We start from the raw sequence: 144,179 nt of genomic DNA on the forward strand, positions 1-144,179 counted from the left end.
TGCTCATTGTTATCCCTTTGAGATTATCTTCCTTTCATAGAACTCATTGATACTAACGGCTTGTTTATTCGTCTAGACCATGAGTTTCTTGAGGTAAAGGGCCTTGACTTTCATTTTTGAGTTCCCAGCACCTGGCACAGTGCCTAGCACGTAGTAAAGTGAAGTTGCTCAGTTGAGTGTGACTTTGTAATCCCATGGGCAGTATAGCCTAGCAGGCTCCTCCGAAGGATTAAAAAAATACAGACTAAATAAAATAGTGACAGTTTCACATTTAATTCAGTCTTTATTGACCCTTCTTCTGAGTCAAAGCCCACAGATGCTGCTGGGTTAACTGATTATCTACCATGCTCCCAGAGCAACGTAAATGTAATATCCATTAAAAAAGTTCCATCATTGTGTTAATTGTATTGTATTGAAATTGTCTATTATATTTCTGTCTTACCTAGTAGACTAAAATCTTTTGAGATCAGTGATCTTGTAGCTTTGTATCATAAACCCAACAGTAGCTGGCAGGCATTTTCTGATCTAAGTTGAACAACTAAGAAAGACTACGTTTTGGTCTGCAAAAGCTTTATTTCTGCATGTATGTGTGATTTAACAAATACTTTTAACAAGCAAAATTAACAATATTACTTAAGTACAATCAACAATACAAGATAAAGTGCCAAATTATCTGAAATCAGAGCATTCTGGATAAAACACTGGGAAAAACAATGGCTTCCCCTTGTTTATAGGCATTAATAGCACCTCTTTTCTATTTGCTTCAAGTCTTCAAAATGGTAAGTGTGCTTTCCATGACCCTGGAGGCAGAGTTTCCAGAGACACACCTTTAAAAGCTCAGAAATTGGGTTTAGGTGACATTTTGTGAGAAGAGTTCAGGAGACCACGCACTTTTACTTTCAGGTGCTGACGGTGACCAGTTTTCTGAAAATGGAAGGCAACATTTGACTTCTGCACAAGAACCACGTCCCAAAACTGACTCTTTAGAAATCCAGCCTGACCTTATATTGTTATAGTCAGGAGTTTTCTGTTTTATAACTGCTGCTGTAAGCATAGTCTTTAAATTTAACTCCTTCTTAATTAAGCATTTACCAGTTCTTTGCTTGCCATATTTCAGTTTTTTTCTTGGTAACTCATTTTGATCAGGAGAATTATAAGCAGCGTGGCATTTCCTTAGACCCGTGGCCCAGAATCCAAGCATATCTGAAGGAAACACTTTTTGTGTGGTAGGAGGGACCCACTCATCAGCGTCAGTTTCAAGGCACTCAGTGACAGGATGGTTGTTGGAGACCTCTGGTGGTGTACCAGATACAGTAGGGCTTCTGGATTTCTGGCCAGGTGTCTTTATATTTTTTGGACAGACAGGGGTGGCCTGCAGTGCGTCATTTGCAGAAGAAATCCTTGTTTTTTTATAGTTAGCATCAAGGTCCAAATAAAAGGCAGGTAATTTTTGGAAAGCTCCTTTCATTCCATGAATCCTACTTTGGTGGAATCCAGTAACTGGAGTTGACTGTGAACACGGAACAAAGTCTTGGCTATATTCAATATCATATTCTGAATCTGATTGAAAATGAGGTGGAGAGGGACAGGTTCTTGGATAGAGAGAGGCAGATGTGTTTTGCAAGGATAATTTTTGTGATGACTGGCTGGAGTTTTCAGAAAGTGATCTCAGTGAAAAATCAGATTCTGTATGATGACTTTCTGCCAAAGACTTTCCCCACTGTAAGAAAATATTCTGTGACCTTTTGGTCATTTCTGTTACAATGTCCATCTCTTTAGGACTATCATCAAAGAGATCCACAGAAGCATTGTAACTGCCTTCATGACCAGTAGAACAGTTCTGTGTTGGGTTATTACCAGTGTGTTCATAAAGCATTTCTCTCAATATATTCATACTTCTATTTGGAGTACTGTGAAGAGCTTCTAAAGGATATGTGAGTTTCCTGCAAATTGTCAAACTGTTGCCCTGATTCTTTGGCCGCCTACAGTATTGTTTATTTTCTAAGCTGGGAAACTTGGAAACAACATTATACCTCCTAGAATGCAAAGTTGTCAACTTTTCACTCATTTCTGAAAGTGATTTTTCTCCACATCCATTATTATATTTGCTGCTGAGACAAGAATGGTCAGCCTCTGAAGTATTGTGCTTACATGAAATTTCAGTCTCACATGGTAGAATTCTCGTAGACTTAAGAGCAACTGTTGTGCCTGAGCCTTTTGAAGATGGAAACAGAGCTGACAGATGAACATTTGGTAGAGAATGTTCAGAAATATCTCTTTTATTACCACTAAAAGAGAGAGCCTCTGCTCTGTTCTCTGGCTGTGATTCCTTATGAATGCTAGGACTTGGATTTGCTTCATGGTTGGAAAGGAAGTTCTCTCTGCTGGAGTTTGCTTTGACTGTTGCTGGTGGTGACCTTAAGGCTATACGTGGTGTATGCAAGGCTCCAGGGGTTCTTTGTGGAGTCAGTGATAACCTGCTGTGGTCCACATGCAGTTTACTGATGTCATTATCTAGACGACATTTCCTGCTGCTGGCATCTGTCTGGTTTACAGCGATTTCACTTTCGATAGCTGCCAGAAATTTGTTTAGGCTTTCAGAGAGTGGCAGGTCATCCCAGATCTCAAGGTCACAGTCCTGGGAACCACTGACTATTTCCTCAAGTCTGAGTGATGAAGATGGATAACACATACATCTCTGCTGAAAGCTAGGGAGGGTATCTACCTCCTGATTCTGGTGACATGTTATCTCATGCTGAGAATATGTAACTTCCACTGCACTGTGGAAGGATTTTGTATTCCTTGGTTCAAATCGCTCCTGTACTTTTATAGGGAATAAATTAGAGTCAGGAACTCCAATTTCATGATGATTGCTATGAACTGCACTTGGCTGATTAGCCTGTAGGCCAGGTTCTTCATCTAACTTTAGTGCTGAACTCTTTTTGTCCATATGTGAAACCAGGCTCCATGAACCCTGAATGGTATCAAGGCAGCTATTGGAACCAGTGGCCTCTGCAGAGGAGATGCACTTTCTGTTCTGGTGAAGAGTACCAATGGCCTTGCTTTGTTCCAAAGCTGAAAAACCATCATCTGTTAGTTGTGAAACAACAGAAGTGAGATCTAGTGATAGCTGCCAGAATCCTGGAAAATAATCTTTGTCATGGGGCTCAAAACAAGAACTGCTGTCAGGGCCACATAAGCTGCTGAGATCGCTATTCGAACTTTCTAAAGCAAGTAAGTGGCTATTAGGTGTCTGGGAGCCACAGCGAAGTTTCCTGACAGCAGAAAGCTTCAAAAGCCGACGGAAATAGTCAATGACAGTGAAGCCTACAACATTTGGGTCTGGTGGAATGATCTGGCAAGCTACGAGTGCTTTAACTACTCTCTTGCGGTCTGAGCACTGCTCTGAGAAGTTACTGGAACCTGAACCTTTTCCATGCTGGTTTTCAAAATTCTGTGGAAGAAGTAAATGAATTTAAATGAGAATAAATTTTTCTTCCTTTGACTTAAACATGAAACAGGGATTTAAAAGGTTAAAACAGATGTAGCTATAACTCCCACCCCCATAATTCAATTCCTCTAGCATGATAGGGTTATATGGAATTATAATTATGGGGAAATAAACCTTGGAGTAAAGAGACTTGTCTTCAAATTCTGTTCCAAACATTTCCTAATGTGGGGACTTTGGATAAGTTATTAGGAGCCTCAGTTTTTTCATTTATAAAGTAAGGATACATAGTCAGGATTATTATATTAGCAATAACACACAAAAAATTGTGGTGCTTAGCAAATAGTTGTTGTTCAATAAATGGTAGTTACTATTACATTTCTCACTAGCTTCCATAAACTTTGAATGTTTAAAGGAATGTTCTTATATCGCTAAAAACAAAAAAGGAAAAAAAGAGGCATCTAAGATTTTAACACAGAAAACCTCTGTAGCTCCTAGTTTCAACTTCCCTTTGGGTTTTCTCACTGTTCAGTTGTGAAGTGCTGTGTTCCCTTTTTAAAGCCCTGATCGCAATACAGGCAAAATATTCATTTGTTCCCGTTAGCATACAAGAGACAGAAAAAGATTATTCCTTAAGAGTCAGCACGTTCTTTAGACTTTTTCTACAGTCACTTTTATATAAGACCATCCTTCCTAACCTATTCTAAGAGTTATCAGTACTCAGTTACTTTGCTTTCAATGTTACTTCCCTCCTTTTTGTAGATAAGAGTTGATCAAAGTTTTACTATAGAATCTAAACCGAATTTAGAGAGCACAGTAAATACCAAATATCAAAACAAAATACCTAACGCTTATGAATTTATAATAAATTTAGATTTCTAAAACTCTGAAAGCCTTTCAACAGGGCTCTTCTAGCTTTTGAAAGAGGAACTTGTCATATACATGATGTTTTAAAGGATCATCTATAGCCTATTTTTATGTAGTTTAAAGGGTTTCTACAGGCCCTCACATTTATGACTCCTAAAAACTACTTAGAAAATTAAAAGTTTCACTACAATGGAAATATTAGCATAATACTAAGAACAAACTAGTCTCAATTACCGTCACTCCAAAAACAAAGTTTTGTCCGACAAAGCAAGTTTCCACTGCTTTAGTTAATAGGTTTTGGGTTGTATCACTGCCCAGAGTTTCTGGTATTTCACTGGGATCCTGAATGTACCTTAATTGAAAAGAAAATAAAAAATGGGAGAGCATGAAACTTTTAAGTTACATATAGGAAAAAGAAATGTGACTTTAACAGCTAGGTGTTTTGTTCCCTCTGAATTCCTATAGCCTAGAAAGACAAAAGCAGTTGATCAAGTGTGAATAAAGTAGATGCCTGTCTAGTAACCAGGCCTAGCAATTATTCTAAAAGTGGCAGTGGGAGAAGTGGTAGGATCTTTAGCCCTTCTCCTCAGTGTAGAGGGAAGTCTTTCCCCATCGCTGGCAATCCTGGCTGTGGTCCTTGGCTTTTCCTTTCTTCAAATCAGTTTGCTCACAGCTACAAGGAGATGGACAGAGATTTTCTCTCTCTCTATATATATACTTACATTGTCAGGACAACATCTTAACAGGTCCAACTATGCAGATGAAGTTGCAATGCAAATGAAATAAATGACAAAATTTCAACTTCTGATATGCAAATATTCCTTCAAATAGCTTCTTCTACCTCAAGAGACCTTAGCCACTTGATTTGAATAATCCTTCAGTTTGAAATGATTTTACTTTCTTCATCTATATTTCTCTAACTTGGATTAAAGTTTTGTAATTTAATACTCTAATTACAGTTTAGTTGGTCTGAATAAAAGGAGCATGGTTTAACATTATCACAATATGTATTCACAAAATAAACATCTTTCTCTTTCTTTCTTATCTTTTTAAATGAACTGATGATTTGAGGTCAAGGGATCATCTTTTTACTAAATGCATATTATTTTAAAAACATATATCTTCAAACTTGATGTACATGGCTAGGAAAAGAATGCTTTAAATATTCTTACCTGTGCAAACCAGTGGCTGTGAGACCAAAAAATGCATCTAAGCAGCTTCCAAATACAGTAACGCCAAATAATTTGTTTGATTCTGCAACTTTTAAGGAAAGCTTGTATCTGTAAATGGCATTTTCAGCTTCACCAGTAGAGCCACATTTTGGACAATTAGATCTGGAAAAGTGCAGGGAAAAAAGAGATGTTCACTAACTTTTTTTGTGATGTAAAATAAATCTGGCAAAGTGAAGATTAAAAATATTTTCTGTACAAAATGTACAACTTACATTGTAAAATGATTTCAGATCAACCTCTTTTAAATTTTCTCTATTTGTAAGTTACTTTTACTTGTGGGGGCAAACTAAATATAGCGAAGTAAATGCCACACCAAGGGAAGACCTAAAATTTAATGTCTACCTTCTGTTCAAAGAACAATGAGTAATCTTTAAATATTTATGAAGTTCCTAGTCATACTTTTCTCACTATGATAAGGATAACTTAACTTTTTAAAAATTCATTGAAATATGTTGAGAATTTATTAGATTACAGAAACTAGGTACAAAACATCTTGTTTAACTTGTGTTGCAATTATGGTCAAAGTCTTTCTTATAAAAAAATACTGTGTGTCAAGTATAACACTACTGTAATGCACTAGCTCTCTGGTCTCGGAATATATATTAAGATCTTTAAACTTAAACTTACTCATCTGTGAAATCCAGGATTGAAGAAGGATAAAATGAGGCAAAGTATAAGAAATAAAGTTAAAGAGTCTAGTATAGATCTTGTCAAATTAATGTGTTTAGTCTGCTGCTCTCTTATGATTAAATATTGGTTTACTGCCACTTCCGCTTATGTTTCCCTCTTTTCTAGTTGTTTGTACTATTTTGGAATTCTGCTACCCATCTTTAACATTCTTAGTTTAGCAAACTGACCCCTTAAAACATCTTTGGTAATGGTTAATCCTAGAATGTTTTTTCTTCATGTTGCTAATGATTTGGCTTAAAAAAAGTGGAAAAGTGCAAACAGAAAATAATGTTAAAACATAGTGGTATAAATTTGATTGCTTCCAGATAGCCACTGCTGCTGCTGCTGCTGCTGAGTCACTTCAGTCGAGTCCGACTTTGTGCAACCCCATAGACGGCAGCCCACCAGACTTCCCCGCCCTTGGGATTCACCAGGCAAGAACACTGCAGTGGGTTGCCATTTCCTTCTCCAATGCATGAAAGTGAAAAGTGAAAGTGAAGTCGCTCAGTCGTGCCCGACTCTTAGGGACCCCATGGACTGCAGCCTACCAGGCTCCTCTGTCCGTGGATTTTCCAGGCAAGAGTACTGGAGTGGGGTGCCATTGCCTTCTCCGAGATAGCCACTAGGGGGAGCCTTAATTCCATGACTCACAAGGTGACTATTTTGAACAAAGGTTAATCCTTCATGTAAATTACTGATTCGCCCGCATTACATTTGTGCTAATTATTTTTTTATCCACAATGATAATGGAACTGTGACAATCCATTCATATAATCTTAACCAAATTGGCTGGAGTTTGTGTTGTATTCTGGGCATAGAATAAGTGAAGGTAATCCACTTACCAGGGTGATAAAACCTCACTAGTACCAAGCTCTAGTGAAATGAATTAGTGTTTTAAATGTTTTAAACATATATTAGAACTTGTTCAAAAATTATGTATTAATAATGCATTCAAGTCTAATGCAAAATTCTTAGCAAACCTTAGAATTAATATGCATCAGTGTTTTACAATTTATAAACGTTTTCACAACCAAGGTAAGAGAAACCCAAGTAAGACGGTAGGCGCTGAAAGAGGGCATCAGAGGGCAGACAGACTGAAACCACAATCACAGACAACTAGCCAGTCTGATCACACGGACCACAGTCTTGTCTAACTCAGTGAAACTAAGCCATGCTGGGTGGGGCCACCCAAGATGGATGGGTCATGGTAGAGAGGTCCACTGGAGAAGAGAATGGCAAACCACTTCAGTATTCTTGCCTTGGGAACCCCATGAACAGTATGAAAAGGCAAAAAGATAGGATACTGAAAGATGAACTCCCCAGATCAGTAGGTGCCCAGTATGCTACTGGAGATCAGTGGAGAAATAACTCCAGAAAGAATGAAGGGATGGAGCCAAAGCAAAAACAACACCCAGTTGTGGATGGGACTGGTGATAGAACCAAGGTCTGATGCTGTAAAGAGCAAGATTGCATAGGAACCTGGAATGTTAGGTCCATGAATCAAGGCAAATTGGAAGTGGTCAGACAGGAGATGGCAAGAGTGAACATTGACATTCTAGGAATCAGTGAAGTAAGGTGGACTGGAATAGGTGAATTTAACTTAGATGACCATTATATCTACTACTGTGGGCAGGAATCCCTTAGAAGAAATGGAGTAGCCATTATAGTTAACAGGAGTCCAAAATACAGTACTTGGATGCAGTCTCAAAAATGACAGGATGATCTCTGTTCATTTCCAAGGCAAACCATTCAACATCACGGTAATCCAAGTCTATGCCCCAACCAGTAATGCTGAAGAAGCTGAAGTTGAACGGTTCTATGAAGACCTACAAGACCTTTTAGAACTAACACCCAAAAAAGATGTCCTTTTCGTCATAGGGGACTGGAATGCAAAAGTAGGAAGTCAAGAAACACCTGGAGTAACAGGCAAATTTGGCCTTGGAATACAGAATGAAGCAGGGCAAAGGCTAATAGAGTTCTGCTAAGAGAACTCACTGGTCATAGCAAACACCCTTTTCAGACAACACAAGAGAAGACTCTACACATAGACATCACCAGATGGCCAACAATGAAATCAGACTGATTATATTCTTTGCAGGCAAAGATGGAAAAGCTCTATACAGTCAGCAAAAACAAGACTGGGAGCTGACTGTGGCTCAGATCATGACTCCTTATTGCCAAATTCAGATTTAAATTGAAGGGAGTGGAGAAAACCACTAGACCATTCAGGTATGACCTAAATCAAGTCCCTTATGATTATACAGTGGAAGTGAGAAATAGATTTAAGGGATTAGATCTGATAGACAGAGTGCCTGATGAACTATGGATGGAGGTTCATGACACTGTACAGGAGACAGAGATCAAGACCATCCCCACGGAAAAGAAATGCAAAAAAGCAAAATGGCTGTCTGGGGAGGCCTTACAAATAGCTATGAAAAGAAGAGAAGCAAAAAGGAAAGATATAAGCATCTGAATGCAGAGTTCCAAAGAATAGCAAGGAGAGATAAGAAAGCCTTCCTCAGCGATCAATGCAAACAAATAGAAGAAAGCAATAGAATGGAAAAAACTAGAGATCTCTTCAAGAAAATTACAGATACCAAGGGAACATTTCACACAAAGATGGGTTCAATAAAGGAAAGAAATGGTACGGACTTAACAGAAGCAGAAGATATTAAGAAGAGATGGCAAGAATACACAGAAGACCTGTACAAAAAAGATCTTCATGACCCAGATAATCACGATGGTGTGATCACTGACCTAGAGCCAGACATCCTGGAACGTGAAGTCAAGTGGGCCTTAGAAAGCATCACTATGAACAAAGCTAGTGGAGGTGATGGAATTCCAGTTAGGCTATTTCAAATCCTGAAAGATGATGCTGTGAAAGTGCTGCACTCAATATGCCAGCGAATTTGGAAAACTCAGCAGTGGCCACAGGACTGGAAAAAGTCAGTTTTCATTCCAATCCCAAAGAAAGGCAATAACAAAGAATGCTCAAACTACCGCACAATTGCACTCATCTCACACGCTAGTAAAGTAATGCTCAAAATTCTCCAAGCCAGGCTTCAGTAATACATGAACCATGAACTTCCAGATGTTCAAGCTGGTTTTAGAAAAGGCAGAGGAACCAGAGATCAAATTGCCAACATCCGCTGGATCATGGAAAAAGCAAGAGAGTTCCAGAAAAACATCTATTTCTGCTTTATCGACTATGCCAAAGCCTTTGACGGTGTGGATCACAATAAACTGTGGACAATTCTTCAAGAGATGGGCATACCAGACCACCTGACCTGCCTCTTGAGAAACCTGTATGCAGGTCAGGAAGCAACAGTTAGAACTGGACATGGAACAGACTGGTTCAAAATAGGAAAAGGAGGATGTCAAGGCTGTATGTTGTTACCCTGCTTATTTAACTTATATGCAGAGTACATCGTGAGAAACACTGGGCTGGAGGAAGCACAAGCTGGAATCAAGATTGCCGGAAGAAGTATCAATAACCTCAGATATGTAGATGATACCACCCTTATGGCAGAAAGAGAAGAATTAAAGGGCTTCTTGATGAGGGTGAAAGAGGAGAGTGAAAAAATTGACTTAAAGCTCAACATATAGAAAACTAAGGTCATAGCATCTGGTCCCATCACTTCAAGGGAAATAGATGGGGAAACAGTGGCTGACTTTATTTTTGGGGGCTCCAAAATCACTGCAGATGGTGATTGCAGCCATGAAATTAAAAGACGCTTATTCCTTCGAAGGAAAGTTATGACCAACGTAGATAGCATATTGAAAAGCAGAGACATTACTTTGTCAACAAAGGTCTGTCTAGTCAAGGTTATGGTTTTTCCAGTGGTCATGTATGGATGTGAGAGTTGGACTGTGAAGAAAGCTGAGTGCCGAAGAACTGATGCTTTTGAACTGTGGTGTTGGAGAAGACTCTTGAGCGTCCTTTGGACTGCAAGGAGATCCAACCAGTCCATCCCAAAGATCAGTCCTGGGTGTTTATTGGAAGGACTGATGCTAAAGCTCAAACTCCAAAACTTTGGCTACCTGATGTGAAGAGTTGACTCATTTGAAAAGACCCTGCTGCTGAGAAAGATTGAGGGCAGGAGAAGCGGACAACAGAGGATGAGATGGTTGGATGGCCTCACCGACTCAATGGACATGGGTTTGGGTAAACTCCGGGAGTTGGTGATGCACAGGGAGGCCTGGAGTGCTGCAGTTCATGGGGTCGCAGAGTTGGACACGACTGAGTGACTGAACTGAACTCATATTTTATTTGTTTTGATAGGTAAACAAGGCATTTACCCCATTCACAAAACTGGGAAATTGGGGTGAATTGTTGCCCAAGGTGACAAAGTTAGTGATTTTTATGACCAAATCCAAGGCTTTGGATTCTTTGCCGGGAGTTCCATCTTGGATGATAACTATAGGAATGGTATGGTTAAGAATGAACTATCTTATAAATAGAGAATATCAATGATAGCCTAAGACTAGGATTAGCACATTACTAAGTTATGACCAACCTAGATAGCATATTCAAAAGCAGAGACATTACTTTGCCAACAAAAGTCCATCTAGTCAAGGCTATGGTTTTTCCAGTGGTCATGTATGGATGTGAGAGTTGGACTGTGAAGAAAGCTGAATGCCGAAGAATTGATGCTTTTGAACTGTGGTGTTGGAGAAGACTCTTGAGAGTCCCTTGGACTGCAAGGAGATCCAACCAGTCCATTCTAAAGGAGATCAGCCCTGGGATTTCTTTGGAAGGAATGATGCTAAAGCTGAAACTCCAGTACTTTGGCCACCTCATGTGAAGAGTTGACTCACTGGAAAAGACTGATGCTGGGAGGGATTGGGGGCAGGAGGAAAAGGGGACAACAGAGGATGAGATGGCTGGATGGCGTCACTGACTCGATGGATATGAGTTTGAGTGAACTCTGGGAGTTGGTGATGGACAGGGAGGCCTGGCGTGCTGCGATTCATGGGGTCGCAGAGTCGGACACGACTGAGCGACTGAACTGAACTGAAGTGAGAGTTAATGCATTATTAGCAATTATGAATATATACACTAAATGATATATTTTTATATTATATGTAAAATGAAGGTATTTATTTATTTATGCAGTTTCCTTTAATCCTTTTGGGAATAAGCTAAGCCTTAACTGAAATAAATGTTAGTGTGGAGTAGATCAGAGCTTTACAAACTTCAATATGCAAATCAATCACCTAGGGATCTTGTTAAAAACGAAGATCCTGATTCACTATGTCTGGGACAAGGCCCAAGTTTCTGCATTTCTAACAAGCTCTCAGGTGATGCCGATGCAGCAGTTCCTCAGACCACATTTTGAGAAGCAAGGGTAGAGACAACACATTCAAATCACAGTCCCTAATTTAATTTCTAAAGGCACTCCTATATCCCAAATGTCACTTTTTATGGAATAGCAGTGCACTGAATATGCCAGGAAATTTGGAAAACTCAGCAATGGCCACCAGACTGGAAAAGGTCAGTTTTCATTCCAATCCCAAAGAAGAGCAATGCCAAAGAATGCTCAAATTACTGTACAATTGCACTTATTTCACATTACCAAGATTATGCTCAAAATCCTTCAAGTTAGGCTTCACCGGTACATGAACTGAGAACCTCTAGATGTGCAAGCTGGATTTAGAAAAGGTAGAGAAACCAGAGATGAAACTGCCTACATCTGTTGGATCATAGAAAAGGCAAGACAATTCCAAAAGCACATCTACTTTAGTTTCAATGATAATGCTAAAGCCTTTGACTATGTGGATCACTACAAACTAGAAAATTCTCAAAGAGATGGGAATACCAGATCACCTTACCCGTCTCCTAAGAAACCTGTATGCAGGTCAAGCAGCAACAGTTAGAACTGGACTTTGAACAACTGACTGGTTCAAAGTTGGGAAAAGAGTACATCAATGCTATGTATTGTCACCCTGCTTATTTAACTTATATGCAGAGTATATCATGCGAAATGCCAGGCTGGATGACTCACAAGCTGGAATCAAGACTGCCAGGAAAAATATCAACCTCAGATATGCAGATGATGGTACTTTAATGACAGAAATCGAAGAGGAACTAAAGGGCTTCTTGATGAGGGTGAAAGAGGAGAGTGAAAAGGCTGGTTTAAAACTCAACATTCAAAAAACTAAGATCATGGAACCCGGTCCCATCACTTCATGGCAAATAGATGGGGAAACAATGGAAACAGTTGCAGATTTTATTTTCTTGGGCTCCAAAATCGTGGACGGTGACTGCAGCCATCAAATTAAAAGACACTTGCTCCTTGGAAGGAAAGCTATGATAAACATAGACAGCATATGAAAAAGCAAAGACCTCACTTTGCGACAAAGGTCTATATAGTAAAAGCTATGGTCTTTTCAGTAGTCATGTACAGATGTTGAGAGTTGGACCATAATGAAGGCTGAGAGCTAAAGAACTGATGCTTTCAAACTGTGGTGCTGGAGAAGATTCTTTAGAGTCCCTAGGACTGAAGAAGATCAAATCAGTCAATCCTAAGGGAAATCAATCCTGAATATTCATTGGAAGGACTGATGCTGAAGCTGAAGCTCCAAAACTTTGGCCCCCTAATGCAAAGAGATGACTTGTTGGAAAAGATTTTGATGATGAGGAAGATTGAAGGCAAAAGGAGAAAAAGGCGGCAGAGGGTGAGGTAATTAGATAGAGCGTCACCAACTCAGTGGACATGAATTTGAGTAAACTTCAGGAGATAATGAAGGACAGGGAAGCCTGGTGTGATGTAATCCAGGGTTGCCAAGAATCAGACATGACTTGGCAAGTAAACAACAATTACTAGTTTGAGCTGGGTGGATGGTTTGTATGGACAAATGAGTTGCCGTCTTGGCTCGTAATTTATGTATATGTAAGTTTGTTCCTTCATATGAAATTATCATATTCACATACACGCCCACACATATATGCATATGATAATCTTCTCAAATGAAGACCAAACTTGAAAAAAATTCTGCGGGTTCGTTTAAGTATTGATTGATTTGGCTGTGTTAGTTCTTAGCTGCAGCAAGCAGGCTTCTTTGTAGTAGTGGTGTGCGGCCTCTAGGGCATGCAGGCTCAGTAGTCATAGTGTACAGGCTTAGTTGCCCCACTGCATGTGGGATCTTACTTCCCTGACCAGGGATCAAACCCGCATCCCCTGCACTGGAGGGCAGATTCTAAACCACTGGACCATCAGGGAAGTTCCCCCCAAACTAACTTCATACAGCTGACCCTTGAACAACACAGGTTTGAACTGCAGAGGTATACTTATCCATGGATCCCCCCTCCCACCCCGCAACAGTGAATACTATGTGGTACTGTATATTCTGTGTTTGGTCGAATTCTTATATTTTCCTTCTCACACTTTCAGGGTTTATTTTTACCTTTTGGAGACCAGGATTATCCGAGAGAAGCACTTTTGACATGAAGGATATATAAAACTAGAATTCTGGAGAGCAAGAACTGAGGCAAGAAGAAATTTTCTTCTTCTATTCATGTGTTCCCACTGTGGCCTGCAAAACAAAGTAGCCGTGGGATGAATGGCAAATCTTTAACAGCATGTGAATAACTCATTTCTTAGGAAAATCACCTAACCTTCACTACAAAGTCAATAGATGGTTTTGTAGTAAGTGTCAGGATATTGGAAAACTAGTTTTCTTTTTCTACATAGTTAAGAAAGTAAGACTTAAAACAGAGTAGCTCAAGCAAATATTGGGTTTTTGAGTAAATGTTCTACCCTGGTAATTCAAGAAAGGTATCATTTAACTTCTTTCAACATCTTTAAAGAAGAGCTATACAGAACTTGTTTCTACCATTATCAGGAAAGAACGTAAATGAACTTACATGAATGTTTAAACCTGACCTGGTGGGAAACAGTTCTTTTTAGCGGGAAAATATCACTTCAGTAGATTTCGGTATTTGGGCTGGGTACATTTTTATACAACCTGAAGAGGGGAAAAAAAGACATTTTAGAGTGTACAAATAGAAAAATAAAAATCAAAGGAGAGTTCAAAGTGCTTTATGAGCCTTGTATAAAACACATCAGAGAAATAAAACAATAAAATAGCAATTCACCTCTTTTATATTTTCTTTTTAAAAATTCAAATGTTGGTTTATCAAAAATTTTTCAAGTGATTAGTTTGTATATAGCATAATGTAAATGCTCTGAAATAAACATCTCCATGGATGTTCAAGGTAAAGCTATGTCAATAAATTTTCAGTTGTAAACACATGGCAAAAGCTTTCAATTTCTGAAAATTGGTGAAGTGTTCTGAGACTGGCATCAGTAAATTTTGATAAAGTGAAAGTCATTAGTTTAAAAATCATAAAAATATCTTTTACATATAGCTCATCCTGAGGATGATCACAAATTTATAAGTGTGATTTTAGAATGGATATCTTAAAAGTGACACTAATCCTGTCTATCAACCAGAATATTTCTGTGAAAATAAAATCTTGCCACTGAAGGCAGTAAGATGGAAACTTACAAAGATTATAGATAAATGGATTTACATAAATCACTGATTTACGTTATTAAACGGGGCATAGGAAACAAAAAAAGAGAAAAAGCAAAGACATTTCACCCTGCTTAATTCTTGTTGAAGTCCTTGCTTTTGTACCCTTAGGTATACATGACTAATAAGGTTCTACCAAAAGCAGATATATATTCCTAGATTCGGCTGTCACCTTAGGCCACATGGCAATCTCTAAGGATAAGGTAGAGGAGGTGACATAGTAGAAAGGCAGGCCAGAGAACACTGCTGTTATTAGTGCTACTGACTTCAAGTTCCTTCTTGCCAAGTGGCAAATGATGGAATGTATGTCAGTAAAGGTATCTTTTCCGAATATCTCTAAAATCCAGTTTGGGTACAGTGTTAATATGGTGGTACAGCTACCTATGTGCTTAAAAGTGAAGTGTTAATTGTTCAGTCATATCTGACTCTTTGCAAACCCATGGACTGTAGACCGCCAGGCTCCTCTGTCCATGGGATTCTTCAGTCAGGAACACTGGAGTGGGATGCCATTTTCTCCTCCAGGGAATCTTCCTGACCCAGGGATTGAACCCGTGTCTCCTGCACTGCAAGCAGATTCTTTACCATGAGCCACAACAGAAGCCCATATATGAGCTAGGGGAGATAAAACAGGGCAAAACTCCCTCCTGAAAATGTGGTCTTTTATCTGCTTAAAATCTTGTAGTTTGAAATGAAGCTTCAATTCCCCACAATGCCTGTAAGGCCTTAGCTCATCTAGTACCACCTCTTTGACTTCACTTTGTCCCACTTGCTGTCTTTAATCACAACATTTCAAGCCATGCCAGCCTTCTTTCTGCTCCTTAAATGCACAAAATAACTTCTCTTTTCAGGCTTCTGTTCTTACTTTTCTCTTTGTCTATAAAGCTTTTCCCTTAGTTCTTCAAATAGTTGGCTCTCATTCTCGTCATTAAATCTTTAATATTACCCTGTAGAGAGCCCCTTTCCATCTCAATAAATACTCTCTTCTGCTTGGTTTCCATGATATCATCCATTTTATTCCTTTATTGTACTAATCACACTTTTGATATATGCCATCATGAAAATGTATATATCAGACGATACACGCTCCCTTGTTTCTGTTAGTTCTACCCTCATTAGTCTGAAAGTTTCATGAAGATAGAGGCCTGGTCTATCAAGTCACCAGTAAATGAAAAACATATATAAGCAGAAATATTTGGAAATTAATTTCTAAATTAGTTGTGCAAGCACTAATTGCTATATTTTTAAAGGCAAGAAATTGGTTAAATTGTTATTATTTAAGGGTTTATTGCCCTCTAGTGGAGAAATTAGTATGTTTAGAAAACTATAATAATGGTAAATTTGAAAACTGAAATGAAAAAGGTCATTAAGGTATTTTTATTATTTGCGTTTCACTTGGTAAACTCAGCAAATGGCAAAAAGACTTTCCATCCATTGGCAGTGGACAAATATGAAATCAGATCCTTTAAGGCAGTCACTATTAGTCATTCCAAGTACTGCATTTTGGACTCTTTTGTTGACCATCATGGCTACTCCATTTCTTCTAAGGGATTCCTGCCCACAGTAGGAGATATAATGGTCATCGGGGTTAAATTCACCATTCCAGTCCATTTTAGTTCGCTGATTCCTAGAAGGTCAACGTTCACTCTTGCCATCTCCTGTTTGACCACTTTCAATTTGCCTTGATTCATGGACCTAACATTCCAGGTTCCTATGCAATATTGCTCTTTACAGCATGGGACCTTGCTTCCATCACCAGTCCCATCCACAACTGGGTATTGTTTTTGCTTTGGCTCCATCCCTTCATTCTTTCTGGAGTTATTTCTCTACTGATCTCCAGTAGCACATTTGGCACCTACTGACCTGGGGAGTTCCTCTTTCAGTATCCTATCTTTTTGCCTTTTCATACTGTTCATGGGGTTCTCAAGGCAAGAATACTGAAGTGGTTTGCCATTCCCTTCTCCAGTGGACCACATTCTGTGGCCCAACCACTAACGCTGAAGAAGCTGAAGCTGAATGGTTCTATGAAGACATACAAGACCTATTAAAAGTAACACCCAAAAAAGATGTCCTTTTCATTATAAGGGACTGGAATGCAAAAGTAGGAAGTTAAGAAACACCTGGAGTAAGCAAATTTGGCCTTGGACTACGGAATGAAGCAGGGCAAAGGCTAATAAGAGTTTTGCCAAGAGAACGCACTGGTCATAGCAAACACCCTTTTCAGACAACACAAGAGAAGACTCTACACATGGACATCACCAGATGGTCAACACCAAAATCAGATTGATTATATTCTTTGCAGCCACAGATGGAGAAGCTCCATACAGTCAGCAAAAACAAGACCGGGAGCTGACTGTGGCTCAGATCATGAGCTCCTTATTGCCAAATTCAGACTTAAATTGAAGAAAGTAGGGAAAACCACTAGACCATTCAGGTATAACCTAAATCAAGTCCTTTATGATTACACAGTGGAAGTGAGAAATAGATTTAAGGGCCTAGATCTGATAGACAGAGTGCGTGATGAACTATGGATGGAGGTTTCTGACACAGTACAGGAGACAGGGATCAAGACCATCCCCATGGAAAAGAAATGCAAAAAAGCAAAATGGCTGTCTGGGGGAGGCCTTACAAATAGCTGCGAAAAGCAAAGGAGAAAAGGAAAGATATAAGCATCTGAATGCAGAGTTCCAAAGAATAGCAAGGAGAGATAAGAAAGCCTTCCTCAGTGATCAATGGAAAGAAATAGAGGAAAACAACAGAATGGGAAAGACTAGAGATCTCTTCAAGAAAGTTAGAGATACCAAGGGAACATTTCATGCAAATATGGGCTCGATAAAGGAAAGAAATGGTATGGACCTAACAGAAGCATAAGATATTAAGAGATGGCAATACACAGAAGAACTGTACAAAAAAGATCTTCACGACCCAGATAATCACAATGGTGTGATCACTGACCTAGAGCCAGACATCCTGGAATGTGAAGTCAAGTGGGCCTTAGGAAGCATCACTATGAACAAAGCTAGTGGACGTTATGGAATTCCAGTTGAGCTATTTCAAATCCTGAAAGATGATGTTGTGAAAGTGCTGCACTCAATATACCAGTGAATTTGGAAAACTCAGCAGTGGCCACAGGACTGGAAAAGGTCAGTTTTCATTCCAATCCCAAAGAAAGGCAATGCCAAAGAATGCTCAAACTACCGCACAATTGCACTCATCTCACACGCTAGTAAAGTCATGCTCAAAATTCTCCAAGCCAGGCTTCAGCAATATGTGAACCGTGAACTTCAGATGTTCAAGCTGGTTTTAGAAAAGGCAGAGGAACCAGAGATCAAATTGCCAACATCCGCTGGATCATGGAAAAAGCAAGAGAGTTCCAGAAAAACATCTATTTCTGCTTTATTGACTATGCCAAAGCCTTTGACTGTGTGGATCACAATAAACTGTGGACAATTCTTCAAGAGATGGTAATCCCAGACCACCTGACCTGCCTCTTGAGAAACCTGTATGCAGGTCAGGAAGCAACAGTTAGAACTGGACATGGAACAACAGACTGGTTCCAAATAGGAAATGGAGTACGTCAAGGCTGTTTATTGTCACCCTGCTTATTTAACTTATATGCAGAGTATATCATGAGAAACGCTGGACTGGAAGAAGCATAAGCTGGAATCAAGACTGCCGGGAGACATATCAAGAACCTCAGATATGCAGATGACACCACCCTTATGGCAGAAAGTGAAGAGGAACTCAAAAGCCTCTTGATGAAAGTGGAGAGGAGAGTGAAAAAGTTGGCTTAAAGCTCAACATTCAGAAAACGAAGATCATGGCATCCAGTCCCATCACTTCATGGGAAATAGATGGGGAAACAGTGGAAACAGTGTCAGACTTTATTTTTGGGGGCTCCAAAATCACTACAGATGGTGACTGCAGACATGAAATTAAAAGACGCTTACTCCTTGGAAGAAAAGTTATGACCAACCTAGACAGCATATTGAAAAGCAGAGACATTACTTTGCCAACAAAGGTCCGTCTAGTCAAGGTTATGGTTTTTCCTGTGGTCATGTATGGATGTGAGAGTTGGACTGTGAAGAAAGCTGAGCACCGAAGAATTTATGCTTTTGAACTGTGGTATTGGAGAAGACTCTTGAGAGTCCCTTGGACTGCAAGGAGATCTAACCAGTCCATTCTAAAGGAGATCAGCTTTGGGTGTTCTTTGGAAGGAATGATGCTAAAGCTGAAACTCCAGTACTTTGGCCACCTCATGCAAAGAGTTGACTCATTGGAAAAGACTCTGATGCTGGGAGGGATTGGGGGCAGGAGGAGAAGTGGACGACAGAGGATGAGATGGCTGGATGGTGTCACCGACTCGATGGACCTGAGTTTGAGTGAACTCCGGGAGATGATGATAGACAGGGAGGCCTGGTGTGCTGCAATTCATGGGGTCGCAGAGAGTCGGACACGACTGAGCGACTAAACTGAACTGAACTGTCATTCCCTTTGCTGTTTTCATAGTATTTCATTATGATTCTGGTCATCTAGTTTGTTTTGTTTCTCTCTGTCTCTAGTGCCTGACTTAAAGTATTGAATTCATGTTTGATGGACAACTGAATGAAGCATGAGGAATGAGTAAATACTAAAGTTAGGAAAACATGATCACAGACTTGGGAACAATTCCATATGTGGTATCTACCTGTGGTTTATCTTTCTTCTTGATTTTATTGGTGAGGATGGTGATACAGCATTACACTGCTTTCAGTTCCACCACAGTCAACAAACCATATTCCAATTTAATAAGTTCAATATGTGCTCAGTCGCATCTGACTGTTTGTGGCCCCACGGACGTAGCCCAGAAGGCTCTTCTGTCCATGGAATTTTCCAGGCAAGAATACCATAGCAGGTTGTCATTTCCTATTCCAAGAGATCTACCAGACCCAGGGATTGAACCCATGACTCTTGCGTTTCCTGCACTGGCAGGCAGATTCTTTACTACTAGTATCACCTGAGAAGTCCAAGTTCAATATACTTATTTATCAATTATTTATTATGCAGCTGATAAATACCAGGTGATGGGAATAATATAAGTGATGAACAAAATAGTCAAGGTCCCTACCTGGTCACTAGATCTATAGCCTAGTAAGAGATAGGTGGAAAATTCTATACAGGAAAAGTACATTATACCATGAGAAAATATAACACGGTGACTCATTTAGTCTAAGACTGTGGCCAAAGGATGAAATCACTCATTTGAAAAAACTGGCCCACACTTCTAATGGCATATAGAAAAGGGGATGTGACTACCTCCTCTCCCTTTCTTCGTTCGTCCTGAAACTGCTCTTGCTTTGCAAGAAAATCTTTCTCATTCTGTTGCTCTCAGATTTCCCATTTCATATATTATAGGACAGACTCCTCAGCTATGGAAAGGATAGTTACTTTGGGTTGCTTTATTAAAGCTGTCTAATGGTTTCCCTCCAAGGGTGCATACTTTGTCTAATCTTTCTAAAGGCAGTCATAACAAGTCCCTGAGAAATGATCTTCTGACATTAAAATGAAAATTCTGGAAAAGGGAGAGGGAGGCAGGAGATTAAAAAAAAATCAAATAAGCAAAAAACAGACAAAACCTGTTTTGTTTGGAGAAATACTAATGAAAAGTATTTTAAAAACATTACTCAGGAAACTCATAGTGTCAAGCACAGTTTGTTCATTGTACTTATGACAGGTAAAGTTCCAGAGATGGGAAGGGGGACAGGGTTACAGATAGAAAAAAATCACCTCATGCAGCTGTCCTTTCTGCATACATTCCAGCAACACTGGCCTTTTCTTAGTTTCTTGAACATTAAGATGCTAAGTTCTTTCCTGCTTTAAGGCCTTTACATAACCTGTTCACTCTGGAATTTTCTTCCTTTCTTCTATTGCATGGCTGGATCATTCTCATCTTCTAGGCCTCAATTTAAGTGTCAACTCCTCAGAGGCGTTCCCAGACAAACCTAACTCAAATAGATTCCACTTCATTCTTTTTAAGCCCACACATAAAAAGTTTAAGTTCCATTAGGTAGGAATCTCACATCTTGTTCAGCATTGTGATCCTAGTACCTAGAAGTTCTTGGCACAGAGGGAGACACTTAAAAACTATCTGTAGAATGAGTAAGTAACTACTGGGTGCTTTGTGACCCAATTTTGCAGGATGATGAAAGCCTTCCTGATTTAGAAAGCTTCATAAATTGAGACCTAAAGAATGAGTAAGAACTAGGTGGGATGGGATTCAGACGGGGTCTGAAGGTGAGGGAGAATTGTGCATTTGAGGGACTCAAAAGGACATTCCATGTGGCTTGAGCATAGGGCTGGAGAGGTGGAAAAACAAAGCTGGAGTACTAGGCAAAGGCCAGACAAGAAAGGCCCCGTTAACCACGTTAAGGAGTTTAGACTTAAACCTGAGGGCAAACAGGAGCGACCAACGGCAAGGTTTTTAACGGGGAGTGCCCTGATCAGATTTGTACTTTATCAGCCTAGCAACGTGGAGACTGGATTGGAACGTAAGGAATTTGAAAGAACCAGCTGGGAGGCTACAGTCATACTTATGAAGCAGTTGTGCTGAACCAAAGTAAAACCGGCGAGAAGTGTATGGATTGAGATATTCTAGAGGTTGGTATGGTTTGATGTAGGAGACAAGGAAGGTACCTAGAAAACTTGTTTCTGGTTTGGACACCCTGCTCAGTGAGCACTCGTCCCTCTGAGTCATCAAAGCAGTTTGGAAAAGATCCCTTTCCAGCAGATACTACTGGGCATAGCAGCCAGCGGTGTACGAGCCTCCGAGCACCTCAAAAATTGCAGTAGCACCTTTTTCCTCCCTGTATTTCGGGTTCCAGACACCCGTTTCCAGGTCGATGGCACACACAAACGCTCTCTGACTGACTGCAACAGCACCGTCTAAAATGAAAAGAACTGACCTTCTCACTCTTCTACTCTCATAACCGCCCTTTTATAGAAGAGACTGACTCCTGAAAAAACAACATAGAATATTCTGAATGCTCACTCAGAACGACGTGCAGGGGTCTTCTTAGGAGTCTCCGGCCCTTGCTCCCCGAAAATCTCCTCCCACACCTCCTCACCTGAGGCAGAGGACCAGAATCCTGCCCGGGCGAAGCTCCTTGACGCGGAAACCCAGGACTCAAGCGGCTAGAGAATGTCTTCCAATCGAATCTCCCGCTCCTCCTTCCGCCGGAAGTGACGCCATGACCGTCTGGTCTCAGAACCAATCAGAAGAAGACGCCGCCGAGGGTGGAGATGTAGCGCGACAACCTGTGAGGTTTTGGGAACGACCATTTTTGTCGGAGAGGGTTAGGCAAGTGTCCTTTGTCAACTGATTGAGCAGTAGTACAGTCTGTACAGTTGGTTTTGAGGCAGCGTTGAGCCAGCTAGGCGTAGGGACCCCGGGAAGGGTGGTAGTGGGTGGGAGCGCCCCTCAGACCGAGGTTCACCTGGCTGACTGGAAGGAGAAGCGGAAGTTGGTGGTGGGAGAGTCGGAAGACCGAAGGGGACTCCGCCTGCTGAGGCTGGGACTGCACCCAAGGAGAGAGGAAGGCGGGGTCCGAAGCTGGGTGCCGGAAGCTTTGAAGCAGGGACCGGGACCTAGTGGGATTCCGGGGCGACTTCCGTTGAGAAGTGGACTGTGTGGGTCCGACAGAGTGCCCTAGGAGGTGATTAGGCTGACATGGAGGTGGCGGTGCAAAGGAGCCAGACCTAGTGGGGATAGGTTAGTAGTATACATGGTTTTAGTGAAAAGGGCAGGATATGCACACATTAACACGGATTGGCAGATGCCGCTGCCAGTCAGGAGGAGCAGATCTGTACCCTGAGCTCCTCCTTTCAGAGTGTTTTGACTGTCAGGGCTGAGTGACTAGTGAATGATTTAGTCCTTGTAGAGCTGGTGGCGAGTTTTAAGTTGGCAGTAGCCCTTCCCGGGGCTTCCCTGGTGGCTCAGACGCTAAAGAATCCGCCTGCAGTGGGGGGAACTTGGGTTAGATCCTTGGGTTGGGAAGATTCCCCTGGAGGAGGGCATGGCAACTCACTCTAGTATTCTTGCCTGGAGAATCCCATGGACAGAGGAGCCTGGCAGGCTACTGTCTATAGGGTCGCAAAGAGTTGGACACGACCCAAGCGGCCTGGCACGTTTGCACGCATGCACACACTATTATTATGTAGGATTTGTGGAAGACAAGGATGTGGCGATGAAATAGAGGTGGACAGGGCAGGGTTTGGCAGTGACGATAAAGGGGAGGATATAGGATGGGAAGAAAGTGTTTGTGGGGGGTGATATAGTTAAGAATGGGGTTCAGAGGTCAGATAGGAGGGGCCTGGGATGATAAAGGCAGGCTTTGAGTCGGAAGGTAAGGGGACGGTACAAGAGGGAAATGAAACCTGGCGGCGCCCTGTGGGACTGGGACGGGGGTCGGAATGGCTTGGGCAGTTCGAATTTGAGAGGCTTTACGGAGAAGGCAATGGCACCCCACTCCAGTACTCTTGCCTGGAAAATCCCATGGACAGAAGAGCTTGGAAGGCTGCAGTCCATGGGGTCGCTGAGGGCCGGACACGACTGAGGGACTTCACTTTCACTTTTCACTTTCATGCATTGGAGAAGAAAATGGCAACCCACTCCAGTGTTCTTGCCTGGAGAATTCCAGGGACGGGGGAGCCTGGTGGGCTGCCGTCTATGGGGTCGCACAGAGTCGGACACGTCTGAAGCGACTTAGCAGCAGTAGCAACTGAGGGGCGGGGTGGCATTGGGTTTCCCCCGGGAAGGAGGGGCCTGTCTCGGGGGCAGAGCTTCGGGCTGGGCGGGGCTGCGTGCATCTGCCTGTCTCCCTCCTACCAGCTCTGCAGCCACGGTCCTGAGCCATGGGGCGCTGCTCCCTCCTGCTCCTGCTCCTGCTCATAGCTTTCCTGACTCCTGGGGCCGCCAACCCCGTATCGCCGTCACTGAGGGCCCCTAGCAGCCTACCCTGGTCAACTAGCTTCAGATCCCGCCCCACTATTACCCTGAAGTATTCGATTCGCTACATCCAACAGAAGGTAAGGCCAAAAAGGTTGGGGTGTCCGAGTGGGTGGCGAGGACTGGGGTTTTGTGGTTTTCGGGCACCAGAGCTCATCCGAAATTGTAGAACCCTAATGCTGAGGACTTGTCCGGGGGCCCCAAGGTGTTTAAACTCACCTTCGGTCACCAGTAATTTATTGTCATTTCTGGCTCTACACTCCATTCTGTGATTGACCATCACAGTCACTTCAACTCCTGCTTGCAGAGGATGCCCTAAAATTCCTTTGACCTCCTGCCAAATTCAAGTTATTTAATGCCAGCTCTGGAGCCTACTTCGCGGTGACAGTCATCTTTTGTCCCAAAGCAGCACCTAAGTTCACATTTCTAATATCTTACCAGATAATATATAATATTTTTTCAATCTAAAATGCCAGTCTGTTGTCTAATGCTCAGCTCAGAGTTGTTGCTTTTGTAGCCCTTTCATTAAGAGTTTTCAACTTTCCCTGGAAGTTGTAGGAGTCTGTCAAAATTTGGAGGGGGGAGTGAAGGTGAGCATCTTTATAGTTCTGAATTTTGAGTTCAGAGGTTTAAGGTAGGCATGATGTCTTTGTGCTTGGCTGAAGCATGAGGTAGGTATTTCCTGAGAAGCCTGGATGAGGAAGTACATCTTTTGTGAAATGACAATATCACTTAAAGTTCTGGGAGCCTGTGAAAAGATAGATGACCTTCCCAGGTAGCACAGTGGTAGAGAATCTGCCTGCTAAGGCAGGAGATAAAAGAGACGGGGGTTTGATTCTTGGGTGGGGGAAGATCCCCTGGAGTAGGAAATGGCAACCCACCCCAAAATTCTTGCCTGAGAAATCCCATGGACACAGGAGCCTGATGGGCTACATTCAGTGGGGTCTCAAAGAGTTGAACATGACTGAGCGACTGAGCACGTGTATGTGCATGCATGTGAAAAGATAGGCAAAAATTTGGGAAACATTGGGATTAGAAGTGCAAGAGTCTGAGGTTTGGCTTTAGGAGTTAGGTAGATCAGAATTCCAATCTATTAATACTAGCTCTGTGACCTTGGGAAGTTTCATATATCTCTCTGAGCCCAATTTCTTGACCTCTGGGGGATTTGGTGGTGGTTAAATGAGAATAGATGACATATCCCTAACAAAGTATTTGGTCTCGAGTAGACACTTAGTAAATTGATGGTTACTAACTTATGTGAATTTTGAGTAGGAATTTGATATAGAGGGATGACGTGAACTTCTAGTATAAGAAATCATTTTTAACCCAGAAATGTAGAGATTATGAAGAGAAAGCATTCTAGTTTTAGCAGGAGTACTAGGAAACATCTTTTTTTTAGGCAATTCTCTAGGCTTCAATTTCCTCATTTGTAAATTGAGAGGTTTGGAAAAGGACCAATGTGTTTCACATTTTACTGAAAAATTAAGGCTTTGGGGGAGCTGTCTCAGAGGGATGGTGAAAACCATGTGGAAACCAAGTTAGGGTACCCCAGAACCCCCACTCTCTGACTTCTTTCAGCCTGAGATTTATATTTTTATTTGTTTTATATGCTGGGATTTTGCAGAGTTCCATAACTAAAGTTAAGTTGAAGGGAAACTACTGGAATGGATATCTATAATCCTTTTAGGAATGGTGAGAGAACTATCAGCAGAAAAGAGGGGGAATGAAAAGGTAGAAGAGACTGAATGATCTCTTAGGTCCTAATTTATATTCCTTCATTGTAAATTTCTTTCTTGACCACTTCACTCTTTAGATATAAAAGGCCAGTTCTTTTTCCATTTGTGGTGATTTACAAGATCTGTTTGGCCTTATTCAGCCATGTTTTGCCCTCTGGCTTATATTTAGTTCACATTTTAGGACTCAGATTCCACAAATAGATTTATTACCATAATAATAATTTTATTTACATCAACTCCAATTGAGTTTTATTTCACTGTTTAGAGAAAGACTTTCACATATATACAAATGTGTTGTATAATAATTGTTGCACAATAATGGTTTTATAGTAATTGCCAGTTTTTCTGGACCATAAATTTTTAGTTGGGATTGAAAAGTATGTGTAAACTCAACTTTAATTTTTTTAGTTGGAGCAGATGAAGTACTTTCATGCCTTTTAATGATAAACATTATTATTGTACCTAAGACTTAGTCTTTATTCAAGGTTTAATTTTCATTCAACTTTATAATGATTTCTTTATCTGTTGTTATATCTGTCTAAGCTATTCCCAGTTGTCCTTATATTCATGCAAACTCCATGAATGGTCTCAGTAAAAAGGCTTAGCCCTCCTTCATAACTGATTACTTGCAGAATAAAGGTCAAAGTCCTTCATATTGTTTCTCATCGCATGCTGGTCTTTCAGCTTCATATCCTGCCATAGGTCCCCACCTCCTTCCACCTTCTCCACACATACACTTTTAGCAAAATAGAACATAGACTCAATTGAAGTTTACTGTATCAGAAATTCTGTCTGGAATACCCCCCTCTTCTCCGCTAGTTAAATGCATACCTCTGTCCCAGCTGAAATATCACCTTTTCTGTGAAACTTTCTTGATTTTAGTTGGACTTTTTTCACATTTACTATTTTGTGTCAGCTAGATAGCATTATCTATTACCCAGAAAATCCCATAAAAATATAAAGTACAAAATAAATATTTGTTGAGGGAGTGAATGGATGACTACCCAAAGAAAGCCCAAGCAAGGTCTACCGTCATTTAATTAATGACACAAATCATCTATTTATTTTCCTTTTTAATCTTGTCCTTCTATTTTTTTTTACCATTTATATTTCCTTTTCTTTCACAGTCTTCAAATGTTGATGTAGTAGGAATGTTTGATTTTGTTTTTAATCAAAAATAACTGAGTCAGGAGACCAGAGAAAGGATAACACATCACTTGGGCACATCAAGGGCTCTGCATGTGTGTGTGATAGGGCTTCCCTGATAGCTTAGCTGGTAAAGAATCCACCTGCAATGCAGGAGACCCCAGTACAGTTCCTGGGTCAGGAAGATCTTCTGGAGAAGGGATAGGCTACCCACTCCAGTATTCTTGGACTTCCCTGGTAGCTCAGCTGGTAAAGAGTCCACATCTGGGTTCTATCCCTGGGTTGGGAAGATCCCCTGGAGAAGGGAAAGGCTACCCACTCAAGTATTCTGGCCTGGAGAATTCCATGAACTGTATTGTTCATAGGGTCGCAAAGAGTCGGACCTGATGAGTGACTTTCACTCACTCATTCACTCATATGTGTGATGCGAATGTTGTAAAGGGCTCCTTGGGATGCGTGACTTGTGTTTATTCAATTTCCATGGTTCTTATTACCCTCTTACTCCCACCCTAGTCCCTCAGATCTGAATGTGAATCCTGAAGGCATTTTGCTGTGTGATGTAATGGGGAAAGAGAATGGGTCCTTTCAGGCTGTTACTTTCCTCACTGTTGAAAATAGAAATCAGTATCTACTGTATTAGTCAGGGATTTCTAGAGAAACAGTTAGTAGGGTGTGTGTGTGTATGTGTGTGTGTATATGTATATCTTTCTTCACAGAGAGGGATTGATTTATTTTAAGAAATTGACTCATGTTGTTGAGGAGCCTTGTAATCTGCAGGGTAGGCTGGTGGACTGGAGACCCAGGGAAGAGCTGCAGTTTGAGTCCCAAGGCAGTCAACTTGCCTAATTCCTTGCTCAAGAGTAGTCAGTCTTTTGTGCTTTTCAGGCCTCACCTAATTGGATGAGACCCACCCACATTATGGAGGGTAAAGCTGCTATACTCTAAGTCTACTGTTTTAAATATTAATCTCATCTAAAAAAACCACCTTCACAGAAATATCTAGAATGTTTGAGCATTCTGGGCACCATGGCTCAGCTGAGTTGACATGTAAAATTAACTGTTACATCTCCCTAAGGCTGTTGTGAGTGTTAAACATGGTAATTCAGGAAAGCACATGCACAGTGCCTGGAACATTAGGAAATTGAGGATCTTAATGAAGTAAACGGTGGTTCCTCCCCTACTCTGTCTTTAAACCACACTCTCCGTAGTGCCATGCATTTCAGGTTGATCTATATGCTGATGCTTATGGTAATGCCTCTTCTAGAAACCTAGTGGTCAGTCATCTATACTCTACTATTCTTATTTAACTACTGACCAGTGTTTATGTGAGAACTGTGCATCCTGGCCCAGCACTGAGCTCATGGCTGCTGACTCCTGCAGGGCCTTCCTACAGCTCCTTCCTCGTCTGTGGTGAGACCATCATGGTAGATGAAGCAATTTTGATTTATAGCTTACAGTTCTACTTTCTACCCTTACAGTTCTACTTTCAATTCCTATTCTGGGTTTCCCTTTCTTGTCATGGTGGTCCTAGTGAATGTCTAATAAAATGGAGCTGTGTCAGGTGCCTTGGAAGGGCCTATCGCTTTTTCTCCTCCTGTTCTTCTTTTCATTTTTCCTTTCTCCTCTTCTTACTGGTTCATCTATTGATGACCTTCCCCTTATGCCTGGAGCATACTGCCACAAATATTATATGAATTCTGAACTGATTTCTGTTTTTACTTACAGAATTGTTGTCAGAAGGGGTCATGTAGTTCACCTGTAAGCTATGATGAATTGATCTTGATCAAAACTGTTGAGGATTAGGAACTTGATAGAGCTTGACAACCATACAGGTTTGAGAATGCATTCTGTTTCTAACACTACCTGAGTAATTTCAGACAAGTTACTGTGAGCTTCTATTTTTATAATCAGCAAAATAGGGCTAATTATACTATTCATCTCACAGATTTGTTGTGAAATAAGCTGATATTTGTTAAGTGTTTATTTAGCACAGTTTAGTGGAGAAGGAAATGGCACCCCACTCCAGTGCTCTTGCCTGAAGAATCCCATGGACGGGGGAGCCTGGTGGGCTGCAGTCCATGGGGTCACAAAGAGTCAGACACAAATGAGCGACTTCACTTTCACTTTTCACTTTCATGCATTGGAGAAGGAAATGGCAACCCACTCCAGTATTCTTGCCTGGAGAATCCCAGGGACAGAGGAGCCTGGTGGGCTGCCATCTATGGGGTTGCACAGCGTCTGATACGATTGAAGCGACTTAGCAGCAGCAGCAGCTGCACAGTTTAGATCCCTTGGTAAACACTTAGTAAATGGTAAATGTTATTTTTATTTTACCTTGCAGTTTTTTCATATGGCTTTAACTTCTTCTCTGGGGGCTTCCCAGGTGGCTCAGTGGTAAAGAATCTGCCTGCCAGTGCAGGAGCTGCAGGAGATGGGGGTTCGATCCCTCGGTGGGGAAGATCCTCTGGAGGAGAAAATAGCAACCCACTCTAGTATTCTTGCCGGGATCATCCCAGGGGGTCACAAAGAGTCGGACACGACCGAGCAACTGAGCATGTACCTCCTCTCCACTCAGAATAAAATATTTAAGTCATTCCGTATCATATCTAAAATAGTTATTCTGGCAAATATGAAAGTCTTTGTGAATTCTTTTCTGTTACTTAACTAGTGCAAATGTTTCTTTTTTTCAGTGGGATGTAGTATAGTACACTTGTAAATAGAACATAGAAATTAACTTTTTTCCTCATTTGAAATTATTTTCTTTCACATAAGACTGATACATAAAAAAAGGCGTGTGAAGCTAATTCCACTTTTTTCCTATACTATTTTTAGTTTTGGTAAATTGTGGAGAGAAAAATGTATGATAATAATTGTATCCTTTCAGGTTTTTTCAAGTACCTCCTTGATAATACTAAATCTAACACTGTCTTTCTAATAGCTGAGTTTTGAATATTTTACCAATTAATGCTAAAATGTAGTTTCAGCAAAAGTTAATTTTAGAGGTTATACTGTCAGGTGGTACAATGGTGAAAAATTTGCCTGCAATGCAGGAGACACAAGAGACTCAGGTTTGATCCCTTGGTCAGGAATATCACTTGGAGTAGGAAATGGCAATCCGCTCAAGTATTCTTGCCTGGGAAATTCTATGGAGAAAAGAGCCTGGTGGGCTACAGTCCATGGGGTCACAAAGCATCGGACACAACTGAGTGACTAAGCATGCATGTTTATATCCATCTGCATATTACAGGGGTTTTATGCTTTAGTACATAAAACACAACACTTTCAAAATTTGGTTGCTAGTATCAGCCCTGCTACTAACTTGTACTACTATGTTGGGCAAGTTGCTTCACTCTAGATCTCAGTGTACTAATATGTAAGATGAGAAGATTAGATCTGCTGATCTCTGATGCACCTGTAATTCTGTTCATGAGTGCCTCCTATCTATAGGGAATTATATCAAGAGTGGATATATATTAATATATCAGGTAGGGATGTGGGCAGAAGTTCTGTTTTTTGCCCTACCATTAATTGCCTTTGGTAAATGCTGCGGCTGCTGCTGCTAAGTTGCTTCAGTCGTGTCCGACTCTGTGTGACCCCATGGACAGCAGCCCACCAGGCTCCTCTGTCCTCTCCAGGCAAGAACACTGGAGTGGGTTGCCATTTCCTTCTCCAGTGCATGCATACATGCTAAGTCGCTTCAGTTGTGTCCGATTCTGTGCGACCCTATGGACAGATGAGACCTCAACGATTTTTCTATCTCAACTTTGAGTAAGATACAGACTGAGATCATGTAAAATGTTTTTTAAATTAAAAATTAGCTCTCCCACTGATACAATATTTATAACATAGAGCATTATATTTATGTTTATATAAACACTTCACACATATTAGCTCATTAATTCTCCCATTGACCTCATGTGGTTTTGGTACTGCTATTCCCAATTTATAGATGGAGGAACTGAGGTACCAAGTGTATTCTAATCACTACCTCACTCTGCCTCCTAATATTTCTACTTAAATCTGTAGTTTTTTTTTTTTTTTTAGGATTTTTTTGGTCACTTAATTTTTTTAATTGAAGGATAGTTGCTTTATAGAATTTTGTGGTTTCTGTCATATATCAACAAGAATCAGCCATAAGTACACCCATGTTCCTTCCCTCCTGAACCTCCCTCCCATCTCCTTCCCCATCTCACCCTTCTGAATTGTCAAAGTGCCCCTGTTTGAGTTCTCTGAGTCATATAGCAAATTATTGGTTATCTAGCTTACATATGGTATTGTAAGTTTCTATGTTACCATCTCCATAAATCTCACCCTCTCTCTCCTTCCCTTCCCCCATGTCCATAGGTCTGTTCTCTATGTCTGTTTCTCCATTGCTGCCCTGAAAATTAATTCATCAGTACCATCTTTCTAGATTCCATTTATATGCATCTGTATATGATATTTATATTCCTTTTTCTGACTTTCTTAACTCTGTATAATAGGCTCTAGGTTCATCCATCTCATTAGAACTGACTCAAATGCATTCCTTTTTATGGCTGAGTAGTATTCCATCGTATATATGTACCAGAGCTTCTTTATCCATTCATCTGTTGATGGACATCTAGGTTGCTTCAATGTCCCAGCTATTATAAATAGTGCTGCAGTGAACATTGGGGTACATGTGTCTTTTTCAGTTTTGGCACTCATGCCTAGGAGTAGGGTTACTGGATCACATGATGGTTTTATTCCTAGCTTATTAAGGGATCTCCATACTTCTTCCAAAGAGGCTGTATCAACTTACATTCCCACCAGAAGTGTAGGAGAATTCCCTTTTCTCCTGGATCTATAGTTCTGACTCAGAACCAGACTCATCTGGTTAAATGATGACTTTCTCCTTGTGGCAGTGTTACCATTAAAAAAAAAAAAATTACTGACAGTCTGTATATATGGCAGGCACGGTTCTTGAGACAATAGTTGGACTGCTCATGTGGAACTTATTTTCTGGTTAGGAAGTAGATAATAAGCAAATAAACATAAGATAATTATAGACTGTAATGATTGCCTTGAAGGAAATAAGCCAGGTGATGTGTGCTCAGTTTTGTCTGACTCTTTGTGACCCCATGAACTATAGCCCACCAGGTTCATTTGTTCATAGAATTTTCCAGGCAAGAATATTTGAGTGGGTTGCCATTTCTTACTCCAGAGCATCTTCCTGACCCAGAGATTGAATCTTTGTCTCCTGCAGCTCCTGATTGGCAGGAGGATTCTTTACCACTGTGACACCTGGGAAGCAAGGTGATCAGTTCAGTTGCTCAGTTGTGTCCTGACTCTTTGCGACCCCATGGACTGCAGCATACCAGGCTTCCCTGTCCATCACCAACTCCTGGAGCTTGTTCAAACTCCTGTCCATCAAGTCAGTGATGCCATCCAACCATCTTATCCTCTTTTGTCCCTTTCTCCTCCCGCCTTCAATCTTTCCCAGCATCAGAGCCTTTTCCAATGAGTCACTTCTTCCCATCAGGTGGCCAAAGTATTGGAGCTTCAGCTTCAGCATCAGTCATTCCAATGAATATTCAGGAAAAGAAAAAGAAAGTGAAGTCGCTCAGTCATGTCCGACTCTGCAGCCCCATAGACTGTAGCCCACCAGGCTCCTCCATCCATGGAATTTTCCAGGCAAGAGTACTGGAGTGGGTTGCAATTTCCTTCTCCAGGATAATAATCCTGAATATTCAGGATTGATTTCCTTTAGGTTGGACTGGTTCGATCCATCCCAAACTGGTTGCAGTCCACGGGACTCTCAAGAGTCTTCTCCAACACCACAGTTCAGAAGCAAAGTTCAAATTCTTTGGCACTCAGCCTTCTTTATGGTCCAACTCACATCCATACATGACTACTGGAAAAACCATAGTTTTGACTAGATGGACTTTGGTTGGCAAAGTAATGTCTCTGCTTTTTAATATGCTGTCTAGGTTGATCATAGCTTTTCTTCCAAGGAGCGAGCGTCTTTTAATTTCATGGCTGCAGTCACCATCTGCAGTGATTTTGGAACCAAAAAAAATAGTCTCTCACTGTTTCCATTGTTTCCCCATCTATTTGCCATGAAATGATGGGACAGGATGCCATGATCTTCCTTGAGTTTTAAGCTGACTTTTTCAGTCTCTTCCTTCACTTTCATCAAGAGGCTCTAAAGTTCCTCTTCACTTTCTGTCATAAGAGTGGTGTCATCTGCATATTTGAGGTTATTGATATTTCTTCTGGCAATCTTGATCCCAGCTTGTGCTTTGTCCAGCCTGGCATTTCGCATGATGTACTCTGCATATACGTTAAATAAGTAAGGTGGTTTGTATGTATACATATGGGTGTATAGTGGAATGGAAAGGCTTATCTCAGGAAGGTTTCCCTGAGTCTTTTTTTTAAAACTATTTGTTTAATAATTGTATCAGGTCTTAGTTGTGACATGCAGGTTTAATTGTTCTGTGGTATTTGGGATCCTAGTTCCCCAACCAGGGATCAAACCCATGTCCTCTGTACTGCAAGGTGAATTCTTAACTACTAGACCACCAAGGAAGTCCCTGAAAGAGTCTTAACTGGTCCTCCTTGCAACCTGTAGTTCCTCCTCCACTGCAGTCCCCATGGGCCACATTAATCACCTCCGTTCAGTCAAACCACTCTTCTTCTCAGGACCTGCAATGTTTCCTGATTTTTTGCTTTCTCAAGAAAAAAATCCTGTAGTGTTTGAGGCCTTCCACCCTTTGGCTCCAACCCACCTTTCCAGTTTGCTAATCTGTTCTCCACACATGCGCATTGCTTTCCTGTTTCTGTGTTTTAACCCACATTGTTCCCTTTGCTTGGAATGCCTCTCCCTTGCCTCTTTCCTCCTTTATCAACCCCTTCCATTTTTTAAGCCCCATCTCAGACACTCCTCCTCCAGGGGCCAGAAAGTGTGTGATTGGTCAGATCTTTCTTTGTACTTGTCTCATGGCATTTGTCTTAACTCTAGCCTTGTGTTAAAACCTTTTGTTCCCCTTTCAAAGCAGGAAGCCTGTCTTGTAAGTATCCGTACTCCTTCACAGCCCTTTGCACATTGTTTTACTTAGAATATCGTCTGCACAAATGTTTTTTGAGTATCTCTCCCCTTCCTTTTTCCTGCTTCCCTGCACATTGAGGTAAGGAAGGGGTGTGTATGCATAGGGAAGGGAAGAGTATGGAAACTTGATTCCCAGCTGTTTAAGATGCTTTGAGGGAACAAGGTAGGAAGCCAGGCAAATAAGAACAGGCCTACTTGTTTTCATCCTCTTATTTTGATGATCTGGAGATGAACTGTACTGACCTTTTTCTCAGCATATCTACAGAGAAGGGTCATGGAAGGGAGTGCAGCAGTCCCTGTATGTGTATGGATGTGGGCTGAGGGAAGGGTGAAGAATGAATATTTCAGGAACAATATCTCCTTCAAAGCTACTTCTCTGGTGATTGTGAAGTGCCTTTGTTTATTAGAGAGCTAAAGTAAAGGCAGTATTTTTATGGTTTGTTTTTTTTTTTTGCTTTTCATTTGCAAACAGAGGCTAATTAACCATGTGTGTTTGTAAATCCTTGCTATCTGTTGTATATGAGTCAGTTAGTTCCAAGTTGCCTGTGGTGCTGTGAATGGAGAGAAACAGCTGCTATGTCTCTGTCAGGCTCATGATGTTCTCTTTCTTGCTATTTATATTGTGAGAACTGTCCACACGGTGTAAGGAAAAGACAGTTTTATTAAAGTCAGATTTCTTTAGGAACTTTCCCACAGTATCCCTTCAGTTTGGTTGTGTGATAGAATTTACATGTATGAAAGTATAACTATTATAGAAGTTATGATATCTAACATTTATAGAGGAAAACAACACAGTTATATATTCACTTGACACATATTTATTGAACTCTTCCTATGTGCCATATACTGTCAGTTGCTAGGGATAAGGGGAAAGCAAAGACATACCTCATGAAACTTCATTTTAATGGGAAAGAAGATAGTGATAAGTAATTACAAGTATGATGTGTGTTTTAAGGAAATAATATGTTGTGGGAGCCACAGTAGGGTCCTAAGTCTTGGATATCAGGAAGTCCTCCGGTCAGCAATGGTGTTAAAGCAGAGGCAGGAAGCTGAGGAGGAATTATTGGCCAGGAGAAGGGAGGTGATTGAGATTTTTGTCCAAATAGAGGATATACTGTGTACAAGATACTAATTTAGAAACAAGTAGGAGGAATTGAAAGGAGGTCAGTAAGACTGAGACAGGGCAGAGGTGATGAGGCGAGAGGTGGGCAGTCAACATTGTGAAGTCAGTGTTACTATTTCCACTTACACACTCTTGGTGTGGATATTCCTTCTTTGAAGTTTTCATTGATTTTAAGAACATGACTTGGTGTTGAGTTGCTGTGAGACATAGCACTGCTCTGTTCACCAGGATATGACACATTCACCTTGTGACAGGTACTGCCCTTCATATGCTTATCTTTAACCCTGCACAGAGCTACTGCATCTATTTTACCGAGGAATAAAGGGCTCAGAGATGAAGTAATTTATCCATGATCACACAGCTCATAAATGATAGCATCAGGATTTAAACTGAGGTTTGGTGTCATCAAAGCCTGTATTCCACTTTGCCTCTTTACCAACTGTATTTCTGGAATAGATAGAACATTTTGTAATTTATGATTCAGAGATAGTTGTAAAAGTCACATCTGTAAGGAAATCCAGATTCAGTTCAGTTCAGTCGCTCAGTCGTGTCTGACTCTTTGTGACCCATGAATCGCAGCACGCCAGGCCTCCCTGTCCATCACCGGGAGTTCTGAGTAAACTCCCGGAGTTCACTCAGACTAATGTTCATCGAGTCAGTGATGCCATCCAGCTATCTCATCCTCTGTTGTCCCCTTCTCCTCCTGCCCCCAATCCCTCCCAGCATCTGAGTCTTTTCCAATGAGTCAACTCTTCGCATCAGATGGCCAAAGTACTGGAGTTTCAGCTTTAGCATCATTCCTTCCAAAGAAATCCCAGGGCTGATCTCCTTCAGAATGGACTGGTTGGATCTCCTTGCAGTCCAAGGGACTCTCAAGAGTCTTCTCCAACACCACAGTTCAAAAGCATCAATTCTTCGGCGCTCAGCCTTCTGCACAGTCCAACTCTCACATCCATACATGACCACTGGAAAAACCATAGCCTTGACTAGACGGACCTTTGTTGGCAAAGTAATGTCTCTGCTTTTGAATATGCTATCTAGGTTGGTCATAACTTTCCTTCCAAGGAGTAAGCATCTTTTAATTTCATGTCTGCAGTCACCATCTGCAGTGATTTTGGAGCCCCCAAAAATAAAGTCTGACACTGTTTCCACTGTTTCCCCATCTATTTCCCATAAAGTGATGGGACCAGATGCCATGATCTTTGTTTTCTGAATGTTGAGCTTTAAGCCAACTTTTTCACTCTCACTTTCATCAAGAAACTTTTTAGTTCCTCTTCACTTTCTGCCATAAGGGTGGTATCATCTGCATATCTGAGGTTATGGGTATTTCTCCCGGCAGTCTTGATTACAGCTTGTGTTTTTTCCAGCCCAGCGTTTCTCATGATGTACTCTGCATATAAGTTAAATAAGCAGGATGACAATATACAGCCTAGTTGAGGAATAAGGAGTTTCAGTTATCTTTTTTAATAGCAAGTTGGGTAATTTTGGAGAGTAAAAAAAATCATAACAGAGGTTTTAACAATACAGAACTTTCTTCTGGCCTTGGTTTTGTGTTATGGAAAGAAGAATTTAAATGAATGAGTTTGAAGGGTCATATGATAGTTATATTTTAAATGGAATTACCATATGATCCTACAATCCCATGCCTTGGCATATACCTGAAGAAAACCATAGTTCAAAAATATACATGTACTCCAAGTCACCTAAATGTCCATCAACAAAGGAACAGATAAAGATACACACACACACACACACACACACACACACACACACATGTATATACAGACACACACACAGTGGAATATCATTCAGCCATAAAAAACTATGAAATAATATCATTTGCAGCAACATAAATAGACCTAGAGATTGTCATACTGAGTGATGTTAAGTCAGAGAAAAACAGATATCATATGATATCATTTATATGTGGAATCTAAATATTGCAAGTGAACCTATTTACAAAACAGAAATAGTCACAGATGTAGAAAACAAACGTATGGTTACCAGGGGAGAAAGCGAGGTAGGGATAAATTGGGAGATAAGGGATTGACATATACACTGTAGTATATATAAAGTGGATAACTAATAAGGACCTTCTGTATAACACAGGGAATTCTCAGTATTCTATAATGACCTACATGGGAAAAGAACTGTAAAAAAGAGTGGATATATGTATATGTATAAATGATTCACTCTGCTATACAACCGAAACTAACACAACATTGTAAATCAACTATACTCCAATAAAAATTAATTTAAGAAATGAATGGGGACTATTTTAGTAGCAGAAGGGGACTATGCTACCTAGGGTAAAAATACTAGGAGATATATTTGGGTGACTGTATACATTCTAGAGCAAAATATGTTAATAGACCTCCATTGATGATCACTAAAAGGCACTCTGTGGGAATAAGAGGACATCCCTGGTGTCTCAGATAGTAGAGAGTCTGCCTGCAGTGCAGGAGACTGGGTTCGATAGCAGGGTTGGGAAGATTCCATGGAGAAGGAAATGGCAACCCACTCCAGTATTCTTGCCTGGAAAATCCCATGGATGGAGGAGCCTGGCAGGCTAAAGTTCATGGGGTCGAAAAGAATTGGACACAACTGAGTGACTCACTCTCTCTCTCTCTCCATGGGAATAAAGGAATAAGGTCACTACTGTAGAATTTTGTCTCCTTAAACTTGGCACTTAATGTAGTTTACCATAAATCTATTAGCAGATCCTCCATTTTAAGCTTTTTAAGCAGTCGATGTACAAAATTTGGCTCGAAATAAGTTAATTAGAGTTCCTATAAAGGTCCCTACTCTATACTACATGGACTAGTCCCTAGCATATCTTTTCCACTCCACTTGCAGAGGTCCTTGAATGTCCCCCCTCCTATCTAATAACTCCAAAGGATACAGGTCACTGTTTGGCACTCTGCTTTTGAAAGTCTCCCAGTCCATGGATTAGGGAGTCAAGTCCAGTTAATTCCACCTAAGTATTTTATTTTCTTTAAAAGTCTGGATATTGGTCTCATCTTTAAAGATAGTATGTACAATAATAGTACTATTCTCCCATTTATTTAATAAAGTGTTATTGTTTTAAAGGATATTAGACTGAAAATTTAAGCTAATCTCTTTAATCACTTTTATGAGAAGTCCAGCTGTTTGAGCCATTGTTTTCCCACCTGGGAGGAAATAAGTAGTTCCTTGAGATATGGATTTATAATGTTTAGCATATGAAGTGATGAAGGGGATATCACAGATTATTTAATTTCTTTATAAATCAGTTCAAAAATCTAAAATTGCCATGTTTTATTGCTGCAGTATGTACCTTTCCTCAGAGCTGCATGATTTGTACAGCAATGAACGTGTACTCCTGGGTTCAACCCCTAGGTTGGGAAGATCCCCTGGAGAAGGGAATGGCTACCCACTCCAGTATTCTGGCCTGGAGAATTCCAATGGACTGGATAGTCCATGGGGTCTCAAAGAGTTGGGCACGACTGAGTGACTTTCACTTTGAATGTGTACTAAAATATATTGTGCTGTAGCACTGGTTACTGGTGATTGGACAGAAAGTCAAAAGCAAAAGCATATCCCATACTAGACCACAACATATTTGGTGTTTAAGAGGCTCTTAATGTTACCAAGTCAGTACCCAAGAGAGCTGTAAAGGTTTTTTTTTGTTAAATTTTACTTTGTTAGGTCATTGAAAAAAAAATTTTTTTTTAATTAGTTTTGGCTGTGCTGGAGTCTTTGTTACTTTGCATGTGGGCTTTCTCTAGTTGCTGAAAGCTTGGACTACTCTTATTTGTGATATGTGGGCTTCTCATTGCAGTGACTTTGCTTGTGGTAGAGCTCTGGGTGCTTGGGCACTTGGATTTAAGTAGTTAAACACGGGCTTAGTAGTTTTGGTGCACAGGCTTAGTTGCCCCAAGGCATGGGGGATCTTCCCAGAGCAGGGATCATAACCCCTGAATTAGCAGGCGAGTTCTTATCCACTGTACCACCAGGGCAGTTCAAGGTCATGGTTTTTTAAATGAACACTAAGAATAAATTGCTAAGGTTTCATACTACTAATTTCTTCCTCCTAAGTGGCAATATTAAACACATGACACAAATCATTGTGTATGTTTGTGTGTGTGTTTGAAAGTGGTTTCAGACTTGGGAGGTGAATGCTAATAATATACTACAAAATACATAAATATACCAAATTCTCACTTCCTGTAGGCCCTTGGTAGGCACTTGAATGAATTTATTATCCAAGTTAATCATCACAAGACACATCTGGGTCAGGAACAAGACAAGGGTGCCCACTCTCACCACTACTAGTCAACATAATTTTGGAAGTTTTAGCCACAGCAATCAGAGAAGAAAAAGAAATAAAAGGAATCCAGATTGGAAAAGAAGAAGTAAAACTCTCACTGTTTGCAAATGACATAATCCTCTACATAGAAAACCCTAAAGATACCACCAGAAAACTAGTAGAGCTAATCAATGAATATATTGCAGGATATAAAATTAACACACAGAAATCCCTTGCATTCCTACACACTAACTATGAGATAACAGAAAGAGAAATTAAGGAAAAAATTCCATTCACCATTACAACAAAAAGAATAAAATACTTAGGAATAAATCATCAAAAGAAACAAAAGACCTATATATAGAAAACTATAAAACACTGATGAAAGAAATCAAAGATGACACAAATAGATGGAGAAATATACCATGTTCATGGATCTGAAGAATCAATATAGTGAAAATAAGTATACTACCCAAAGCAATCTATAGATTCAATACAATCCCTATCAAGCTACCAACGGTATTTTTCACAAAGCTAAGACAAATAATTTCATAATTTGTGTGGAAATACAAAAACACCTTGAATAGCCAAAGCAATCTTGAGAAAGAAGAATGGAATTGGAGGAATCAACCTACCTGATTTCAGACTGTACTACAAAGCTACAGTCATCAAGATAGTATGGTTCTGGCACAAAGACAGAAATATAAATCAGTAGAACAAAATAGAAAGCCCAGAGATAAATCCATGCACCTATGGACACCTTATCTTTGACAAAGGAGGCAAAAATATACAATGGAGAAAAGACAATCTCTTTAACAAGTGGTGCTGGGAAAATTGATCAACCACCTGTAAAAGGATGAAATTAGAACACTTTCTAACACCATATACAAAAATAAACTCAAAATGGGTTAAAGATCTAAATGTAAGACCAGAAACTATAAAACTCCTAGAGGAAAATATAGGCAAAACACTCTCTGACATAAATCACAGCAAGATCCTCTATGACCCACCTCCCAGGGTAATGGAAATAAAAGCAAAAATAAACAAATGGGACCTAATTAAACTTAAAAGCTTTTGCACAATGAAGGAAACTATAAGCAAGGTGAAAGGCAGCCTTCAGAATGGGAAAAAATAATAGCAAACAAAGCAACTGACAAATAATTAATCTCAAAAATATACAAACAGCTCATACAGCTCAATATCAGAAAAATAAACAATCCAATCAAAAAATGGGTCAAAGAACTAAACAGACATTTCTCCAAAGACTACATACAGATGGCTAACAAATACATGAAAAAGTGCTCAACATCACTCATTATCAGAGAAATGCAAATGTCAGAATGGCTGCTGTCAAAAAGTCTACAAACAATAAATATTGGAGAGGGTGCAGAGAAAAGGGAACCCTCACAGTGTTGGTGGGCATGCAAACTAGTACAGCCACTATGGAGAACAGTGTGGACATTCCTTAAAAAACTGGAAATAAAACTGCCATACGACCCAGAAATCCAACTGCTGGACATACACACTGAGGAAACCAGAATTGAAAGAGACATGTGTACCCCAATGTTCATTGCAGCACTGTTTACAATAGCTAGAACATGGAAGCAACCTAGATGTCCATTGGCAGACAAATGGATAAGAAAGCTGTGCTACATATACATAATGGAATATTACTCAACTATTAAAAAGAATGCATTTCTTTTTAATACTTTAATGCATTTTAAAAAATAATGCATTTCATCAGTTCTAATGAGATGGATGAAACTGGAACCTATTATACAGAGTGAAATAAGTTAGAAAGAAAAACACCAATTCAGTATATTAACGCATATATATGGAATTTAGGAAGATGGTAACGATGACCCTATATATGAGACAGCAAAAGAGACACATAAAAAACAGACTTTTGGACTCTGTGGTATAAGGCGAGGGTGGGATGATTTGAGAGAATAGCATTGAAACATGTGTATTACCATATGTGAAATAGATGACCAATCCGGGTTCGATGCATGAAACAGGACACACAAAGATGGTGCACTGGGACAATCCAGAGGGATGGGACGGGGAGGAAGTGGGAGGGGGGTTCAGGATGGGGCACTCATGTACACCCATGGCTGATTCAGGTCAATGTATGGCAAAAACCACCACAATATTTGTAAGTAATTAGCCTCCAATTAAAATAAATTAATTAAAAAAAAAGGATTGAAAGGGAGGGGATGTATGTATACTTATAGCTAATTCATGTTGTTGTACAGCAGGAACTAACAAAATATCATAAAGCAGTTATACTCTAATTTAAAAATAAATTTAAAAATTAAAAAAAAGAACATCTGGGATAGTCATTATTATTTTAAATTTTACATGTAAGAAAACAAGCCCAAAGATATGAAGTACCTTGTTGAAGTTCAGGTACTCCAATCGATGGCAGAACTGGCATTCAACTCAAATCTCTTCAAATTCCCTTCCCTTTCCACTTCATCACAGAACATTTGTGGTTTTTAGGAGGTAAAAAAAACAAAAAACAAAAACAACCCAGATATTTGAAAGATGTCCTTGGTACTGGCTAGATTTTATTAGTGCAAAAGCACTTATGTGCGTGTTTAGGCCTTGACACACTTTGGCATTTTTAATAAGTTTTCCTGTTGTTATATGACTAGCATGTTTGGTCAGCATCATTGTGATATAATAACCTAATTTAAACAAGGAGCTGCAACCCAAACAATGGCTGTGATTCAACAGATAGGAAAGTGAGGAAGTACTTGTTATCATTTGTCAGTTAATTTTTATTTTTATGCAGTTTGAACCAAGGGTCACACTGCAGACACCGTGCTTTAAAACTGTCGGAAACCTCTGTCACTTCCCGAGCACTGATGGCCTCTTCCTTTGAGGGCGCCGCTCATACAACAACTTTGGAAAGCAGTGGTGATGACTTCCTTCTCCTTGGCATCGGATGCTTCCTTTCTCTCGACAATGACCGGCACAGCCAGTGAAGACCAAAGCAGGATTTTTTTTCCTTCTTATATAGTCTAGATTATCTAAATGTCCAGAAGATGACCACACTTTAAAAGAGAAGGGAATTCATATTTACTGAGCATCTCTCCATGATCTCCTCAAAGGCAACAACCTTGAATTTCGCTAATCTGTGGATCTGGGAGGCCACAGCACCAAGCTCTGTACATGTGGGACTGAGCTGACGCAATGAAACTGCATGTTATGTCCTGTTTTATTGCAAACATTAAATGCAAATATCTGACCTTAGGCAAGGTGTGGAAGGGACTATTGCTGTTACTTATATACCCCCAGTGCTTTGGTCTGTCTCTGGAGAATGTGAGTGTTACTGTAGTGAAATAGATGTTGGCTGAGATTCCAGGGGAATTACTTTCCAAAAAATATGGATCATGGTCTTTAAAGATTTCCAGAAAGGCTTTTTGCAGTCAAATGCTGTAACATTGCTAAACCCTTTTAGTAATTTGCATCGTTAGTCATTTATCTGTAGTCTCTCTTCTTCATGTGACCTTTCTCCACTCCATATCCAAGACATACTTACTCTTTCCTCCTGGTCTTCTTGCAAAGCTTTATTCTAGAAATACTTCTTCAATTTTGAATGTATCTGGTCTGTTTAACATTCACTTGTTCCCTTCTGTTAAAAAAATGTTCCCCTTTCAGGAAACGAATGGAAAAGTAGTGATGTCTTCTGTTGTTAATTTGCTCCTAATGCGTACCAAAAAAAAGATCTTCACGCCCCAGATAATCACGATGGTGTGATCACTGACCTAGAGCCAGACATCCTGGAATGTGAAGTCAAGTGGGCCTTAGAAAACATCACTATGAACAAAAGTAGTGGAGGTGATGGAATTCCAGTTGAGCTATTTCAAATCCTGAAAGATGATGCTGTGAAAGTGCTGCACTCAATATGCCAGCGAATTTGGAAAACTCAGCAGTGGCCACAGGACTGGAAAAGGTCAGTGTTCATTCCAATCCCAAAGAAAGGCAATGCCAAAGAATGCTCAAACTACCGCACAATTGCACTCATCTCACACGCTAGTAAAGTAATGCTCAAAATTCTCCAAGCCAGGCTTCAGCAATACGTGAACCGTGAACTTCCTGATGTTCAAGCTGGTTTTAGAAAAGGCAGAGGAACCAGAGATCAAATTGCCAACATCCTCTGGATCATAGAAAAAGCAAGAGAGTTCCAGAAAAACATCTATTTCTGCTTTATTGACTATGCCAAAGCCTTTGACTGTGTGGATCACAATAAACTGTGGAAAATTCTTCAAGAGATGGGCATACCAGACCACCTGACCTGCCTCTTGAGAAACCTATATGCAGGTCAGGAAGCAACAGTTAGAACTGGACATGGAACGACAGACTGGTTCCAAATAGGAAAAGGAGTACGTCAAGGCTGTATATTGTCTCCCTGCGTATTTAACTTATATGCAGAGTACATCATGAGAAGCGCTGGGCTGGAAGAAACACAAGCTGGAATCAAGATTGCCGGGAGAAATATCAATAACCTCAGATATGCAGATGATACCACCCTTATGGCAGAAAGTGAAGAGGAACTCAAAAGCCTCTTGATGAAAGTGAAAGTGGAGAGTGAAAAAGTTGGCTTAAAGCTCAACATTCAGAAAACGAAGATCATGGCATCTGGTCCCATCACTTCATGGGAAATAGATGGGGAAACAGTGGAAACAGTGTCAGACTTTATTTTTTGGGGCTCCAAAATCACTGCAGATGGTGACTGCAGCCATGAAATTAAAAGACGCTTACTCCTTGGAAGGAAAGTTATGACCAACCTAGATAGCATATTCAAAAGCAGAGACATTACTTTGCCAACAAAGGTCCGTCTAGTCAAGGCTGTGGTTTTTCCAGTGGTCATGTATGGATGTGAGAGTTGGACTGTGCAGAAGGCTGAGTGCCGAAGAATTGATGCTTTTGAACTGTGGTATTGGAGAAGACTCTTGAGAGTCCCTTGGACTGCAAGGAGATCCAACCAGTCCATTCTGAAGGAGATCAGCCCTGGGATTTGTTTGGAAGGAATGATGCTAAAGCTGAAACTCCAGTACTTTGGCCATCTGATGCGAAGAGTTGACTCATTGGAAAAGACTCAGATGCTGGGAGGGATTGGGGGCAGGAGGAGAAGCAGACACAGAAGATGAGATGGCTGGATGGCATCACTGACTCGATGGACATTACTCTGAGTGAATTCCGGGAGTTGGTGATGGACAGGGAGGCCTGGCGTGCTGCAGTCCATGGGGTCACAAAGAGTCGGAGACGACTGAGCGACTGAACTGAACTGAATGCATACTCCAGTTCATTTACTGTCCTAGTCTTATCTTTGATTACACATATCTAACAAGTGCAGGTGACTCTAGTTGATGTGTGGATTCCATATTACTTCATTTTAAAATAATAAACTAACTGACCCCATGCCTCTCAGAATATCTTGACTGTCTCATTCCTTGCTTAGCTCATGTAAGGTTAGAAAATGGAAATGTTTTTAGGATCAACCTTTAAAAACATATCAGTTCAGTTCAGTTCAGTCACTCAGTTGTGTCCGACTCTTTGTGACCCCATGGACTGCAGCACGCCAGGCTTACCTGTCCATCACCAAATCCCAGAGCTTGTTCAAACTCATGTCCATTGAGTCGGTGATGCCATCCAACCATCTCATCCTCTGTCATCCCCTTCTCCTCCTGCCTTCTATCTTTCCCAGCATCAGGGTCTTTTCCAGTGAGTCAGTTCTTCACATCAGGTAGCCAAAGTATTGGAACTTCGGCTTCAGCATCAGTCGTTCCAGTGAATATTCAGGACTGGCACTTGTTATTATATTTTACCTAGTGCTACCAACATGGAATAGATACTGCCCAGTCAAAGCAGAAATGTGTCATAGAACTGGGACCTCTTGCAGTGCTGAAGGTTAATTCTTTAGGTCTGCAGATGTGAAGAAACTGGCAGCTGGGACAGAAGGCATAGAGAGGGGGACGGCGTCACTCGAGGTGCTACGGTAATTATTTTGCCAACAGGTATGGTGTTTCAGTATCTTAAGAACTGGCTGAGTGTCAAGCCTTGGTTCTTCCAGATAGTGAGTGCCTAAGAATAGGATGCTGCTTATATTGCTTAGTATCCCTCATATGGCTATGGAGGTACAACTCAGGGGTATAAACATTCAGAACAAGATAAACTTTTATAACAAACATTAATGTTTTATTACAGATTGCATGACTCCCTTCCCTTTTAAAATTTCTTTGACTTTTTGTTTTTTTTCACATTACTGTTAATGGCACCACTCTCTTCCTGGTCACACAGGATAGAAAACTTCTGAATTATTTGATTGCCTCAGTTTTGCCTTCATGCCCCAGATCCAGTCAATCATCAAGACTGTCCATGATTCCTTTCTAGTTTTTGCCCCTTCCTTGACACCCCCAGGGTTCTTACCTTGTATGGGTCGAAAGTAAACTACTATATTAGCCTCTTGAGTTTCTCTGTTCTTTCCGCTTCAGTCCAGGCTAGCTGGCATTGTTTTTTTCTTTTTTCCCCTCTTCTCCTCTTTTCTAATCCAGGTCTTACTGGGAGCTCTTTAAGCCTCACTTCCTCAGGAAAACCTTCCCTAATTGACTCAGCTTAACATGAGCTATCCTTCTCTGGGCTTCCCTGGTACTTAATGTCTGTAGCATTCATTTGGCTGTTAGCTATGCTCTACGTTGTGAAATGGCTCTTGTTGCCTGAATTACAGTTATATCTTGGAATATGATTTAATAGGTAATTCTCCCTCAAGTAGAAAGTCCGAGAGTTAATACACCCACAAGAGCATGACTCAGGCTATAGATTTTCAAAAATTTCTTAATAGATATAAATTCTGTAGCTGGCTTTCTGAATAATGTGCAATTTTGTTAAAGAGAAATGCTGACTGTGACCCACTAAATTGAGTTTATAATCCAGTGTTGGATCACAACCTCCATTTTATAAAACACTAAACTATATGAACCTTAAAAAGATGAATCTTTCTCCTGTAATGGAGAGATTAAGTCCTGGAAGCAAAAATCTTTACTACTGGGTGAGTTTAAAGTATTGCAGGAATGGTAGGTAGCAGGGGAGTTCAGAGGAGAGAGAACTTCAGGGTAAAAGGTGCTGCCTACTGTAGGAAGATGAGTCTCTTTGGGTTTGGTATAGGGACTTTGGTGTCCCTTATAGATTTTTCCTTTGGTAGTTAAATAGTCCCTTTCAGGGTTTTTTTTTTGTTTGTTTGTTTTCACAAGGGCATGTGAGAATAATACATATTCATTTACTCTTTACTTACTCATTGTCTTATTTTCCTCTTCAGCATTTATGTGCTTGTATAATAACAGGGCTTGTAATTTAAGTTTCCTGATGTGAATTGTATTTCTATTTTTTTTTTGACTTCTCATATTGTTTATTGTTTTTATCACAAGACGCAGGATATTTTGCGTTCACATCAATTGCAAAACTGTCAGAGGATATTGATGTTTCACATTTTTTTTAATATAAATTTATTTATTTTAATTGGAGGCTAATTACCCCACAATATTGTATTGGTTTTGCCATACATTGACATGAATCTGCCACGGGTGTACATGTGTTCCCCATTCTGAACCCCCCTCCCAACTCCCTCCCCGTACCATCCCTCTGGGTCATCCCAGTGCACCAGTAAGCAAAAGCAGAATACTGTAAGGGGGAAGATTTATTTCTTATTTTATACTCATCCATTTTGTGGATGAACAAAAAAAAACTTTTTAAAATGGGAAACTCTTAAGAGGTACTAGGCTCTGAGATGAAAACACCATCACTTGCAAAGAGTGTTAATTACCTTTTCACTGTAAGCTTCTTGAACTGTACTTTTAAAGGGAGGGAATGTTGTATAGTAAGTAATATTGACTTGAATTCCTACTCCTGAGTAATTTCCTTCAGAAGATGTTGTTTATTTTCCATTGATTTGTTTCCTTTTTTTTTCAGTTAATTATTTTTGCCTTTGCTGGGTGTTCATTGCTGCCAGCTTTAGTAGTTGCAGCTCAGAGGCTCAGTAGTTGTGGCTCCCAGGCTCTAGAGCCCAGGCTCAATAGTTGGGACACATTGTCATAGTTACCCCTTGGCATGTGGGATCTTCCAGAATCAAGGATCGAACCCATGTCCCCTATATTGGCAGGCATATTCTTTATCACTGAGCCACTAGGGAAGCCCTCCCTTTTTGTTCGTTCTTTTTTTAAATCAAATGAGGCTTTGAAGTGAAGCTTTTCTTGGTTATATACTTTGTGGCAGACTAGACCGTGGCCTCTTTGAGAGCAAAGATTGTACCTTTTATTCTTCTATCCAGTGTAGCCATGTACTTGCTGCTCTTCTACCCTTTCAAGGTTGAGCAGGATTTTAACTTGATAATTTTAGGATCTGCTCACAGTTCTTGAGGTTATATGTTATGTGTGTTAGTTGCTCAGTCGTGTTCAACTCTTTGTGACCCCATGGACTGTAGCCTGCCAGACTCTTCTGTCCATGGAATTCTCCAGGCATGCATACTGGAGTGGGTTTCCATTTCCCACTCCAGGGGATTTTCCCAATCCAGGGCTTGAACCTGGGTCTCCCACATTGCAGGCAGATTCTTTACCATCTGAGCCATCAGGGTAGATCCTCTTAAGGCTAACAACAGAAAGCTAACAGAGCCTTACTGGTGGCTCCAGGGCCCAGAGCAGTGTTAACTGGTGTGGCCCACACCCAGCCTGGGTTACTTGGTCTTTTGATGTCGCATCACACTTCTCCCTTTTTCTCCTCAATTCAACTCAACAGTCATTGATGAAGCAAGTTCTGTGCCCATTGTACTTTTTGCTGTGGGGTTCAGGCATGAACAAGGAAGGGGAGGCAGTATGGCATGGTGGGAAAAATGCAGCCTCTTCATTTCCACTGATGAGCAAATGAAAGAATGTACATTTAGCCCTTAGTGCAGTCCTTACCGGAGAAGGCAATGGCACTCCACTCCAGTACTGTTGCCTGGAAAATCCCATGGATGGAGGAGCCTGGTAGGCTGCAGTCCATGGGGTCACTAGAGTCGAACACGACTGAGCAACTTCCCTTTGACTTTCCACTTTCATGCCTTGGAGAAGGAAATGGCAACTCCAGTGTTCTTGCCTGGAGAATCCCATGGACAGAGAAGCCTGGTAGGCTGCAGTCCATGGTGTCGCACAGAGTCGGACACGACTGAAGCGACTTAGCAGCAGTAGCAGCAGCAGCAGTCCTTACCCTATTCACAGGGCAGGTGGGAATAACACACATGGTTTTAATCAATAGATTCTAGCATCTTATTGGATTACTTTAGAGTTTTTAATAGTATAGCAGGTGTACAACATGTGTAAATAAGTAACTACAGAGCAAAAGCTACACTTGAAAAGCACTATAATAGAGCTAAAAGTGCCATGGACACAAAGCAGGAAGGCAAAGGAATGCTTCGTGTAGGAAGTGGCATTGAATAGAACCCCCTTTTTACACAGTTGACATACCTGACTGAAAGGCTGTGGAGATTAAAGGCTTCATTGACTATTGCCTGCTCTGAGACCTCTTTTCTGACCACCCTATTAAAATTAAGCTCTCTGTTATATTCTCTGCAAAACTACAGTTTCTAAGTATTTCTTTATTGTATATTTGCTCCTTTATTACTTGCCTCTTTGATTAGATTATAAGCTATGTGAAGGCAGTAATCATATCTAACTTGTTCACTGTTTTATCTCTAGCACTAACCACTGGTAGGCACTAGAGAAATACTTATTAAATGAATGACTGTCTTTAACCACTGACTGTCATTTATCTGTATATCCTATTAGCTCCAGGGCAGTTGCTATACAGGATGGTGGCGCAGTCACAAAAGCACCTGAAAGTAATCAAAGGAGCTACTTGGTTGTGTTTGAACTTGCTGTCATTGTTCTGAGCTTTTTGGTTTCAGCTGAGGATATCCTTTTCCTTTCCTTTATCTTTCTTACAGTGCCCTTATCATTCAGACCGGATGAATGCTGAAAACAATGAGTAGTCTATAGAGTATATTTTTAAGGTGATGATTAAGAGTCTCTAGAGCCCATTTTATAGTGACACCGGGACTGAAAATTGGATGTTGGAGTTTCCCGGAGGAAAACTGCTGCTATTTTCTTCAGTTGCTTGCTTTTGTGGAGGATCTTCATGTGGATATATTGTAAAGTTTAATTTGGAATGCTAAAAGCCTTTAAAGCCATGTATTAGTCAATATAAGAAAAACTTATTTTAAGCAATCTCTGAAGAGAGAATGCTGTAAGTTGTCTGTTTCAGCAGTTCTTACAGTGTTATTCACAGAAGATCCTTTGTGGGGCAGGAGGAGTTGTATTTTAGCATTGTGTAGTAGTATCTTCTTTGTATGTATTACTTAAAACAGTAGTTTATTGTTTTGACAGAGGTAACTAGGTAGAGATTGTGGTCCCTGATGTCTTTTGTCTCACCAGAGAGAAACAGAGACTGTCAAGTTTGAGAACAATTAGATTCTCACTTTGTATAATTTCTTGAAATAGGTTTTGGATAAAAAGGGTAGAAGTAAAATCTGCTTTGTTAATTTCCATTAAGTGCTACTGGGAGCCTGATGGCCTTGGAACTCTTTCACCATTTACTGGAGTTCTTATATTTATAATGGACAGAGTCAGTGCAGAATCAGTTATTAAAGGATAATAGTGGTGGTTACAGCTGTTCAGAAGACTTCCTTTTGTTTATTGCTGTTTTGCAAATACTGCTGATGTCATACACTGGCCTCCAAAACTATTAGAAAATAAATGTGCGTTATTTTAAACCTCCCAGTTTGTTGTACTTTGTTACAACAGCCCTCAAATACTAACAGAGATGGTCCTCCATAGAGGTGGCGTTGAGAGTAAAGCCTGAAGGAGCCAGCCAGTGGAAGAACTCCGGAAAGAAGTAACAGAAAATTGAAAGGCTCAGAGACTTGGAATGTTGACTGAAGTGACTTAGCAGCAGCAGCAGTATGCTGCTGAATGAGCCAGTATGATAGACATTTTATAGGAAGCTATCATTCAGGTTAAATAGCTGTGCACTGTGCACAGCTTTAAGTGCTTTACAGCCCTAGAAAATGTGACTATAACCCTGTCACACCTATTGCACAATTGCACTCATTTCCTAAGATGGCAAAGTAATGCTCAAAATTCTCCAAGCTAGGCTTCAATAGTACATAAACTGAGAACTTCCAGATGTTCAAGCTGGATTTAGAAAAGGCAGAGGAACCAGAGAACAAATTGCCAACATCTATCTGTTGGATCATAGTAAAAGCAAGAGAGTTCCAGAAAAACATCTACTTCTGCTTCATTGACTATACTAAAGCCTTTGACTGTGTGGATCACAACACATTGTGGAAAACTCTTAAGAGATGGGAATACCAGACCACCTTACCTGCCTCCTGAGAAATCTGTATGCAGGTCAGGAAGCAGCAGTTAGAACCAGACATGGAACAACGGACTGGTTCTAACCTGGGAAAGGAGTATGTCAAGTCTGTGTCTTGTCACTGTACTAATTTAACTTATATGCAGAGTACCTCATGTGAAATGCTGGATGAAGTACAAGCCAGAATCAAGTTGCCAGGAAAAACATCAATAACCTCAGATATGCAGATGACACCACCCTTATGGCAAAAAGTGAAGAGGAACTAAAGAGCCTCTTGATTAATATGAAAGAGGAAAGTGAAAAAGTTGGCTTAAAACTCAAGATTAAAAAAATGAAGATCATGACATCCAGTTCCATCCATATCTCTTGATGGCAAGTAGATGGGGAAAGAGTGGAAACATTGAGAGACTTTATTTTCTTGGCCTCCAAAATCACTGCAGATGGTGCCTGCAGCCCTGAAATTAAAAGACACTTGCTCCTTGGAAGAAGTGAATGTGAAAGTCTTTCAGTCGTGTCTGACTCTTTACAACTCCATGGACTATACAGTCCATGGAATTCTCCAGGCCAGAATACTGAAGTATGGGTAGCCTTTCCCTTCAGGGAATCTTCCCAACCCGGGGATCTTCCCAACCCAGAGATCAAACCCAGGTCTCCTGCCTTGCAGGTGGATTCCTTACCAGCTGAGCCACAAGGGAAGCTCAAGAATACACGACAAACCTAGATAGCTCATTAAAAAGCAGAGACATTACTTTGCCAACAAAAGTCCATATAGTTAAAGCTATGATTTTTCCAGTAGTCATGTATGGATGTGAGAGTTGGACCATAAAGAAGGCTGAGCACCGAAGAATTGATGCTTTTGAACTGTGGTGTTGGAGAAGACTCTTGAGAGAGTCCCTTGGGCTGCAATGAGATCAAACCAGTCAATCCTAAAGGAAATCAACCCTGAACATTCACTGGAAGCTGAAGCTCCAATGCTTTGGTCACCTGATGCGAAGAGCCAACTCATTGGAAAAGAGCCTGATGCTGGGAAAGATTGAAGGCAGGAGGAGAAGGGGACAACAGAGGATGAGATTGTTGGATGGCATCACTGACTCAATAGACATGAGTTTGAGAAAGCTCCAGGAGACAGTGAAGGACAGGGAAGCCTGGCGTGCTGCAGTCCATGGGGTCGCAAAGAGTCGGACACCATGAGCGACTGAACAACAAAAACCCTGTCTCAAAGTCATCCCTGACCTTTTAGCTTATACACTTCAGCAAGATGCTGATTAGTCCTTCACCTGCCCATCTAATCAGATTTGCCTGAGTTAATTTGGACTTATTTATCTTCCTGTTTCTCCTCCCAGCAGAGGGCATACAGTTCTGGTTCCTCAGCTGCCTGGGTAAAGCTAAACTATTATGCATCAGGTTTAGATTTTATGTTTGGGTTCTCCCTCAGACATGTGATTTGTCTGGGCAAAAGGTACATATGACTACAGCATTCTGTAACTCTTCCAAAGGCAGTAACGGACCCTTGCAATCAATCAACCTGCACAGACTTGACTCTGGGAACTTTGATTTCCATTCTCATTGCTTTGAGTCATGCTTTTCTCTGAAGCTGTGTTGGATTTGTTTTAATACCAATTGCAGAGCTAGGATGTATACATTCATTCTATGTATATTCATTGATTCCGCCCCCCCCCCCCCCGCCTTGGTGGCATCGTGTGGCAAGCAGGATCTTAGTTCCCTGACAATGGATTGAACTCAGGACTCCTGCAGTGGTAGCGCAGATTCTTAACCCCTGAATCACCAGGGGAATCCCTATTCATTGATCTTCTACCATGTGCCAGACCTTATTCTACTCACTGGGGACTTGGCAGTGGACAAAACAGACAAAAATCTCTGCCTCATTAAGGCTCTATTGCTCGTGTACCTATTTCACTTACTGTTGGTTTAGAGAGGCAATCTCAGATTTCAGGTTTCTCTTTACAGGGAGATTTTAGGTGTTAGCCTGATGAATCTAATATCATCATCTCTTAAATTATGTATCTTCTGCTACAAACAACAGCAGTTCCTGAATATGCTTGTTCTGCAGAGTTCATCATGCTCTTTGCTTGACACGCTTTTCTGTACTTGAAAAAATTCTTGTTACTCTTCAGAGTTCAACTCAGGTATTACTTCCTCAGTGAAGCCTTCCATGATTCCCTTGGGTCAGACTGTAACCTCTCAGCTCCCACAATACTTTGTATGTAGAACTTACCATCTTGTGACTGTTTGTTAGTTATGCTCATCACTTTTTTAGATTAAAAACTTGAGAAATGGAATTGTATTTTAGTTCTCTTTCCTAATGCCTGTTACTTAATGAGTACTCAATACACATTTTTAAGTGAAAGAGAAATTAAATATAGATGTGATTTAGTATAATTTACGTATGACTATAGTGAAATAGGAGCTTCCCTGGTGGCTCAGACAGTAAAGAATCTGCCTGCAATGCAAGAGACCTGGGCTTAATCCCTGGCTTGGGAAGATTCCTTGGAGAAGGAAATGGCAACCCATTCTTGCCAGGGAAATCCCATGGACAGAGGAGCCTGGTGGGCTGCAGTACATGTGGGTTGCAAAAGAGTGGAACACGACTTAGCGACTAAAGAACAACATAGTGAAGTAGAAATACAGGCATGTACATTATAAAATAAAAAATGTATCTTAAATGTAGTCTCAAGTGTTTACAAATCTATTTGCTAATTATCTTGCTAAGTCACTTCAGTCATGTCCAACTCTTTGTAACCCCATGGACTGTAGCCTGCCAGGCTCCTCTGTCCATGGAATTCTCCAGGCAAGAATACTGAAGTGGGTTGCCATGCCCTCCTCCAGGGTATCTTCCTGACCCAGGAATTGAACCCACGTCTCTTTTGTCTCCTGCATTGTCAGGTGGGTTCTATGCCACTGAGCTACCAGGGAAGGCCTAATTATCTTACAAGTATAGAAAAAATGCACCAGCCTAACTCTAGAATCCTCTAATTCTCTTTTAGAGTCACCTTCCCCCTGCAAGAGTAATCACTATTCTGACTTCTAACAACATGCATTTTGAACCCTGATATTAAACTATGTGAATATATCTTTGTTTGAAAAGAAAGATTTAAAATAATTGAAATCTCTATAACTCAGGTTTTTTTCATTTCAGACTTAGGACTTGAGATTTAAGTTCCCTTCCTGTCCTAAAATTGTTATGACTCTAATATTTAAAACTTAACAGTTCTCCCACTTTATTGCTTATACAATACTGCCCTCTGACGACGTAATATTTCCTAAAATTTAAATAGATAATTTCAAACTTGAGAGCTTAGGCTGTGGTCAGGTAATTCTAGTGGTACATAGCTCCCTGAAGCCACACTAAGTTATTGACTGTGAGGTGCTGTGATAGAGTTGTTTAGCCAATAGATGATACCAGAATCTTCCTCTGCTGGAGCACTTGACTATTCTTTGACAAAACATGTATTGATTTACTGGAATGTTTTGGGCCTTCTAAAGGGCAGGACATAAAGACAGCATATTAAAAGCACAGACATTACTTTGCCAAAAAAGGTCTGTCTAGTCAAGGCTATGATTTTTCCAGTTGTCATGTATGGATGTGAGAGTTGGACTATAAAGAAAACTGAGTACAGAAGAATTGATGCTTTTGAACTGTGTTGTTGGAGAAGACTCTTGAGAGTCCCTTGGACTGCAAGGAGATCAAACCAGTCCATCCTAAAGGAGATTAGTCCTGGGTGTTCATTGGAGGGACTGATGTTGAAGCTGAAACTCCAGTACTTTGGCCACCTAATGTGGAGAGCTGACTCATTTGAAAAGACCTTGATGCTGGGAAAGATTGAGGGCAAGAGGAGAAGGGGACGACAGATGATGAGATGGTTGGATGGCATCACTGACACATTGGACATGGGTTTGGATGGACTCCGGGAGTTGGTGATGGACAGGGAGGCCTGGCGTGCTGTGGTTCATGGGGTCACAAAGAGTCAGACATGACTGAGTGACTGAACTGACTAAACTGCAAGGGCAGGATATCTTCACCTTTGTTTTAATATTAGAGTACAGGATATTATGATGTCATAGGATTTTGGTAATTTAGAATATGATTTTCCTTTTGGAGTCTTCCTGAGCACTTTAAAATTTTGCTGTACCCATTTTCCGACCAAGTATGTACTGTTAAAAATATAATTAGATGCCGTTGTGATATTTATTTATACCATTATTGAGTTCATAATAGCTTCTCTTGTATTTTCTCAAGCACTAGCTTGATATATATATGTCTATGAGAATTTCACATTAACAAGAGGTCCTTATACACAGAAATATGGGAAACCACATTTAGAAGATTTGAACTGCATTCGTTTAATAATTATAAAGTATCTGTCTTGTAGAGGGGCACTGTGGTAGCTATTGTGTTCTTGCCTTTCTAACAATCTGTTAGTAGGTGTAGGAAGTTGGATAGCCAAACTTTTTTCCACAGTGGATTCTCATATATCCTTTTATTCCCTTCTCAGTTTGTTATTTTACCTTTAAGTAAATAATTTATATCTAAGAGTTTCTTTTTTGAGACTAAGAGTAGGTTACAAATAATATGTAGAAGGAAAGAATACATTTCTCTTGTGTATATTAATATGCACAGAAAGATGTTTGAAAATATGCCACATCTTGTTACATAGACAGATGATCTGATTTGAAGGGAATCTCTGAGCAAACATCTACCTTCCTTGTTAAAATAAACTAGACCTTCTATGATTGGCAATGAAAGGAGCATCCCTGTGGGGAGGGAAGGACATTCCTGTTTCTTAGACTCACCTTCCTCTTGGAGGGACTTGTGATCCTTTTCCTTGTCACCATCTCTACTCTGTCATCAAGGGACACTGTTTCCTTTTTAATTCTTTAAGTCAAATTTACCCTCCAGTCTTTCCTGGTATCTTCAGACTAAGCAACAGTTAGAACCGGACATGGAACAACGGACTGGTTCCAAATTGGGAAAGGAGTATGTCAAGGCTATCTTGTCACCTTGCTTATTTAACTTACATGCAGAGTACATCATGAGAAGTGCCAGGCTGGATGAAACACAAGCTGGAATCAAGATTGCTGGGAGAAATGTCAATAACCTCAGATACACAGATGATACCACCTTTATAGCAGAAAGCAAAGAGTAACTAAAGAGCCTCTTAATGAAGGTGAAAGTGGAGAGTGAAAAAGCTGGCTTAAAACTTAACATTCAGAAAACTAAGATCACAATATCCTGTCCCATCTCTTCGTGGCAAATAGATGGGGAAACAGTGAGAGACTTTATTTTCTTGGGCTCCAAAATCACTGCAGATGGTGACTACAGCCATGAAATTAAAAGATGCTTGCTTCTTGCAAGAAAAGCTATAACCAACCTAGACAGCATATTAAGAAGCAGAGATAATACTTTGCTGACAAAGGCCCATCTAGTCAAAGCTATGGTTTTTCCAGTAATCATGTATGAGAGTTGGACCATAAAGAAGGCTGAGTGCCAAAGAATTGATGGTTTTGAACTGTGGTGTTGGAGAAGACTCTTGAGAGTCCCTTGGACTGCAAGGAGATCAAGCCAGTCCATCCTAATGGAAATCAGTCCTAAATATTCATTGGAAGGACTGATGTTGAAGCTGAAGCTCCAATACTTAGGCCACCTGATGCGAAGAGCTGACTCATTAGAAAAGACACTGATGCTGGGAAAGATTGAAGGCAGGAGGAGAAGGGGATGACAGAGGATGAGATGGTTGGATGGCATCACCAACTCAATCGACATGAGTTTGAGTAAGCTCCGGGAGTTGGTAATGGACAGGGAAGCCTGGTGTGCTGCAGTCCATGGGGTCACAAAGAGGCGGACACAACTGAGCAACTGAACAGCAAAAACTTTCCTGGTATTTTCAGAATACAGATGAATAAAGGTAGTGTTGCCAAAATCTTGACTGTGCACCAATGCTGAAGAGAAATACAGAGACAGAGTTTTGGAAGGTTAAGAAAAATGGCTTTATCTTTGCCCAGCAGAGGGGAATACATAGCAGGCTAGCACCTTAAGAACTGTGCCCCTTTTTGCTCGGGAATGGGGAGTTTTATATCATTCTGAAGGTCTTGTATTTTTTTTTTTTTCCTTTCTGCAAATTTTCAAAATGGCCACAGCTGGCTTTAGGTAACTCAGCAACCAGGACTGGTGTCACTGAAGTTATCTAGCCCATGGCCTTTTTGAAAATGCAGAATGCTACAAGACAGTGTAGGGGAAGAAGAATGTCAGGTGCCAAGTACAATACATATGGAATCAGAGAGTAATTAGTTTTGTTTAGCTTTGTAAAGGGCAAGTCTAGCTATAAAAGTGTTTGTTAGTAGTAACAGCTAAAGAATAACCAAGATTGTTTAAATCTTGCAGGCCTGTTTGACTGGTATGTACCAAAGGCTGTTCACTCATTTCTGTTTTTGCAGCAACAGTAGAACATTCGAAGGATTCTTGAAATGTTCTGACGTAATCAAGTGAAAACAAGTCAAGAGTCACCCATGATCTGATTCATAAGCTATAGCTTGCTCTCCCATCTAGTCCCAGCTCAGGGGCTCCTCCTGCATGAGGGACAGCTTAGGCAGGCTCTACTTTTCTCCACCCAGAGACCTGGAAGCTGGCAAAACCCCACCATCCTTTCAGATTTTGGTTCCTTCTGGAAGTTGTGTCCTTCTACCATGAAGGTGTCTACCCCTTCAGGGGAGGTCCAGCTTGCCCAGAAACAATGTTAGTCTCCATTTAGGAACTCTAACAGAATGTCATGCCATAAATCTAAGATTAATACAGGGCACACACCATCAAATGGAGGAAAGGAAGTCTTATCTCATTTCAATGTCTCTGGTCTAGAACTGGACACCAGAGAGCCCTCTTTCAAGGTACCTTAATTTGAAGTGTGAGTCTGTTTTTTTCCCTGTGTATTTTAGTAAAATTCTGTTGTTATTGTATATCTGGATATGTAAATGAAACCCAACTGTAAACCAATTTTCCTAAAACTAAAGCCTACTGAGTAAGAGTCAACATTGTTTTCTTTTTATAAGAGTCAGATAAGACCGAGCGACTTCACTTTCACTTTTCACTTTCATGCATTGGTGAAGGAAATGGCAACTCACTTCAGTGTTCTTGCCTGGAGAATCCCAGGGACGGGGGAGCCTGGTGGGCTGCCGTCTATGGGGTCGCACAGAGTTGGACATGACTTAGCAGCAGCAGCCTAATTAAATGAGTTAAAAACAATATAGTAACAATTACTGAGTTAAGTCAGTGAAAAGACCATATTCTTCAGTAAAACTGTTCGTATATGGGTGGGAATGTGTACTTCATTTTGCATATCTAGGAGAAAGATACCCTAGTGCCCCCTGCTAAAGGTTGAAGTTTGTATCCAGCCCTATCTGCAGTAGTGTGTTACAATGAAAAAAGCAGACTGGATTTTGTGAGAGGTAGGATTGGGTAGTGAAAAACACACAGGAAGAAGAATTGTATTTTATTTATTAGTTATATTACCTTAGGCAAGTTATCTGACCTCTCTGAGCTTTCGTATCCTTATTTATAGGATTGGTGTAATGAACATGCTCCCAGAGGCTGATGGGGAGGATGGTAAGGCGATCTGTGTAAAGCACCAACACAGTACCACACCCGGAATAAGTGTTCTGTGTTACCCCCCGCCCCCTTTCTCCAAGTTGCCACCAAAACTGCTTCTAATAGGTGTGATGTTCTTACAGGCTTTTCTGGATGTGGATTTTATTTTTGAGTAGTTTTAAAGTCCATGTAGTTATTGTTGCCACAATAAACTATTTAAAGGATGTTCCCTTTATTTCTTCCTGTCTACCCATTCTCATGGATCTCTTCTATCCTCTACAAGGTGAAGGAGGGAAATATCTCTTGAAATATCTCTTGAAACAGGACCATATTGTAGAGAGAACTGCTGTGTGTGACTAGAGGTGTTCTCCCTTTTTGAGATCATGTTTGCATGGCTTTTATGGTGCTATTATTTTAGTTATCTCAATATACCAAATTGAAAAAATAATTAAAAATTCGAGGTTTGCCTCTGACTTGTAACCTTGGCCAAGCCACTTGACCTCTTTGAGCCTGGTTTTTTTCAGTTGAACAGTGCAGATCAACTGGCTTCTAAGTCCCTTGTCTCTGTTTCTGTTGTGGTTTATAAAATTTCTATTCAGGATCCCATAGCTGAAAGTGGTATGCAGCCCTCAGCTCTCCACAGCAGAGGGCACACTGCACCTAGTGTGCCGGGCCATTAGGTATTGGGAACTGTCTACAGTTGTATAGTCTGAAGTGGGTATCCCTGATGATTAGGAAGAGTCAATAAAATTCTGTAAATCAATGTTTTACAAAGGATATTTCACTACTTGTTTCTAGCTCTTTACTATTTAGCTGAAGCACCCAAGAAATAGGAGATTTTGACATTCTAGTGGGATGTCCTATAATTCTGTGAAGAGCTTTGTCACTCTCCACCTCACTTACCTCATCTTGGTATCCCATTCTTGGGACCGGTGTGCAGATGGGGTGGAGTGGAGAGCTAGCATTCCTTGAGCATGCATTATACATTAGGGACTCTTCCTGGTACTTTAGTTATGTTTAATCTTCACAGTAATCCTTTGAGTTGTATGTTATTATCTTTATTTTATATAGGATGAAAATGGGGCTCAAACAGGTTAAGTGGCTTGCCTGAGGCCTCCCAGTAACAATTCAAGTTCACATCTGTTAACTCCTGAATCTGCTTTCTTTCTATCATACCAGAGTTCCACCCCCTTTCTCCCAAATTAAACAATTAGGGATTGCTAGGAGCAGGAGTGCCCTGAGAGTGGCCATATAAGGAAGTTTGGCTTTCTCTAAAGTTCTTGTGGCTCTTGTAATTCTACATATAAGCCTTTTCTCAAAGCTTGGCTCTAAAGTCAGTGGGTAAATTGAAAATCACTATGGCAGAATTATCTTTGAGAATACCAGGGGGAAGTCATCTTATTAGAGAGCCATGTACTCCCTTTCTTTAACTACAGCACAGCTAGTCTTTCTTCCTTTGTTGAAACAGATCATGGTTTTTCCTGTTGAGCTTCAAATGATGCAGTTGGCATGTATTTAGGGGCTGTGGTGGATGGTAATTCATATCTTTGAGCATCAGAGTCTCATTCAGCATTGTGTGTGTGTGTGTGTGTGTGTGTGTTAGTCACTCAGTCATGTCTAACTTTTTGCAACCCCATGGACTGTAGCCTACCAGGTTCCTCTGTCCGTGGTGATTCTCTAGGCAAGAATACTGGAGTGGGCTGCCATTCCCTTCTTCAAGGGATCTTCCCTACCCAAGGATTGAACCCAGGTCTCAGCATAGTGAGAGGCTTACATATTAGAAGTATTCTGAAACTTCGATCAAGAGAAGGAAGAGCAGATTCATGTCTTATTTAGGGGCTTAACTCATTTGTTCTCAGAACATTAGCTGTACTAATGAATGCACACAATTGCTTGGTATGCATGTGTGCTAAGTTGCTTCAGTCATGTCTGACTCTGTGTGACCCTAAGGATTGCAACCTGCCAGGCTCCTGTCCAGGGGATTCTCCAAGCAAGAATACGGGAGTGGGTTGTCCTGCCCTCCTACAGGGGATCTTCCTGACCCAGAGATCGAACCTGTGTCTCTTAAGTCTACCTGCATTGGCAGGCGGGTTCTTTACCACTAGCGCCACCTGGGAAGCCCCAGAATTACTTGGAGGCCTTGTTAAAACACAAGTTACTGGGTTCTACTCCCCGCAGTTTCTAATTCAGTAGGCCTGGGAATTTGCATTTTTAACAAGTAGGCCAGAGAATTTGTATTTTTAACAAGTTCCTAGATGAAGCTGATGTTGGTATCTAGGGACCTTACATGGAGAAACAGTATATTAATTTGAACGGAAGCAAGTGGAATCACTTGTCTATCTTTCCTTCACTGTTTGTCTGTTTCTCTTGCTCTTTTTTACTTTGAGTCTTAGTGAGCGTAGTTGAATTAGTTTGAGTTAAATTAAGGAGCTGTGGCTCAGTCACTTCTTTATCCGGTGCTCAGTTTACTTCTTGGCCTAGAACAAGTACTTGGCCCATTCAGTTGATGCTTGTTGGATAAGTGATTGAGTGAGTTAATGTATGTCATATGTGCTTGCTAAGTCGCTTCAGTCACGTCTGACTCTTTGCGAACCTATAGAGCCCATCAGCCGAGAAGGCAATGGCACCCCACTCCAGTACTCTTGCCTGGAAAATCCCATGGACAGAGGAGCCTGGTGGGCTGCAGTCCATGGGGTTGCTAAGAGTCAGACACAACTTCACTTTTACTTTTCACTTCCATGCATTGGAGAAGGAAATGGCAACCCGACTCCAGTATTCTTGCCTGGAGAATCCCAGGGATGGGGGAGCCTGGTGGCTGCCGTCTGTGGGGTCGCACAGAGTCAGACACGACTGAAGTGATTTAGCAGCAGCAGCAGCAGCAGCAGAGCTCATCAAGCTCCTCTGTCCAGGGGATCTCCAGGCAAGAGTACTGGAGTGGATTGCTGTGCTCTCTTCAAGATATGTTATAGGAGGGTGTTTTTTTTTTTTTAGCACATGGATATCATTATTATATACCTGCCCCATACAAACTGCTTATTTTACTTAATGGTAAATAGTCTTTATATTAGAATAGCCTGTATTTTAAGACCATATATGGTAAAGATTGTGGACATTGGGAAGTGTGTATAAGGTGTAGAGTTGAGAAACTTGCATTTTGGAACCTGTGGTACGAATGTGAAGCGTGTGTGTGTGTGTGTGTAGATGGAGTGGTTACAGGGAGTTCCATTTCTTTTGGAATGGTGTAGAGAAATCTTGCAAGGTCTGGGTTAGGTCAGAACCAACTCCTGCCCCAGGGAGGTTGGAGCAACACTGGATCAGCCTATGTGTGCCCCAGACCAGACCCTGCATTCTCACTCCTGTCCCTCCGGAGCACTGAGGAATTCAGACCTTGTGATCCTAAAGGCTTGGTGGGCTCTGTCTGTTGTAACTCTTTAAATTCAGATAGTTGTATGTGAACTTTACCATATTATAGTATTTAACAATTGCATTTTTTAAGTGGTTAGTTCATTTAGTGAAGTTCGATTTAAGCTCAAAATTGTGTCATTTTGACATGATTTGTATTGTGTCTGGCAAGTCTCAGTATCCAATATCTTTTGTCTCTTTTAGTATAGATTAAATTTTTTTTCCTTTAAATTCACTTTACTTTAACAAAAATAAAAAAAAATTTTTTTAAGTATTTTTTGGCTGCATCTTACAGCATGCAGGATCTTAGTTCCCCAACCAGGGATTGAACCTGTGCTCCCTGCAGTGGAAGTGCGAGTCTTAATTGCTGGCTCAGTCTAGGAAGTTCCCATTTTACCTTTTCACTTTTTTATTATGCTGAATTATTTTTTTCTTCTTTTCTTAAATACTTTTATTCATTTATTTGGCTGTGCTGGGTGTTTGTTGGTGCACAGGCATTTCTGTTGTTGTGGCGAGTGGGGGCCATTCTTTAGTTGCGGTGTGTGGGCTTCTCATTGCTGAGCATAGGTTTCAGTAGTTGGAGGCATGTGGGCTCAGTATTTGTCCTGAGGCATGTGGGTTCTTCCTGAACCAGGGATCAAACCCGTGTCCCTTGCATTGGCAGATGGATTCTTCACCACTGAGCCACCAGAGAAGTCCTAAGCTGAAGTGTTTTCACGTAAATTACAAACAGCATGATATTTTCTCTCTAAATCCTTTATATACAGCTGTAAAATAGAAAAACTTTTTCTTATGTAGCCAAAACAATATGATCACTCCTAACAAAATTAATGTTAATAAACCCTAGTTTGAACAAACAAGATGTAAATCACAATTTAGGGACAACTGGGTTAATTTAAATATTACCTAGTCCATATTTAAATTAACCCAGTTGTCCCTAAATTGTGATTTACATCTTGTTTGTTCAAACTAGGATACAGTCTGGAATCATGCATTGCATCTGACTATTATGTTCCTTAAAATTTATTGTAATCTAAAACAAACAGTCCTTTAATCAGATATTACCTTGCCTTTTTGTTATAAAATACCTTATCTTTGAACTTGTCTGATCGTTTCTTTGGAGTATGTTCAGCTTGGTTTTCTACCTTTGTATTTCCCAGAAACTGGAAATTAGATACAGAGACTGGACTGAGATACAAACTGAACATTTTTGGCAAGAATTTATCATGGATGATATGTGTTTTGTGTTGTGCAATGTGAGGAAATACATAATTCCTGTTCACACCACTGTTAGTGATGCTAACTTTGATCACTAGGTTAATAGGCTGATCTTGTGACAGGTAGTAATATGAATATTCATTTTCTTATCATCCATCCTCCTAAAGCTTTTAACACTATTTAGTAATTCTTGCCTGAATCAGTAACTTCACTAGGGTTTGTCAAATACCATTTTTCTAATCCTGTCATTGCTTCTGCATTAGCTGACATTTGATAAAACAGAGCTATTTTTCATCAGTTGGGACTATTTAGTACCCTGAAATACAATTCTGTTGGAAAGGCAAGTTAAATGTTGAGTTCTCTGCTTTTTTATTTACAACTTCTAAATGAGGAGTTGGCTTAATAAATAAATGGTGAGGAATAAATATTTTTCTTGCTTTCTCTTTTTTGATATCCTTATGGAGTAATGGATTTTCATGAATCAATTAAAATATGGAATCAAATGTTTTAATTAGCTACAATCATTATTCTTTTTATGTTCCATTTGTTTTATGTTCAATTAATTAAAACTTCAGCCAATGATAGTCCTTTGAATAGCATGAAATACCAAGATCCTGGCCCTTGGAATGTCAATTGTTATTGGGATGATAGACCTTTTCAATGGTCTTTCTAGTCCTTGAATTTCAATATTGAAAGTTTCAATAATGAAAATTTAAGTAGTAAGTAATGTCTGTATTTTAAAAATTGCTAAGTTCATATACTATTTCCAATTCAATTTTAACATTATTATGTTTTTAAGTGGCCACTTGATTTTATAATTGTATATTTTACACTGAAAATCTCAACCAATAACATTGCTTTATCTTAAAATATGAAGAAAATGATTTCAAAATAACATCAATATTACTACTACTAATGAAACCAAATGAAGTTTGACATTTTTTTATTTTTGTAGCATAGCTTGATTTGAATGGAAGAATAATATATGTACTTTTTAGTTTTTAATTACTTTCCTTTGAAATATGTCGTCTGTTTCTTTTTTGTCATAGGTTGATCACTTTGGATTTAATATCGATAGAACTTTTAAACAGCGGTACCTAATAGCTGATAACTACTGGAAGGAAGATGGTGGATCAATACTTTTCTACACTGGTAATGAAGGGGACATTATTTGGTTTTGCAATAACACGGTATGTGCAGATGTGCTCAATTTCTTTTTTATTATGATCAACTAGAAAAATATCTTTTGTAGTATATATGACCAAATAATTCTGAAGTTTAAAAAAAAAAGATAAACTCACAAATAATAGAGAAACAGCAAAAGTATGTGAATAGGCAGTTTACAAAAGAATAAATACAGACATCCAATGAGCCTGTTCAGCCTTAAAGAATTACATGTGAAAAGAATGAAATATGATACTATTTTTGGACAACTGAATTTTAAAAGATGAAAAAATATCCCAGCTTATTTCACAATTGAACTAGGATATGGCAGAAATGGGAGTAGGGATGTCATAACTATGTAATAAATATAGTTTATTGTTATTATTACAGTCTAGAATGAGAACACAAAGGCAGGAATTTTTGTTTGCTGTTCAGTGGTGTATCCTCAATCCAGGACTGTTTTAGGCATATAGCAGCTACTCAATAAATATTTGTTAAATGAATTAATTAATAAAATCTAAACAAAGCCAGTGCAAATAAGAAAAAAGCAAGTTTGATTTTCAAATAGGAATGGACGAAGGTAGATATATTTTAGCTTTCCTGTTATACTATTTTTCTTATATTTGTGAGGAAAAAAAATACTGTAGCTGTTAGCTTGCTTCTCTTGACTATTTATTCTATCTTCTTTTATAATAATGCTTAAATTTGTTAACAAAACTTAATTAAGACACATGAAAGGAAGAAATTTTCCTTTTTAATCAGCTGCTGCTGCTGCTGCTGCTAAGTTGCTTCAGTCGTGTCTGACTCTGTGCGACCCCAGAGATGGCAGCCCACCAGGCTCCCCCATCCCTGGGATTCTCCAGGCAAGAACACTGGAGTGGGTTGCCATTTCCTTCTCCAATGGATGAAAGTGAAAAGTGAAAGGGAAGTCGCTCAGTCGTGTCCAACTCCTAGCGACCCCATGGACTGCAGCCTACCAGGCTCCTCTCTCCATGGGATTTGCCAGGCAAGAGTTCTGGAGTGGGTTGCCATTGCCTTCTCCGAGAACTAAGACTAGAAAATGTCAACTGTATACCAGAAAGCTAGTCTGTGAACTGCCTTAGGGTGGGGACTGAATCATATTTTCTCCACTGCCAATGTCTGACATGGTGCTTGGTATTCAGAAGGTCTTAGTAAATGTTGAACTGAACTACATTAAAAGCAAAGATATGAACCCAATTATGTTGTATTATTGTATTCCATATTTCTAATTATTTCCTTGGGAATAACAATCCTTAGGATGTTATTAGTCTAAATATGTTAGTTGAAAATAAAATAATTCCCTAAGAACTGATTTCCTAGATATCTATTTCTCTTAGATGAGTGACAGATAAAATCAGAATTTATTTTCCATCAGATTCCTGCTCTGTAATTCTGTGAAACAACTGAGGCTGCCTTGTCTCCCTTTCACTTCCTTGTGCAATTGCTCTTTTATGCCAAGGCAACGGGTCTTCTCCAACATGACAATTCAAAAGCATCAATTCTTCAGCACTCAGCTTTCTTTATGGTCCAACTCTAACATCCATGCATGGCTACTGGAAAAACCATAGCCTTGACTAGACAGACCTTTGTTGCAAAGTAATGTCTCTGCTTTTTAATATGCTGTCTAGGTTGGTGATAACTTTCCTTCCAAGGAGTAAGTGTCTTTTAATTTCATGGCTGCAATCACCATCTGCAGTGATTTTGGAGCCCCAAAAAATACATTTGCCATCTATTTGCCATGAAGTGATGGGACCAGATACCATGATCTTAGTTTTCTGAGTGTTGAGCCTTAAGCCAAATTTTTCATTCTCATCTTTCACCTTCATTAAGAGGCTCTTTAGTTCCTCTTCACTTTCTGCCATAAGGGTAGTGTCATCTGCATATCTGAGGTTATTGATGTTTCTCCTGGTGATCTTGATTCCAGCTTGTGCTTCTTCCAGCCCAGTGTTTCTCATGATGTACTCTGCATATAAGTTAAATAAGCAGGGTGACAATATACAGCCCTATACGTCAGTACTCCTTTTCCTATTTCGAACCACTCTGTTCCATGTCCAGTTCTAACTGTTGCTTCCTGACCTGCATACAGGTTTCTCAAGAGGCAGGTCAGGTGGTCTGGTATGCCCATCTCTTGAAGAATTTTCCACAGTTTATTGTGATCCACACAGTCAAAGGCTTTGGCATAGTCAATAAAGCAGAAATAGATGTTTTTTCTGGAACTCTCTTGCTTTTTCCATGATCCAGCGGATGTTGGCAATTTGATCTCTGGTTCCTCTGCCTTTTCTAAAACCAGCTTGAACATCTGAAGTTCACGGTTCACATATTGCTGAAGCCTGGCTTGGAGAATTTTGAGCATTACTTTACTAGCGTGTGAGATGAGTGCAATTGTGCGGTAGTTTGAGCATTCTTTGGCATTGCCTTTCTTTGGGATTGGAATGAAAACTGACCTTTTCCAGTCCTGTGGCCACTGCTGAGTTTTCCAAATTCACTGGCATATTGAGTGCAGCACTTTCACAGCATCATCTTTCAGGATTTGAAATAGCTCCACTGGAATTCCATCACCTCCACTAGCTTTGTTCGTAGTGATGCTTTCTAAGGCCCACTTGACTTCACATTCCAGGATGTCTGGCTCTAGGTCAGTGATCACACCATCGTGATTATCTGGGTCGTGAAGATCTTTTTTGTACAGTTCTTCTGTGTATTCTTGCCACCTCTTCTTAATATCTTATGCTTCTGTTAGGTCCATACCATTTCTTTCCTTTATTGAGCCCATATTTGCACGAAATGTTCCCTTGGTATCTCTAATTTTCTTGAAGAGATCTCTAGTTTTTCCCATTCTATTGCTTTCCTCTATTTCTTTGCATTGATCGCTGAGGAAGGCTTTCTTATCTCTTCTTGCTATTCTTTGGAACTCTGCATTCAGATGCTTATATCTTTCCTTTTTGCTTCTCTTCTTTTCATAGCTATTTGTAAGGCCTCCCCAGACAGCCATTTTGCTTTTTTGCATTTCTTTTCCATGGGAATGGTCTTGATCTCTGTCTCCTGTACAGTGTCATGAACTCCATCCATAGTTCATCAGGCACTCTGTCTATCAGATCTAGTCCCTTAAATCTATTTCTCACTTCCACTGTATAATCATAAGGGATTTGATTTAGGTCATACCTGAATGGTCTAGTGGTTTTCCCTACTTTCTTCAATTTAAGTCTGAATTTGGCAATAAGGAGTTCATGATCTGAGCCACAGTCAGCTCCTGGTCTTGTTTTTGTTGACTCTATAGAGCTTCTCCATCTGTGGCTGCAAAGAATATAATCAATCTGATTTTGGTGTTGGCCATCTGGTGATGTCCATGTGTAGATTCTTCTCTTGTGTTTTTGGAAGAGGGTATTTGCTATGACCAGTGCATTCTCTTGGCAAAACTCTTATTAGTCTTTGCCCTGCTTCATTCTGTACTCCAAGGCCAAATTTGCCTGTTACTCCAAGTGTTTCTTTACTTCCTACTTTGCATTCCAGTCCTCTGTAATGAAAAGGACATCTTTTGGGGGTGTTAGTTCTAAAAGGTCTTGTAGGTCTTCATAGAACCGTTCAATTTCAGCTTTTTCAGCGTTACTGGTTGGGGCATAGGCTTGGATCACCGTGATATTGAATGGTTTGCCTTGGAAATGAACAGAGATCATTCTGTAGTTTTGGAGATTGCATCCAAGTACTGGATTTCGGACTCTTTTGTTGACCATGATGGCTACTGCATTTCTTCTAAGGGATTCCTGCCCACAGTAGGAGATATAATGGTCATCTGAGTTAAATTAATCCATTCCAGTCAATTTTAGTTCACTGATTCCTAGAATGTCAACATTCACTCTTGCCATCTCCTGTTTGACCACTTCCAATTTGCCTTGATTCATGGACCCAGCATTCCAGGTTTCTATGCAATATTGCTCTTTACAACATCAGACCTTGCTTCCATCACCAGTCACATCCACAACTGGGTATTGTTTTTGCTTTGTCTCTGTCTCTTCATTCTTTCTGGGGTTATTTCTCCACTGATCTCCAGTAGCATATTGGGCACCTACCGACCTGAGGAGTTCATCTTTTAGTGTCCTATCTTTTTGCCTTTTCATACTGTTCATGGGGTTCTCAAGGCAAGAATACTGAAGTGGTTTGCCATTCCCTTCTCCAGTGGACCACATTCTGTCAGACCTCTCCACCATGACCCGTCCATCTTGGGTGGCCCCACATGGCATGGCTTAGTTTCATTGAGTTAGACAAGGCTGTGGCCATGTGATCAGACTGGCTAGTTGTCTGTGATTGTGGTTTCAGTCTGTCTGCCCTCTGATGCCCTCTCTGAGCGCCTACCGTCTTACTTGGGTTTCTCTTACCTTGGACGTGGGGTATCTCTTCACAGCTGCTCCAGCAAAGTGCAGCCACTGCTCCTTACCTTGGACATGGGGTAGCTCCTCATGGCTGCCACTCCTGACCTTGGACGTGGGGTAGCTCTCATCCAGATTAATACATTTCCTTCCTCTCAAAACCTGAGGTCAACTCTTCTGATTACTTTGATGGATGATCCTTACTGTTAAGAAACTCATACTCTGGTAGGGTCAGACATAGATAAGCAAATGTTGCAACAAAGTAATAGAGATCCATACCTGTTGAGAGTGGTATTATAGGAGGGTGTGATAAGCAAGTCATCAAGAGGGCAGGCAGAGGAGAGTATCTTGAGCTGGGGTACAGTGTCTGTAGATACATGGCAGGGGTAGGGAATGAGCAAGGTGTTAAGAGAGAAAATGGTCTTATTGAAACCATCACAAATAACAGGTTAAAGTCTCCATCCTCACGTGCATACAGCTCTCTTCATTGTTCATTTATTGGTCAAGATAAAGAAAAAATTTGTCTTAGTCTTTGTTAGGATCTTCACAGGGGGCTCAGTGGTGCAGAATCTATCTGCAATGCAGAAGACCCAGGTTTGATCCCTTGGTTGGGTAGATCGCCTGGAGAAGGGAATGGCAGCCCACTCCAGGATTCTTCCCTGGAGAATTCCATGAACAGAGGAGCCTGGTAGGCTACAGTCCATGGGATCATAAAGAGTTGGACCCAACTGGGTGACTTAACACTTTCACTCAGTCTTTGTAAAGGAATAAGAGCTCATTAAAAAGGAATAATGTGCACTAGGAATGACAAGCAGTTGTAATCTATGCTAAATCTAAATCTGGGACTTCCATGGTGGCTTAGTAGTGAAGAATCTGCCTGCCAATGCAGGAAATGTGGGTTCAATCCCTCAGTCTGGAAGATCCCCTGGAGAAGGAAATGGCAAACCTCTCCTGTGTTCTTGCCTGGGAAATCCCATGGGTAGAGGAGCTTGGTGGGCTACAGTCCATGGGGTCGGAAAAGACTAAATAACAGCAGCAAATCTAAATCTAGTTAATTGATGTTGGCCACCTAGAATGCTTTGTTAAGAAGGATTCTGAGGTCATAACTTTAGGTAAGTGAAAAAATTGCAGCCGTTGATTAGTGACCAGCATTATGTGTCGAAATAAGGAGGTTTGCACTTGATGATTGTATTCTGGAGCTAGGTGGTGTGTGCTTGAATGTTGGCTCTGCCACTTTCTTGCTCTGTGACTGTCACAGGTTTTTTAAACTGTGTCCTTGCCTGTAAAGTAGAGGTAATCAAAGTGCCTATCTTTTAGATTGTTATGATAACTAAGTGAATTAATATATGTTACGTGTTTAGAATGGTTTTTAATGAGTTGTAAGCACTCAATTAAAACAACAGAATGGGAAAGATTAGAGATCTCTTCAAGAAAATTAGAGATACCAAGGGAACATTTCATGCAAAGATGGGCTTGATAAAGGACAGAAATGATATGGACCTAACAGAAGCAGAAGATACTAAGAAGAGATGGCAAGAATATACAAAAGAACTGTACAAAAAAGATCTTCACGACCCAGATAATCACGATGGTGTGATCACTGACCTAGAGCCAGACATCCTGGAATGTGAAGTCAAGTGGGCCTTAGAAAGCATTACTATGAACAAAGCTAGTGGAGGTGATGGAATTCCAGTGGAGCTATTTCAAATCCTGAAAGATGATGCTGTGAAAGTGCTGCTCTCAATATGCCAGCGAATTTGGAAAACTCAGCAGTGGCCACAGGACTGGAAAAGGTCAGTTTTCATTCCAATCCCAAGGAAAGGCAATGCCAAAGAATGCTCAAACTACCACACAATTGCACTCATCTCACATGCTAGTAAAGTAATGCTCAAAATTCTCCAAGCCAGGCTTCAGCAATATGTGAACCGTGAACTTCAGATGTTCAAGCTGGCTTTAGAAAAGGCAGAGGAACCAGAGATCAAATTGCCAACATCCACTGGATCATGGAAAAAGCAAGAGAGTTCCAGAAAAACATCTATTTCTGCTTTATTGACTATGCCAAAGCCTTTGACTGTGTGGATCACAATAAACTGTGGAAAATTCTTCAAGAGATGGGAATACCAGACCACCTGATCTGCCTCTTGAAAAATTTGTATGCAGGTCAGGAAGCGACAGTTAGAACTGCACATGGAACAACAGACTGGTTCAAAATAGGAAAAGGAGTACGTCAGGGCTGTATATTGTCACCCTGCTTATTTAACTTATATGCAGAGTACATCATGAGAAACGCTGGATTGGAAAAAGCACAAGCTGGAATCAAGATTTCCAGGAGAAATATCAATAACCTCAGATATGCAGATGACATCACCCTTATGGCACAAAGTGAAGAGGAACTAAAAAGCCTCTTGATGAAAGTGAAAGTGGAGAGTGAAAAAGTTGGCTTAAAGCTCGACATTCAGAAAACGAAGATCATGGCATCTGGTTCCATCACTTCATGGGAAATAGATGGGGAAACAGTGGAAACAGTGTCAGACTTTATTTTTTTGGGCTCCAAAATCACTGCAGATGGTGACTGCAGCCATGAAATTAAAAGACGCTTACTCCTTGGAAGAAAAGTTATGACCAACCTAGATAGCATATTCAAAAGCAGAGACATTACTTTGCCAACAAAGGTCCGTCTAGTCAAGGCTATGGTTTTTCCTGTGGTCATGTATGGATGTGAGAGTTGGACTGTGCACAAGGCTGAGCGCCGAAGAATTGATGCTTTTGAACTGTGGTGTTGGAGAAGACTCTTGAGAGTCCCTTGGACTGCAAGGAGATCAGCCCTGGGATTTGTTTGGAAGGAATGATGCTAAAGCTGAAACTCCAGTACTTTGGCCACCTCATGTGAAGAGTTGACTCATTGGAAAAGACTCTGATGCTGGGAGGGGTTGGGGGCAGGAGGAGAAGGGAATGACAGAGGATGAGATGGCTGGATGGCATCACTGACTCGCTGGACATTAGTCTGAGTGAACTCCGGGAGTTGGTGATGGACAGGGAGGCCTGGCGTGCTGTGATTCATGGGGTCGCAAAGAGTCGGACATGACTGAGCGACTGAACTGAACTGAAGCACTCAATTAATACTAGCTGTTGTTAGCTACTATTTATCTTCATGTAAATAAGATTAATAATCAAAGTACCTATCTCTTAGATTGTCATGATAATTAAGTGAATTGATACATATTAAGTGCTTAGAATGGTATTTAATGAATTGTAAGCACTCAGTTAATACTAAACCCAGGGGAATCCAGTATGTTTATTTGTACTGTTGTCTTTTCTGTTATAAATAAAAGTTATTTGTGAGTAGGCAGATAGCTTAGTTATCCTGCTCTTCCCTAGATTCTTTGGAACACAGTGCAATTTGAAGGCTATTTTATACATAATGTTGATTCCCAGACTAGGGTGTCAGAATAAGGAGAGTTGGAATGATTGGTAGTTGTGCAATTGTTCTTATTTTGAATTGTTTCATTCTGATACAGTGTGAGATAGATGTGCAACAATGAAACAGTTATATCATTTATCTGTAGCACAAATATAAATTGTCCAGATTCTCAGAGAACTCTTTTTGGTATGGTTTAACATCCATTTCTTATGAGTCGCAAAAAAAATTAAGACTTTTTCCACATCCTAATTTTACCCTGTGAATTTGTAAATGCCTTCTAGGGGTTCATGTGGGACATAGCTGAGGAAATGAAAGCCATGTTGGTGTTTGCTGAACATCGGTACTATGGAGAGTCCCTACCCTTTGGTGCTGACTCCTTCTCGGTAAGCGTGTCTTTTAAATTTAGAACATTTTCTAATTACATGTTCTACTGTAAGAAAAATGATATCTTTAACTTGAACTGCCTGAAATTTCAGTTACTTTTAAAAGGTTAACATATTAACCTTTTCATATATAATTTGAAACCTTTTCATATATAATTTCATACGTAATTTTAAAGCCTCAATTTAAAAAATCATATTATATTTAAATAATCATATTATTTTAAAAATTATTTAAAAAATCATATTATTACCATTTTTATAGTATTGATCAGTCTTTAACTCAATGTGATGAGGCTAGCCTTTGCCAGGTAAACCATAATCTAAGAATGTGGAGATTGGAGGGAACTTTTCATTGTTTAAAAATATCAGTAAATAATCCTCTTTATAAATTATATATGTAAATTATTGGGTCTATCACTGGAAAAAAATGTTAGGAGTGCACAAATACTTGTTTAGTAAGGTGTTTTTCAATAAAATAAGTTCAGATCATCTCTATGATTCAGAGAGGTCAGCTAGTCACTAGATTCCCTCCTGGCCTTTCTTTTCTCTCAAGGAATTTTGGCCTTGGCCGCAGATCTGCACTTTAATAAACCAAGAAGCCGTTTCCTCAGCTGAGTCACTTGTGTACTACCCTTGTGTTTCTGACTATATGGGTTTGCCATCTGTATTATTCACTATTTTTCTTCTAGTAACTCACTTTTCAAACTTAGTACTTTCTTAATAAAGGCTTTAAGTACTATTTTTTCTAAGTTATATTGAAATAAAACAAGTATTAAATTAAAAATGTTTGTGCACTACCTAGGATCATGATGTATACCACCTTTATACACATACCAGGCGTTTTTTAAAAAAGATTTCTTTCTTTTTTTTTTTTTTAATGTGGATCACTTTTTTTTTTGTCTTCAATTGAATTTCTTACAACACTACTTCTGTTTTATGTTTTGACATTTTTGGCCCTAATTCATGTGGGATCTTAGTTCCCTGACCAGGGATCGAACCTGTACACCCTACTTTGAAAGGTGAATGGACAACCAGGGAAATTCCCATACCATGATTTTGGAGAAATCTGAGTTAGAGGAACTTGGGTCAGTCATTTTCTAGGCTTCCTGTTTTGAAAGAACTTTTTATTTTCAGAAATTTTATTATCTTATATTATAAATAAATAAATAAAAAGTTCTTGTGTTATAAATGAAAACCAGAGTGATTTGCTGATATTTGTTAGGTTGCATAGGAAACTATTCTTTAGTTTATTATTTTGCATAATTATCTGATTAGGGAAGTTGACAGGTTTTGAAACCATTGGAAAGTAGTTTGTTGCAGATAAAAACACAACCTTCTTTCCTAGTTCCCTGTGGTCCATACTCTGCTAGGAAAAAGGAGGTGAGGGCTCTCTATGCTATGCTTCCTTCCCTTCATGTGCTCTCAGAATTTGTCAGTAGCATGGGGGAATATTGCAAATGCATAAGATTGGGAAAAAACCACACTCAACTATACGTCGTGCCATGAAAACTGAAAGTAAAGAATAGTGACAGACCATGAGAGAGAAGTTAAGAAGTCAGAGAGCATACATCTTGGATAAGAGGAAAGGTTAAAGGAGTAAGTGATATGTACAGGAGAGAGAAAAGATGGGCCTCTGTGGTTTCAAAATATACCAGGTGATGGGAGTAGTCAGAGTGGTGAGACCAAAATATGAAGGTTAAATAGGATGGTCTGATATGGATATGTGGGTGTGTTAGTTATCTGTTGGTACATGACAATTTACCTCAAATTTTAGTGGCTTAAAACAACAATAAACATTTATTATTTTCCAGTTCCTGTGGGTAAGGAATTTGGAGTGACTCAACTAGCTGGTTCTGTTTCAGGGGATCTCATGAGGTTAAGACGTCATTTAGTGCTTCAGTCACCTGAAGGCTTGACTGAGGCTAGAGGACCCTCTCTACTTACGTGGAGGATCCACATGAGTGACAAATTGGTGCTGGGTGTTAGCAAGATGCTTTAGTTTGTCCTCTCTTGGGTTTTTCCAAAGGCCTACTTTAGTGGCTTCATGACATGACAGCTAGCTTCCCTCAAAGTTGGCCATCCAAGAGAGCAAGGTGGAAACTGCAGTGCTTTTTTTTTTTTGTCTTTATTGAATTTATTATAATATTGCTTCTCTATTATGTTCTGGTGTTTCGGCCACAAGTCATGTGGGCTACAGTTCACAGGGTCACAAAAAGTCAGACACAGCTGAAGCGACTTAGCATGCATGCACACGTGGGCTCTTAGCTCTCCAAGCAGGGATCAAACCCACACCTCCTGCTTTGGAAGGTGAAGTCTTACCCAGTGGACCACCAGGGTAGTCCACCTGCAATGCTTTTTATGACCAGACTTTGGAAGTCATATATCATTTCTGCCACATTCTATTTGTGTTAGAACCAAGTCACTAAGTCCAGACCAAGTTCAAAGGGGGAAGAATTAGGCTTCACCTTTTTTTTTTTTTTAAATTTTATTTTATTTTTAAACTTTACAATATTGTATTAGTTTTGCCAAATATCGAAATGAATCCACCACAGGTATACCTGTGTTCCCCATCCAGAACCCTCCTCCCTCCTCCCTCCCCATACCCTCCCTCTGGGTCGTCCCAGTGCACCAGCCCCAAGCATCCAGTATCGTGCATCAAACCTGGACTGGCGACTCGTTTCATACATGATATTATACATGTTTCAATGCCATTCTCCCAAATCTCCCCGCCCTCTCCCTCTCCCACAGAGTCCATAAGACTGATCGATACATCAGTGTCTCTTTTGCTGTCTCATACACAGGGTTATTAATACCATCTTTCTAAATTCCATATATATGCATTAGTATACTGTATTGGTGTTTTTCTTTCTGGCTTACTTCACTCTGTATAATAGGCTCCAGTTTCATCCACCTCATTAGAACTGATTCAAATGTATTCTTTTTAATGGCTGAGTAATATACCAGTGTGTATATGTACCACAGCTTTCTTATCCATTCATCTGCTGATGGGCATCTAGGTTGCTTCCATGTCCTGGCTATTATAAACAGTGCTGTGATGAACATTGGGGTACATGTGTCTCTTTCCCTTCTGGTTTCCTCCGTGTGTATGCCCAGCAGTGGGATTGCTGGATCATAAGGCAGTTCTATTTTCAGTTTTTTAAGGAATCTCCACACTGTTCTCCATAGTGGCTGTACTAGTTTGCATTCCCACCAACAGTGTAAGAGGGTTCCCTTTTCTCCACACCCTCTCCAGCATTTATTGCTTGTAGACTTTTGGATCGCAGCCATTCTGACTGGCATGAAATCGTACCTCATAGTGGTTTTGATTTGCATTTCTCTGATAATGAGTGATATCTACCTAAAGAAACTAAAGACCTATATATAGAAAACTATAAAACACTGGTGAAAGAAATCAAAGAGGACACTAATAGATGGAGAAATATACCATGTTCATGGATTGGAAGAATCAATATAGTGAAAATGAGTATACTACCCAAAGCAATTTATAGATTCAATGCAATCCCTATCAAGCTACCAACGGTATTCTTCACAGAGCTAGAACAAATAATTTCATACTTTGTATGGAAATACAAAAAACCTCGAATAGCCAAAGCTATCTTGAGAAAGAAGAATGGAACTGGAGGAATCAACCTACCTGACTTCAGGCTCTATTACAAAGCCACAGTTATCAAGACAGTATGGTACTGGCACAAAGACAGAAATATAGATCAATGGAACAAAATAGAAAGCCCAGAGATAAATCCACGCACATATGGACACCTTATCTTTGACAAAGGAGGCAAGAATATACAATGGATTAAAGACAATCTCTTTAACAAGTGGTGCTGGGAAAACTGGTCAACCACTTGTAAAAGAATGAAACTAGAACACTTTCTAACACCATACACAAAAATAAACTCAAAATGGATTAAAGATCTAAACGTAAGACCAGAAACTATAAAACTCCTAGAGGAGAACATAGGCAAAACACTCTCCGACATATATCACAGCAGGATCCTCTATGACCCACCTCCCAGAATATTGGAAATAAAAGCAAAAATAAACAAATGGGACCTAATTAAACTTAAAAGCTTCTGCACAACAAAGGAAACTATTAGCAAGGTGAAAAGGCAGCCTTCAGAATGGGAGAAAATAATAGCAAATGAAGCAACTGACAAACAACTAATCTCAAAAATATACAAGCAACTCCTACAGCTCAACTCCAGAAAAATAAATGACCCAGTCAAAAAATGGGCCAAAGAACTAAACAGACATTTCTCCAAAGAAGACATACAGATGGCTAACAAACACATGAAAAGGCTTCACCTTTTAAAAGGAGACTCTTCTGTCATCTTCTCAGCTTAGCAGGACTCCATTTGAGTTCCACCTTCCTACACTGCAGTGAGGAAATTCTCCCTAGGCAGATAACTAGATGATCATGGAACTTACTTACTAAGTAAGTCACGGCTATGATGTTTCCAGTAGTCACGTACAGATGTGAGAGCTAGACTTTAAAAAAGCCAGACAATTGATGCTTTTGAACTGTGTGCTGGAGAAGACTCTTGAGAGTCCCTTGTAAAGGAAGGAGATCAAACCAATCAATCTTAAAGGATGTGAACCCTGAATACTCTTTGGAAAGACTGATGTTGAAGCTGAAACTCCAGTCCTTTGGCTACCTGATGCAAACAGCTGACTCATTGGGAAAGACCCTGATGCTGGGAAAGATTGAAGGCATAAGGAAAAGAGGATGACAGAGGATCAGATAGTTGGATGACATCACTGATTCAATGGACATGAATTTGGGCAAACTCGGGGAGATGGTGAGGGATAGGGAGGCCTCGTGTGCTGCAGTGCATGGGGTTGTGAAGAGTCGGACACAACTTGGCGATTGAACAACATTCTTTTCTCAGGAATCAAAGTCTTGTGTTACTTTTCCAGTGTCTGAAAAAGGCTGTTCCATATGTTGGGTTTTTTTCCTTAACTCCAATTTTATAGTTGTACAACAGGCTGACTTGTTCCAGTTGTTGGTATATCAGACATAATAATCTTTCTGATGAGGAAGGATGTTTTATTTTTACTGATGATTCTTACTTCCATTTTTCACAGGATTTAGTTTACCTTTGCTTTATATGGTAGCCTTTGTAAATGTTTCAAGATTTGAAATCAAAACTATAATAGTTGTCTGTTAATATTAGTATTGTATGTTATCACATCTGTTGTTAAATGTTACTTATGGTTTGTCTCTGTTGTTTCTACTACCTCAGCAAAGTCTTTGGTAAATAGCATTTAATAGAAATTACATTTGAATGCAAAAATACATTATTTTCTTCCCACAAACTTAAAATCAGTTTTCCATGAGTTTAAATTAGCAGTGCTAATGCTTTAACTGGGTGTTTTAACTCCGTTGCCTAGAAATTCTATTTGGAGAAAAGCTTATCTGGCTTTTTTCTGGATCTATGTTATGCCTAAGCTGCTATTATGTGCACATTTATACCGATGTTCTTTGTTATTTTTCTTTAGGATTCCAGACACTTGAATTTTCTGACAACAGAACAAGCTCTGGCTGATTTTGCAAAGTTAATCAGATACTTGAAAAGAACAATCCCAGGAGCTAGAAATCAACCTGTCATTGCCCTAGGGGGCTCTTATGGTGGCATGCTTGCAGCCTGGTTCAGGATGAAGTATCCTCATTTGGTGGTTGGGTAAATGCATTTATGTTGGATGTGAGCACTTTCTTAATGATTGGCAAAGCGAACATAGAGTGTTTTTTGGTGGGGGGGTGGCGGGCGGAAGGTAAAACATATTCTATTGTACTGAGATTTCTGATTTCTATTTCACTAAGAGTTGTGGATATTTCTCACCACTCTTGTTCAGTATCAGTTTCAATTTTAAAACTTGAATTCTGTGAGTTACATTTTTTTCTTTTCTCTTTCTTTTGGTCTTCTTACCATTTAGAGCTCTTGCATCCTCTGCCCCCATCTGGCAGTTTAATGATCTGGTGCCTTGTGACATATTTATGAAGATTGTAACTACAGATTTTAGCCAAAGTGGCCCAAATTGTTCAGAGAGTATCCGCAGGTCCTGGGATGCCATTAATCGACTTGCAAAAAAGGGTAAGCTTTAATTAAGAGAGTGGAATCATGTTTTGGTTTTTTTTGTACCTTTTAAGTGCTAAATCTAACACTTTCCACTTTTTCAGTAAACTTTTTATTTAAATATAACATACATGACTGAACGACTAATACTTTCTTTTATTTCACTTTACATATTTAAGTATAACATAGAAAAGTACACAAATCAAAATATACAGCTTGGTGAATTTTTGCAAAGTGAATACATAGTATATTCAGCATGCAGATCAGGAAATCCCTCTCCACCCCCACCCCCAAATCCCCTCTGGCACTTAGCAGATACTACCTCTGTGCTTATCAAACCAGTTGCTATCCTGAATTCTAGAACCATAAATTAACTTTGCTTACTCTTGAATTTTTTAATAATCGGAATTGCATAGTATGTATTTTTTGTCTCTGCTGTCTTTTACTCAACACTGTGAGATAAATCCATTTGTTTTATTTAGGTGTAGTTTATGCATTCTCCTTGCTCTATAGTATTTCATTTGTTTATTTACAAATGACAGTGATTGAGAATACTAACTCTGGTAAGCCCCACGAAGATAGGCAACTTATCTATCATGAGATTAACCAGTTGTTCTAAAGATATTTTGTTGCATGTTGAAAAAGCCTTTTTGGAGAAACTGCATAGGAGACTGAGTTTTCTAAAACACAGGTGAAGGATAAATGATCTGTAAAACCCTTCTGTTGAGCAGTGCTTTTTAGATTCCAACAATGTGACTCTATTCTCAGGCCCTGGCTTGCGTTGGCTTTCTGAAGCTCTTCACTTGTGCACTCCGTTAACAAAATCACAGGATGTTCAGCGTTTGAAAGACTGGATCTCTGAAACCTGGGTGAATGTGGCGATGGTGGACTACCCTTACGAGTCCAACTTTTTACAGCCTTTGCCTGCTTGGCCTGTCAAGGTAACAGGAAGATATCCTTCATCACTTTTAATAGCATACTTCTCTCTCTTCACCGGGCCTACCCCCTCCAACCCCTCCCCCAATGCCCCTCCCCCTGCCCCCGCACCCCCTCGCCCTGCCTCTCTCTCTCTTTTTTTTTTTGGTTCATTCTCTGACTTTCAGCATCAGAGGAAGTCCCAGTGACAAGGGGACTCTGAAATTAGTCGAATCTCAAACCTGGGTAGGAATCCTGGCTTTACTTAAACTTGGACGTGTTACCTAGCTCTTCTGAACTTGTTTCCTCATTTTAATAATGGAGATAAAATGCAGAGATTACAGAGTTGTATGAATTACAACTCTTAGAACTAAAAACTAACTCTTAGAAATAAACCAATAGTTGCTGTTAATGGAATAGTTACTGTGTGCCCAATTCTGTGCTGTATACTTCATACATAGAATTCGTATGTGTGAGTCACATAGAGCTATATGTAATACATGGTCAGCGCTTGATGAATGGCAGCTGCTATCGTGGTGCTGTGATTCAGTCAACTGCTAAATGTATTCTAAGTACTAGAGACATCATAAAGGCATATAGCACATATAACAAGGTGGAGCACAAAGAGTGCTGACTCTGGATCCTTATCCAGAGCTACCCTCTACCAGCTGTGTGGTCTTTGGCAAGTCTCTCCTCTTCTTAGGCTTCCGTGTCTTCCTCTGCAGGATAGGATAATGATACTTACATTCTCAGTAGGGTTGTGCTGAGGATCAAATAAAATACTGGATGTGAAAACGCTCTGGAAAATTTAAAGAAACATTACACAATAAAATTTAAAGTTCTTTTCGTGCCAGAATTCTTTATTTTATGTATTCTTGTTAAGCATTCCTTTGTAAAGAGCATTCCTCATAGTTTTAGAAACAAAGGCTGGCCAACTTGATGGTTATTAAATTCAGAGAATATAACAGATTCTACAGCTAGAACGAGTGCTGTAAATGTGTAGAGAATTGGTAATGTAAGAACCAGATTTCAAAAGCAATTTTAATTTAGCTGTTCTTTTGAATTATTAAATGCCCACCTTGCTTAAAACTTTGTAACCCAAATGAACCAAGATCATTTGCTACTAGAGATATTTTTCTTCATCTAAAAAGTAGAATGGCCAGTGGGTATCTTGCACACAGTGAGCCAGAGGTAAATGTGTATTTGAATTAAATTGAATTTTGACACTACAAAATTATTTTAAAGAGTAGATCTCTCTCACATGGTAAGAAAACCTAAATCAAAATAATGAGAAAAAACTAAATCTGAAACCATTAGTCTCCATAAATGTATAGGTGCTAATAACGTCTTATCTTTCTATATTATTTTATATTTATAAAGCACTTTCATATATACTATCTCATTTAATCCCCACAGTCAAGAGTTATAATTCCAGTTTTATGGAGAGGAAATTTAAGCTCTACAAAGAGGCAGTGGAAGTGGTTTTGAATGTGAGTCTACCATTGTTCAGAGCCCAGATCTTCTCACGTATTGCATTGAACTATTAATGGAAAACTTGAGGGAAGAGTTGGGTAGATTGCTGCCCGCAGTGTGACAACTATCAGACTTAACTTTATACTCTGTGAACAGAGTGAGAATTACACTTAGATCTTTATGCCCATTTGGAGAATGAGTTGTCAGATGATAAAAACATATGGGGACTTCCTTTGTTATTTAGAATAGGGGTTGGCAAACTTTATCTGTAAAGGACTAGATAGTAAATATTTTAGGCTTTGTGAGCTGTATAGTTTCTGTGACAGCTACTCAGCTTTGTAGCTTTGGCAAGAAAGTGACTGTAGACAATATTTAAATGAATGAGGACGGCTATGTTCCAGCAGTATTTATAAAACAGGCAGTGGCTGGCTTTGGCCTGGGGCCTGTAGTTTGCTGACCCAGCTTAGGAAAAGTTCCAGAGGAATACATCTTTTTAATGTTCATTAATGATTTGGAACAGTAAACAGCCTAACTGGTTTTGTCTGTGCATCTTTAATATTCCTTTTGAGATATTTTGCTGTTGAATCTTAACTGTAAATATATAGTCTTGTCTTTTGTCTCTCCTAAGTAATCACTCAAAAGTGGTGGAGTATATCTCAAATATTTTGTCATGTGTTTTTGATTTAGCACAGTCTTTTTTATCTTTTGTGTACATATATATATTTTAAAAGTTTATTTTTAAGGCAAAGTAACTTTGTGCCTTTGCCTCATAATCACCTTTTACTTCATTTATCTAGGACTTGTTCTTGTCGTTTCCTTAAGTTTTTTTTTGTTTTTGTTTTGTTACCAACTTTATCCTTTCTTTTGACTTATTAAGGAACTCTTGATTGTTTATAAATCTATTTCCTGCTTGCATCCCACCAAAAGTAACCTCTCTTTGCCTCTTGCTTGAGAAACTTCCTTTGCCTCCATCTATCTCTAATTTTATCCTATCTGATTTCAGAATTTTTCCACTACATGTCTCCCTCCCAAGCTTTTAGTTTCAGATCACTTTCTTTCACTGTTCATTCTGTTTCTCCTTTCTTGACCCCCTCTCTGTTCTCCCAACCCCCTAATCCCTGGAACACTACCCAGTTGGAGACTGTTCTTTCACTTGGATAGTTCCATTTAGCCAGAACTCCTCCTCCCTCTGATACACTTCCTCCTTTTTAAAGGACTAACAAACAGCGGTCCTTTTCGAGTCTGTAACTCAAGCTTAGGATGGTGAGATGATATGTAATAGTTATGAAAAAATGTAGGTGATTTCCAGTGCTACCTGGACTTGCACAGTTCTGAAGTATCCATATGGAGTGTCTGAATGCCATTTTCCACGTCAACTCAAGTATCATTGTTTCTAATTTATCTTTGAGCCATGCACACTCAGACTCCATTTGCTTTTGTTTACTGTTAACAGAAGCTGCAACATTCATGCAGAAATAATCACGGCCTTGGCCGATAGAACACAAGGAAGAGGAGAAAAGGGGAATAGAAAACCCCTCTGTCATTTGACTGCTCTGTCAGCATAAAAACTGCTAGCTCTCAGTTCTCAGTTTCAAGAGCAGTGGTAAAGGATATTATAGTTTGTTTATTTTGGAATCATTTTTCAGCTGATAACTCACCAAATCTTTTGGCTTAGCCTCCTGAGCATGCAGATAGATACAGTGAAATAATAAGACATAAGATGGAAAATCTCTTCTGTTTGTCTTGGTGTTTGATAATGTATTCGACCTCTCTGGGTGGTTTAAGCGGTTTAGGTGCATTCTATGAAAAGGGAGCTTTTAATGACAAAACTAATGTGATTATCTGAGTGAGTGTGAGAGGGGTATTGAAGTCTTAGAGAAAGAAAATCTGTTAGAAAAGCTGAATGTATCTGCTTAATCCTTTCTCTAATGTGGATGGGCCGTACTCTCTGAGAAGAGATAGTTTTGTGTTTTTTTTTGACCTATCTTCTTTAAAAGCATTTCTTTGCCTTCTTTTTCTTTCTGTTATTCAAATGCTTATCTTCATAGGTAGAGGGACACTTAAAGCTTTTAAACAACTCATTATCTTTACTTTCTCTGGTGTACGTGGCGTTATATTTGGGTTAAGAGCTGATCAGTTTGGAACTGACATTACAGTGTTCTACTTCTCAATGATTTCTACACTATTTAAAACAGAATTATTAAAATGGACCTCTTATGCTCTTGTCATGTTTTCTTCCTGAATGTTCACATTTGTTCTAGGAAATAGAAAGTGAATTAAATCTGTCCATTTCTTAAACCTCGTTTTACTCTACTGCTTTACAGTTTTCTTTTTACTATTTCTTAATAAAAAGTTTTTTATAATTTTATATTGCCACAGAATCCCTTCTCTAAGTTTTTACCTAAAACAAATGAACTTAGAAAACCGTAACGTAAGAATTAAAAAAATATTAAAAAAAAAATAAGCATGAGGCTGCAGGTATGTTTAGATACTGTTTTTGTTGTTACTTGACTCTTAAACTGTGACTTCAGAGTCAAGTGTGTGTAGTGTAGTGGTTACACATGGTATCTTCAGAGTGTTCTGCATTTGAATCCCAGTTCTGTTACTTTCTGGTTGTATGACTTCGCAGAAGTTTCTTAACCTCTCTCTGCTTTGGTTTCCTCATCAGCAAAACGGGGATAAAGAACTATAATGTTTATTAGAGTCGGTATGAGGATTTAATAGGACCTGCTGTATGGTATGGAGAAGGCAATGGCACCCCACTCCAGTACTCTTGCCTGGAAAATCCCATGGATGGAGGAGCCTGGTAGGTTGCAGTCCATGGGGTCGCTAGGAGTTGGACATGACTGAGCGACTTCACTTTCACTTTTCACTTTCATGCATTGGAGAAGGAAATGGCAACCCACTCCAGTGTTCTTGCCTGGGACAAGAATCCCAGGGACAGTGGAACCTGATGGACTGCCGTCTTTGGGGTCACACAGAGTCAGACATGACTGAAGCGACTTAGCAGCAGCAGCAGCAGCAGCTGTATGGTAAGCACTACATTGATGCTAGTTATATGCATATGATTGTTACTATATAATATATATATACATATCAAGAAGACATTGTTGTACCAAGAGTTTGTAGCCAGATTCTGGGTTCAGAACCCGTATTCACTGTTTTTAATTTGTGTATCTGTAGTCAGACCTCTCTGAGCTTATTTCCTTTTTTGTGAAATGGGGATGGTTATTATGTTTTTCCCTGGGTCACTGTAGGGAAAACACCTGAACTCAAGGAATAGTTAATAGTTTTACTAGCAGATTCAGCCCCAGCTTTTCCCATTTCAGTGGATTTATGGTCTAAGTAGGAATGCTATGCCATATGTAGAAATTGTTTAGAAAGTATTGTTTGTGTCTACAAAATAAATAGAGAGTATAATTAATTAATTCAGTCGCTCAGTCATGTCCAACTCTTTGCGGCCCCATGAACCACAGCATGCCAGGTCTCCCTGTCCATCACCAACTCCTGGAGTCCATCCAAACCCGTGTCCATTGAGTCGGTGATGGCATCCAACCATCTCATCCTCTGTCGTTCCCTTCTCTTCCTGCCCTCAATCTTTCCAAGCATCAGGGTCTTTTCAAATGAGTCAGCTCTTCTCATCAGGTGGCCAAAATACTAGAGTTTCAGCTTCAACATCAGTTTTTCCAATGAACCCTCGGGACTGATCTCCTTTAGGATGGACTGGTTGGATCTCCTTGCAGTCCAAGGGACTCTCAAGAGTCTTCTCCAACACCAGAGTTTAAAAGCATCAATTCTTCTGCTTCATAATGCAGGGGCTATCTCAATGCTGAGTATTTTGAATAGAAGTGGTTGGCAGAGAATTTTTCTTTGATTAGATCACAGTCCCTAAGTAAATAATTAATAGACCAAGTCATATGGGTAATAATTGCAAATTTCAGGCTTAAGCTGAAATATTATATGAGATTGAACCAAATATGCCAATATTTGTGTTTGACTTATAAGCATGACAATTTCATATGATTCAGCTTAACATTTACATAGGTATTTTATGCATCTTATAGGAGTTTAACAAAAGTTTATGGATACTTCTTTTGAATTACTAGTTTTTGAATAAACATGGGAATGGTGCTGAGGTTTTGCTAATATACGTGTTTTGGGGAAAATTTTATTCACTTGGCTACCCCAAAATTCTTAATGGAATACAGTCTTCCCTTAGTATTCATGGTATCTTCAGGGGATTGGTACCAGGAGCCCATGTTGCTACAAAAATCCATGGATGCTCAAGTCCCTTATATAAAATGGCATAGCACAGTCAGTGGGCTTCCCTGGTAAAGAATCCACCTGCTGATGCAGGAGCCATGGGTTCAATCCCTGGGTTAGGAAGATCCTCTGGAGAAGGAAACCCACCCCAGTATTCTTGCTTGGGAAATCCCACGGACAGAGGATCCTGGTGGGCTACAGTCCATGGGGTCGCAGAAGAGTTGAACACAACTTAGCAACTAAACAACAGGAAGTAGGGTTAGTGGGCCTCTTTATCCATGGGTTTCTCATCAGTGGATTCGGCCAGCCTTAGATGGAAATTTCCATCCATGGATACCAAACTTGTGGATATGGAGGGCTGACTGTATATTTATTCAGAAAAATCTTTATAAATGGATTTAAACTGTGTTAAAAAATCCACTGTGTTAAATCCACTCAGTTTAAACCTGTGTTTTTCAAGGGTCAGCTGTACATAGAGATATGTTAGGAAGTGTGTCTTTTAAGCTAGGATGATGCTTAGACTCATAGAATCTTTGTGTTAGAAAGGAAATTTAGAAACACCCAAAATAATCAAATTATCTTATTTCAATTATTTTTTGTTTGGCCACACTGTGTGGCTTATGGGATTTTAGTTCCCTGATCCGGGATGGAACTCAGGGCCCCAGTAGTGAGAGTGCTGAGTCCTAACCCCTGGACCACCAGGGGATTGGTGGCAAACATATTTTAAGTGATATTTTTCAGGCCTTCTATCTAGCCTTGCTAAGTGCTAAGTACTTCAGTCATGTACTGTTCTTTGTGACCCTGTGGACGTAGCCCACCAGGATCCTCTGTCCATGGGATTTTCCAGGCAAGAATACTGGAGTGGGTTGCCATATCCTTATCCAGGGTATCTTCCCTAACCAGGAATTAAACCCGTGTCAATTATGTCTCCTGCTTTGGTAGACAGATTCTTTACCACTAGCGCCATCAATCTATGGCAAACAAATTTTAAGTGGTATTTTCCAGGCCTTCTATCTAGCATACTGGTAGCATTATAAATTGATACTTCCTTTCTATAGGGTACTTTGACATGTAGCAAAAGACTTAAAAATGTTTATTTCTTTCAAGCCAGTAATTCCTCTAAGAATTTATCTCAAGAAAACAAGGGTAGATAGATAGATAGATGGATTTAGCCCCAAGAATATTTATTATAGCCTTACTTGTAATAATAAAAGATTGGGATGATACAAATTACCAATTTGTCCTCAACTCCCCATGCTGATTTCTGCCTTCTGAATTTTCTCATGTTGGTCATTGTCCTTATTAGAGTGTAGTGCTCAGAACTGGACACAGTACTCCAAGGGTGCTCTGACCTCACCGAGGACAGTGGGCCCAGGATTGCCCTTAGTCTGGACATGGAATTTCTATCAGCAGAGGCCAAGTTTCTGATCATGATGTTCTCTCTGTGTAAGTGGGGCTGCCAAAACCCAAGTATTGTCAGCTGGTGCCGGTCTCCAGCCATGCTTGTGTCTTTTAGGGAGTGACAGTAACTGCTGTTTGCAGAGATGGCTATTCATGGAGACGCCTTTTCTTTGCCTGACAGAGGCCCAGTGTTCTTGCTCTGAGAGGGGATCTGATGCCAGCATGTGAGTCACACTCACTTGTTACTGTTCTCTTCAAGAGTTTTAGGCCACTTGTTCCTGCACATCAGCACCCCCTTCTCCTTCTGCGCAGCTTGCGTTGTCATCCTGCCTCATCTGCTGTGCCATGCTTGAACATAATTCTCTTCTCTGCATTCCATGGGTCTGCTCTGGAGTCTTGTGCTGCATTTTGAAAGAGCTAAGTCCACTGGGGGAATCCACATGCAGGAAAGAATGATGATCTTTGCTATGCATGATCTATAGCATGGCAGTAGATAGTTTAATAATTCTATGATTAGTTCTTAATTTTCATATATTTTTGAGAATTTCTGATTGGCTTATGTCTCAGGAACATTGAGAAAAGGGCTATACAATTAGGTATTTTTGACTTACCTTGAATGATTGAGAGTTGTCAGAATAGTAAAACGCTCTTTTGCTTGTTTTTTCAGCTTTCATTTCCTTATTGCTTTAGGCTTGATAAGTTTGTGAATCTTAATTTCTGACTTTCTCACATTCAGCATTTCCAAAAACTTATTGAGAATAATCACATTCTATCTCGCTTTTGGAAGTCATGTTGCAGTTGAGCATGTTAAAGGCTCTGAGAAATCCTGTAGTTAAGAATACTGTTCACATTTGCTGCTACAACATTTCCTAAAATTATTTGACTATAAAATCTTTTTTCACAAAGTATCATTTAACATTCCATAGACATATTGTTGTGCCAAATAAATTTGGGGAGAGTATTAAAATTTCCCTGTAATTCATTTTTTCTGTCTTTTCAAGTTTCCCTTTTTCTCAGGAAGGCGTTGCTGGAAGCTGGTCCTAGGCAGAACTGTGATGAGAGATCAGCTTTGCTTGTGACTCTCATCTCCTTTTCCAGTGATCACCTTTCCTGTCTGTGGGAGCATGTCCCTAGATGAGGCCTTTTTGCTCCTGCTGCCCAGAATTTCTCTCTGAAGTGGGGTAACTGGGTTCTTTTTTGCCTGGCTCCATCTTCTCTGGACCAGTCTCTTTTTTGTCAGAACTTGCCTTTTTGTATGTATCTTTTCTATATGAAATGAGAGGGGATCAGATCACTGAATATATGTCAAGATGTTAATAGAAGATACAAGCTTAATGTATTTTTTTTTTCCATTGGGGTATTTGCAGTTTTACAAAGGGATGCCTCCTAAGCTGCATAATAGATAAGATGTATGTTTTACAACCAGAGAGACCTGGGGTTGAAGGAATCTAAGTTCTACCATTTACTAACTAGATGACCTTGAATAAAGTGATTTAACCTAAGAATCAGTTTGTTCATGTGAACTAGTAGACAAATATATATCTAGTGAGGTTGTTGGAGGATTAAATGATGTAATATTTGTAAACCCAGCAATCAATAATTAGTAGCTATTGCTGTTGTTGCTATTGTCTCTATTTCAGCTGATTCTGTTGCCTATGATTTTTCCCCAACATTTTATTGTGAAAATGTAACTAACATTTTGTCCATTTTGTAATGGACATGAACTTGAGCAAACTTCGGGAGATGGTGAGGGACAGGGAGGCCTGGCGTGCTGCAGACCATGGGGTCGTGAAGAGTTGGACATGACTGGGCTACTGTACAACAACAACAACAACAATATTGTTTTTGCTATATTGTATTTGCTTATAATATATATATTCACTTATCCACCCCTCTATCTATCCTTCCTTCTATCTTATTTTTTAAATTCATTCAGAGTATGTTGTAGACATCAGTACACTTCTTCCTAAACACTGTGATGTGATTTTTTTTTAAATTTTATTTTATTTTAAACTTTACAATATTGTATTAGTTTTGCCAAATATAGAAATGAATCTACCACAGGTATACCCGCGTTCCCCATCCTGAACCCTCCTCCCTCCTCCCTCCCCTCCCCTCCCTCTGGGTCGTCCCAGTGCACCAGCCCCAAGCATCCAGTACCGTGCATCGAACCTGGACTGGCGACTCGTTTCATACATGATATTATACATGTTTCAATGCTATTCTCCCAAATCTCCCCACCCTCTCCCTCTCCCACAGAGTCCATAAGACTGATCTATACATCAGTGTCTCTCTTGCTGTCTCGTACACAGGGTTATTGTTACCATCTTTCTAAATTCCATATATATGTGTTAGTATACTGTATTGGTGTTTTTATTTTTTTAAATTTAATTTATTAAAACTAAACAAACAAACAAAAAACCAGTTCATTAATTTCTCTCTGCTGCTGCCCTCCTCCTGTCTCTGGCAGCCATTAATCTGTTCTCTTTATTTATTAGCATAGATTTTTAAATTAAAAGAATTTTTTTTTAGATTCTACAAATGAGAGCGCTTACAATATTTGTCTTTGTTTGACTGATTTCACTTCACGTAATGCCCTTAAAGTTTATCCATGTTGTCACAAATGACAAGATTTCATTCTTTTTTAATGGCATAATAATGTTCCATTGTATATATGTACCGTATCTCCTTTATTTATTCATGCACTGATGAACTCTTAGATTGTTTCCATATCTTGGAAAATCATTGCCAAGACCTATGTCATTGTAAATAATGCTACAATGAACATGGAGATGCATATATCTTTTTAGATTAGTGTTTTTCTTTTCTTTGGGTAAATACCTGGAAGTGGGATTGCTGGATTATATGGCAATTCTAAATTTTTGAGGAACCTCCATACTGTTTTCCATAGTGATGTATCAGTTTACATTCCTACCAACAGTGCCCAAGGATTCCCTTTTCTCCACATCCTTGCCAACACTTGTTACTATTTTTCCTTTTGATAATAGCCATTCTTAAAGATGTGAGGTGATATCTCATTGTACTCTTGATTTGCATTTTCCTTTCAATTAAAGATGTGGAGCATCTTTTTATATACTTGTTGGCCATCTGTATGTCTTCTTTGGAAAAGTGTCTGTTCAGATCTTCTGCCCATTTTTTAATCGGATTTTTTTTTTGTTTTTTGGCTGTTGAGCTGAGTTCTTACATATCTTGGATGTTAGCCCCTTATCAGATATATGATTTGCAGATATTTTCTCCCATTCAGTAGGTTGACTTTTCATTTGTTGATGGTTCCCTTTGCTATGCAGGAGCCTTTCAGTTTGATGTAATCCCACTTGTTTAGTTTTGCTTTTGCTGCTATTGCTTTTGGTGTCAGATTTTAAAAATCATTGCTAAGATCTATGTCAAGGAGCTTACTACCTATGGTTTTTTCCTGTGAATTTTATGGTTTCAGGTCTTACATTCAAGTCATTCAACTTGAGTTAATTTTTGTGTCTGGTGTAAAATAGACATCCAGTTTCATTGTTTTGCATGTGGCTGTGCAGTGTTCCCAATACCATTTATTAAGAGACTGTTTTTCCCCCATTGTATATCTTGACTTCTTTGTCATAAGTTAATTGATCATATATGCATTGGTTTATTTCTGGTTTCTCTATGCTGTGTCTTTGTTTTTATGCCAATACCATATTGTTTTAATTAAAATAGCTTTGTAATATAGTTTGAAATCAGAGAGTGTGATGCCTCTGACATTTCTCTTTCTCAAGATTGCTTTATCCACTTGGGGTCTTTTATGGTTCCACAAAAATTTTTAAATTTTATTTCTGTGAAAAAGCCATTGGAATTTTGGTAGGGATAGCATTGAATCTGTATATTGCTTTGTGTATGGATATTTTAACAATATTAATTCTTCCAGTCCATGAGCATGAAATATATTTTCATCTATCTTCATTTTTTTCATTAATGTCTTGTATATAAAAAAAATTTTGGTTGCACTCTGTGGCATGTGAGACCTTAGTTCTCTGACCAGGGATCAAACCTTTGTCCCCACATTGGAAGGTGGAGTCTTAATCACTGGACTACCAGGGAAGTCCCTTGTATTTTTGTAATATACAGGTCTTCCATATCTAAAATACTTCCTCTCAGGTATTTTATTCTTATTAATGTAATTGTAAATGGGACTGTTTTATTAACTTCTCTTTCTAATAGTTCATTATTAGGATATAGAAATGCAACAGATTTTTGTATGTTGATTTTGTATCTTGAAACTTGATTTTGTATCTTGAAAATTCATAGATTTTTCTTAATGGATTCATTGATTTTTCTAACAGCTTTTATTTTTTTGCCACACCACAGAGCTTGCTTTATCTTAGTTCCTTGACCGGAGATTGAACCAGTGCCTGCTGCAGTGAAAGTAGAGAGTAGTAACCTCTGAACCATATAATTTCATGTCACCTATAAATAGAGACAGTTTTACTTATTCCTTTCAGATTTAGATGCCTTTTATTTCTTTTTCTTGCTTACATTCTCTGGCTAGGACTTCCAGTGCTATGTTGAATAAAAGTGATGAGTGTGGACATCCTTGTCTTTTTCCTGATCTTAGAGGAAAAGCTTTCAGCCTTTCACTGTTGGGTATGGTATTTGCCCTGGGCTTGCCGTGTATAATCTTTATATGTTGAAATATGTTTACTCTATGCCCACCTTGTTGAGATTCTTTTTTATAAATGGCTGTTGATTTTTGTCAAATACTTCTTTGGCATCTAGTAAGATGATCATATGATTTTTATCCTTTATTTTGTTAATATGGTGGTTCACATTGACTTATTTGTGGATGTTGAACCATCCTTGAATCCCTGGATACATCCTACTCAATCATGGTGTATGATCCTTTTAATGTATCATTGAATTCAGCTTGCTAATATTTTGTTGAGGATTTTTGCATCTGTGGTCATCAGAGATATTGGCCTGTAATTTTCTTTTCTTGTGGCAGGCTTACTAGTTTTGGTATCAGGGTAATGCTGGCCTTGTAAAATGAACTTGGAAGTGTTCCCTCCTCTTCTATTTTTGGGGAAGAATTTAGGAAGGATGATATTAATTCTTTCTTGAATGTTTGGTAGAATACACCAGGGAAACCATCTGGTCCTAGACTTTTGTTTTTTTGGAGAGTTTTTGGTTACCGATTCAGTCTCTTCAGTAGTATTCAACCTGTTCAGATTTTCTGTTTCATCATGATTCAGTCTTGATAGGTTGCATGTTTCTAGGAATTTATCCATTTCTTCTAGGTTGTTGAATTTGATGACATAATTATCATCAAGTTATATCAATATAAAATAACATCAATAACAAACTATAATAGTTGTTTGTTATGTTCCTTTGTATTCTTGTGGTATCAATTGTAGTATCTTCTCTTTCATTTCTTATTTTTATTTGAGTTCTCTCTTTTTTTCTTGGTCACTCGGGCTAAAGACTTGTTAATTTTCTTTGTCTTTTCAAGGATCCAATTTTTTTTTTTTTTCCTATTGCCATGTTCCAGACTGCAAGTGTTTCCTGGAAGGGAGCTTTACATATGTCTGGTGTCCTGATTTTTATATATGATGTTCCAGTTTTTATGGCTGCCACCCTTGGGACACCCCTTGATCACCTGGCCCTGATGGCTGGGGATGGATTAGGGCTTGCATTCTTGGGTCCCATGAGACTGTGTAATTGGAGGTATGATTCTTGACAGGTTGCCACCCTCAGGGCACTGCACAGATAGCAGGTTGGGGCACATTGCCCAGTATTTTTGTGAAGGAGACGTCTTTGCTAGTTTGGAGCTTCTGCCTGCAGGGCAGGCTTCAGGTTTGACACATATTTAGTGGCCTTCAAGGCTGCTCTTAAAGAATGTAGGTTGTGGATGCCGTCTTGGTGCTTTCATTCTGCCTTGCTGTTATCACCTAGAGAAGAGCTTATACACTTACCTGGAGCCCATTTTTTGTGACTGCCCAGTGGACACTTCCAGATCATCCACCTCTGGTGGCCAACAGGGCTCATGCTTGCAGTCCCACAGGACTGTATATATTTGCATATTTTTAAAAAGTGATGCTTGAGAGTCTGGCTTCTAGTCAGCCTGAATCAAAGAGCTAAGGTTCTCCCTTTTGGGATGTTGACAGGTTGTGGCATGTCTTCAACTACTTGGAGTTATTAAGACTATAGTAGGCTGCTTGGATAAGCACAGAGATTTGAAAGACAACCAAGAGTTAAGGCAGAGTTGAACATCAAAGTTTGTCTCCTATATGAGGCCACTCCTTCAAGACTGGGAGAGGTGGTTGTTTCATCTACTGTATAGAAATTGAAACAGAGAATCAAACAGAATGAAGAAACAGGAAGAATATATTCCAAGAAAGAAGAATATAAAACTCAGAAAAATCTTAATGAGAGAAATATTAATTTACCTGATAAAGAGTTAAAAGTAATGATTATGAAGATGCTCACTGAACTGGGGTGAAGAATGAATGAACACAGAACTTCAAAAAAGACATAGAAAATATTAAAAATGTACCAAATAAGATGTTACAAAGCTCAAGAATATAATAACTGATAAAATTACACTGGAGAGGTTCAACAGCAGATTAGATGAAATAGAAGACAAGATCAGTCAACTCAAAGACAGGGCAGTAGAACTTACTGAATCAGAGCAGAAATGAAGAAAAGAATGAAGAAAAGTGAAAATAGCTTAAGGGACTTATAGACTAACATTTACATCAAATGGTCTAACATTCACATCATAGGGTCCCCAGAAGAAAAAGAGAAAGAGGGGCAGAAATCTTATTTGAAGACAAAACAGCTGAAAGCTTCCCTAATCTTCCAGACCTAGGAATCTCAGAGAGTTCCAAATAAGAGGTATCCAAACAGACTAATACCAAGACAAATTACAATTAAAATGTCAAAAGTCTTGACTTCTCTGGTGGTACAGTGGATAAGAATCTGGCTGCCAATGCAGGGGACATGGGTTTGATTCTTGGTCCAGGAAGATTCCACATGCCATGGGGTACCTAAGCACATGTGCCACAACTACTGAAGGCCGTGCACCTAGAGCCTCTGCTGTGAACAAGAGAAGCCACCACCATGAGAAGCCTGTGCACGGCGATTAAGGGTAACCCCCCATTACTGCAGCTAGGGAAAGCATACACGCAACAAAGACCTAGTGCAACCAGAGGAAAAAAATGTCAGACGTTAAAGACAAGAAGGAAATTTATACTTATTTTTATGCAGATTATATTATTATTTTTAATTGGAGTATAAAAAAACTGACAATGGAGTATGAAAACAATTTGTACTGCTTTGTCAGTTTCTGCTGTACAGCAAAATGAATCAGCAGCCATAGGTATACATCTGTCCCTTCTTTTTTGGATTTCCTTCCCATTTAGGTCACCACAGAGCACTGAGTAGAGTTCCCCATGCTATACAGTAGGTTCTCATTAGTTATCTATTTTATACATAGTATATATATGCCAATCCCAGTTTCCCGATTCATCTCACCACCACCCATTTCTCCCCCTTGGTGTCCATACATTTGTTCTCTACATCTGTGTCTCTATTTCTGCTTTGCAAGTAAGATCATCTATACAATTTTTCTAGATTCCACATATATGTGTTAATATATTATATTTATTTTTCTCTAAGTTACTTCACTCTGTATGACAGTCTCTCAGTCTATCCATGTCTCTGCAAATGGCACAATTTCATTCTATTTTAGAGCTGAGTAATATTCCATTGTGTATATGTACCACAGCTTTCTTTATCCATTCCTCTGCTGATGGACAGTTAGGTTGTTTCCATGACCTAGCTATTGTAAATAGTGCTGCAGTGAACACTGGGGTGCATGTATCTTTTTAAATTATGATCTATGGTGTATGCCCATCAGTGGGATTGCCTGGTCATATGGTAGTTCTATTAAGGAGAAAATATTAAAAACAACAAGAGAAAGTAATTCTTACATGCAAAGAAACTCCCATAAGACTATGAGCAGATTTTTTAGCAGAAAGTTTTCAGGCCAAAAGGGAATGGCGAGATATATTCAAAGTGTTAAAAGGAAAAAAAACCTTTAAACCAAGAATACTCTATAGAACAGATAGAGTTTACCAGATAAGGAAAACCTAAAGGTGTTCATTACCACTAAACCAGCCTTAGAGTAAATGTTAAAAGGGACTTCTTTAAGCTGAAATGAAATGGCACTAATTAGTAATGAGAATTCATATGAAAAATAAACCTCACTGGAAAGAAAAATACATACAGGAAGTCCCCTACATTCAAACAAGTTCCATTCTAAGAGCACAGTTGTTAAGTTCAGCTTGTTTGCAAATCCAACAAAGTTAGCCTAGGTATACAACAAGCACAATTAGCTCCGTAGTACTGTACTGTAATAGGTTTATGATACATTTACATCTTTGAGTTCACAATCTGAAGGTTCATATGTAGGGGACTTACTGTGTAGTAAAGGTAGGGAATTAATTACGTACAAAGCTAGTATGAAGGCTAAAAAAGACAAAGGTAATAAAAATAACCATGATTACAATAATTTGTTAGGTATGCACAAGATAAAAAGATGTAGAATGTGACTTCATAAAATGAGGGGGGAAATAATGTTACGCTTTTCAGTGAGATCAAGCTTAAGTGTTATCAACTCTGACTGTTGTAGATATAAACTGTTATATATAAGCCTCATGGTAACCACGAAACAAAAACTTACAGTAAATATATGAAAGATAAAGAGAGGAATATAAGCCTACCACTAAAGAAAATCTTCAACCCACAGAGAAAGCGAGAAAGAGAGAAAGAAAGGAGCTAGAGAAACTACATAAACAGCCAGAAAACAATGAACAAAATGCCAATAAGCACATACATATCAATAATTACTTTAATGTAAATGGACTAATTCTGAAAGATGGGAATACCAGACCACCTGAGCTGCCTCTTGAGAAATCTATATGCAGGTCAGGAAGCAACAGTAAGAACTGGACATGAAATAACAGACTGGTTCCAGATAGGAAAAGGAGTACGTCAAGGCTGTATATTGTCACCCTGCTTATTTAACTTCTATGCAGAGTAAATCATTAGAAACACTGGGCTGGAAGAAGCACAAGCTGGAATCAAGATTGCCGGGAGAAATATTAAGAACCTCAGATATGCAGATGACACCACCCTTATGGCAGAAAGTGAAGAGGAACTCAAAAGCCTCTTGATGAAAGAGGAGAGTGAAAAAGTTGGCTTAAAGCTCAACATTCAGAAAACGAAGATCATGGCATCCAGTCCCATCACTTCATGGGAAATAGATGGGGAAACAGTGGAAACAGTGTCAGACTTTATTTTTGGGGGCTCCAAAATCACTACAGATGGTGACTGCAGCCATGAAATTAAAAGACGCTTACTCCTTGGAAGGAAAGTTATGACCAAGCTAGATAGCATATTCAAAAGCAGAGACATTACTTTGTCAACAAAGGTCTGTCTAGTCAAGGCTATGGTTTTTCCAGTGGTCATGTGGTTTTTCCACATGGTTTTTCCATGTGAGAGTTGGACTGTGAAGAAAGCCGAGTGCCGAAGAGTTGATGCTTTTGAACTGTGGTGTTGGAGAAGACTCTTGAGAGTCCCTTGGACTGCAAGGAGATCCAACCAGTCCATTCTAAAGGAGATCAGCCCTGGGTGTTGTTTGGAAGGAATGATGCTAAAGCTGAAACTCCAGGACTTTGGCCACCTCATGTGAAGAGTTGACTCATTGGAAAAGACTCTGATGCTGGGAGGGATTGGGGGCAGGAGGAGAAGGGGACAGCAGAGGATGAAATGGCTGGACGGCATCACTGACTCAATGGACATGAGTTTTAGTGAACTCTGGGAGTTAGTGATGGACAGGTAGGCCTGGTGTGCTGCAATTCATGGGGTTGCAAAGAGTTGGACACGACTGAGCGACTGAACTGAAATGGACTAAATTCTTTAATCAAATACATAGAGTTGCTGATTGAATTAAAAAACAAGACCCATCAATATTATTGCCTAGAAGAGAGTCATTTTAAATTTAAGGACACACACAGACTGAAAGTAAAGGGATGGAAAAAGATACTCCATGCAAATGGAAACCAAAATAAAGCTGGAGTAGCTATTCTTATATTGAACAAAATAGAATTTAAAATAAAGACTTTAATAATGCACAAAGAAGTGTGTTGCATAATAATAAAGGAGTCAGTTCAACAAGAAGGTATAACATTTGTAAATATTTATGTGCCCAACATAGGAGCACCTATATAAGTAAAGCAGATATTAACAGACTTTTAGATGGAAATAGACAACAGTACCTGGCCAGAAGGGGACTTTAGTATTCTACTTAAATTGATAGATAGTTCATCCAGGCATAAAATCAGTAAGGAAATATTGGCCTTAACACATTAGACTAGATGAACTTAATAGATATTTATAGAACATTCTCTCTGAAACAGCAGAATATACATTCTACTCAAGTACACATAGAACATTTTCTAAGATAGATCAAATGTTTGGCCACAAAACAAATCTTAATAAATTTAAGGAGATTGAAAGTATATGAAGCATCATTTCCAGCCACAGTGGTGTGAAACTAGAAATAAATTACACAAAGAAAATGGAAAAATTCACAAATATGTGGAGATTAAACTACATACTATTGAACACTCAATGGGTCAAAGAAGAAATTAAAAGAGAAATTTTAAAAATACATAGAGATAAATGGAAATGTAACATACCAAAATTTATGGGATGTAGTAAAAACACTTCTGGGAGGGAAGTTCATAGTGATAAATGCCTATCTCAAGAGATAAGAAAAGTCTCAAACAACCTAAATTTACACCTCAAGGAACTAGAAAAATAACAAGTGAAGCTCAAAGTCAGTAGAAGGACAGAAAGAGCAGAAATAAATGAAATATAGACTATATACGTCAGCTTTAACAACATTATCTAGATTTCAATATTTGTTTATGATTTTTTGAAGTAAAACTTATATACAAAGCATAAATGTGCTACTTGTTGTGTACTAGGCCCCTACAGATAAGAAATATTTTCATATCCTTGAAAGTTCCCTATGTCCCTGACTAGTCAGTCCTGTCTTCACTTCCAACCCCAGGTATTACCCGTGATTTTTAGCACTGACGCTGGAAGGGATTGAGGGCAGGAGGAGAAGGGGACGACAGAGGATGAGATGGCTGGATGGCATCAGTGACTCTATGGACGTGAGTTTGAGTGAACTCCGGGAGTTGGTAATGGACAGGGAGGCCTGGTGTGCTGCGATTCATGGGGTCGCAAAGAGTCGGACATGACTGAGCGACTGATCTGATCTGATCTGATCTGATAGTCAAGTGTTAGGAGTATTTGGAACTGGGGAGCTGCCTGAGATGCTTCTTATAATCTACAGATATAGGAGCTTGGTGGAGTTTTTCCAAAAGAAATTTAATAAATTTTCCATATTCATAAAAAGATAGTCATTTAATCAGCAAGCACTTAGTTGCCAGATGCCTTGCTAAGTGCTGAGGGAGACATTCTGGAATCCAATGAGTATGGTATCAGCGTTACAGGGGCTCTGATAGAAATAGGCACAGGATGCAGTGGAGGCACAAGGAAGAGAGTGATTTACTTCTGCCTTGAAGGCATAGGCAAGTGGCCTCAAGGAGGAGGTGATATTTGAGCTGCATTGAGGAAAATGAGCTGGTGTTTGCCAGGCACCACTGCATTGGGAGAGTGGGAGCAGGGCATTTCAGTGTGAGCGATGGCAATGAGGAGGGAAAGAAGTTGGTGTGGTAGAAATGGTTTTGCTGGACTAGCGCAAAAGGTACAGAAGATGAAACTAGAGTGGCAGGTGGGGAGGACTTTGCATACCATGCAGATAATTTTGGTTTATTTCTATAATTTGGGGGCTAATTTTTTTTTTTTTTTTTTGGCTGTGCTGAGTTTTAGTTGTGGCATGTGGGATCTTCAGTCTTTGTTGTGGCATGTGGGTTCTTTTAATTGGGTTATGCGGAATCTTTAGTTGCAGCATACAAACTTTAGTTGCGGCTTGTGGGATTTAGTTTCCTGAACAGGGATTGAACCTGTGCGTCCTGCATTGGGAGCGTGGAGTCTTAGCCACTAGACCACCAGGGAAGTCCCATGGGGACTAATTTTAAAGGTTTATTCATTTATGAAAGTGGTTATACTCAATAAATAGAAATTGTCAAGCAGTGAAGTTAGATGCTAAAGATTGTTTATGATCAAATCAGAATCATGTTTCTTTGTTTTAATAAACTGTGATTTTATATTTATATTTGATTCTTCTCCCTTTTATCTCTCTAAAATGACAGGTAGTGTGCCAGTATTTCAAATATTCCAATGTACCTGATACCGTGATGGTGCAGAATATTTTCCAAGCTCTGAATGTGTATTACAATTATTCAGGTCAGGCGAAATGTCTGAATGTCTCAGAGACAGCAACTAGCAGTCTGGGAGTCCTGGGTTGGAGCTATCAGGTAAGTGTGTATAATTTCCCCAATTGGAGCTTGCTTTTCACTGTTTTGGTTGTACTATAACAGAATCCTCAAGATCTTGTCACCTAACTTGGATCCAAATCTGGGTTCTGTTACCTTATACTTCAAGACCGTGGATGAGTTTCCTCATTCATTCATTAAATACCAATTCAATTTTTAAAAAATTTTATTGAAGTATAGTTGATTTACAATGTTGTGTTAATTTCTAATAAACAGCAAAGTGACTCAGTTATACATATGCATATTCTTTTCCATTATGAGTTATTGCTGGATATTGAATATAGTTTCCTCTTGTATATAGTAGGACCTTGTTGTTTATCTATCCTATATATACTACTTCAGTTTGGTATTTAATCATCACCAAATATATTCTGAGTACTTACTGCATGTCAGGCACTATTCCAGGCTACAACTATACAAATTGGATATAATTTTATTTTATTGTAAATAAAATATGATCTAATTATCAAATGTAGTTTGGTGGAAAATATAGGTAGCTAAATAATATTGTAATAGATCTTAGTAAGTCCTATAAAGGTAGCATTTTATGGACACAGGAAAGAAGAGGGAGTCTAACTTGATTCTATCTGAGCCTCCATTTTTTTCATCTGTACAATGAGAATAGTAATAATAATAGCAATATTTTCCTCCAGAGTTGTTTTGAGAACTCAATATGATAATAGATATGAAATGGAATAGTTTGCGTAGAAGGAATATATAGCCCCAACTTCTGTGACTTCTCAGCTGAGCCTTAGGAATAAAGAGACGTGGTGTGGAGTAGAGAACAGGGGCTCTGAAGCCAGACTGCTGAGTTCAAACCCTCACTTTTTTGCTTCTGAGCTGTATGATGTTGGACAATTTATTTCACTCTTTGTGCTTCATTTTCTCACTAGAATCTTTCCTGGTTTGCTTTTTCAGGCCTGTACAGAAATGGTCATGCCTACCTGTTCTGATGGTGTTGATGACATGTTTGAACCTCACTCGTGGAACATGAAGGAATATTCTGATGACTGTTTTAAACAGTGGGGTGTGAGACCGAGGCCCTCTTGGATCCCTACTATGTATGGAGGCAAGAACATCAGTTCACACACAAACATTATTTTCAGGTGAATTTTTGTTGATTCAAAGAAAATTCTGGTTGATGGAGACATTTGTAGAATGGATAAGAAAAGAAAACCAGGAAAATGTTGCACAGTTAAAACAATGTAGAATATAGCAGTGGTATCTATCATATTTTTCTACTCCTTGAAAGGTAAAGGATTCTGAGAGGTGATATGATTTTTTGTTCTATTGCAGTATGTTTAAAGGCTTAAAAACAATAGCAGCAAAGTTAAAATATTTCAAAAAGTGTGCTCAAAAGAAAAGGAAGCATCATCTGTTGTTCTCAATTTGTCTCATGATTGTTTCTATTGTTATCAATGATAATAAAAAATCTTCAGTATATACCTAACAAACACTTTTGAGGTGCCCACTCTGTTCTGTCCCAGGCACTGTATGAGGCACTTTAAATAAATCACTTAATTCCCACAAAAACCTTGAAAGAAGTTTTTATAGCCCCTATTTTACTGAGGAGGAAAGTGAAAGTCAGTGTGTACAGTTTTGTTTTAGTTACCAAGTGATAAAGCCAGTTTTCAACCTTGGCCTATCTGACTACAAAAACTGTTTATTCTGTAACACTGTTTCTCTAGAAGAGTCATATTTGGTATTGGTTCATATCGGAGTTAATCAAGTAGACTCTAAATGTGCCTGATTGTGACTTCAAAATTTCTGTGTCTTGGCTTGAACATTAGGTTGTTACTTATTAAAATAACAACTATTTAATAAGAAAACTCCCCAAGTTTATGTGGAAATAGTAGAGAGATATCCATACATATCTCTTAACCAATTGTTTAAATTGTAAACGTTACTCTTTTACAAAGTCTCCTAAACAAGAGTGACATTTGACTTTGGAGACATGACCGAAAGCTTTTAGGAAGGAGCAATGCTGTTTTAACTGAAAGATCACTCTCTGGGTTTAGGCCAGTAACACTGCCCATTTTGTAAAAGAACCTTTTTCTTGTTGGATTCATGCTAGTTTCACTCAGTAGGATACCCTCCCCCCCCTCAAATGTGAGACACGAAATGCAAAACTTAAAGATTCTTTTTGTTTAATTCCCTAGAATTATTTACCTTGTCCTCAGTAGAATTCTTCAACACTATACTTTTCAGCTCAGCCTTTTGAGGTGATAAGTATATTTAGGGTAGGAAACTGTACCAAATTAGGATGTTTGAAATCAGGAAAACATGAAAGGACTGTGAGGACTGAAAAGGCTTAAATGTAAACCTTGGGTATCAAAGCTCATCTTTGTTCCTTCAGAGAAGGAAATACTTTGTCATTTTCCTGTTTTTAGAAACTTACCTCCAGGTAGTACTTATATGGATTTTTGCTTTGACCTCGGAGCCTGGTGGGCTGCAGTCCATGGGGTCACGAAGAGTCGGACATGACTCAGCGACTTCACTTTCACTTTTCACTTTCATGCATTGGAGAAGGAAGTGGCAACCCACTCCAGTGTTCTTGCCTGGAGAATCCCAGGGACGGGGGAGCCTGGTGGGCTGCCGTCTATGGGGTCGCACAGAGTCGGACACGACTGAAGCGACTTAGCAGCAGCAGCATAAAGCTGAAGTTCAAGTTGACTTGTAAAGTAGAGTCTTTGAATCTTATCTATAAAGATTTTTATATTTGACTTTTGGTTAGATACTTTGTGCTTTTTTATTGGATTCAACCATTACATGAGTATTTTAGTTGTCCATTTATCCTTTTTTACTTACTTTCCTCCGGGTATCAAAATAAGTTATTGTCATCATCATCATTGGGGAAAGGATAGATTTTGTTGAAAAAAGTTGGGAGTAGAACTGAAAGAGTAGGTAGAAAATATGGCTCAACATTAGAAAAAAAAAAACTTTTGGCTAGTGTAAGAAAGGGCTTCCTAACAGAGCTATGCATAGTTAGAGTGAACTGTCTTAAATTATTTAAGCTCTTTGATCCTCAGTTTTCTCTTCTGTAAAATGAGAATAATAATGCCAGTCACCCTATAGAGTTGCTTAAAAGAGTTATGCTCTTTTATAGTGATGCTTAAAAGAGTTAACCCAGTGAAATATTTAGCCCAGACCTGGCAAATTATATGCTTAAAAAATTTCCATTGAATGAATAAGTGGAAGTATATTCACAGCCCTGTACTTTAGCTTCGAGCCAGCAGGGAACTACTTGTCCCTGAATGTCCTTTTCCTTCCATTTTTTTTTTTCCTTTTCTTAAGATTCAGGCATCTTCCAGGAACCCTTCCCTGACATCTCCAAGGAGGTTACATTTCCCCTACACACTTAGCTCCTCTAAAGCCTGTGACTATCCCTTTAGCACTCTGTGTGGAATTTACCTGTTTGTGTTTCTCTCTGCCCCTGACTCATTTCTCAGAGAACAGAGAAATCTCATTTCTCTGTTCAAATGAGATTATGAACTTCTCAGTGACAGAGAATTTTTCTTAATCATCTCTGTGCCTTTAGCACCTGCCACAGTGACTGGCACATAGTAGATGCCCAGTTAATGTGTGTGTTGATAAGGATGAGAAAGCTCAGGAAAACTTCAGAGGCATGTGAAAGTATAAAGGCAGAACTATATAAAAATGCTGGTTTATCTTCCTGCGGTGGCAAATATACTTTTAAAAAGAAAATTTTTTCCTGTGTACTGCTAGGTGTGAAGAATTCAATGTAAAACTTACCTTATTTAAAAATTCAAAATTCTATTTCTTTTCTAAAGAAAGCACATTCCAAAAATAAAAAAGCAGCATTAGGTGTTTCTGTTCTGTCTACTGAGTGGCTATCAGTTACAAAATATTTATGGTTGATGATAAGAAAATGTCCAAGGAACCATGTGGAAAGCATATTTTATATTCATACTTCTCTCCTTGAGGCATCTCACACAAATCCAACTGTGACTGTTTTTTTGGTTAGAAAATTCTATCTGTTTTTAATTGTTGAATTAGAGATCTGCAAGTTAAGAGCTTGGGCTTTGAAGTTGGAGAGACCTAGGTGCCATTCTGCTTCTGTTAACCATGTGCCTTTGGCAAATTGCCAATTTATATTAGTTAGAAATAATAACTACCTGCCAGAGCTACTTCTGCTGCTGCTAAGTCACTTCAGTCGTGTCCGACTCTGTGTGACCCCTAAGACGGAAGCCCACCAGGCTCCCCCATCCTTGGGATTCTCCAGGCAAGAACACTGGAGTGGGTTGCCATTTCCTTCTCCAATGAATGAAAGTGAAAAGTGAAAGGGAAGTCGCTCAGTCGTGTCCGACTCTTAGCGACCCCATGGACTACAGCCTACCAGGCTCCTCCATCCATGGGATTTTCCAGGCAATAATACTGGAGTGGGGTGCCATTGCCTTCTTCAAGGAGTAGATAATCATAGAAGTGAGCACTATGAGGGCAGAGATTTTTGTCTGTTCACAGTTGAGTTAACTGTACCCAGTCAGTACCTGATACATAGTAGGCAATCAGTAAACATGTTGAGCAAATAAGAATTTAATAGTAGCTATTAATAGTTCTATTTCAGCAATTTTCTTATTCTACAATGTTTTTGTTGGAAGGGTTTATTTTTTCCACAAAACCCAGTTGTTGAGAAATTATCTTATCAATGGTCATTTTTAGTTATTTAAATGTAAATTCAAAAAGGAGTCCCTGAGAAGCTGGTTAATTTAACATTTTTCAGGCAAATTAATTGTTGCCAGCTATTAAGTGAGGCTCACTGTTGGGAATTTTATGCAGGCATCTAGGTTCTCTCATGAAAGCCAGTATTTTTTTCTCCTGTAAATTTCCCAGTGACTGATTTAGCGTTCTCATGTCTAGGACCAAGAAATTCAAGTCCATGTGCATTTTAGGTCTCTCAGCAACTCCAAACACTGTTGCTAAGCCACTGGGTGGATTCAGATGACCTTTTAAATCAAATGCAGTTTGCTTATTATGTAGCTGTTGGGATAGCTTTTTTGTTTTGCAAATAATGGAGAGTTTCCTATCTTGGTTGGTCCTGTCAAATTGGAATAATGATAAAGGCCACTTGTTCACTTAAGAGAATCCAACCCCTTGTGTAGTTTACTTTAAAAATTTATCTCATAGTTGAAAACTTACATCCTATTTTGCATGTGAGTTTTTCCTCTTGTTTTTAATAAAACCAAAAAAGGTAAATTTTCAGAGTAATTTCTCCCCCCAAGAATGATGTTAAGTTGCAATTGAATTAATTTCTTAAAAAACCGAAAATATGGTTAAAAGTGTGGTCAGGCTAGAACAGGGATTTTAGACTTGTATTTCAAGCACACATATATTTAATGTACCTAAATGCTTATTCCCTTTTTAACTTGAACATTTACCTAGAAAATTGATTGCATGCATTTTTCTGACCAAATTTCTGTGAGAAATTTGTGGTATCCCTTTTCATGCTTCATTTACCTCTCAGAAGTATTAACACTTCTCATGCTTATAGAATATGGTAATAATTATAATACTGCACATTCATGTGGTATTTTATAGTTTATACCTTATTTCCAAATGTATTATTCAAGTTGAACCTCACAGTGTCTCTGTGATTGAAGGGCATTATCTTTAAAAGTTTTTTTTTGGTCATACACATGAGAATTAGATTCAGAGGGGTCAGGTGACTTACCCAAAGTCATGTGGCTTACTGGGGTATAAAACTTAGACCTGCTGACTTAGTTCATTGTTTCTTGCCAGTATTATACCTAGCTGAATGTCACTGTCTATATATTTACATTAATCACTTATGTGAATTCTACTTTTACATGTAAAAAGTACTGTAGTGATTTACATGTTCCTGAACTCACAAGCATATATGTATAGACCTCTTTTGTGTAGGGCATCTGATATAAGGTTACAAATAACTAGATTATTCTTTTTTATTCATTCAATAAATGTTTGTATAGCTCCTAGTGTATGCCAGGCACTGAAGATACAGTAGTAAAACAGACAAAAAACCCCTGCCGTTGGGAAGTTTTAGTTTGAGAGATGGGTAAAAACAAGATAGCACTTATAAGCATGTTAGAAGGAGATAGGTGCTAAGGGGGGAAAAATAAACCAAGGAAGAAGGTTATGAAATGTTAGTGGGGGTTGGGGGGGAGTTTGAATATTTGATGAGGTGGCTAAGGAAGACCTCTACTACTAGATATCTACTATATATCTATACTGTGGGCAAAAATCCCTTAGAAGAAATGGAGTAACCCTCATAGTCAACCAAGAAGTCTGAAATTCAGTACTTGGGTGCAATCTCAAAAATGACAAATAACCTTGGTTCATTTCCAAGGCAAACCACTTAGCATCACAGTAATCCAAGTCTATGCCCCAACCACTAATGCAGAAGAAGCTGAAGTTGAATAGTTCCATGAAGACCTACGAGACCTCCTAGAACTAACACCAAAAAGGTGTCCTTTTCATCATAGGGGATTGGAATGCAAAAGTAGGAAATCAAGAGATACATGGAGTAACAGGCAAATTTGGCCTTGGAGTACAAAATGAATCAGGGTAAAGGCTACACAGAGTTTTTTCAAGAGAACACACTGGTCATAGCAAACACCCTCTTCCAACAACACAAGAGACAACTCTACACATGAGCATCACCAGATGGTCAATACTGAAGTCAGATTGATTATATTCTTTGCAGCCAAAGATGGAGAAGCTCTATCAGTTCAGTTCAGTTCAATTGCTCAGTTGTGTCCAACTCTTTGTGACCCAATGGACTGCAGCACGCCAGGTCTCCCTGTCCATCACCAACTCCTGGAGTTTACTCAAACTCATGTCCATTGAGTTGGTAATGCCATGCAACCATCTCATCTTCTGTTGTCCATTTTTCCTTCCGCCTTCAATCTTTCCCAGCATCAGGGTCTTTTCCAGTGAGTCAGTTCTTTGCATCAGGTGGCCAGAGTATTGGAGTTTTAGCTTCAGCATCAGTCCTGCCAATGAATATTCAGGACTGGCACTTGTCTTATATTTTGCCTCACCTGCCTCCTGAGAAATCTGTATGCAGGTCAAGATGTAACAATTAGAACCAGACATGGAATAGCGACTGGTTCCAAATTGGGAAAGGAGTATGTCAAGGCTGTATATTGTCACCTTGCTTATTTAACTTATATGCAGAGTACATCAGGCAAAGTGCCAGACTAGATGAAGCACAAGCTGGAATCAAGATTGTCAGGAGAAATATCAATAACCTCAGATACGCAGATGATACCACCCTTACGGAAGAAAGTGAAGAGGAACTAAAGAGCCTCTTGTTGAAAGTGAAAGAAGAGAGTGAAAAAGCTGGCCTAAAACTCAGCATTCAAACATCTAGATCATGTCCATCACTTCCTGGCAAATAGATGGAGAAATAGTGAAAACAGTGACAGAGTTAATTTTGGGGGGCTCCAAAATCACTGCAGATGGTGACTGCAGCCATGAAATTAAAAGACTCTTGCTCCTTGGAAGAAAAGCTATGATGAACCTAGAGAGCATATTAAGAAGCAGAGACAATACTTTGCCGACAGAGGTCTGTCTAATCAAAGCTATGGTTTTTCCAGTAGTCATGTATGGATGTGAGAGTTGAACTATAAAGAAGGCTGAGCCCTGAAGCATTGATGCTTTTGAACTGTGTTGTTGGAGAAGACTTTTGATAGCCCCTTGGACAACAAAGAGATCCAACCAGTCAATCCTAAAAGAAATGAGTCCTGAATAGTCATTGGAATATTCAGGAAGCTGAATATACTGAAGCTGAAGCTTCAGTACTCTGGCCACCTGATGCAAAGAACTCCTTAGAAAAGACCTTGATGCTGGGAAGGATTGAAGGTAGAGGAGAAGAGGATAACAGAGGATGAGATGGTTGGATGGTATCACTGACTCGATGGACAAGAGTTTGAGCAAACTCTGGGAGTTGGTGATGGACAAGGAAGCCTGGCATGCTGCAGTCCATGGGGTTGCAAAGAGACAGACACAACTGTGTGACTGAATTGACTGAAGAGATAATTAGCATTTTAAAATATAGTTTTTTTTCTTTGTCACTAATATTTGGGTTCTAGGAAGGAAGGAAACAGGTTTTAATTGAGGGACTCCCACGTGCCTAACATTTATTCAGTATATATACATGTACTATCTGATTTAACCCTTAAGGCAACCTCCTAAGGTAGGCCTTGTTAACTCTGCTTTACATATGAAGAAAGTGAGACAGCTAACTTATGTAAGGTCAGACAACTTTTGAGTAATGAAGCCAGGATTGAAATTGAGTCTTCTAAATTTGAAGTTCCAGTATAATCTAGATTGATTCATGGGGCACCACCTTCAGTGTTCTCTGGTCCTATTTCTTGTACCTGGTTACAGAAGTATTGTCAGTCTCCAGGATGAAGCACCTTTCTATATGACAGATTAAATCCTTAGATCATATTCCCTAGCTTATAAGCTTATAATTTTAGGTGTTATGCATATAATAGGTTTCTCCTATCTTATCTTTTATGTAGATATGAAAAACTAGCAATCTGATTTTTTTTCTTTCCCTCACTTAGCAATGGTGAACTAGACCCCTGGTCAGGAGGTGGAGTAACCAAGGATATTACAGACACCTTACTTGCGATTGTCATCCCAAATGGAGCCCATCATCTAGATCTCCGAGCCAGTAATGCCTTGGATCCTGTCAGTGTGCAATTAACTCGCTCTTTGGAAGTTAAATACATGAAGCAGTGGATCAGTGATTTCTATGTCCGTCTGAGAAAAATGAACTGAGTAACTTTTGATCATTTTCAGTTTCTTCTTTTAAGTTCATTCCACCTACATTTCCATTCACTTTGGCTTTCTGTGCATAATTACTTTCCCTTGTTCATTAAATTTGGTGTGGTGAAGACTGAGATAGAGCAAATGTGATGGTGGGGATAGCAGCCATCCCACGACCCGAGCCCTCGCCACCCTTGTGCCACCTTCGGGAAGAATCTCTTCACCACAGCTTTCCCACACCATCCACGGCCTTCATAACTGGAGCAGAGTATTGATTGCCTTTCACAAGAGGGAGAATCACTTCTTTTGTTTCTCTGAAAGCAAGGATTTCTCTTGGTTTTGAAGTTGAAGTCTCTTTGGTCCATGTGTCACTTTCCCCTTTTCTACCCTCCCAAAAGGAAAAGAAGAAGATGGATAAAAATGATGTAATTGCAGCTGGTAGGAAGGATATCCAATGCCAAACCAGGAAATGGGAGTCGTTTCTTTTGTGCTTGATTCAATGACTTTGAACTGTGCTGTAAATAAAGAATAGGACTGAACCTTATACCTGTGTGTTGCTTCTGAAGCTTGCTCCAGCTGTTAGGAATGCTGTGTGCACTGGGCTTGGCTGTTTTTAAAGGAAAGTCCTTTAATTTTCTCTCTTCTATTTGGCAGCTTTTCTTATTCTGGGATATTTGCCACTGTGGTACTGCCAGTAAGAAATCTGGCCTTTTCTGCCCCATTTATCTTTGTTTCTAAGGTAAGTTTTGTGGTAATTTGGTTACATTTTGCCAGTTTAGGAAAATGACTCTGTTCTCCTTTTCTTTTTACATCTAAGCAAGTTTTATATTCTCCAGTCGCCAATGATACTTCAGTAAGAAGCCTTTAAAAATTGATCAATCAGCTATTCAGAAGGTAAAATGTAGTAGTGTTCAGTGCTTTGTTTTTTAAATTTCATTTTCTGGTGGTTGTTATGTTGTCATTAAAGCCAGAAGTGTCAGGACACTAAGAGGCAGGTGCAGAAGAACTTTTCTGTATAGCTTCCAAAAGACAAGCTGACTAATTCATGCAGGCAGCATATTTGACATTAATAAATGGCTGAGCCGTTCCTATTTCCAAGGGGTTGGCTTCTTTTAAGCAGTTCTTACACTGAGACCTTTCTTCAGAAGAGCTTTTCTAGGATAACAAATAGGGTTGGATCAAAACCTTTCAGGGACAGAGAGAGACTAACAGTTTCTACTCTGTTAAAAGATTTCTTTCCCCTTGTTTCTTTTTATTTTCTCTCAATTTTTTTTCTTCATTCTGCCTTGGTAACATTTTCTGCTTTTTAAAAACTGTATCTTGAGCTTGATTATTTCTAAAGTGCTTTTTTTTTTTTTTTGATAAAATGTAGATATAGTGTTCATTCTTGGATGGGAGACCAAAATATTTCTGTTACTTCCCCTGGCATCTGGGAGATACAGAAAAATCTTTGTCTGGTTTCAGAAGCCTTCATTTCTCATTGTAATGAGTTGTCCATCAAAGCATTTGGTCACTATTTTCATTTCAGCATCAGAGAAGTCTACTGGGCTGAGAATTTAAAGGTCCAAAAAAGTACTACTTTTTATTCTTTGTCAACTAATAAGTTTTATAATGCAGCATTTATGGGCTTAATGGAGGATATTCTTACTATTTATTTTAGGATATATTAATTTTAGGATATTTTCATTGAAACCTTTTTACTTAAAATCTTTAAAAAATACGTTGCTACTTCACTTAATATTGTTTGCATGAGCTGCATTTTCGTGAACAGACTAGTTGCTCCCAAATGACTGTTTGTCTGCAAGTATCGGTTGTGTGTACATGTTTTTTCTATGTACATTTCATGACAGATAGCAACCTTAACTAAAGTTGGCCTAATTATAATATACTAAAATTTTAAAATTTAAATTGAAAAACAACTGAAGCATCAAATAAGCCTTATTTAAAGCATCCCTCTAATTAATGATTGATGCTTTTGAAAGACCAGGAAAGAGAGAGACAGAGACTTGGAGTGTTTTTTTATTTTCTGTATTTGTTACTCTCACTACCTAGAGTAACAGGTGGGAAGAACTAAAGAAACGAGGTCTTTCTTAGGGGATCTGTAGAATTAAGAGATTATCCAGAGGAGCCAGTGTCTAGCTGAGCATATTAGAGGGTTCTGAAGACATCTCAGGTGTCATCCAGGCCAATCACATCATTCATAGGCGATGCCATCATGACCCAGAGAAAAGGGCCTTGTCTAAGGCCTCACAGCTCATTTTTTAGCAGAACCAAGCCTCGCGTCCCGGTTTCTTTGTTGTTGTTGTTGTTTTGTTGTTTTCATTTTACTGGTGTAGCTTAAATCTTTGTTTGAATTAAAGCAACCAACCCTCATTAAACCAGCTTAAAGAAAAGAAAAAGTTTACTGAATCGATGCAAGGATAGCTCCAGGACTTGGGTAACTACGAATTGTGAAAGAATGGAATTAGGATCTGGAAAGTCATTAAAAGTCAAGATTGCTACTTTCTATTTCTCTTGCTCACAGCAGAGGTCATCAGTTGTCAAATAGTGAGTAAGATTTGTTTCTCTTATTTATAATTTGGCCAGCAATCTAAAATGTACATGTGCATCAGAATTACCTGAAGGACTTGTTAAAACATTGATTGTTGAACCCAAATCCAGAGTTTATATAATACATCTTGAGGTGGATCCTGAGAAGTTGCATTTCTAACAAATTTCCACATGATGCTGGGGGAATCACACTTCGAGAACCAGTAGTTAAGAGAATTCTGAATTTGAATTTCTTCAAACAGGGAAGAAGAATTCCCCTCACTCCTGTTGAACTACATGATCCCATTTGAGTATGGGAACCCCGCCAAATTCTTCCTTCCCCATGGCTGCTTCATCTCTGCAGACCAGCTTCCTCTTTTCTGTTCACAGAAGACCTGCAATGACTTCCCAGAATGGTGTCCTCAGGCCCCTTGGGCTGCACCACCTCACAAGCTCACAACTCTCAGGTGGTTAGGGAGGGATGCAATCATAAAGGCATGATGTAAGAGAGACACACTGTTTAGGATAAGGATGGAAGAAGAAGAGCAGCTCAAGCAACTCAGTGTGTCTGCCAAACAGTGTTTCTTGGAACACAGGTGTCCCCACCCGCCCCCCAAAAAATACATGACTTATGTAATAGATTCATAGTTAAGCCAAGTTTGGAAAATGATGGGTTAAACAAAGTTAAATCGTTTTTTTTTTTTTTAAATCTGTAAATAGGCATTGTGACTTTCCAAAGTGGTAATCAAGAATACAGCTTCTCCCTGTCTTACTTATGGAGCACCTACAAGGCATAAGATGTTGCTGTGAAACCTAGGGGATACAGTGGTGAAAAAGCAAACACAGTATCTGTCCTAAGAAGGTTTATATTCCAGTGGGAGGAAGACATGAAATGTCAAATTATACAAAAAGTGGGTACAATTGTAAATATGATGAAGAAAGGGGATTATTAGGAAATTTAGCAAGGAATAATCTGAGCTGGTCTGTGGGAATAAGAGAATGCTCTTTTGAAATATGACATTTTAGTGTTATATAAATGATAAATGGGGCTATACTAGGAGACGAGTGGAGAAAATGGCATGTGTAAAAACGCTGAATATAGTATATTCAAGGTACTGAAAGAAGCCCTCTGTATGGGACAGAAGATGACCATGTAACCACAGAGAAAATGACATAAGATAAATCTGGAGGCTTGGGTAGGGAGGCAGCTCATTCAAGCAGACCATGATGATGAGTCATTATAAAGAATGAAAAATCACTGACTATCCTTATTCAGGGGAGTGACATGAACAGATTTTCATTTAAAAAGACCACTCTGGCTATAGATTGGGGTCATCCCTGGTGGCTCAGATGGTAAAGAATCTGCCTGCAAGGCAGGAGACCCAGGTTCGATCCCTGGGTTGGGAAGATCCCCTGGAGAAGGAAATGGCAACCCATTTCAGTATTCTGGCCTGGAAAATTCCATGGACAGAGGAGCCTGGTGGGCTACAGTCCATTGAGTCGCAAAGAGTTGGAAACGACTGAGTGACTAACACACACACACACACACACACACACACACACGTAGATTGGAGTATGCATTGGAGAGGGCAAGCATGTTATATAGAAGACCACTGGTGTAGTTGTCTAAGTAAGAGAAAGCTTTGACTAGGGTGGTAGAGGTGGAAATGAGACATAGATGAATTTGAGAGAGATTTGGTAAGAAATGTCAGTGGGATTTGGTGATGGATCACATTTGAGATGTGAGTTGGGCAGGTGTCGAGGTTGATGATTTCTGACTTGAGCACTTGGATAGATGATGGTGCCATACACTGGAAAGAGAGCTCCACAGGGTGACCAGGTATGGCAGGAAGATTATGAGTTCAATTTGTCATGCTGACTTTTATATACTTTTGAAATAACCAACTTGAGTTAGCTTTCAAGTTGGACTATTGAATATAAAGATCTGGAAACCAGTCTGGGCTGGGGAGCCATGGTGAATAGGAGGTAATCACAACATGAGCTGTGAGCTCAAGGAGCTACTGTTCAGGAAATATGCTTCAGGAGCTGCTGCTGTACTGTACCTACCAAGACACATTCTTAAGAAGACTGTGAACACTCCAGTTCTACAACTGTAGTACATTTGACTCCACTGAGCCAATCCATCACTTGATCACTGATACAACCTTTGCTAAAACTGGGGTCTGTCTCTGTACTCATTTCCCATTCTTACTGCTCTTTCACTTTCTTGATACCCTGCACTTCCGCCACACCAAAATTTCTGTTACTCTAAAACTCTTCTCCTCTTCTCATCACTACCCTGCAATATGTTTTCACTGGCAAACTTCTTTTCATCCTTCAAAGATCAACTTGATTATCTGTCCTGTGAAGTTTTTCTCAGCTTCCCCAAAGGAGTAGTTCTTTTAAATCTGTGCTGTCACAGAACAAGTTTCACACCTAGGTTGTCAGCTAGAATGTAAACTTCATCATGGTAGAGATTGTCTGTCTTGTTCATTTCTGCATGTTCAGTAGCTTTCAACAGTGCCTGACCACCTCTAATTTAGTACAGATACCCCAAATTGTGATACATTGCAAAATGTTCTCACTCTCTTTTTAGTTTGACCAAGCCATCTGAAAGCAGGGACTAGGCCTCATTTCTTCTTGTAATCAGCTTCTAGTATGAGAAAGCAATGGCAACCCACTCTAGTACTCTTGCCTGGAAAATCCCATGGACAGAGGAGCCTGGTGGGCTGCAGTCCATGGGGCCCACTGGATGTGACTGAGCAACTTCACTTTCACTTTTCACTTTCATGCATTGGAGAAGGAAATGGCAACCCACTCCAGTGTTCTTGCCTGGAGAATCCCAGGGATGGGGGAGCCTGGTAGGCTGCCATCTATGGGGTCACACAGAGTCGGACACAGCTGAAATGACTTAGCAGCAGCAGCAGCAGTAATGGCACGGGGCCAGGCAGCTGGTCTCAGTAGGCCCTCAGTAAATTTATATGAAAGCATACTTTCCAGGTGGAAAGGCCAAACTTTCTGTCTGTCTCTCTAGCCAAGCATCTTTCACAGCTCTGATGTTCTCATGTGACTTCCTCCTCTAGGCTTCCTTAGATTTTTGGAAAGGGGATCTCCAAGTATGCAACACATCTACAACTTGTACGCACTGATTTTCCCTCACTTCAGCTACTTATGCCCGAGGCTCCTTTTCCCACTACATGAGCCTGGTACTTTTTGTCAAGGGAGCTGAATATAACACTGATATTAGGTTGGAGTAAAACACTGACTAGAAACAGTTTGCTGTAGTCCATGCAGTCTCAAAGAGTCAGACACGACTTAGCAACTGAACAAGAAATAGCCATGCAAATGGCTAGATTTCTCTGGGTCCACATTTTAATGCAAGGGGGTGAAGGAACGGTCTGTTTTTAATAGATTTTGCTGCTTAATAGTGGAGATAGATACAATATTGGAACTGGAATAGATAAATACAATATTGAAAGACAAGATACAAGACTGGAAAGTAGTCTTGAGATCATTTAGTTCTATATGTGTGTTTAACATAGCTTGCTTCTTTAAAAAGAAACCCAGGCCTGGAATGTGAAAGTTATTCCCCAAGGTTTATAGCTAACATGTTTATTTATTACTTATTCTCTTTAAAAAAATTTTTTGGGGGTATAATTTACATTGTGGTGTTACAACAAAGTGTATCTGTTATACATATAACCACTGTTTTTGGGCTTTTCCCATATGAGTTCAGTTCAGTCAGTCATGTCCAACTCTTTGTGACCCCATGGATTGCAGCACACCAAGGCCTCCCTGTTCATCACCAACTCCTGGAGTTTACTCAAACTCACGTCCATTGAGTCGGTGATGCCATCCAACCATCTCATCCTCTGTCATCCCCTTCTCCTTCTGCCTTCAGTCTTTCCCAGCATCAGGGTCTTTTCAAATGAGTCAGCTCTTCGCATCTGGTGGCCAAAGTATTGGACTTTCAGCTTCAACATCAGTCCTTCCAGTGAACACCTAGGACTAATCTCCTTTAGGATGGACTGGTTGGATCTCCTTGCAATCCAAGGGACTGTCAAGAGTCTTCTCCAACACCACAGTTCAAAAGCATCAATTCTTCAGCGCTCAGCTTTCTTTATAGTCCCAACTCTCACATCCATATATGACTACTGGAGAAACCATAGCCTTGACTAGACGGACCTTTGTTGACAAAGTAATGACTCTGCTTTTTAATATGCTGTCTAGGTTGGTCATAACTCTCCTTCAAAGGAGTAAATATCTTAAATTTCATGGCTGCAGTCACCATCTGCAGTGATTTTGGAGCCCAGAAAAATAAAGTCAGCCACTGTTTCCACTGTTTGCCCATCTTATTTGCCGTGAAGTGATGTGACCAGATGCCATGATCTTAGTTTTCTGAATGTTGAGTTTAAGCCAACTTTTTCACTCTCCTCTTTCACTTTCATCAAGAGGCTCTTTAGTTCCTCTTCACTTTCTGCCATAAGGGTGGTGTCATCTGCGTATCTGAGGTTATTGATATTTCTCCCGGCAATCTTGATTCCAGCTTGTGCTTCATCTGGCCCAGCGTTTTCCCATATAGGCCATTGCAAAGTATTGAGTAGACTTCCCTATGCTATTTAGTAGGTTCTTATTAGTTATCAATTTTATCTATACTGGTGTATATGTGTCAATCCCAATCTTCCAATTTATCCTCCCACATTACCTCCTGATAACAATAAGCTTATTTTTTACATCTCTAATTCTGTTTCTGTTTTGTAGGTATGTTTGCTTGTAGTCTTCTTTTATATTCCACATATAAGTGATATATATTTGTCTTTCTCTGACTTACTTCCCTCAATATGGGAATCTCTAGTTCCCTCCATGTTGCTGCAAATGGCATTGTTCTGTTCTTTTTTATGACTGAGTAATATTTCACTGTATATATGTCTCCCATCATCTTTATTCATTCTTCTGTTGATGGACATTTAGATTGTTTCCATGTCCTAGCTATTGTAAATAGTGCTGCAATGAACATTGGGGCACATGTATCTTTTTGAATTATGGATTTCTCCAAATATATGCCCAGTAGTGGGGCTGTTGGATCATATGGTAGCTCTATTTTCAGTTTTTTAAGGAATCTCCATACTGTTCTCCATAGTACCAATTTATGTTTCTAGCAATAGTTAGAAGGATTCCCTTTTCTCTACACCCTCTCCAGAATTTATTGTTTGTAGATTTTTTGATTTCTTGCATTTTTTTTTTCTTTTTTAATTTTTTTTAATTTTATTTTATTTTTAGACTCCACATAATCGTATCAGTTCTGCCAAACATCAAAACGAATCCACCACAGGTATACATGCGTTCCCCATCCTGAACCCTCCTCCCTCCTCCCTCCCCATACCATCCCTCTGGGTCGTCCCAGTGCCGTTCTGACTGGTATGAGATGATACCTCATTGTAGTTTTCATTTACACTTCTCTAATAATTAGTGATGTGGAGCATCTTTTCATATTCTTTATAACCATCTATATGTCTTATTTGGAGAAATGTCTTCCACCTATTTTTTGGATTGGGTTGTTTGTTTTTTTGATATTGAGCTTCATGAACTATTTGTATATTTTGGAGATTAATCCCTTGTTGGTTCCTTCATTTTCAAATATTTTCTCCCATTCTGAGTGTTGTCTTTTTGTCTTATTTATGGTTTCCTTTGCTGTGCAAAACCTTTTAAGTTTAATTAGGTCCCACTTGTTCATTTTTGTTTTTATTTTCATTACTGTAGGAGGTAGATAGAAAAAGATCTTGCTGCAATTTGTGTCAGAGAGTGTTCTGTTTAAGTTTTTCGTCTAAAAGTTTTATAATATCTGGCCTTACATTTAGGACTTTAATCTATTTTGAGTTTATTTTTGTGTATGGTGGTAGGGTGTGTTCTAATTTCATTCTTTTACATGTAGCTGTCCAGTGTTCCCCATATCACTTTTTTTTCCCCCCCAATATCACTTGTTGAAGAGACTGTCTTTTCTGTATATTTTTGCCTCTTTTGTCATCATTAAGTGACCATAAATGTGTTGGTTTATCTCTGGACTTTCTATCCTGTTTTACTGATCTCTGTTTCTGATTTTGTGACAGTACCATACTGCTTTGACGACTGTAGCTTGGTAGTACAGTCTTCGGTCAGGGAGCCTGATTCCTGCAGCTCTGTTTTTCTTTCTCAGAATTGCTTTGGCTGTTCATAGTCTTTTGTGTATTTATACAAATTGTAAATTATTTTTGTTTCAATTCTGTAAAAAAATGCCATTGGTAATTTGATAGGGATTGCATTGAATCTTTAGATTGCTTTGGGTAGTATAGTCATCTTCACAATATTGATTCTTCCAGTCCAAGAACAAAGTATATCTCTCCATCTGTTTGTGTCATCCTTTATTTCTTTCATCAGTATCTTATAATTTTCTCTATACAGGTCTTTTGCCTCCTTCAGTTCAGTTCAGTCGCTCAGTCGTGTCCCAGTCTTTGCGACCCCATGAATTGCAGCACACCAGGCCTCCCTGTCCATCACCAACTCCTGGAGTTCACTCAGACTCACGTCCATTGAGTCAGTGATGCCATCCAGCCATCTCATCCTCTGTCGTCCCCTTCTCCTCCTGCCCCCAATCCCTCCCAGCATCAGAGTCTTTTCCAATGAGTCAACTCTTTGCATGAGGTGGCTGGTTTATTCCTAGGCATTTTATTCTTTTTGATACAATGTTATATTGCATTTTTTCCTTAATCTCTCTTTCTGATCTTTCATTGTTAGTGTGTAGAAATGCAAGAGATTTCTGCATATTAATTTTGTATCTTGCAGCTTTACCAAATTTATTGATGAGTTCTATAGTTTTCTGGTAGCATCTTTAGGGTTTTTTATATATAGTGTCATGTCATCTGCAAACAATGACAGTTATACTTTTTCTTTCTCCATTTGTATTTCTTTTATTTCTTTTTCTTCTCTGATTGTGGTGGCTAGGACTTACAAAACTATGTTGAATGAAAGTGATGAGAGTGGATATCCTTATCTAGTTCCTGATCTTAGAAAAAAAATGCTTTCAGCTTTTCACCATTGAATATGATGTTAGCTGTAGGTTTGTCATATATAGCCTTTATTATGTTGAGGTAGTTCCCTCTAACCCTACTTTCTGGAGAGTTTTTATCATAAATGGATGTTGAACTTTGTCAAAAACCTCTTCTGCATATATTGAGATGATCATGTCTTTTATTCTTCAGTTTGTTAGTGTGGTGTATTACATTGATTGATTTGCATATACTGAAAAATCCTTGTATCCCTGGGATAAATTCCACTTGATCATGGTGTACAATCCTTTTAATGTGTTGTTGAATTCGTATTGCTAGTTTTTTATTGAGGATTTTTTCTCATCACTATGGTCATCAGTGATATTGGCCTGCAATTTTGTTTTTTTGTGATATCTTTGTCTGGTTTTAGTGTCAGAGTGATGGTGGCCTTGTAGAATGAGTTTGGGAGTGTTCCTTTCTCTGCAATTTTTTGGGAATATTTTCAGAAGGATAGGTGTTAACTCTTCTCTAAATATTTGATAGAATTTGCCTGTGAAGCTATCTGATTCTGAACTTTTGTTTGTTGGAAGATTTTTAATCACAGTTTCAATTTCAGTCCTTGTGACTGATCTGTTCATATTTTCTGTTTCTTCCTAGTTCAGTCTTTGAAGGTTGTATCTTCCTAAAAGTTTGTCCATTTCTTCTGGGTTGTCCATTTTATTGAAATATAGCTGTTTGTAATAATCTCTTAGGATCATTTGTATTTCTGTGGTGTCCACTGTAACTTCTCCATTTTCATTTCTAATTTTATTGATTTGAATCCTTTCCCTTTTTTTCCTTGATGAATTTGGCTGAAGGTTTATCAATTTTGTTTATCTTCTCAAAGAACCAGCTTTTATTTAACTTTACAATATTGTATTGGTTTTGCCATACATTGACTTGAATCCACCATGGGTGTACATGTGTTCCCCATCCTGAACCCCTCTCCCACCTCCCTCCCCATCCCATCCCTCTGGGTCATTATCAGAGAAATGCAAATCAAAACCACAATGAGGTACCATTTCACGCCAGTCAGAATGGCTGCGATCCAAGTCTATAAGCAATAAATGCTGGAGAGCGTGTGGAGAAAAGGGAACCCTCTTACACTGTTGGTGGGAATGCAAACTAGTACAGCCACTATGGAGAACAGTGTGGAGATTCCTAAAAAAACTGGAAATAGAACTGCCATGTGACCCAGCAATCCCACTGCTGGGCATACACACTGAGGAAACCAGAATTGAAAGAGACACGTGTACCCCAGTGTTCATCGCAGCACTGTTTATAATAGCCAGGACATGGAAACAACCTAGATGTCCATCAGCAGACACATGGATAAGAAAGCAGTGGTACATATACACAATGGAGTATTACTCAGCCATTAAAAAGAATACATTTGAATCAGTTCTAATGAGGTGGATGAAACTAGAGTTTCTAGTTTCATCTATTATACAGAGTGAAGTAAGCCAGAAAGAAAAACATCAATACAGTATACTAATGCATATATATGGAATTTAGAAAGATGGTAACAATAACCCTGTATGCGAGACAGTAAAAGAGACACAGCTGTATAGAACAGTCTTTTGGACTCTGTGGGAGAGGGCAAGGGTGGGATGATATATTTATAATTTATTTGGCTGCTCCATGTCTTGGTGGCAGCAGGGGATCTTCAGTCTTCGTTGTGGCGTAGCATGCAGGATCTGTAGTTGCTACTTGCAGCATCTTTAGTTGCAGCATGCAAACTCTTAGTTGCAGCATGTGGGATCTAGTTCCCTGATCAGGGATCACAAACCTGGGCCCCCTGCATTGGGAGCTCAGAGTCTTAGCCCCTGGACCACCAGGAAGTCCCAGAACCAGCTTTTAGTTTCATTGATCTTTGTTTTCGCTTTCTTTGTGTCTATTTCATTTATTTCTGCTCTGATCTTTATAATTTCTTTCCTTCTACTAACTTTGGATTTTGTTTGTTCTTCTTTCTCTAGTTGCTTTAGGTGTAAGTATACATTGTTTATTTGAGATTTTGCTTGCTTCTTGAAGTAGCATTTTATTGCTATGAACTTCTCTTTTAGAACTGTGTTTGTTGCATCCCATAAGTTTTGGGTTGTCCTTTTATTTTTTCATTTCCTCAGTGATTCATTGATTATTTAATAACATTTTTTAGCCTCAATATGTTTGTGTTTTTTAGTTTTTTTTTTTTTCCTGTAATTGATTTCTAATCTCATAGCATTGTGGTCAGAAAACAATGTTTGATATGATTTTAATTTTCTTAAATTTACTGAGGCTTGATTTGTGACCCAAGACGTGGTCTATCCTGGAGAATGTTCCATGTACGCTTGAGAAGAAATTGTATTCTGCTTCTTTTGGATGCAATGTCCTAAAACTATCAATTAAGTCTATCTGGTCTAATGTGTCATTTGTGTCTTGTGTTTCCTTATTAATTTTTTGTCTCGATGCTTTATCCATTAGTGTAAGTGGAGTGTAAAGTCCCCCACTATTATTGTGTTACTGTCGATTTTCCCTTTTATGGCTGTTAGCCTTTGACTTATGCATTGAGATGTACCTATATTGGGTGCATAAATATTTACAGTTGTTATATTTTCTTGGATGGATCCCTTGACCATTATGTTGTATCCTGCCTTGTGTCTTGTAATGGTCTTTAATGTCTATTTTGTTTGATATGAGCATTGCCACTCCAGATTTTTTTTATTTCCATTTGCATGCAATATCTTTTTCCATCCCCTCACTTTTAGTATGTATGTGTCCATAGGTCTGAAGTGGGTCTCTTGTAGATAGCATATACATGGGTCTTGTTTTTTTATCCATTCAGCCAGTCTGTCTTTTCGTTGCAGCCTTTAATCCCTTTACATTTAAGGTAATTATTGACATGTATGTTCCTGTTGCCTTTTTTCTCCACTGTTTTCATTTGTTTTTGTAGTTCTTTTTCTTCTTTTGTTTCCTGCCTAGGGAAGTTCTATTAACATTTGTTGTAAAGCTGGTTTTGTGGTATTGAATTCTGTTAGCTTTTTCTTGTCTGTAAAGATATTTATTTCTCTGTTGAATCTGAATGAGAACCTTATTGGGTAGAATGAATATTCTTGGTTATAGGTTTTCCCTTTCATCACTTTAAATATATCCTGCCACTCCCTCTGGCCTGTAGAGTTTCTGCTGAGAAATCGACTGATAACCTTATGGGGATTCCACTGTATTTTATTTGTTGCTTTTCCCTTGCTGCTTTTAATATTTTTTCTTCATGTTTAATTTTTGTTAGTTTGATTAATATGTTTCTCTTGTGTGGGACTCTATACTTTGGTTACTATTTCCTTTCCTATGTTAGGGAAGTTTTTGACCATAATCTCTTCAAATATTTTCTCAGACCCTTTGTCTTACTCTTCTTCTGGGACCCCTATAATTCAAATGTTGGTATGTTTAATATTGTCTCAGAGGTCTCTGAGACGGTCCTCATTTCTTTCCATTCCTTTTTCTATATTTTGCTCCTGGGAAGTTATTTCCACCATTCTGTCTTCCAGCTCACTTGTTTGTTCTTCTTTCTCAGTTATTCTGTTATTGATTCCTTCTAGTATATTTTTTGTTGCATTTATTGTGTTGTTCATCATTTGTTGGTTGTTCTTTAGTTCTTGTTGCTGTTGTTTGGTCACCAAGCTGTGTCTGATTCTTTGTAATCCCATGGACTGTAGCCTGCCAGGTTAACTCTGTCCATGAGATTTTCCAGGCAAGAATACTGGAGTGGGTTGCCGTTTCCTTCTCCAGGGGATCCTCCTGACCCAGGAATGGAACCCATGTCTCCTGCATCACAGGTGAATTCTTTATCACTGAGCCACCTGGGCTGCTAAGTCACCTCAGTCATGTCCTACTCTTTGTGACCCTACAGACTGTAGCCTGCCAGGCTCCTCTGTCCATGGGACAGATGTCCATTGGATTCTCCAGGAAAGAATACTGGAGTGGATTGCCATGCCCTCCTCCAGGAGATCTTTCTGACCCAGGGATAGAGCCTGTGTCTGCTACATCTCCTGCATCGGCAAATGGGTTGTTTACCACTAGCGCCACCTTAGGTCCTTGTTAAAGATATCTTGCATCTTGATCCGTACTTCTGTTCTGTTTCCCAGACCTTGGACTGTGTTTACTATCACTCTGAATTCTTTTTCAGGGACACTGCCTGTTTCCTCTTCATTTATTTGGTCTTGTAGGTTTTTACCTTGCTTACCAACATGTTTCTCTTTTTCATCTCATTTTGTCTAACTTACTGTGTTTGTGATCTCTTTTCCTCAAGCTGCATACTCCCAAAGCAGCTGCTAAAGCTAGATGTGTCTCGGTTGTGGAAGCGCTTGTCCATTTAGATGTGCTGTAGACGCTTGGTTTACCGAAGTTATCATAGGGGTTTAATCCATGGCTTGTGCAGCTGCACAGAGAGATTTCAGTCTCTCTGCCTTGGTTGCACAACCCCTGGGCCTTCTGCTTTGGTTTTGACCCTACCTCTGCATGTGGGCCACCCTCAGGCATCTGTTATCTGCCCAGGCAAGAGGCAGTAGAAGCAGCACCTGACTGGGGCAGGCTTGCTCACTTATGTGGGAAAGGCAGGAGATGGTGACTGACGGGGGTGTGTGTGCTCAGCTCCAGTGGCATTCCTTGTCTAGTGCCCATGGAGGCAGGGGCTGATGTGTGGGGAGAGCGTCTACAATGACAGCCCTGCCCTTTGTGCAGCACTCAGCAATGGCCCCTTGCTTCCAAGGCAGCCTGCGCTTCCTTCAGGAGCATTCCTGGCTGCAGAGCTCCTCACGCCTATCCTCTTAGGTTGTCTTCATGCAGTTGAGCTCCTCTCTCCCATCCCCTTAGTCTGTCTTCATATAGCCAACAGCAGTCCTCTCCATGGGTCCACTCTCCTAACTCCATGCTTCAGTACCCAGTCCCCATCAGCAGTGGTGGATGTACGTCTCAGGCTGGGGCATGCAGGGCTGTAGCACAGACCATCGGTGCAAGTCTCACTCTGTCCTGCCCGACACAGACCAGCTGCTGCACTTTCTTCTAGTAGCCCCCGAAACTCCCTGCTCTATTTTGGTGTACCTCACTGGTGATGAGGAGGCCTCCCTGGTGTGGTAACGTCTCCCCTCCTTCAGCTCTCCACCCACCAGGGATGCAACCCATCTTGTTTCCTTCTTTTCTTTTTCTCCCCTTTCTCTCTTTTGTTCTACCCAGTTATGTGAGGATCTTTTCCTTTTGAGGTCCTCTGCAAGTGTTCAGCAGGCACTCTGTGTGAATTGTTCCACCTGTAGATGTATTCTTGACATACTTATAGGGAAAGGTGAACCCCAGCTTCTCCTCTTCTGCCATTTTGACCTCCTATTTATTTTAAAAATTTTCCACATCTTGTTCTGAAAGGATTTCAGGTGATCTAAATATATATAGTAAGCACAGCATAAACGGGACAGAGAGATTTAAAAGGGATCGTGATTAATGTAAAATGAATCCAGGAATGCAAACCATAAAACAGCATTTATCAAACAGTTTCCACAGAATGATAGTAAGGCCAGATGTAAGTTGGTGTTACATAAAAAAGAGGTATATGATCAAACTGAACATGGCTAAAGTAAATTTAAACAACTTATCTTTACTACAGAATCTCTCAGAACTATGTGCCACGTGCATTGTGAACCAACAAGAATGTGACATTTCCCATACTCATTTGATCTAGAGCCCCTTTTCCAACAACATTTGAGGAACTAATGCTCTGCCAAACACTCTCCAGGAAATGCTGCCATGGAATTCTCGACATTTTCTGTTGAACGAAGCCAAGAAATTGGCTCTATGCCTTTTTTCAACAATTTGCAAGGAGGAAAATAAAGTCAGTTAAATAGTTCACACTGTGCTTAAGATAAAACCAGATCAATCAACCTGGAGAATCCCCCACAGGGACTTACTGAAATAATAAAAACATAATGAATAAGATCTTCAGTTTCTCTATCAGTTCAGTTGCTCAGTTGTGTCCAACTCTTTGCAACCCTGTGAACTGCAGCATGCCAGGCTTCCTTTTCCATCACCAACTCCTGGAGCTTGCTCAAACTCATGTCCATCAAGTTGGTGGACTCTATACATACTGCTAAATTGTACTGAATTCATTCTATTTTTAAAACATCTTTAAAAAAATTATCTATTTTTATTTTTTGGCAGTGCAATGTGGCATGTAGGATCTTAGTTCCCAGACCAGGGATCAAACCTACACCACCTGCACTGGAAGCTCAGAGTTTTAATCACTGGATACCAGGGAATTCCCTGTATTCATTCTTATATGATCTTTCAGTATAAAGGAAAGTCATAATACCAAAGGATAATGATTATACTATAATGAAGTAATAAAATATACTACTGGTATGTATATGTATCAGGGTGTGTGTGTGGGTGTGTTGTGTGTGTGTGTGTGTGTTGTGTGTGTGTTTCCTGATCTGCCTTAATCTAGAAATAGATTTACTGTGTCTGGAGGAACACTCTCAGTCAGAAAGTTTTCTGAATAGTTGTTTGTTGGCCAGTTAAGTTGCTGAGTTGTGTCTGACTCTCTTTTGATGCCATGGACTGTAGTGTGCTGGGTTCCTCTGTGCATGGAATTTCCCAGGCAAGAATACTGGAATGGATTGCCATTTCCTTCTCTAGGGAATCTTTCTGATGCAGGGATCAAACCCATGTCTCCTGCATTGGCAGGCAAATTCTTTACAACTGAGCCACCCGGGAAGCCTTGTTATTCAGTTTAAATGTCATTATATATAGTTGAATAATGTCATGATGAATAGTTGAATATATTTTGTAACATAGGTGAAGTAGTTTGAAAAACTGCTGCTGACTCTACTCAGACACTTGCATCTACTACCACCTTACTTGGCTTCCTTGGTGGCTTAGACAGTAAAGTGTCTGCCTGCAATGCAGGAGACCTGGGTTCAAACCCTGGGTTGGGAAGATCTCCTGGAGAAAGAAATGGCAATCCACTCCAGTACTCTTGCCTGGAAAACTCCATGGATGGAGGAGCCTGGTAGGCTACAGTCCATGGGGTCGCAAAGAGTTGGATACGACTGAACGACGACTTCACTTTCACTTTTACTTTCCACCTTACTTGGCTCACAGATGAACTATGGGATCACTGGTAGCTCACCAGCCATGTGGTAGTAGAGCAGAGATAGGGAATCAGGTGCATCTATACAGAGATATTTGCCTCTGTTCTGTTACCAGACTTCCTCTTTAGCTTTGGGAGAATGGCTTTAGCCATTTTTTTTGTTTTGTAACTCCTGAAATCTAGATGTAAATAGCCAAAGAAGGGCATGCAGAAAACTATCAATAACTCCAAGATTAAACTCCAAGTGATTCGTTTTGCTCAGGTGATATGTAAGATGCTTTGACACTGTGGATGTATATTAAATGCCCTTGAGTAAGTGCAATACAGTGGAAAAAGCCAGGTGATTTGATAAATGGCCTCTTTTTCCATCAACAAAGGCTATCGAATTATTCTTGTTTTAGAAATCTCATGGTCGACAGGAGGCGCTTCATGTGTTATCAGTTTATTTAACTGATCTGCCTACCTTCAGAATAGAAGGTACAATGTAAACCAGTAAAGGAAACCATCTGCTTTATCTCTAAGGAACTCATGGTCAGAGCCACACCATCTCTTTTGTCTCCTTTTCTGATGCCACAAAACCCTTACCTGCAGGAATTTATGCTTTAGGTCTATGTCAGTGGTTTTCAACTAGTGTCAATTTTGCCACTCAGGGGCATTTGACAATGTCTGGCGATGTTATTAGGACTTCCCTCGTGGCTCAGATGATAAAGCATCTGTCTAAAATGCGGGAGATGTTATTGGTCATAGCAAGTAGGGGTGTGTGTTTGAGATGGGAGGGTGGGTTGTACTGACATCTAATTTAGTGGGCATCCTACAATGCAAAGGACAACCTCTCACAGCAAAGAATTATCTGACCCCAAATGAAAATAATGTTGGTGTTGAGAAACTCTAGTCTAACCTAAATCTTCTCCATTATAATTTAAGGCCCTTTCCTCAAGTTTTACCCATCAAAGGAAATGAAAAGCCAATGGTTAATTCAGTTCACTCAATATTCTTACACTCTAAACAATACAATAGCAAAGTGTATGGTACAGACTCATTTGTCTTTAAAATTTAATAACCTTTATTTTGAAATCTAATTCTTAATTTACCCCCTTGAATTTCTCTTCCCAGTGCCAAATAACTGCAATTCTTGAGATTGTTTGTTCATTTATCATTGATTCATTCAACCATGTATTGAATGGCTACTCTGTGCTGTACAGTGTTAGGTAGTAAGAATTCAAAGGCAAAACCTTATTGTTTTCAGGAATCTCACTCTTAATGGGGATAAATGGTCACAATGTCAGATGATTAAATGCTTTGGGCTAAGAATTTGTGTTGCATTCAGGATTTTGTGGAAGCATGAAAGCTGAAGTGATGAATTTATTGTGAACGTTTCAGGAAGGTTTTAAAGGAGAAGTAACATTTGAGCTGAGACTTGAAGGATGGAAGTTTGCAGGGTGGATACAGCTTGGTGAGAAAGGCAGTAAAAGCACTATTTTAAAAAATATTAAGCTCTACTCATCATATACTAAAGGTTAGACACCCATCATGTCTGAAAAGAATAGGCATAGTTACTATCATCATGGGGGTTATTAAAGGAAAGCCAAAAGAAACCTACCCTGTAATGCTGGTATCACAGTTTATATGAACTCTGCCACCTTCCTTTTCTCATTTGAGCCCCTTAACATCCCTGTGTGGAAAGTAAGGCAGATATTACCTACTTCCATTTTATAAAGAAGGACTGTGAGGCCAAGAAAAATGAAGTGACTCTTCCACCCCCAACCACTAGCCATAGATCTAGTAAATGGCAGTTGTCTGACCCCCAGTCCTGTGCATTTCTACTCTCCCTTGGTTCCAAATGCAATTTCCTGTGTCAGAGAGGCAAGCACACTTCTTTCTACCCCCTTCTTTGCCCTGCTATCTTCATCTCTGTCTTAACTTCTGTTTTTTGCTGGCCCTGTAGTTGGAAGTTTTTTAGTCTTCCCAGTTCTGATTGCCGAGGGACTGCCCAGGGAAGGAAGGAATGAGAATCGCTGTCCTGCCACTGTCCACTTGCAAAATTATTTCTACCTCAATTTCCCAGATTTTTTGAGGAATAAGAAAAACTGAGATGTGGAATAGAAAATCCCTTTTGTTTGTCCTGGTGTTTGATAATGTATGCAACCTCTCTGGGTGGTTTAAGCGGTTTAGGTACTTTCTATAAAAGGGATCTTTTAATGACAAAACTAATGTGATTATCCGAGTGAGTGTGAGAGGCCGTATTCAAAGCTTAAAGAAAATCTGTTAGAATAGCTGAATGTATCTGCTTAATCCTTTCTCTAATGTGGCTGAACAATGCTCTGGGAAGCCAGTGGTCCGTCCTTTCTTCTAGTAAATGCCTGTCTCCAGAGGTAGGGACTGTTTGCAGCTTTTGATACCATTAGGCTTCACCTTCTCAGCTTCACAAAAGCACAGGAAAAGCCTGGAGGAGCCCAAAGCACTGGGAGAAACCAAGTGTCTCCTGAGTGCTGAGGGCAGGACATACAGCACACACATGCTTTCTCCACCAGCCTGTGGAGAAGTGGCGGCTGCAGTAACCAGCGGGAATGGCATCTTGGAGAAGGGCCCCATTCCTGGTGCCTGCTTTCCTTGGATGCTGGGTGAGGGATCACTTGGGGAAGCTTAGTATCTTATACCTGACTTTTAAGAGTGGTTGAGTTACTCCTCCTATGGGGAGGGTGTGGGGTGGGGGTGGGCAAGGGAAGCATAAGAGGGGAGAAAAGTGATAACAGTTTTGGGTTCTGCTAATTGCTCTGTGAATCTGGAGCAAAATCAAAGATCTTTCTCTCATTTGTGAGCTCAGAATAGTAATATCTGCCACATGAATTCACTGTGAGAACCAAAGTGAAAATGTGAACATGAAAGAAAATGTCACAGCCACTCTAGAGTATGATCAGATCAGATAACATGTTGTACACTTAAAAAAAAAAAAAATCTTACTTTATTTAAAATACCAAACCAGTCAATCCTAAAGGAAATCAACCCTGAATATTCACTGGAAGGACTAATGCTGAAGCTGAAGCTCCAGTACTTTGGCCACCTGATGCGAAGAGCTGACTCATTGAAAAAGACCCTGATGGTAGGAAAGACTGAAAACAGGAGGAGAAGGGGATGACAGAGGATGAGATGGTTGGATGGCATCACTGACTCGATGGACATGAGTTTAAGCAAACTCTGAGAGATACTGAAGGACAGAGAACACTTGTGCTGCAGTCCATGGGGTAAAGAGTTGGACATGACTTAGCGACTAAACAACAACAATTTAAAGTATTATTTTAAATTCTTGTACTTCTAAGAATACCTTTCTTTTCTAAATGTATAATTCAATTTGACATAGCAAAACACTTATGTGTAGCTTACTATGTCCTGGGCACAGTCTGGGAATACAGATATGAATATAAGTTCCTGAACTTTAAGGAGATCACAATCTTGTAGGGGAGACAGGCATATAAAATTCAGCTTGATAAATGCATCAAAAGTGATTAATTTTAACCTGACATCAATAATGATAGCTAAATCTTATACAGCACTCAGCTGGGAACTGAGTCATATGTTTTACTAAGGTTACACCTCATTCAATCTTTGTAGCTCTATGAGGTAGAAACTAGTATGTTCATTTCACAGCTGAGGAGGCTGAGGCTTGGTCAGATCATTTAAGTCGTTTTTCCACAGTGGTAGGTGGTGAACCAAATCAGAGTCCCAAAAATGTCTAACTATAAACAGTTTAAACCCTTACTAGTGCTGGGTAAGAGTTTCAATTTACCAATGAATTGAAAAGAAGATTGGATGAAGTAGATAATTCCAGGGAATGGGGATAAAATCCTTAGCCAAAGCTGTAGGTTCCCCGCTGGGAAACTTCATGACAGCTCTCTTTGGAGAGTGGTGTTGAATATGAAAGTGAATGTCTTTGCTGAGCTGAAGCTGAAAAATGAGTTTGCCTGGAAAATAGACATAGAGGATATCTTCCTACATCTACTTACTAAATCTTTTTGGCTACTTTAAATGGGAGCTGAGTACAGATGTGAACTGGGTTTTGTCCTCATTGAGCTCACAGTCTGAAAAGATGGTAATCACAACCAACTTGAACTGCTCATAAAAATAAGGTATAGGATTCTATGGCAGTCTAGAAGGGGCATGAGTAACTATGTTCTGGATTGGTGAGGAAAAACTTCCTTGTAATGGTGGTGGGGGTGGAGGGCGGGCAGGTAGCATCTAAAGTAGGACCTGAAAGATGAACAAGAGTGTACTATAGGAGAGGGCAAAGAGCGCACTAGATAAAGGGAACAGTTTATGCAAATATCCCAAGTATTAATAATTTGGAAAAAGTAGTTTGACTGTACCATTCCTATTTGGTATAGCTGAAATGTAGTGTGTGAGGTGGGGGTGATGTGAATTTTTTTCTCTGACCTCCCCTTCTCCAATATGCAAGGTTACATATACAGGCAGTTTACTAGAGAGTGTCACAATTCTTGACAAAAACAAATGTGTTTGGGAGTAACACAGAGAGCAGGTGTTGATGTGCTGGGAGCCCATGAAACAATTGCACTAAACAAAAACTCCAATGTATCCCCTCCCCATTTCACTATAGTCATCCCACTAACCTGAGAACCAGCCTTTCCAAAGGAACTAATTCTCATCTCTAAGTCAGAAAACAAAAGGCATGAAATCAATGCTCTGAATGTAAACTAGACAAATAAATGTCAGTGCAGCAGGAGGGGAGAGCAATAAAGTGAGCAGGACTGAGTGATGGTGGTAACCTGCTGAATTCTCAGGTCACAGAGTAATTTACTGACTGGTCCTAGGCCACTAGATAATTATCCAGACAGACCTGATTCTGGTGCGAAACCTCCTGCTGCTTAGGTTATTAATACCAGCAACAGTCAGCGGGCGTTGGTGGGAGCAGAGAAGAGCAAACCAAGTCCCCAGGCTGCTGAATGAAGGCATAGGCACCTGCCAGGGCCCTTTGAGCTGAACCTCACCAGGAAAATTGATTGACTCCAGCATTCAGCTCTTAGCCCTACAGCTGTGTGATCCCCAGGGAGAGGCTCCCCAAAGGTGCCTGAGGGCTTGGGCAAAGGAATAGTATACCCAAGTTCTGTAGTTTGACCAGCGTGTGCAAAGAACCTCTCCCTGTTCCCCCTTGAAGCTGACTGGAAAGTGATTTTGAGGCCTCCCCAGAATACCAAATTAATATCCATGGAGCAATGTCAAACACTCCTCTTTGACATGGCGTGGGAATTAGACTCCACCGCACTCATATGGGGCCAGGGAAAGTGATGGTGTCTGTTCTAGGGTTTAATCATTTGGGAGCTTGACCTCAGGTCAAGGGATTTCAGGGGGCAGTCAGTATGGGAGTGGGGCTCTCTTATTCCATATCCCTCTTTTGATAACATATGTAAAGTGCCCAGCACATAGTAGACATTTTAAATCAATGTGACTGTATTCTCTCTTCCTTCTATGACCTTACCTGGTGACTGGCCTCTGACTGATCCTTCATCTTCTTTTCCCTTTTGGACAGTGGTTCTCATCAAGGGACAATTTTGCTTCCTAGAAAACATTGCCAGTGTCTGAAGAGACATTTTTGCTTTTATAATTGGGGATGAGAGCTAATAATAATGAGTAGGTAGAGGCCAGGAATGTAGGATGCTAAACATCCTACAATGCAAGGACAGACAACAAGAATTAACCAGTTCAAATATCAATAGTGCTGAGGTTAAAACCTCCAGAGATTCTGCAAAGCAGAGCCAGAGTAATCCTATTAAATACAAATCTTAAGTCGCTTTCTTGCTTAAGTTCCAAATGGTTTAATCATCATGAGTGCATAACTAATTATTGACTCAATATATACATATATGGTCCATGAATCAAGGTAAATTGGAAGTGGTCAAACAGGAGAGGGCAAGAGTGAACACTGACATTTTAGGAATCAGTGAACTAAAGTGGACTGGAACGGGCAAATTTAACGCAGATGACGATTGTATCTACTACTGTAGAATCCCTTAGAAGAAATGGAGTAGCCCTCATAGTCAACAAAAGAGTCTGCAATGCAATCTCAAAAATGGTAGAATGATCTCTGTTCATTTCCAAGGCAAACCATTCAATATAACCAGTAATGCTGAAGAAGCTGAAGTTGAACAGTTCTATGAAGACCTACAAGACCTTCTAGAACTAGCACCAAAAAAAAGATGTCCTTTTCATCATAGGGGACTGGAATGCAAAAGTAGGAAGTCAAGAAATACCTGGAGTAACAGGCAAATTTGGCCTTGGAGTACAGAATGAAGCAGGGCAAAGGCTAACAGAGTTTTGCCAAGAGAATGCACTGGTCATAGCAAACACCCTCTTCCGACAACACAAGAGACGACTCTACACATGGGCATCACCAGATGGTCAACACTGAAATCAGATTGATTATATTTGCTGCCAAAGCTGGAGAAGCTCTATATGGTCAGCAAAAAACAAGACTGGGAACTGACTGTGGTTCAGATCATGAACTCTTTACTGCAAAATTCAGACTTAAATTGAAGAAAGTAGGGAAAACCACTAAACCATTCAGGTATGATTTAAATCAAATCCCTTACAATTTTACAGTGGAAATTGAGAATAGTCAATTCCTAGGCAGGTTAATGAGAAGTCTGGGGTCTCTGAGAAGGAGAAAGGGGTCTGGGGCTCTTAAGAAGGAAATCAGATCATATCAGATCAGATCAGTCGCTCAGTCGTGTCCAACTCTTTGCGACCCCATGAATTGCAGCATGCCAGGCCTCCCTGTCCATCACCAACTCCCGGAGTTCACGCAGACTCACGTCCATCGAGTCAGTGATGCCATCCAGCCATCTCATCCTCTGTCGTCCCCTTCTCCTCTTGCCCCCAATCCCTCCCAGCACCAGAGTCTTTGCCAATGAGTCAACTCTTCTCATGAGGTGGCCAAAGTACTGGAGTTTCAGCTTTAGCTCATTCCTTCCAAAGAAATCCCAGGGCTGATCTCCTTCAGAATGGACTGGTTGGCTCTCCTTGCAGTCGAAGGGACTCTCAAGAGTCTTCTCCAACATCACAGTTCAAAAGCGTCAATTCTTCAGTGCTCAGCCTTCTTCACAGTCCAACTCTCACATCCATACATGACCACAGGAAAAACCATAGCCTTGACTAGATGGACCTTTGTTGGCAAAGTAATGTCTCTGCTTTTGAATATGCTATCTAGGTTGGTCATAACTTTCCTTCCAAGGAGTAAGCGTCTTTTAATTTCATGGCTGCAGTCACCATCTGCAGTGATTTTGGAGCCCGGAAAAATAAAGTCTGACACTGTTTCCACTGTTTCCCCATCTATTTCCCATGAAGTGATGGGACTGGATGCCATGATCTTAGTTTTCTGAATGTTGAGCTTTAAGCCAACTTTTTCACTCTCCACTTTCACCTTCATCAAGAGGCTTTTGAGTTCCTTTTCACTTTCTGCCATAAGGGTGGTGTCATCTGCATATCTGAGGTTATTGATATTTCTCCCGGCAATATTGATTCCAGCTTGTGTTTCTTCCAGTCCAGCATTTCTCATGATGTACTCTGCATATAAGTTAAATAAACAGGGTGACAATATACAGCCTTGCGAAAAGCAAAGGAGAAAAGGAAAGATATAAACATCTGAATGCAGAGTTCCAAAGAATAGCAAGAAGAGATAAGAAAGCCTTCTTCAGCGATCAATGCAAAGAAATAGAGGAAAACAACAGAATGGGAAAGACTAGAGATCTCTTCAAGAAAATCAGAGATACCAAAGGAACATTTCATGCAAAGATGAGCTCGATAAAGGACAGAAATGGTATGGACCTAACAGAAGCAGAAGATATTAAGAAGAGATGGCAAGAATACACAGAAGAACTGTACAAAAAAGATCTTCACGGCCCAGATAATCACGATGGTGTGATCACTGACCTAGAGCCAAACATCCTGGAATGTGAAGTCAAGTGGGCCTTAGAAAGCATCACTACGAACAAAGCTAGTGGAGGTGATAGAATTCCAGTTGAGCTATTCCAAATCCTGAAAGATGATGCTGTAAAAGTGCTGCACTCAATATGCCAGCAAATTTGGAAAACTCAGAGGTGGCCACAGGACTGGAAAAGGTCAGTTTTCATTCCAATCCCAAAGAAAGGCAATGCCAAAGAATGCTCAAACTACTGCACAATTGCACTCATCTCACATGCTAGTAAAATAATGCTCAAAATTCTCCAAGCCAGGCTTCAGCAATATGTGAACTGTGAACTTCCTGATGTTCATGCTGGTTTTAGAAAAGGCAGAGGAACCAGAGATCAAATTGCCAACATCCGCTGGATCATGGAAAAAGCAAGAGAGTTCCAGAAAAACATCTATTTCTGCTTTATTGACTATGGCACCCCACTCCAGTACTTTTGCCTAGAAAATCCCATGGACGGAGGAGCCTGGTAGGCTGCAGTCCCTGGAGTCGCTAGGAGTTGGACAGGACTGAGCGACTTCACTTTCACTTTTCACTTTCATGCAGTGGAGAAGGAAATGGCAACCCACTCCAGTGTTCTTGCCTGGAGAATCCCAGGGACAGAGGAGCCTAGTGGGCTGCCATCTATGGGGTCGCACAGAGTCGGACATGACTAAAGTGACGCAGCAGCAGCAGCAGCAAGCCTTTGACTGTGTGGATCACAATAAACTGTGGAAAATTCTGAAAGAGATGGGAATACCAGACCACCTGATCTGCCTCTTGAGAAACCTATATGCAGGTCAGGAAACAACAGTTAGAACTGGACATGGAACAACAGACTGGTTCCAAATAGGAAAAGGAGTACGTCAAGAAGGAAATAGAGGTCTGGAATTCTCAAGGAGAAGGAAAGGACAAAGGACTTTTTTTCTCTCTACATTCCGTAGTCTTAGTCACATAAAACATTTTTTTTGTTTAAGCCTGAAACTGATGATTACACAACAACTCAGTTTAAACACTATAATAATTATATAACAACAATGTATCCTGCCTGAGGACAGTTTCTCCTTCTGGAAAACCTTCTGACTAATCCTGTTATCTTAAAAAGTGTATTATGGGAGTGAGTCTGGTAAGATCTTTCTATTGTTAATTCTAATCTTGTCATCTTAAAATGTAAATTATAGGAGTGGGTCTAGTAAGATCTTTACAACCTTGAGACATTCTTTTGATTTATTGTAATGACCAATTAAAAAGTATATAACTCCATTGCTAACACTAGCAAGGGAGCGCTCTCTGTCCCCCTTCTGATGTCTATGTCAGAAGTTTTCTTTGTACCTTTTCATACTTTAATAAAACTCTGCTACACAAAAACTCTTGAGTGATCAAGCCTGGTCCCTGGTCCCGAAGCTAAATCTTCTTCTTAGATTACTAATCACCATAAAGTGAAGTTGCTCAGTCGTGTCCAATTCTTTGGGACCACATGGGCTGTAGCCTACCAGGGTCCTCCATCCATGGGATTTTCCAGGCAAGAATACTGGAGTGGGTTGCCATTTCCTTCTCCAGGAGATCTTCCCAATCCAGGGATTGAACCTGGTCTCCTGCATTGTAGGCAGACAGTTTACCATGTTAGCCACTAGATAGGTCTAGTCACCACAAGCTATCATCTAAGTGACAAATAGATTCAAGGGATTAGATCTGATAGAATGCCTGAGGAAATATGGACAGATGTTTGTGAAATTGTACAGGAGGTAGTGATCAAGACCAGCCCAAGAAAAAGAAATGAAAAAAGGCAAAATGGTTGTCTGAGGAGGCCTAACAAATAACTGAGAAAAGGAGAGAAGTGAAAGGCAAAGGATAAAAGGAAAGATAAATCCATTTGAATGCAGAGTTCCAAAGAATAACACGGAGAGATAAGAAAGCCTTCCCTCAGAGATCAATGCAAAGAAATAGAGGAAAACAATAGAATGGGAAAGACTAGAGATCTCTTCAAGAAAATTAGTGATACCAAGGGAAAATTTCACACAAAGATGGGCACAATAAAGGACAAAAATGGTATGGACCAACAGAAGCAGAAGATATTAAGAAGAAGTGGCAAGAATACACAGAAGAACTGTACAAAAAAGATCTTCATGTCCAAGATAATCACGATGGTGTGATCACCAACCTAGAGCCAGACATCCTGGAATGAAAAGTCAAGTGGGCCTTAGGAAGCATCACTACAAACAAAGCTTCAGTTGGGCTAGTCCAAGTCCTAAAAGATGATGCTGTGAAAGTGCTGTACTCAATATGCCAGCAAATTTGGAAAACTCAGCAGTGGCCCCAGGACTGGAAAAGGTCAGTTTTCATTCCAATCCCAAAGAAAGGCAATGCCAAAGAATGCTCAAACTGCCACACAATTGCACTCATCTCACACGCTAGTAAAGTAATGCTCAAAATTCTCCAAGCCAGGCTTCAACAGTATGTGAACTATGAACTTCCACATGTTCAAGCTGGATTTAGAAAAGACAGAGGAACCAGAGATCAAATTTCCAACATCTGTTGGATCATCAAAAAAGCAAGAGAGTTCCAGAAAAACATCTGCTTTATTGACTATGCCAAAGCCTTTGACTGTGTGGATCACAACAAACAGTGGAAAATTCTGAAAGAGATGGGAATACCAGACCACCTGACCTGTCTTCTGAGAAATCTGTATGCAGGTCAAGAAGCAACACTTAGAACTGGACATGGAACAACAGACGGTTCCAAATCGGGAAAGGAGTACGTCAAGGTTGTGTATTGTCACCCTGCTTATTTAACTTATATGCAGAGTATATCATGCAAAATGCTGAGCTGGATGAAGCACAAGCTGGAATCAAGATTTCTGGGAGAAATATCAATAACCTCAGATAAGCATATGACACCACCCTTATGGTAGAAAGTGAAGAAGAACTAAAAAAAGAACCTCTTGTTGAAAGTCAAAGAGGAGAGTGAAAAAGTTGTCTTAAAACTCAACATTCAGAAGACTAAGATCATGGCATTTGGTCCCATCACTTTATGGCAAATAGATGGGGAAACAGTGGAAACCAAGACAGACTTTATTTTTGGGGCTCCAAAATCATTGCAGATGGTCACTGCAGCCATGAAATGAAAAGACACTTGCTCTTGGAAGAAACACTATGACCAACCTAGACAGCTTATTAAAAAGCAGAGATACTACTTTGCCAACAAATGTCCATCTAGTCAAAGCTATGTTTTTTTTCCAGTAGTCATGTATGAATGTGAGAATTGGACTATAAAGAAAGCTGAGCGCTGAAGAATTGGTGCTGGTGTTGGAGAAGACTCTTGAGTCCCTTGGATTGCAAGGAGATCAAACCAGTCAATCCTAAAGGAAATCAGTCCTGAATATTCATTGGAAGGACTGATGCTGAAGCTGAAATTTCAATACTTTGGCCCCCTGATGCAAAGAACTGACTCATTGGAAAAGACCCTGATGCTGGGAAAGATTGAAAGCAGGAGAAGGGGACGACAGAGGTTGGGATGGTTGGATGACGTCACCACCTCGATGGACATGAGTTTGAGCAAGTTTCAGGAGTTGGTGATGGACAGGGAAGCCTGGTGTGCTGCAGTTCATGGGGTCGCAGAGTCGGACACGACTGAGTGACTGAACTGAATATACAGAGAGCACCTGCCCTGTGGTAGGCACTGTGAGATTGCACAGAAACATCTGCATAGACCCTGCCCTTGAAATGGTGATTACAAAACACCGAATTTTGTCATCACCAGGTCAAAGCCCAACCAACTGAGGTTAGAAAGAGGTTATAGGGAAATGGAAAATGAGAACTTGGTTTTGGGACATGAAGAGTGATTCTTCTTGTGGAACATCCAGGCAGCTTGGGCTGAAAGAGCAAGAAATATCATTCTAGATGCAGCAGAACTTTCTGCAAAGCCAGAGGACTGTGTTTCTTGTTTCAGTGAATAGAACTCTCAGCCTCTCAGGTGCCAAGCCTGAAGCTTGGTTTTCCTTCTTGACCATTCTCTCTTCCTCAGATTCTTACTTTAAGTCTTTAAAAAAATGTATTTAATGAGGGAATTATGCCCCAATACTTAAAGTATCCATTATGTGTAATAAATTAACATTTATCCATTGTAGTTAGAAATGGCCCTAGATACGCACCATCCTTAAGATAATTTAAAAGAAGGTCATTCAGATTTTTTTTATGTAAGATTTAATTTTATCAGGGGGCTCCTGTTGAGAAAGATTACCATGCATCCTGTCTCCTGTCTCTAATGGCTTGTGTTCTAGTTGAACTCTTATTATTATGATCTTTACATATTACTTCCACTGGAGAAATGTCTATCCAGGCCTTTTTGCCCCCTTTAAAATCAGGTTATCTGTATTTTCGCTACTGATTTGTAGAAGTTTCTTGTATATTTTGGATTTTAACCTATTATAAGTTGTATGGTTTGCAAATATTTTCTCCCTAATCCAGGGCTTCCCTTTACAATTTTTTGATTGTTTCTTTTGCGACTCGTGGCACATACAAATTAAAAATAAGGAACTTAATTCTCCCTGTTGACAGTAAGAAGACAGACTTCTCCCCCTCCTTTTCCTTAACAGCATTTCCTTTAGAAAAATTATAAGTTGTTTCTCTACCCCTTTGAGATGTATATAAATCTTTTTAAAAAGCATTTTCCAGGCATGTCTTTCAAGGACTTGGAAAAAATCTCTCTTTTTAAAGTGGTGAAATATATATAACAATATAATAGTTAAAGTTTTTAAAGTGAATAGTGTTAAAGGGAGTAGTTGAGCAGCATTAAGTATATTCTTATTGCTATGTACTGGCACCACCACTCATCCTGGCAGCCTTCTCTTTAACAGGTAACCATCAAGGGAGACAGCCTCCCTACATCCCAGTTTCTGGGAGAAGGTAAGAGCCTAACCTCAGTGGGTGCCCTGCTCCAAGTTGTAAAACTACCTTCTTTCATGAAGATTTGAGAAATTTATTTTTCCTTAGGATAAAGCCAGTTAGTAAGTGTTTATAGATGGCCACCTCAATTACCAGGTGAATCTAAGATAAACTATGTGTGACAAGTCCTCTGACGTGAGGACTAGCTTTTGTTTCACCTGAGAACACGTTTGAAACGGATTGCACCTGCTTGGCTCTCGGTTTGTTAGGGCTGCCATAACAAAATACCACGGATGGGATGGCATGCTGCTGCTGCTGCTAAGTCGCTTCAGTTGTGTCCAACTCTGTGCAACCCCATGGACTGCAGCCCACCAGGCTCCTCCATCCATGGGATTTTCCAGGCAAGAGTACTGGAGTGGATTGCCATCGCCTTCTCCGACAGGATGGCATAAATGACAGAAATTGATTCCTCGGGGTTCTGTGGGCTGGGAGTCCGAGCTCGAGGCACTGGCCAGCGTGGCTTCTTCCGAGGCCTCTGGCTGATGACGGCGCCTTCTCACTATGTCCCCACGTGGTTTTCTGTTGTGTACACACGCACACCCTTGGGGCTTTTTGTGTGTTCAAATTTCCTTTTCTGTGGGACAAATTGAGGGAGTAGCATTGCAGTATAAAAATTCAGTTCAGTTCAGTCGCTCAGTCGAATCCGACTCTTTGAGATCCCATGGACTGCAGCACGCCAGGCCTCCCTGTCCGTCACCAACTCCCGGAGCTTGCTCAAACTCATGTCCATGGAGTGAGTGATGCCATCCAACCATCTCGTCCTCTGCCGCCCCCTTCTGCCTTCAATCTTTCCCAGCATCAGGGTCTTTTCCAGTGAGTCAGCTCTTCTCATCAGGTGGCCGAAGTATTGGAGCTTCAGCTTCAGCATCAGTCCTTCCAGTCAATATTTAGGACTGATTTCCTTTAGGATGGACTGGTTGGGTCTTACCAGATGTTAAATAGGTAGCCAGTAAGAAGTTGCTGTATAACTTAGAGAGCTTCAGCCTGGTGCTCTGGGACAACCTAGAGAGGTGGGATGAGGGTGAGGTGGGAGGGAGGCTCAAGAGGGAGGCAATATATATGTACTTATGGCTGATTCACGTTGTATAGCAGAAACCAATACAACATTGTGAAGCAATTTTTAAAACATAAATTTCCTCTTATAAGGACATTGGTCAGATTAGATAAGGGCCCTCCTTTTAATCATCTTTTAGAAGGCCCTGTCTCCAAATATAGTTACATTCTGAAGTTCTAGGGGTTAGGACTGCAAAATATAAATTTTGAAGAGAAAAAGATTCAGCTCCTAACAACTGTATAAATGGGTGAGATTTCTTCCTATCTTAGTAAACTCGTTAATGGATTGTCTGTGCTTACATCATATTCTGGTTTAGTACTTATTCAATAATAAAATTGCTTTCTTTCTCTTTGGCCCTTATGAAGTTTTCTGGGCAGGGGAAGATATTTTGGTTTTAGTTATATTTCCCCAACAGTATAAAAAGTACAGAGAAATGTTTGAGGTCTGTGTACTATGGAAAAAAGCTGTATAAGTCACTTACTGTATGGAGCCTTGATTTCCCAATCTTGATGGGCAAGTGAAAGGTTGTTCTTGACTGGGATTCAAGTGATTTTTTCAAATTCTATATCCTTTGGAAATTAAATCACTCAGTTATTTTTCTTATGAAATATATTGGTGGTAGTGGGTCGGGAAAAGAGCAGGAGGGAGAAAGGACAGAGCAAGAACAGCCAACAAGGGTACATTCTCTAAAAGAAAATTATCTGGATAAATGAAACTCCTTTTATCAGCATTCCCCAAGGGACCCCAAAACACATGGGAATTACCCTGGGCCTAAGGACTCACTGGCTTGAGATGACAGCAGGTTGATTTCTTCTAAACCAATTTCTCAGTTTCACTCCTTTTTAAAAAAATTGAAGTATAGTTGACTTACAATATTATAGTAGCCTCAGGCATAGAGCGAGTGTATATATGTGTGTGTGTGTGCATGAATTGTTGAGTCCTGTCCGACTCTTTTGAGATCTTGTGGGCTGTAGCCCACCAGGCTCCTCTGTCCATGGGATTCTCCAGGCAAGAATACTGGTGTGGGTTGCCATTTCCTCCTCTAGAGGATCTTCCTGACCCAGGGGTTGAACCCATGTCTCCTGCATTGCAGGTGGATTCTTTCCCATCTGAGCCACCAGAGAAGCCCTAGAGTGTTAGTCGTCAGTCAGTCATGTCCAACTCTTTGTGACCCCATGGACTGTAACCCACCAGTAGCCTCCAGCATAGAGCATAGTGATACAGTATTTTTACAGGCTATATGCCATTAAAAGCTGTTACAAGATAATGCCTGTATTTTCCTGAGCTATACAATATATTCTTATTGCTTATCTATTTTATACGTAGTAGTTTGTATCTTTTAATATCACACCTCTATCTTGTCTCTTCCTTTTCCCTCTCCCCACTAGTAACTACTACTTTGTTTTTCAAATCTGTGAATCTATTTTTCTATATTCATTCATTTTATTTTTTAGATTTTCACATATGAGCAATACAGTATTTGTTTTTCTCTGTCTGACATGTCACTAAGCATAATAGTCTCTAGGTTCATCCATGTTGCTGCAATTGTCATTATTTCATTGGTTTTATGGCTGACTTAATATTCTGTTGTATATATGTACCACGTCTTCTTCATCCATTCATCTGTTAACGGATGCTTGGGTTGCTTCCTTATCTTGACTATTGTAAACAGTGTTGCTGTGAATATTGAGATGCATTTTTTTTGATGTTTTTGTTTTTTCTGGATATATACCCGAGTGGAATTGCTGGATCATGTAGTAGTTATATTTTCATTTTATTTAAGGAAACATCATACTATTTTCTGTGGTGGCTGCACTAATCTACATTTCCACTAACAGTATACAAGATGTCTCTTTTCTCAACATCCTCACTAACATTTGTTATTTGTAGATTTTTTGATGATAGCCATTCTGATGGGTATGAGGTGGTGTCTTATTCTTGTTTTGATCTGCATTTCTCTAATAATGAGTGATGTTGAGCATCTTTTTAAGTGCTTTTTAGCCTTCTGTATGTCTTCTTTGGAAAGATGGCTGCTTAGGTCTTCTGCCCATTTTTTAAATAGAGTTGTTTGGATTTTTGATATTGAGTTGTATGTACTGTTTGTATATTTTGAATATTAACCCTTTATCATTTGCAAATGATATCATTTGCATTTGCAAGCCATTTGCAAATCATTTGCAAGTCATATCATTTGCAAATATTTCCCCCCATTCTATAGGTTATCTTTTTGTTTTGTTGATGGTTTCCTTTGCTGTGCAAAAGCTTTTAAGTTTAATTATGTCATGTTTGTTTACTTTTAGTTCTTTTGCATTCAGAGACAGATCTAAAAAAGATTGCTACAACTTATGTCAAAGAGTGTTCTGCCTATGTGCTCTTCTCTTTCCATGGTTTTAGGTCTTACATTTAGGTATTTAATCAATTTTGAGTTTATTTTTTATATGGTATGAGAAAATGTTCTAATCTTCTTATTTTACCGGTAGCTGTTCATAGCACCACTTACTGAAGAGACTGTCTTTTCTCATTGTATATTCTTGTCTCCTTTGTCATAGCTTAATTTACCATAAGTGTATGGGTTTATTTCTGGGCTCTTTATCCTGCTCAGTTGGTCTATGTATCCATTTTTATGTCAATACCATGTTCTTTTGATTACTATAGCTTTGCAGTATAGTCTGAGGTCTGGGAGGGTGATATCTCCAGCTCTGTTCTACTTTCTCAAGATTTGGCAATTCAGGGTCTTTTATGGTTCCACATGAATTTTAAGTTTATTTGTTCTAGTTCTGTGAAGAATGTCATCATTATTTTGATAGGGATTGCATTAAATCTATAGGTTGCTTTAGGCAATATGGCCATTTTAACAATATTAATTCTTCTAAAAATGATAAAACATTAATGGAGGAAATTAAAGATGTTATAAAGAAATGGAAAGATATCCTTCTCTTGGATATCTTTCCATTTCTTTATAACATCTTTAATTTCCTCCATTAATGTTTTATAGTTTTTAGAGTATAGGTCTTTCACCTCCTTTGTTAAGTTTATTCTTAGCTATTTTATTCTTTTTGATGTGATTTTAAACAGGATTTTAAAAGATTTCTGATAGTTTATTATTAGTGTAGAGAAAAGAAACATTTATTTATATTAATCTTATATACTGCAATTTTAATGAACTCATTTATTAGTTTTAAAAGGTTTTTTGTGTGTGCAGACTTTAGGGTTTTCTGTATAAAGTATCATGTCATCTGCAAAAATAAGTTTTCCTCTTCCCTTCATTTGTATGATTGTTATTCTTTTTCTGTCTGATTGCAATGACGAGGACTTCCAATGCTTTGGTAAACAGAGGTGGTGTGAGTGGGCATCCTAGTCATGTTTCTGAGTTTATAGGAAAGGCATTCAGCTTTTCATCATTGAGTATGATGTTAGTTGTGGGTTTGTCATAAATGGTCTTTATTATGTTGAGATATGTTCTCTCTATGCCCACTCTGATACTTTTTTTTCCTCCACGAATGGTAGTTGAATTTTGTCAAATGCTTTTTCTGTGTCTATTGAGATGATCATAAAGTTTTTGTCTTCCCTTTTGTTAATATGGTGTACCACATTGATTGATGTGCAAATATTGAACCATCCTTGTGACCCTAGAATAAATCCAATTTGATCATGGTATATGATCCTTTTTATATAGTGTTGAAGCTGGTTTACTAGTATTTTGTAGAGGATTTTTGCAACAGTATTCATCAAAGATATTTGTAAGTTTCCTTTTTTTGTAGGACTTTTGTCAGTTTTTGGTAATGGGGTAAATGGTGGCCTCACAGAATGAATTTGGGAGTGTTCCATCCTCTTCAGTTTTTTGGAATAGTTTGGGAAGGAAAGGTATTAGCTCTTCTTTATGTTTGGTATAGTATAACATCATTGTAAATAAAAGGAATTATACAAACAACATTTTATTAGTGTAGAACATATTTTTCCAAGATAACATATTCATTTTTAGAGATAAACAAGAAACTGGTAGTGACTTGAGGGGATAAACGAGAGTGGCTTGGGAACAGGCAGATTTCCTTTCTATTGCAATCTTTCATACCTTTAGAATTATTTTCCTATGTACATGTATTTTATAGTAAACAAAAAAGTACAAATGGCAAAGAACTACCTGTAAAATTTAATTTTGTATAAGAACTTTACATAAACTTGATTTGTTATTGGAAAACAACTTACTAGTTTTAGGTGTTTTTGAAAAATTCAGCAAACTGAATTGCTGTATTTTAACTCAAACACAATCAGTTAAGTCAGTTAACTTAGTTAACAGACCTATAATTTTTTAGTAAAATGTTGCTCATTATTTCAGCTTTCTCATCTTTAAAATGACAGCAGATGTGTCCACCTGCTTGAAAGGGTTGCCAGAGGTATATCTGATGAGAGTTCTAACAGTAATTCATAAGGGTGATAGAATTGCAGAATTGGGTATGTTACCATTTGAGTCTGCTAAAAGTCAAAGTTAGCTATGTGTCCTCCCTCCAGTTCATCACTTCTTGAAGCGTAAGAGAAGCTTATTACCCCACTGGTTTGGATTTTGGATCCGCTCAATTTGCTTTTTCATTTTTCTCCTGAATGAGCAACTCTGCCTTGTTCCTTGTGAGATTAATCTGGAGTACCACCAGCTTCCTGCCGCTAAGCCCAGTCTCAGCCATCTTTCACTTCTTCCTCTGCTCTCAGTCCCATGCCCAACCCATTGCCAGCCTCTCATCTGTTCATCTCCACTCATAAAGCTCATAGTAGCAGCTTGGTCTAGTTTCACTGGGCTTGCTCCTCAGATTGTCCTCTCAGCTTCCTTTATTTGGTAAAGTGTTACCATATTTTTAACATTTTGATTAAATTTGGCATCTTAAATCTTTGCTGAAACTTTCAGTTGAGGGTTTCTGTACTGTGCATGTCGCTTCAGTCATGTCCGACTCTTTGCAACCCTGTGGACTGTAGCTTGCCAGGCTCCTCTGTCCATGGGATTCTCTAGGCAAGAATACTGGAGTAGGTTGCCATGCCTTTCTCCAGGGGTTCTTCCTGACCCAGGGATTGCATTTCCTGCAGCTCCTGCATTGCAGGCAGATTCTTTACTGCCAAGCCACCGGGGAAGCCCTACTATACTATACAGTATGCTTTATACTTATTTATTTTTATTGAAGTGTAGTTGATTCACAGTGTTGTATTAATTTCTGTTATACAGCAAAGTAATTCAGTTATAAATATACATATATTCTTTTAAAAAGATATTCTTTTCCATTATGCTTTATTATAGGATATTGAATATGGTTCCCCATGTTATACAGTTGGACTCTGTTGTTCATCCATTCAATATATAAAAGCTTACATCTACTAACCCCAGCCTCCCAGTCCATCCCTTCCCTAATCCTCTCCCCCTTGGCAACTGTAAGCCTGTTCTCTATATCTGTAAGTCTGTTTCTGTTTCATAGATAATTTATGTCATATTTTAGATTCCACATTTAAGTCAAATCATGTGGTATTTATCTTTCTCTTTCTGACTTACTTCACTTTAGTATGATGATCTCTAGTTCCATCCATATTGGTGTAAATGGCATTATTTTGTTCATTTTATGATTAAATAGTGTTCCATTGTCTATATCTACCACATCTTCTTTATACATTCATCTGTCAATGAACATTTAGGTTGTTTTCATGTCCTGGCTATTGTGAATAGTACTGCTATGAACATAGGGGTGCATATGTCTTTTTAGTTTAGCGTTTTGCCTGGATATATGCCCAGGAATGGTATTGCTGCATCATATAGCAACTCTATTTTTAATTTTGAGAACCTCCATACTGTTTTCCGTAGTTACTGTACCAACTTATATTTCCAACAACGGTGTAGGAGAATTCCTTTCTCTGCACATCTTCTCCAGCATTTGTTATTTGTAAACTTTTTAATGATGGCCATTCTGACTGGTATGAGGTGATATCTTATTGTAATTTTGATTCGCACTTCTTTAATAATTAGAGATGTTGAGCATCTTTTTGCCTGTT

General features: G+C 39.6%; 2 protein-coding genes across 3 annotated transcripts; one reads left to right on the plus strand and one right to left on the minus strand.

Moving 5' to 3' along the window:
• Window positions 1-263: 263 nt before the first annotated feature.
• DDIAS (DNA damage induced apoptosis suppressor) lies at window positions 264-23,619 on the minus strand. Of its 2 annotated transcripts, none has more exons than XM_002699055.6 (6): window positions 21,855-23,619; window positions 14,084-14,184; window positions 13,624-13,752; window positions 5,488-5,649; window positions 4,550-4,667; window positions 264-3,454 (listed from the first exon to the last, which is right to left on the minus strand). In XM_002699055.6, coding segments are annotated over exons 2-6 (3,015 nt in total). In that variant the 5' UTR covers window positions 14,086-14,184; window positions 21,855-23,619; the 3' UTR covers window positions 264-850. The 2 variants fall into 2 exon arrangements, with proteins under 2 accessions (XP_002699101.2, XP_010819153.2); XM_010820851.4 differs by having other exon boundaries at window positions 21,779-21,864.
• PRCP (prolylcarboxypeptidase) lies at window positions 22,011-108,050 on the plus strand. Its single transcript, NM_001038164.2, is given in 10 exon segments — window positions 22,011-22,046; window positions 23,618-23,814; window positions 63,769-63,909; window positions 71,968-72,069; window positions 77,590-77,771; window positions 78,025-78,182; window positions 78,933-79,105; window positions 98,549-98,713; window positions 99,650-99,837; window positions 107,302-108,050. Coding segments are annotated over 9 exon segments (1,500 nt in total). The 5' UTR covers window positions 22,011-22,046; window positions 23,618-23,640; the 3' UTR covers window positions 107,519-108,050.
• Window positions 108,051-144,179: the final 36,129 nt, after the last annotated feature.

The sequence above is a fragment of the Bos taurus genome, chromosome 29, assembly GCF_002263795.3.
Source record: "Bos taurus isolate L1 Dominette 01449 registration number 42190680 breed Hereford chromosome 29, ARS-UCD2.0, whole genome shotgun sequence".
Lineage (NCBI taxonomy): Eukaryota > Metazoa > Chordata > Mammalia > Artiodactyla > Bovidae > Bos > Bos taurus.

Excerpts from the sequence above, each read along its gene's own strand:
- DDIAS (XM_002699055.6), bottom strand. Across the intron at positions 5,650-13,623 it reads ATAATCCTGGTCTCCAAAAG|ATCTAATTGTCCAAAATGTG; the intron begins GTAAAAATAAAC and ends GCACTTTTCCAG. Across the intron at positions 4,668-5,487 it reads ACAGCCACTGGTTTGCACAG|GTACATTCAGGATCCCAGTG; the intron begins GTAAGAATATTT and ends TTTTCAATTAAG.